The sequence below is a fragment of the Clytia hemisphaerica genome, unplaced genomic scaffold (assembly GCF_902728285.1).
Source record: "Clytia hemisphaerica strain Z4C2 unplaced genomic scaffold, Clytia hemisphaerica genome assembly, whole genome shotgun sequence".
Taxonomy (NCBI): domain Eukaryota; kingdom Metazoa; phylum Cnidaria; class Hydrozoa; order Leptothecata; family Clytiidae; genus Clytia; species Clytia hemisphaerica.
The window spans coordinates 1,618-145,088 of NW_027103824.1; the positions used below are offsets into that span (position 1 = coordinate 1,618).

Here is a 143,471-nt window from a genome sequence, read left to right on the forward strand (position 1 = left end):
AAAAAAGGTGGACGATAGTTTTTGAATTTTCATTTGACTTTTTTCAAACTTTCATTTTGACTTTTTCCCGACAAACACGCCCACCGCCTTCGGGCGCCCAAATCTGTCCAAAAAAGCCAACCTCCCATAAATTTTGCTCCACCCATCCGCCCATTCAAGAAACTTTTTGACTTTTTGTAGAGGTGTACGATAATTTTTCGAGTGATTTACCCCCACGGTTGGTACTATGTACTACAATCATGGTTGAAATCTATTGAGAATTAAGCTTATTTCCTCGCTTTTCGAAATTTGGAATATTGGATTGGAGTTCGGGCGAGAAAGTCGATTTTGGACCATCTCTCAAATCTAATCGGATATTTCAATTTGGCTCGGCGGGTTTATAGACCCCAGGCTATAATATTATGAGCCTTATTAGTCGGTCGGATAGACAAAATTTTGGGCTCCGGAGAGGGAGTAAGCCTAAGGTGGTTTTTTGGTATCCTAAGACAACAGCCATCCCCGTAAAAAATTCCCGTCTTCACGTTTGTTCCTCTTAAATGAAACTCGTCTTAGACTATAGCATAGTCTACCTATTTTCATGCAAAGAAAAAAACAAACATTTGTTTTGATTGAAAGGTTCTTAAAAAACCGAATTAAAAAATTTTATTTTGTCATTCTCAGCCTCGGCATGTTTCTTGTTTTTAGGCATTCTGAGCCTCATTTTTCTTTTTAAAAAATATGTATTTCACAACTAACATGTATAGCAAAAGTGGCACAAATCAGTGAAAATATTACCCCATCTGCGAAATTAAGTCTCAGAGAAATCTTAAAATTTCGCGGGTGAGCTGGACCACGAAAATTAATCCCATTAAAGTAAAAGAAGACTTTTTTTAGGGAATGGAGTTCATAGTGGCGACCCCTTGCATTCTTGGGGGTTGAAGATTTGCGGCTCTTGTTTAAAGTGGGGGTTGGGTTGATAAGCGGTTTTAGGTGGAGTTTTTGTTTTATTTTGCACTTTTCTGTCTTTTTCAATCTTTTTTACACATACTAGAGAAAAAAAGAAAAGACGCATGCCAAAAATGTAATCTATGTTTGAAAGTTCACTTGCGTCCGAAGGTTTTTACAAATTTAGGTGGAGTTTTTCTAATATAGATAAGGGTTCTGATAAGTGATTTCATGTGGGGGCATCCCTATGTAGGAGGGATGGTTGTTTTCAGGCGGGGGTTGGAGGAGAACGGCCCACTAGGTAAGTTTTTCACTAGGGACAATTTTTGGCCGATTTTTCCATTGACGAGAGGATCCCAACAAGTCTGCAATACACGATTGTTTTCTTTTTGTATATAATCAACGTCATCAAATGAAAAAGCATGTATACTAATAAAGACCCTAGTAAATATCAAACTGCTTTAAGCACCAATCATATTGAGTACTTTGAAAAACAGGTATTAATATTAGTTGATAAAAAATAAATTCTTTGAGACTTAAAGCAAAAAAATAAATAAAATTTGTAGAAAAACAAAAAATGATAGTTTCTTGTAAATTTTGTTCAAGTTAAAACGAGTACCTTTTATCGGTCCTTTTTACGCCGGCCCTAATCTAACGCCAGCCCCTTTTACGCCACAGCCTAATTTTGGTCTTACGCCAATTAGGTCCGTTAATAACGCCAACATTCATTTGTAAAATGTCTGCTACTTATGCTTTAAATTAGTAAATATAATGACTAAAATTTAAGTTAAAATGTCATTTTTCAATAGTAAACTGTTGAAAATTCCATCGAAAATCACTGATTTTTAAATATATCAAATATTTCACTGAAGTTTTATGGAGTTAAAAAATGGATAGTTTTCGTCTTCGAATCATACCTAAAATCCTTTAAATTGAGAAATAATGATAAATAACGCCGCTTTTAGGTTAAAATTGCGAAATCTTGGCCCTTTGTACATTTACTATGCCACGAGTCCAAAAGTAACGCCAATAAGGGCCGGTGTAAAAAGGGCCGATAAGGTAAAAGGGCGTTGGAGTCGTGGCACAGTCTTTGGCACGAGTCTTTTTGAAGATCTTGAAAAGGTTTGTTGAGTGTTTTGGCCAGTTTCATCCAATTACCACAATTATTAAAAATCAAAAGCTGTTCCCAAATTATTGTAAAGAATTATCAAATTTGAGCTCAAAAGAAATTGAAAACTACAAGAAGGGAAGCTTATTCAGAAAGTCGTTCCATAAAGAGCTATTCTATAATCTAACTCGGTGCAAGGAGTCTGGTGAGAAAACGATTCCACAGATTTGATATAGGGCTCACTTTTCAGCCAAAACACGACATATAAATATAAACCTGTTGTCGATCCTCATATTAATACATATCTCCCTAGCCAAATTTTATTCTGTCTTTTCTTTTCCATCTTCACCGTTTGTCTGCATTTCCGTTTCCACTTCCGTTTCCGTTTCGTTTGTTTCCTTTTCTAACGAATCAGCAGAAGGAGTGAGTAAATTTTTGACGAACAAATTCAATTCCCATGCAAGTGCAAAGCCAACAAAAGGTGCCGCCCAAAACACAACAAAATGCATAAAATCAGAATCGTGACCATGGCAACGAAACGTAAACGAGGTTGCCAACATTGGATTCATCCAAGCTCCAGTCACATGACCAAAATAATTCAACGCGAAACACAACAAGAGCGGACGAGTGAAAGGTTTTGCGCTGACAGGCATCAAGAAATCGAATGCGGTACAACCAAAGGTACCCAACATTTCCAAAGCAAAACATTCGTACCAACTATGATGATGAGACATGGTTGTTAGACAATTCTCCTTTGAAGCTGCCTGGTGGACTGGATCCAAAAGTGGCCATGCATATTTGATATATAGTTGCCCAACAATGCAAGCTACACTCTGTACAACAATAATATTGAATATCTGCAGGCTTGTGAAGTGGTTCCGCCTTCCACGCCCGTAATAAAGATCGACAAAAATTAAAGGTGATTCGTAGAGTTGTAAATACGTGAAGTAAACATTTCGAACGAACAACACCAAATATGTTGAAGCGAAAAAAATGTAAGTATTGTGTTTTGCAAACGTCAGCACAAGAAGTTCCATCAAAGCTACAGCACATACGAAATTACCTGCGAATTCGTCATACAGTGTTCGCGCGGTAGTTGAGCGGAAAAATCGGTTGAATATGCTTCGTAGGATTGCTGTTAAAGCCATTGAGCTGAAAATGGTGCCGAGACACCATACTAGGTGATGCATGTTTGCTAATATCTTTGTTTTGGTTTATCGTTACACCTACAATAAAAAATGTGGAAAAATTAAATGTCTATGGAAAAAGAATTCACGTAAAAAAGTTTAGTTAATTTTGCAGCCCAGGAGAATTGAAATAAAACCTTTAAAAATGAGTTTTTTCCTCGTTTTTCTTTATTAAAATTCAAGATAATTAGTGTTTCGTTAAATTAAAAATACGTGCTCAGGGGATATATCATTGAAAAAGTAATAAGGCGTACAAACTTTCGCGAGCAGAAACTTTCGCGAGGACGAAAAATCGCGAAATTCACTACATTTACTTTTGCGAATTTAACGGAAAAATATGTTTCGCGAGCATAAACTTTCGCGAATCAAGACGTAAAATTGAGAATTTTCACATGAAAAAAATGGCTTAGAGGGACAAATACTTCTTGGATTGGCTTGAACCATTTGTCCTTTGACTTATTAGTCATTTAGCAGGTTAAAAAGTGCCATAAAAGTTACATTTTATTCAAAGTTTGAAGTTTTATAATCTGTAAATTCTATTGTGTAAAGAATTTTTCGCGAGCACAAGCTTTCGCGAATGGCCCTTCCTATAATTTTTTAAGACATTAACTTTCGCAAAAATCGCGAAAGTTTCTGCTCGCGAAAGTTTGTACGCCTAAAGTACATCCTCCATCCCAATGAAATTAACGCCAAATTAAAACTTAATATTCAACAAATAAGAGAATCTTAAATACACCCAGCAAATCCAAATGTATTTCAAGTAATTCCTTTGTGAAAAGAAGAATACAGTTTTGAAAAAAAATCCTGTTTGAAAAGTATTTCCTTTTTTAAATTTACTAGTTATTAAAATTTATTTTAAATTTTATAATATATAGCATAAGATTTTAAATCTATTTTCTATAGATAAAAATCTGCAGAAAAAAAAGCCATGAACACCCTTAAAATCCATAATGACGGTAATTTTCATTATAAAGATCCCTCGCGATGAGTAGACATGAAAAATGAGCCCTCTTTTCGTTTCTACAGTATTTTGGTTTGAGTAGTCCAACAAATCTGCTTGCTTATTGGTTTTCAAGAAACACAAGAAAACTGTCAAACTCAAAAAACGATTTCTATTTTGTAAAACTAAATCCTATTATGAAATGAAAGACAAAAAGTTTAGAGTTTATTAAAACTTATATGTGACAAATAATACTGTATTAAAGTTTAGTAGAAAAGTTATACAAATTACACTAAAATTAGATTTATATCTACCCACATTCTAAAACCCAAGTTTCTTCATTTTTAGAAACATTTCTAAAAATACAGCGTGTTCTTATTTAACAATGTGTTAAATGATTTGACATTCTGTTAGAGAAAATTTAATACTGCCACCCTGTTTGAAAATCTAGCTGTAAAGGTCAAATTACAAATTTCAATTTTCTGTACTGTTTCATAATATTAATATTTCGTTTATATTTAAAATTGATTTAAAATCAAGGATTGAATAATTTCGCTAAACAAAAGAAAAACAAATAAATCACTAAAATTTGATACTAAATGATAATATTGACAAATTCAAATGACATTAAGTTAAAAAAAAAACATTAATTGATCAACTTAAAAATCATTTAATTTGTTTTTAAATTGTAGATACCGGGTGTCCCAGAAAAAATTCCCCCTCTTTAAAGTGAACTTCCTCAAGTTGTATCAACTGTTAAAGAATCAATTTAATATATATACATAAATTTAAGTTTATCCTTCCTCTTTTCAATGCAAAATGATTGATTCGTTAACAGTTGATAGAACTTCAAAGAGGGGGACTTTTTTGGACACCTGGTATAATAACCTAAAATCTATTGGTGAACATCTAAAATCTCTAAAACATATCTCTACTCTTTCTTCTTTTTAGAAGTTTCTTTTTTCGTAAATAAACCTTTGAAAAATAATTGAATTTCCCAAGCCAATAATAGGCCAACAAGAGGTGCTATCCAGTAGATAGCCACGTGAAGTAAATCAGATGAATGTCCTTCACAGCGGAAAGTGAAAACTGTTGCCAACATTGGGTTCATCCAAGTGCCGGTGATGTGACCAAAACTGAGAATAACAATCAAAATCATGAGTGGACGAGTGACAGGCTTCAACGAGTCAAACATGTTGAAATCAACAAAAGCGCATAAAAAGGTACCAAACATTTCAACACCAAAGCATTCATACCATTCATGAATTTCCGATAAATTTGAAAGACAAGTTTCTTCAGCAGCATTGATGTGGACAGCATCTTCAAAAACCCAAACATATTTTGCGTAATAAATACCGAGTAGAGTGCCAACACTCTGTGTGACCAAAATCAAAACACATTCCAAGAAGGTAAAAGGGTGTTTACGGTTTTTAGCGTAATACAAATCAACAAAGGACAAGGGTGTAGAGTAGAGTTCTAAACTACTGAAGTACAGAACTTTCAAGAACACGTAGCCATAGACACATGAAAAATAAAACAAAGCATCATGTCTGACATAACTCAAAACGGATAGTTCCATTACTGTTACTGCAGCTACAAAATTTCCAGCCAATTCATCGTATAGTGCTTGGGTGTGTTGTGACTTTGCTAACCGGTATACTATCACACGTAATATAATTGAAAGTATCACTGATGAAAATATTGTAACACCACACCATGCTAAATGATGCATTTTTTCTTTATATTTTACTCTAATAAAGAGGATTTTTGAGGTTTTCTAAAAAAGAAACATGTGAACAGTTTAAACATAATAAAAGTTAGAAATTGAAGACAATACCCTTACATATTGGTTAACACCCATTCAAGTGGTACTGGTATCATCTGAGATCACTCAATTTTTCTGGTCCTGTACCGGTACAGATATCTTATATATATAAAACACTATATAGAGCTACTCTGTCTTTCTCAGCACATTACTTACGCCTCGAGTAGACCATTAAGCCACAATTTAGTACTACATTTGTACCGTGAAGTCGGGTAACTTGCATCAGTGGAGGCTAACATGCATAGCCCTCAAATGACTGACCAATCAAAGCAGCAAAATTTCAAAACAAATGAACTACGTAGCTTCACTCGCAGCTCTACTCTACCATTTTTGTTTTGATTTAACTTTGTATTTTAAGGACCAGACAGTTCATTCATTTGAGGGCTATGCATGTTAGCCTCGACTGATGCAAGTTACCTGACTTCACGGTAGTTCGGATTCGAAAAATGGTTCATTTCCCAAAACTAATTCCAAGGCTGGGATTCTGCAATTGTTTACAAGTTTGGGAAATGTAAAATCACGAAGCTAAATTCTGGATCCAAATTCTTTGAATTACAGGGTTAGGTAAAAAGGTTCCCCAGCCAAACTTGTTTAAGTTTGTTTCATAATACGGAAACGGCTATTAACAATGCTTAACAAATAGGTCATCCCTCAGGCATCTTAATTATTGGGAAAAACTAAAATCAGTAAAATTGTATAGCCTTGGAAAGACGGAGACAGCGCTATCAAATAATTTACACCTGGAACGTCATTGAAGGCAACGTCCCGAATTTTAATTACAGTATGACAAAAGAAAAGGAGGTATTTATTCCTGGCCTGCCACGCCACAAAAGTCAGAGATTGGGGAGAATTTGCAATCTAAAATTTTAGCTTTCTATTTCTATTCGATAATTTACAGGAGGTTACAAAACCTATTCTCACAAATATTATCTAGAAAAGAATATAAATATAAGGTAAATAAATAGTGATAAAAAATATATGTATCTGGCTTAAAAAAAATAAACTTAAAATTAAAAATTGCATATAAAAACAAGATTTATTTACTAAAAATAAATATAAAAACATCTTAAAAGGTATATAAAGCTTGGTGAGTAGAGAGATTCCAAATGATTTCAAGCTTTGAGTTCTAGATTTTGGATAGGTGTTGACAAAAATAATTCAAAATTAGATCCACATATTTAGGACTGAAGATAAGGGATAAAATTAGCATAAATGGAGTCAATGGTTTACTAGAAATCTAAGTTCAGACCACTAATTTTATCAATAAAAACAACAGTATCTTCAATAGATGTTGCTTCTTTTGGAAGGCTGTTCCATAGTTGAACCACATTTGGGAAAAAAGACATTGTGTATGACTGGATTGAGCCCAGTAATTGTTTATATTTTACGTTTTTACAACGCTGTCTCGTGGGGAGGATTGATTTGTCTACGTGTTTTGAACCAGACATGATGTTGTGAAAAAGTTTGAGGCGATTGATTTTGCGACGATTTTCAAGTATATCCAAATCAGCATCTTTCAATAACGAAGTGGGTGAACATTCCCTGTCCCACCTATTGTAAATCCAACGGATGGATTTTCGTTGGACGCTTTCTAACTGCGATGTTATATTCAATTTCCCAGGTGAGTCCCATACTGAAGATGCATATTCTACTAGGGGTCTGATGTATGTCTTATAGAAAACGAGACGAGTTTCTGTGTCTGTCATTTGAAGATTCCTTTGAAGAAATATCCTGGTGGAATTTGCCTTAGCAGTGATGACTGAAACATGATGTTTCCAAGAGAGATTCTTGGAAATGGTTACTCCAAGGTATTTCGCTTTATCAACTGCCTTCAAGTTTTGACCATGGATTGTATAGGTGTGGTCAATAATTTTATGTTTGTTTGTTATGCGAAGTACATAGCATTTCCCCGGGTGGAACTCCATTGACCATTGCTTTTCCCACTCCACTAACTTGTCAAGGTCTGCTTGTAATGAATATGCATCATTTAGGCATTTGATTACTTTGAATAAGTAGGAATCGTCAGCAAACAAAGCAATATTTGAATCAACATGCAAGGGCATATCGTTTATATAAACAAGAAACAAGAGGGGACCAAGAACTGAGCCTTGAGGGACACCTGAAGTGACCGCTATCCGCTTTGACAGAGTTCCTCTTACAGCTACACATTGACTACGATTGTTCAGAAAATCCGCTATCCATTTAAGCAAGGTTCCATGGATGCCATAATGTTCAAGTTTCAATAAAAGTTTTCTGTGACAAACCTTGTCGAAGGCTTTACTAAAATCCAACAAAATGGAGTCTGTTTGTTCGCGATTGTTCAAAGATTGCGCCAGCGTATTTATGGTTTGAATTAGCTGTGTCTCGCATGATCGAAATTTTCTAAAGCCATGTTGTGTATCAGAAAGTGTGTGGTCCTGATCAAAATGAGTCATTATATTGCTGTGGATTATGTGCTCCATAAGCTTGCAAGTGATCGATGTTAGGCTGATCGGCCTATAGTTCTCAGCTTTTGATCGGTCTTTATTCCCGCCTTTGTAAATTGGAGTCACTAATGCATGTCGCCAGTCGTTTGGAATGGCTCCTTGTTCGAGTGATGCCGTGAAAAGTAAAACAAGGATGTCAGGTAAAATGTCTGCACATACATGGAGAATCCTTGCTGAGACATTGTCGGGACCACAAGCTTTCTTAGGATTGATATTCGATAGCAATTTATGGATGCCGTTTCTGGTGAAAACAATGTCTTTGATGTTTGATCCTTTAGGACCTTTGATTTCAGGTAATAAGCCGTCGTCTTTAGAGAAGACACTTGCAAACTGTTGATTTAATATTTCAGCTATGTCGTTGTCATTTATATGTGTGATGTTATCTGCGTCCACAAGAGGAGAAACTCCAATAACGTCGTTCCTTTTTGATTTGATGTAGCTGAAAAGTTTTTTGTTTTTTTTGCCATCATCATTCATGATACTTCGTTTTATATGGTCATTTTTTACCTTTTCACATGTTTTATTTGCTTCTTTCTCACATTTTATATAATATTTCCAATCAGTAGGGTCCTTTGACACTTTATATTTGCGGTAAGATCGTTTCTTTTTACGAACTGCTTTTTTGCAGGCTCTGTTAAACCATGGTTGTTGAAATCTTTGTGAGGTGATTTTTGTAGGAACATGTGTGGCTTGCGCAGTAAGAAGAATGTCTTTCAAGTTTATCCAAATGTCATTAACAGAAGTATCAGGAGTTGTTGATGCGACTAAAGTCTTGATGTTGGTATCTATGTCTTTGCGAAGGTTCTGAATATTGGCTCTATTCCAACAATGCACTGTGCGTTGCACTGGTTTGAATTTTTGTGGATGACATACAATGTCAGCGATGGCGCATGTGTCATGATCACCAAAACCTGCCACTGGAAGACAGCGGACAAGGAATGTAGGTCTATTTGTGAGTAGCAGATCTAAGAGAGCTTCTTTTCTTGTATTGAAATTGATAAAATTGCTTTAAAGCTGTCAATATTAAATACAAAAATATCTGGTGAGGAAGTATTTCCCAAGAGGGCCCTCGTTTGCTCAACACCCTGCCCCTAGACCAATAAGAGATTTGACAAACTGCCCCCCCAAAGAAGTATTCAAAAAACACTTAGACACCTTGCCTTCCTCACAACTGTTCTGGACGAACCACTGCTTGCCCACTATTTCACCCTTAGGCAAGCTGACTCCAACAGCCTCTAGGGGTCAAGGAAATGTCCATCATCTTGACTTGTTAGGCAGCTAGCTATACACATTTATGTAACATCTAGATTTGTGGTTTCTATATAAAGCCCTCCTTTGACAAGACAGACGAACCTTATTCAAGATTTTTAGTAAAATAATTCTGTGATTCTTGGGACTTACCTCTTTTGCTGCTTGGCTGCTGGCAGAGACCTTGGCAATGTACAGTCTGACTCAACTGTAAAATAAAACATTTACTCCACAACTCTTTTAGCCCGGGGTCCACTTAGAGCTTTTTTATGGACTTTTTGGCGCTGATAAGTGGCCCGGTAGTATATGGTAATATGCTTTTGCCTAGGCGGACTGTAAAACAGTCCGCCAGATTTTAGTTGTTTTTGGAAGGTAAAAACAGTATGAAGCAATATGTTTATTTGAGAATAAGGGATTACAAATCTGTTAATCTGGAATGTTTCTAATTTGAAAATTTCGTGAAAATTAGCGTTTTCTAAGAAGAAGTCGTTGCAGTGTCAATCTTTCGCAAATTTAAAAACCCACTTTCCCTTGGAAAAAATTGACGTTTTTTGTTTTTTTGGGACCCTTGTAGCGAGCACCTCACTAAAAACCGGGATTTTTTATCTCGTTTCTTAGTGAGTTCCACTTTGACGATTTTCGAAAAATAGAAGCCTTTCAAGTGTTTTGACGCAAATTCGATTATTTTGCTACTGCAGGAGCTTCGAAAGTTAAAAGTGACGTCAAAAAATCGAATGTTTAGAGCCCGAAAACCCGGGCTCAAAACATTCGAAAAAGTCGCAAAGTGGAATAGACGTTAATTGCGTAAAAAAACGCGGGTGACGTCTAGTATAGGCTAGGACCCTTGGGGCATAAGGTACCTGTTGACCGCAAAAATTTCAAAATTCGCGAATTGACTGTTGACAATATTAGGGGTAAAGGGACCCACTGACGTCACGGGTTTGGGAAAAACTTCAAAATGCGATATCTCGAGTTTGAATAAGAGTGGAGAGCTCGTTGACCCCTCATTCTATCGGGAATTTTATGGGGAATGAGATGAAAGGGTTTATAAGGCTTGAGTAAGACTTTCAAATTCGGCTGAATTTTTAGCCATTTTCAGCTGATGACGTCATCATAACAAAAAAATACAATAACGTGAGATTGGAAAGGAGTTGGGAGGTCGTTGACCCCTCATTCTATCGGGAATTTTATGGGGAATGAGATTAGAGGGTTTATAACGCTTGAGTAGGACTTTCAAACTTGGCTGAATTTTTAGCCATTTTCAGCTGATGACGTCATCAAAACAAAAGAAATGCGCTAACTCGAGATTGGAAAGGAATTGGGAGGTCGTTGAACTCTCATTCTATCGGGAATTTTATGGGGAATAAGATGGAATTGGAAAGGAGTTTGGAAATGGCTAACCCCTCTTTGGATCGGAAAATTTATCGAGAATGCAATGAGAGAGGGGTGTTATGAGGCCTTAGGACGACTTTAAATAAAAATTGGTTAACATTTGGGTAAGCAGCGTGAGAAAATCAAAACAAAACAGCCGAAAAGAACTGAACTCTCGAAATAAATAATGAAAAAACGTAAAAAAACAATTTTTTGATGAGCTCTTACTCCATTCTTTCCAAAAAGTCAGTGAAATTAAAACTGATGAAATATATAGAAATTATACTCGACACACACACGACACGTGACACAAAGCAAATAAATTCAGCTTTCGGCACTTTCGTTTGTTTCGTGAAAACGAAACAGTTTTTTTATCAATGCATGCATAAAAACTTGAAATTCTTTAATACTTGTCAACAATATTTTCCATAACAAAACACGGGAATTTCAATGTCTTTGATTAAACCAGGTAACGAGGGATTTTTGTAAAAGCTCTCTCGTGCCTCTCCCAATTCTCCACAAAACTGCGTCTTTGACTTTTCAGCATCGATTCTTCAACAATTGACACTTCTTACTTCGAAAATTCGACACGTTTACAGCTTGACGATAGTTTAAAGTCGAGAAGTTCCCCCATTAGTTTTTTTTGCAAAAATGTTGTTTCAGACCATATTTTCTCTCAGCCATGCATCGAAACAAAAACATCGAAAAGTGTTATCAATCTGATAGAGAAACGCATTGATGAAGAATTTCTTCTCAATCGAAAAAATACAATACATCTTCCTTTTATGTGTATAATGTATAATAATTTCACATCTTTGAAAAAGCTGCTGCATTTATTTTGAAGCTTCTGAATCGAAATGATTTTTCTTTTTTGATGTGCATATTTTCGGCGGGAACTTGTTGTCGAATGTTTTTGTTCGAATCTAACAAGATTTTCGAACAAAAACATTCGAAATTATAGAGACCCGGAATTCCCAAGATATTTTTTCCGAGTTAAAAACCGAGTTACGAAAAAACCGAGTTATCCCGAGTTATGACGTCATTTTTGGAATACAGTGACGTCATTTTACATTTCATAACTCGGTTTATTTTGCTTCCTTTAACTTTCCGAGTTATCTTTCGTGTAACTCGTGAATTTTTGTTGAATTTGTTTCCTTTAGCTTCCGAGTTATTTTCGATTTTCTAACTCAGGAAATTGTGCTTCCTTTAACTATCCGTGTTATTTTTCCTTTTTTAACTCGGAAATTTTTGCTTCCTTTAACTTTCTGTAAATAGATTTACGTTACACTGATTGGCCTAATAAAAAGGCTCGCGCCTTGTAAAATATTTCTCGTATTGTTGCACTTAAAGTCATGCGATAACTATTACTTATTGAGTCTTCATTGGATTGGTAACTATCGATAGAATCTATCGGAACAATTAGAAATCGATTTCAGTAAAGTCAAACAAAAGTTTATTACCCTTTCGGTGACGTCATTTAGGGCCAAAATGACGTCATCATCACACATCATCACCTTACATAACTAGTGGGCTTGAGGCGTCTATAGAATCCCTTTCGCTTTGCGAACACGAGACTCGTTCTCCGTGCGTAACCCCTTTTACGATTGATCGTATTTGTTTCTAATTTTTGATTATATTCTTCAACTCCAAGTAGGTAGTTTTATTGTTATTTTGATTACGCACGGAGCGAGCGTTAGCGAGCGGAGTGCGACTCTTTTGGCAAACACATGCGCGTAAGCAAAATTTACAAAATTTCAATGATATGCGGGTACTAAAAATGGAAATTCACCTTTTTTTTCGTCTAGCCGCTATTCCGCTGTGTTTAGCCTCTGGAATGTTTCTAATTTGAAAATTTCGTGAAAATTAGCGTTTTTTGAGATGAAGTCGTTGCAGTGTCAATCCTTCGCAAATTTAAAAACCCACTTTCCCTTGGAAAAAATTGACGTTTTTTGTTTTTTTGGGACCCTTGGGGCACAAAGTACCTGTTGACCGCAAAAATTCCAAAATTCGCGAATTGACCGTTAATAACATTAGGGGTAAAGGGATACAGCCAATGACGTCACGGGTTTGGGAAAAACTTTAAAATGCGATGTCTCGAGTTTGAAGAGGAGTTGGGAGGTCGTTGACCCCTCATTCTATCGAGAAATTTATGGGGAACGAGATGAGAGGATTTATGAGACTTGAAAAGGACTTTCAAATTTGGCTGAATTTTTAGCCATTTTTAGTTGTGATGACGTCATCAAAACATAAAAATGCGATAACGTGAGATTGGAAAGGAGTTGAGAGGTCGTTGACCCCTCATTCTATCGGGAATTATATGGGGAATGAGATTGAAGAGTTTATAACTCTTGAGTAGGACTTTCAAATTTGGCTGAATCTTTAGCCATTTTCAGTTGATGACGTCATCAAGACAAAAAAAATGCGATAACTCGAGATTGGAAAGAAGTTCTGAAATGGCTAACCCCTCTTTGGATCGGAAAATTTATCGAGAATGCAATGAGAGAGAGGGGTGTTATATGGCTTTAGGACGACTTTAAATAGAAATTAGCTAACATTTGGGTAAGCGGTGTGAGAAAATCAAAACAAAACAGCGGAAAAGAACTGAACTCTCGGAATAAATAATGATAATGGGAAAATGTAAAAAAATACAACTATTTTTTGATGAGCTCTTATTCTATTCTTTCCAAAAAGTCAGTGAAATTAAATCTGATGAAATATAAAGAAATTATTACAAAACTACTCGACACACACGTGACACAACCCAAAGCAGATAAATTCAGCTTTTGGCACTTTCTTCGTTCGTGAAAACCAAACAGTTTTTTTTATCAATACAATAATAAATTCATAAAAACTTGAAATTCTCTAATACTTGTCAAGAATATTTTCCATAACAAAAACAAGGAAAATTCAATGTCTTTGATTAAACCATGTAACGAGGGATTTTTGTAAAAGGTCTCTCGTGTATCTCCCAGCCAATTCTCCACAAAACTGTGTCTTTGACTTTTCAGCATCAATTCTTCAACAATTTCGAAAATTCGACACGTTTACAGCTTGACAATTTCTTCTCAATCGAAAAAATACAATACATCTTCTTTTTCTACGTATAATGATAATTTCACATCTCTGAAAAAGCTGCTGCATTTATTTTGAAGCTTCTGGATCAAAAAAAAAATAGTTTATTTTGATGTGTATATTTTCGGCGGGAACTTAATTGTCGAATGTTTTTGTTCGAACAAAAACATTCGAAATTATAGAGACCCGGAGTTCCCGAGTTATTCTTTCCAAGTTAAAAAAAACGAGTAATCCCGAGTTATAACGTCATTTTACATTTCATAACTCGGTTTATTTTGCTTCCTTTAATTTTATTTTTCATTTTTTGACTTTTTGGAATTTTTGGTTCCTTTAGTATAGCTGTCCGAGTTATTTTTGATTATCTAATTCGGGAAATTGTGCTTCCTTTAAGTTAACTATCCGAGTTATTTTCCCTTTTTTAACTCGGGAATGGTTTGCTTCCTTTAACTTTCTGTAAATAGATTTACGTCATCATCACAAGATTCGCAGTATTTTGAGTTTTGGAATTTTAGATTTTCGGAATTTCTCTGGGATTTAGGATTTTCGGAAAAAAATAGACCCGGCGTCTATAGAATCCCTTTCGCTTTGCAAACAGGAGACTCGTTCTCCGTGCGTAACCCCTTTTACGATTGATTTTTAATTTTTTTTTTCAAAATGGCGACCTCGCCAAATGCTCCTAGTCTACTTCACTGGACTCAGCGTCATAAAAAATTATCAAAAAGCAAAGTTCAGCCAGAAGTAGACTCTAGTCTACAACTCTTTACAAAAAAGATGATATAGTATAGTCTAGTTATACCCGACAGTCCGGTTAACGAAGGTGCGTCAACACTTTCGATTTCAAAAATTTCTTAGGGCGTATAGTGTTCTGGCGCCCCTTTCTAGATCGTGGGCGTGCGTGTTTAGCCAAAAATCACCCGCTGCTCAACCTCGTTTCCTTGTATCCCAGACTTTATTCATACGTAGACTATGTTATAGTCTAAGACAAATCACTATCTAAGAAAAAAGCCCAAAGCCGAAGAAAATTCGCAAACGTTTTTTTTTGCCGAAAATAGTTTACAGTCGGTAGAGTTGTGCCAGTGTCTTTCTTCGCAACTCTCACGCCGATTTTTTCCCGTATTATACCGCCATAACGCCATATTTTCCCGCCTTTACTATCACACTGTAACGAACGATAACATCGTCTAATTTATACGTTACTTATGAATGCCAGAGAATATCTGGCGCTATCAATAAGAAGCATCAAGAGCTGATTGATAATACGCAGGGAACGAGGTTGCCACCCGCTTTCTTTCCAAATTACAGAGGAGCGGGCGTGATTAGGTTTTATCTTATACTTATCGGGGAAAAAAATGTTGGAGTTTTTTTTTTTATTTTTTTTAATATAAGTCTTTGTGATAATAACTTTGCCTATAAAGTATACACGATGGAAATATTAATGATAGCGATTTAAAATAAAAAAGTCCTAAGAGCTAAAAACATTCGCAGGAGATGAGGAGAGGAGATAAAAGAAGACATCAATCACTGTCTTTTCACCCATTCCCTTTTATTTAGTCGGGGAAAAATTTCGTCACCTAGAGACATTTTCGTCACTTTCCCCCGACCAAAATTTCAAATTCGTCACTTTTCCCGACGAAATTTACAATTTAGTCACTTTCACCCAACTGAAATGGTTTCCTTCACTAGCTCGAAAAAAGATCTTGTAATTCGGCGTTTAAAGCACTAATTTCGGTTAATAAAGGTGTAAAAAATTTAGATTTTAATTTTGGTTGGGGTTTAAAAAATTGGGTAAAAGTTTTGGTCGGGGATAAAATAATCGGGTAAAAGTTTTGGTCGGGTGATAAAATATCGGGGAAAAAATTCGTCGGGCTCGGGGGAAAATTTCGTCACCCCCTCAAAATTTTCGTCACTTTTCCCCGACATTTTTTCCCCCGATAAGGTATTTTTCGAAAGTTCGGACTATGCCTTATATCATTTTTATATATAGAAAAGCTTCAAAAACATTAAGTGAAACTTCATGCAGCCATTGGGGAGTGCCTTCTCTACGCATGCTGGAGCCGGAGTGAATTATAAAACCTCAGCAGTCTGTAAACGCCGTTCAGCCAAAAGAAGAAATTGATATAACATAAAACATGTTATTATCCGACGCGCGTAAATAGCGACATTTGATTGGCTTCTTTGCTGTCCAATATTTTCGAATATATAGCTTCCATGGAGGCTACATATTTCAAAAATTGACGTCACACAACGAGTTCAATGACAATTGAGCATCTTCTTTTTGACGTTACGTCCCAAAATAAAAATAAGACTTTTGAATAAAAAACTACCAAGAAACCAGATTTACAAACATATAAATTGGAATTATGTTTGAAAACAAGAAATATTTTAGCGATGAACGGATAATAAACCATTTATTTGGACGCAGTCTCATCCAATATGAAAAATATTAGGCTACGAGAAAAGATATTGGACTCGGCGAAGCCTCGTCCAATATCTTTTCTCGCACGCCAAATATTTTTGCATATTGGATTCGACTTTGTCCAATAACTGCTTAATATATGGTATCTGTTTTCACCAAAAAATAATGATAGGATGCATAATATATTCTACTTTCAATAAAAATAATACAAAAATCAAATAGTTTTCTTTTTTTTTAAGTTCATACAAATTTTCCCAAGTTCTATTTTGAAAACTTTTAGCTTTTAGAAGTTTTTTTGGATTAAAACTGCTTTGGTGCTTGTTGAAAAGAAAACCAAGAGCGGATGAAATCCTTTTTGTGCGTTTGTATCAAAACGTATAAATAAATTCTCATTAAAAATCTATTAAATATAAAATTCAATCACAATAAAATTCCCAAAAAATAAAAAAATTAAAAGACAAAATAATAAATTTTTTCACAATAATTCACATTTTTATAAATTAAAACAAAAATTCAACTAAATAAATCGAATAATAAGATGATCATACGATGTTTTACTAAGAATCTCATTAAAAAAATTTGTTTAAAAAATATCGCTTTCATGGTTTCTAAATTCTGTTCCAAAAAAGAATAATCCCGAAAACACTTTGAAAGGCTCCCGAAACATTTCTCATTCTAATGTTAATAACTGGTCAAAAATCTTGGAAAGATTTTACAAAAATTTACAACTTTTTGAAAGAATTTGTCACAAGACAATATATAATTGGCAAAAATTTGTAAGATTTTGCAAAAAATTTAATACAAGATCTTATAAAAATTTGTTAACAGTCAGTATTATATAAGATCTTACATTTACTTGGCAAGATCTTGCAAATATCTTGGCAGATCTTGTGTTTTGTAAGAACTTACAATCTCTTCCACAATCTTACAAAAACTTCCCAAGTTTTTTGACCAGGGATGACTTCGAACATTTCGACCGAATCTTGCAGCAAGACAATAGGCGAGGAAAATTTACTCTAAAAGGTAGAAACATAGGCCCGAAATATAATAACCCCAGGGTGCAGCAGGTAATTTAGTCGTTCTCGTGAAAGAAAATGTAGGCGATGTGCGATCAGACTTTTTGTTAGTTGAGCACAATCATTGTTGGTGGAATCTTTCAAGATGTCTTCCATTGCCATTGGATACACGACGAATCGAATGAATAGGGAAGGAAATAATCTACCCAATTGGCCTAAAATTCAAGATAAATAAAACATAGTTGAATCTTTTGAACTTGATTTTCATCAAGAGAGAATCTGCTTCAAATGGAGAGAACGATTTGATTTACAGACAGCATTTTATACAAGCTTAACACACCAAAATAAACGTTGCTCAAAACAATAACCTAAAACGCCCAATTGTCTTTTCTTTCTCACTTAGGAAAAAAACAACCACAATTCATCATTTTTTGGTTGAACAAGCAGATCAGAACATCAAATTCGCGACCAAACCCATTTCGAACAATTCGGTTAATCGTAGAATAGATGAGTTGAGAAATAGCTATCTATCTATCTATTTGTTAAGTAGCATAAGGCGTGAACCCATACTCGCCACATATAAAATTGAAAGTTTAAAATAAATATTATTGGATTATGTACATGTTTTATTGAAATTTAAAAGAATAAGGCTGAGTGTGATGCTTGAAGGTATAGGTAGTGTCTGATATAAATAAGTGCAGAGAATGTATAGAAGAAAAAAAGACAAGGGAATAGTTAGCAACGACACACCAGGATATACTTGAGCAAGACTAAAAAACAAAGGGGGCAATGGCTAAGGTGCTTTTTATAATAGAAAAAATAATAAGTTGAAAATTAATTGCTTAGTAAAAATTTTATTGCTATACAAGATAGATAAAAGTATTGGGCAATCTGGGAAGTGAGTACTAGGAGACGCTAAGCAGATGAGCAAGCAAGCATTGAAAAACTTACATAGTCTCGATGGCAATTTTGTTTGGCAAACCACTCTACGCTGTACATAGTCATCAAGATTCCACTTCCCATACACAACGATGTCCATAAATAAATATTCCATAATGGATTCATATTGCCTTTCTTTGGTTTCAAGAAGAAAAATAACCCTGAGGAGAAAGAAATTGAAAACAGAGATGTTAACGCAAAAACCGTGATTCGTAGCCGTAGCTGAATGGCTTATATATAGACTACAAACTACAGTATTAGAAGAAAGTCGATTTTGTCATTGCTGCTCTGCAGTCGATACAATGGATTTCACTTGCTGGTATAACGAGCCGTCTTAGTGTCCAGCCCACTAAGGTTCAGCCTCCTTTCTCTGTATCAAGTTTTTAGGATAGTTTAGGATAGTTTTTATACCATATCGGTAGAAAATTCGCTGGTCGAAAAATTTCACCAATTGTCGGTGATTTCGTCTCTTTTTACCGATGTATAGTTTTGCGGACGAATTTTCTACCGGTAAGGTATCTTTGGAGGGAATAATTCCCGTAGAAAACAACTTACAACCGACACCACCGAACATGAAAAATAAAGCTGGATAAAAGAATCGGAAAGTCAAGCCGAGGATGTATTCGTGAACGAGCGCCGAGATTAAGAAGACACTCGTAGCAGCGGCCGACCGATAACGATGACCGACGAGATATAACAGATCGCGATAGATGTATGTGTACAACCAATCATGAACAACCACATTCCACATTCGGTAATAACTCGAAAATGAATTCGAATTCCACCAATCCTGTGTAATGAAAGAAAGTCAGAACTATTTTTGCATTATTTTCATCTTTTTATACTTTGAAAAGGAACACATTCGCGTATGAGCAAATTTGTGCATTTCGTAGAAGAAAAAATTTTCGCGAATCGAGTTTTTCAAAAAAATTCATGCTTAAAAATGTTGCTAGTGGTCGATTCTTTCGCGAAATTTAGTTCAATTTAATTCAATTAGTCCAGGATTTCATTAGATGCCAGTGCACACTCTAAAATCATCATCAACCTACCCTGTAGAACATGCGATCACCGAATCTCATCATTTCAGCGAAAGCGTTCATCCAAGAGTGAAGGATAGCAAAGAAGCCAACCAATAAGACTAGAATACCAGGCAACATACAGGAGAAAGCGGACAGCACCAGCGTCCTATAAAAAGTAAACGTGTACAAATTGAATTTATGTCCTAATACCATAAGATCATGTCCAAATATATAATCCACACCGGGGCATTTGGGTGATTGAAATACTTCAGCTTTTTACAGTGAAAAAGGTCGCCATAAACTCATCGATTGGAAAGTATCTAGAAAAAGTCACAAAATCTCGTGACAAATTTTTCTCAAGCTAAACTGAACACATCGTACGAAATCATTGATGACAATTTAGAAGAGAAGCGGTCATAGGAAATGGAAATTCCCAACGCTACAGTTTTACAGGTTTTCTAAGTAGAAACAAACATTTACCGAAACCTAACCGTAGCCAGAACGTGAATCGAACGAAAGAAAGAAATCGTAAATCAAGAGAACGTTTTAAAATGAGGAAATTTAAAAAGTATTTTGTGAATGATGGACTGAATTCTGTCATAAACCTTTCGAGCACAGACATAACGTATCATCAAAAGGTTTTGTTATCCTTAGGATCAGGTTTTATTCCTTCATCAACTAATAACATCAAAGAGGAGGAAATCCTTATCTTAGAAGGTTTTCGTGCTATGGATCGAATAGGCGACCTTGACGAGAGATTGACAGAAACGCAGGATGAAAGTAACAACAACGATACCAATACAGTGAATGAGCAAGAAATAAATGATACACATGATAATTTTACCAGGGATAAACGTATACCACGTAATTTGAAGTATTCACAACCTCGAGAGAGAGACCTGCATAACGGTGTCACAAAGCAGCTTCATAAAGAACTTGATGAACTGAATCAAAAATGTATAAATCTTGCTCGTTCAAAAAGAAAGCAAGAAATGATAATCTACCGAAAGTGCTCCGCAACGCACTCTCAGAACTGAAATTATTAGTCAAACAAAAGACTATTGATATCAGAAAGGTTGATAAAGGAAATCTGATACTCATCATTGATTTTGAGCAGCGTAAGATAATTGAAGAAACGAACATAACAAAAATAGCAGAATTATGCCCCAACCAATCATCCAACTGGGAAGAAAATAGAAGATTTGTTGACCAAAAAATGACAGAACTTTATAAAGTTGATTTTATTACGAGAAATGAATTAACAGCAGTAACCGGTATCCTTCCTGGGGGTGCCAAGGGCAATTTGAAAAACAAGGATGGTACTAGAAAAGATACTCGTGCAATTGATTCCAATGAATGTTTTGTTCAACAGCCTACACCATATATCTACCCCCTACTTAAAGCTCATAAGTTAGATATCGAAGAATTGCGGAACATCAAACCGAATGAAGTTAGCCTCAGAATTCCTGCCCGTCTTGTCGTAGGTATGTCATCATGTCAGATGTCTCGTGCCCAATCCTGGCTAGAGGCATTTCTCACACCTCTATCGAAAGTGTATGGTAAATTTGAATACACAAAAGACTCGACCACTATCTTGATTGACTTTGATGAATTGAACAACGTTGCTAGAAATGAGTCATGGGATTTTACGGATTTGATTTTGTTTGGAATTGACGTCCAAGCATTGTACCCCTCAGTAAAATTTGAATATCTGAGAATCGCCTTAATGGACTGTTTTGATAAATGTACGACTTGGTCCCTTGAAATTAAATCAAGCTTATTAGATTTGATCATTTACACCCTTGAAAATCAACAAATCATTTGGGACAATAAATTTTATATTTTGAATAAAGGTATCCCTACCGGTGGTAAGCATTGTGTCCCACTGGCAAATATCTTTCTGAGCTATATCATGAGAGACTTACTGAATTCCAACCCAGACTTTAAAGCAACGTTTGATCAAAATTTGAAATTGTGGAAAAGATTCATTGATGACTGTGGAGGAGTTTTTCTTGGGAAAGAAGATTTTCGTGAATTCTTTGAACTCTTGAATAGACAATTCAACAAATTTGATCTTTTTCTTACCCATGAAATATCTTCAGAATCTATCCACCTACTCGACATTGAAATTTTCATCGAAAACGGCCAGTTCCATACCCGTGAATTTCGCAAACAAACAGCATCCAACTCCTTTGTTAAGTTCGGATCAGCGCACCCTAGCCACTGCTTTAAAGGTATCGTAAAAAGTCAGCTACTCAGACTCCGCCGCCTATGCTCTAGAGACTGTGATTTCCTTCAAGCCGTTGAAAAATTGAGAGAAAGATGTATCAATTCTGGATATTGTCCGCAAATGGTGGATAACATCTTACAACAAGCTCATACCCTCCAGAGAAACCTTACCCCTACTGGACGTTCAGAAAACGAAGTTAATGCTGTTAGATGGGTCATTCTCTCAGGTACATCATATGAAAAAAACAGTTGAACGCTTTGCTAGTCGTATCAACAAAACCCTCAGTCATCATCAAATTAAACTTGATATTGTAAAATGTAACGGTTCTTCAATCGGTAGTCTCTTGTTTCAAAACCATATCAAAAGTAACTTTCCACAAACTTGTTCTCGGCGTTGTGTTGTTTGCTCCAACGATATTCGTAACGAAAATAGTCATATTGAATCACCAACCAATGGTCGTAGTTATCCTGTTGACAGTTCTTTATCGTGTTCAAACTGTGGTATCTATTGTATTTCGTGCTCGTGCTTATCACTCTATGTTGGTAAAACTACCACAAAATTTGGTCAAAGGTTTAAGGAACATTTCCAAAAATCACGAACCTCGGCAGTTTTGGAACACTCGAAAACTTGTAGTGTTGGTAAAGAGAAAACTGACTTCTCAGTTCAGTACCTTGAAAACATGTACTCTAGAGGAAAGTACTCTTTGTCTGAAAGGGAGTACTTATGGAATGAACGTTTAAGAGGTGTCCTGAATATCCAGAAAACGTTGAAAAGTTAATTTGATAGTTTGATTATTTTGATTTTGTCCTTATACTTCGTCTCATTTTATCATTTTACTTGCACTTTTAATAACCTAATTTTTATTCATTTTTAGAACACTAAATAATTACTGATGATGATATTAACATATCGAAACATGTTTAAAAATAAAAATTAACATTACTCCTGTCAAGTTCGTTCGACTATGTCTTGCTATTGACTTATTATTGTTTTCTAAGTAACTTCCGCCATTATGAAAGCAAACGTTTGTAGAATGAATTATCTTTGTAAATTTAAACATTTCTTACTATAACGGCCGATTTTCCTTAAGTTAAGTAGCTTTGGCAAAACCTGAAAACCTGTAATCCCTCACCTTAAATTTCCGGGTTCCATCCCGGTTTTGCGGAACAGAGGTGCAGCAAACTTGGAAAGCATGAAATAAGTATAAAATACACAGCCCAAAACTTGAACCAAATTGACGACAACGAAATTCCACCGGATACTTGGCGTCCTGTGTGTAGAAGATAATGAAAACAATTAGAATATGAAATTGCATCTGAGTAATCTAAAATAATTTTCGGCTAACTTTAGTGGGAAAAAATTAAACACTTTTTTTCACTAATCGATGATTTTGTTCACCAAAGTTTTGCTAATCAATATCTTTTCACCATAATGGACCTTTTAACGCCAGCCTTTATTGGCGTTCTTTTTAAGCCTGTGGTGGAATTGAGACTGACGTAAAAGGGGCCAGCTTTAACTTAGGGATGAGAAGGACAGTCGATCAGGTAATATCTTGATTTTAAAATTCTCAAAACCTTGGAAAAACTACCAAAATGTTGAGAATTAGGGAGTCTGCAAAGCAATAAAAATAAAAATGTACTACCAAAATGAATTTTATTCTTATTTCGATATTTGGAGTTTTAGGGTAGGACGGGCGCGTAAAACAACTAATCAAATTGGTATGGCCTTACATTGGATAATGGTCACGATAGATCAATGTAGGTATGAATAGGAAATAAAGATATTGAGAGAAGCCAGCCAATTCGAACGGTTCAACAGATTCGTCATCAAAGTCGTCATCTATAAATAAAAAAACCGACCGTGGCGTAAATGTAGAGAACCGGGCGTGGGGTGTTCTTATGGTCCGATCCAAGACATGTACCGCCCTAGGTAAGGGGTAAACTGCCAGGGTCATCTGAATATTGTTGACTACTGAAAATCTAAGTTGAATTTAAGAAGAGACTTGAGATTTACATTGTGATGTCGTGTAGGGTTGGAGCTTGCAAGTGCATAATAAGGGTACCCTTAAGAGCTACACTGCCGACTTCAAAATCGAATGCCACGTGACGAAAGTAGTGTCCATTTGAAACAAAATGTTACCTTTTTTGTGTTTGTACTGATCAGAAGTATATTCAATAAGTCTGCCAGCATTCACGCGCACAAAAGCGTGAACCTTCATGATAAATCGAACCTAAAAAAGATAATTCTTAGCGACCTTAGTGAAATTAGAATTTAGTGAAAGACCTTAGTGAGAGATAGAGTGTCCAGTTACGATGCGACAGGTCGTAAGTTTCAATCCTCGGTCAGGATATGCCAAATACTTCGTACATCGTACACATATGTAATGACGCCTCTCTGCTTGTTGCTCGGCCAGCCAGGGAGAAAGCCAGGGAGAAAGAGTACCGCCCTCCCCTACCTTCGGGAAGATAGCTATCGAAAAAGGAGTCTTCGGATCGCTTCTGACTGCGGTCTTAAATCCCCTTTCGAATTTATGAATTCGGAGACTCAGTGACGCATCCAAGTCAAAGACTGCTGTGTGTACGTTAAGAAATAAAATTACCTGTTCACAAGCTAAAATGACGGATGCGATTGGCATCAGTTGGTATTCAAACATGGCAGCAACAGGGAAATACAGCAAGTATGATATGTACACCAAATATACCACACCCCAAACAGTGCATGGTAGCTTCATACTTGAGAATTGGTTGCTCGTGAAAGCTGCCAATAGAGGGTATAGCAACAAAACATAGCCTTGAAGAAGCACCCAATTCCATATGAGTAGAGAAACGTCGCCGAGTCCCCAGGCTAGGAAAGATAAATCAAGGATCCTGAAAGAGAATATAACGAAGGCTCATGATAAGCAATCGAAAGATGCCATCAGAAGTTAGGTGCTGCTACTTTGGACGGTGTCGCTTATAAATGGACTTGTAAAACCCACTACCTTCATTTTAGCAAGAATTAATTCTGGTAACGAGCAAAAATTAAAAAATGTTTAATTTTGTCGATAACTTTTTTTGGCGGGAACCGTAGTTTTTCAAGAACTTTGTCAAGAACTTGATTTGGCGAATGACGGGTAAATCAGTTCCCTAAAATTGAATGTTTTAATAAAAAAGTATAAGAGTACTGTGGACTCTCACTAGTTCGAAGTCGAACGAGAAAACTTATTTGTTCGAATTACAAAGGGATTCGAATTATTGCCCCCGCAGGAGCGTAGTGACGAGGAGGCTCTCATAGTTTCACGCATAGATATTGGACTGGAATCTCAAAATTTTGCGAATTGTTTTGTCGCGTAAGCATATCCGTAGTTAGTCTCTTCCGTAAATGTTCGGTTTTTTTCCGGGACGGTAGTATACATATTTTCATATTACGTTATATGGTATTATCATTATTACATATTACAATTTTAGTTTTGATTTAGCTTTGAAAAGCTGAAGCGAGTGTTATAAATGCAAATCAAAACAGTGTATGATATAACACGAATTACAATATTACTTGTGCAAATCAAAACAAACAAAATGGCAGACTGGTTATGATGATGATGAGCTGATTCATTGACTAGAAGTTCCCATTGACTAGAAAAAGTGTTTTGTATGTCAAATTTTGTTTCTTGTCTTTGAAACTGAATACTAACTACTGTAATTTAGTCAGAAGTTCACTTCAGCAAAGATTTCAATTCTTTTTCCAGAATCTTTAAAGAAATTTGCTTAAGTTTTCAAATGTACATTTGATATTTTTGTTCAAACTCTAATTTATTTTTGTCTGTCATTTTATTGATAACTACCTTTATTGTTTATAGGGCTTCTTGAGCTTTAAATACCATCATGTTCGTAACTCAAGAAAGTCCTTCTTAACTTAGTAAAACAACCGGCAAAGTACAAAAAAGATGAATGTACGCATTTGTAAAGTTGAATCCAAACGTGGTAGAATTTTTCTTTTAGTCTTCAAAATAATTTACCTCACTTAGAGTGTTTTTACGTCTTTTCAGTGTGGTAAAACTTTTTCAAAAACCTGAAAAAAGTTTGTTTACTCGTTAAACTTTACATGCGCACGTTAAACTTTTTCATGCAGTTGTGATGGCCTAAATAACTTACACTCCAGTGGTTTGGTGAAATAGCTCCAAATTCTGGCTTTCTAAGTTAGGAGAGACCTTCCCGAAGGCATTTAACGGTGGTTAGACTAGATACACAGACAGTCATACAGAAACACCATAAAGGGAAAGTATATCGCTAGCTATAAACTCAAAAAGTCTAGCTTCCTGAAGGCACGTCTCTTCATTGTCTGCGCCTGCGATCAGCTTGGAGAAAAGATTGCATCATGAAAAAGAACTATGCACTTGAAAAGAAATTTAGGCGCATTTTAAATTTTCTCGACTGTACGTCTGAATGAACCACAAGCACAATGGCATTCCTATACTTTTCGTTTTACCAACAACATAGAAGATTTTGCTTGAGAAGTCCAATCACAGCGTACGCTAGTGGAGCCCGGGCCTTAACTAGGATAAGTGAGTTTCTATTTCACCCAACTTAAGATGGCACAGAACTTTTTGATAAATTTTATACGCAGTATCCTCTTGACTATTGTTTATTAGGCAAAGTAGCAATAGAGAAATGTTGAAATATAGCAGCCAATGAAAAAGCTATTTCTGATTGGTTACCTTGTGGATTTATTCACTGCGTATGTCCATATATTTTGCCTACAATCTAAGATGTCTGCGACATTATTAGAAAAGGTCTATTTAGTGAATAATAATCATGACATATATCGTTATAAGAAAGAAACTAGGAGAAAAAAACAAACAGGAGATGTGAAAATCAGTAAGATAACGATACCATAACTTTTTAAATATATTTTTTAAATTTTATCAAGCTGCATGAATTCTTCAAGTATGTATTTTTTTATAATGGAATATAATTTTTTTTTTCAAGCAAACACCTCAATCAATAAATCAATCAATCAATCAATCAATCAATCAATCAATCAATAAATCAATCAATCAACCAATCAATCAATAATTAAATCAATCAATTATTCCTGATAATTTTTTAATGTTTAATATTTAAAGCATTAAAGCTTTATAAGTGCATGACATGATCTTTATGTGGGGGCATTTAGTGAAAGCTATGACTAGTAGAGATTATTCTCAACTTCAGATGAGCTATGAATCTGAGAATGTCTGTGTGTGTGTGTGTGTGTGTGTGTGTGTGTGTGTGTGTGTGTGTGTGTGTGTGTGTGTGTGTGTGTGTGTGTGTGTGTGTGTGTGTGTGTGTGTGTGTCTGTGTGTCTGTCACCAAAACTTTGGGGCAGGCTGGAGACTTCAAAAATGGTCCGATTGGGCTGAAATTTTGCACACTTGATCCTTGGGCAAATCCCTGGGGGTATTTTTTTCATTTTTTCAAAATCTTAATTTTTGGGGCCTGGGGACGAGTTTTTCGCCAAAACGAGGCTAAAACTTTGGGGCAGGCTGGAGACTTCAAAAATGGTCCGATTGGGCTGAAATTTTGCACACTTGATCCTTGGGCAAATCCCTGGGGGTGTTTTTTTTTCATTTTTTCAAAATTTTAATTTTTGGGGCCTGGGGACGAGTTTTTTCGCCAAAACGAGGCTAAAACTTGGGGCAGGCTGGAGACTTCAAAAATGGTCCGATTGGGCTGAAATTTTGCACACTTGATCCTTGGGCAAATCCCGGGGTGTGTTTTTTTTTCATTTTTTCAAAATTTTAATTTTTGGGGCCTGGGGACGAGTTTTTCGCCAAAACGAGGCTAAAACTTTGGGGCAGGCTGGAAACTTCAGAAATGGTCCGATTGGGCTGAAATTTTGCACACTTGATCCTTGGGCAAATCCCTAGGGGTGTCTTTTTCATTTTTTCAAAATTTTGATTTTTGGGGCCTGGGGACGAGTTTTTCGTCAAAACGAGGCTAAAACCCAAAATGCTATAATTTTTTTGAAGCCATTAAGTTTACAATTGGGCATACGGATGATTTCAAAGATACTGAAGTTGAGCCAGTGCGGTTAGCACGTTCGACAGTTTAAGAAGGGACTGGAAACAAACTCAAATTATAGAAATATTCGAATCATAGAAGTTCAAATAAGCGAGAGTTTACTGTAATAATTTTGCGAATTTACAAAAATATTTTTTTTTTAGCGAGAAATTCTTTTGGTGCGCGAGAAATTCTTTTGATGCGCGAGAAATCATTTTGGCGAGAAATCATTTTGAAATCAGTTATAATCTTACAGATTGTTGAAATAAATAATGGACTTACTTTTTGTTATCCAAGAAGTCAGCAACTGCAGTGTTTAGAAAGAATACGAAAAGAACCGCGATGAAAACGTTGTATATACTTTGTATGTGTGTAATGTTGAACAAGTCACTGTGCGGAAAATTATAAAAATGAAAGTTCATTTCGATTTGGATTAGTTGAAGTTTTTGACTTTTTCTTTCCTTGAAACAACTCTGGTAGACTTTTTATTAATGCCGAACTTTAAACCGAAATTCAAGTCTGACGTGTAAAAACATACTGAAGGCTCAAAATTTTCGGTTTGCTTCAGAAATGATAACACATTAGGAAAGATCTCAAGATTTCAAAACTATTTGAAGAATGGAAAACTAATTGACTTACGTTAAATACGAATCTCGATTATGAAATATTTTGTCTCCGTTCTTATCGTGGTCACTGAAAATGAAAAAACATCAAATCTACTTTTTATGAGAGAAATTTCAAAGTTTCAAGCATGAAATCAGAACAACCCCAGCCTCAGATTTCAGCAATGGTTAAGAAAAGAGTAATTTGAAGCTTTTTTTCGTCAATAAGTGATTCAAATAAGTTTATTAAAAAATTGAGTAAAGTAAAAGAGCCTCAGCAAAAATTCACTTTTTCTTATAAGAAGTGTCAACTTCACTGGGGTCAACACTTACTTTCACGAAAAAAATGCGAAGGTTTCTTTTTCGCAAAGTTTATAAGCCTAAAATGGCTTCTCTTGAAGCTTTTGAAGGTGGTCTTACTTTTGCTGTTTTTTCTTTCGTTTTTGACATGCTTCATTAACGGTGAAACTATCCACCATATCTTGAAATTGTGTTTCAAAATTATCAATGATTTGTTTGCCGAGCTCCTATTACAAAAAAAATTCATTATATTAAAACTCACAGTTAAGAAATCTTTCGACGACCTTCCTCATTAATATTATTCAAAATCTCAAGGATGGACTTCTTAGGCTCACTAATGAGAGTATATGTGACAATTCTAGGGGACGAATTGTATAAAATATTTCCATTTCTTTTGTCCTGGTCTCAGTAGCGAGACTTAGTTAGACGAATGGATATGTGTCATCTTAAACGAATTTGAACAACCAACCTCAGCTTGGCATTTGAAGTCGACAACTTTTGCAAGTATTTCGCCATCACTCGACGAATCACGCGAACTTCTTCGTGATGCTAGAATAATGGAAGAAAAATAGAAACTCTTTCTGACTCATCCTACACTACACCTGGGGGGGGTTGCAGTCGGATTTATGTGCGGGCTAAAAATTGGCTTTACAGCGCAGTTATTTTCTCCTGAAAAATACACTCTTTGTGCATTTTTACCAAGTTGAATACCTTCACAATACAGAAAAACTTTGACTAAAATTTTTCATTTTTGCTAGAATTTAGAAATTCGTACCCTTATAGTGTAGGGTCAAAAAGCCCGCCCTTACCGTGCATTTCGGGTGTCTTGAAGAATTCACCCTTAACGCCCGCACTTATCAATTAGAAAGGCGGGGAAAACATCGTCAGAAGTATTTCACTTACGTCATTTTGAATCTCCAGACAATCATATATTCAATATGTTCAAATTTAGCCACCATTCGAATATTTCAGTTTTTATCCTTACATGTTAGAAAAATCGCACTGAGTCAGTGAGACAGGGGTGGGGTAAAATACAGAAAATAAAATAAAAAATAATTTTACCATTCGAGGAGTGAGTTGATCCTGATGAAGTTGATTCGTTTTTCAATTTTTCAAAAGTTCGTTTGACACTGTTACCTGGTATTTCAATTCCGTTGCTCGCTGGTTTTTGAAAAAGCGGAGATATAAAATTTCTACTGAAAAATTCCAATCGGGATGAAAATTCTATCGTGCCAAGGTTAAAAAATATAGCGGGGATGGTTTTGGAGTGCAATATCTAAAAATTTAATTTCGAATGGGGATGAAATTAAGGTAATTTTCCCAGTGGGGCTGAAATTCTAGGATACTTTCCCAACGGGGACGAAATCTTTGCCAAATTTCCCGGCGGGTCTGTGACTGACTTGGAAAAGACGCTAGGGCCACAAACCAAAGGTTTTCCGTTCAGGTCCTCACTGCTCTCTGTTCTGTTAAATCTTATAGATAGCGGAGCCTGGTTAGACGTGAAGTGAAACATCACTGAAAGAATTCAGAGACTGTTAAGCTTTCCTTCTAACTACTTAACATTCTGTAACCTTACAATGATGGTCCAGAAAATTAGGTTAGACGATATAAAAAAGATAACATCATACTTGAAAAGTGTTCAACATCTCCCATTTTCTTTCTGTTGTCTTCTTCGAAATGATTCTCCGGATAACTCTGTTTCTTCACTAAGAAAAATAAAACAGAAGCTAGAAAATATTACACCGTTCGTGCTACCAGATATTATGGTTTGAAACAGAAAGATAAGTGTTGATTGAGATTTAATATTTCATGAGAGGCCACCCAATACAATATACTGTCCCAATTGAAAAAGGTGGGCTGTTTTACACTTTTTGAGGTTGAAAAGTGAAAATATTTAACAGCTTAAAACGAAGAAAAAATTAGTTACTTCTTTTCAAATTTCGCAACAAATATTTAACAGCTTAAAACGAAGAAAAAATTAGTTACTTCTTTTCAAATTTCGCAACAAAACTATTTTACAATATATCATCAACAATGAAAGTGTTAAAAATTTCGAAAAAATAAATTTGAAGCTGATATAATACTAGAATAAGATTTATAAATTTTTGAAAAAAAAAGCAAGAAATTTTCAACAACATCAGTACTGAAACAAAACAGTCAAATGAACACGTGACCCAGAGAGAAAGAATTTAAAGTCAGCAGTTCTTGTTTTGGAAACATGAAAGCTGTATCCAATTTCAAATGTTTTCTTGTTCAGAAATGATACAACCCTCAAACATGAAAGAAATAGACATGTCAACATGACGGCTGATGGTTTTGCCTGCTACTATTTCGTCTAACGCGTTATTTACATAAGAACCTTCAGACAGCTGGAATTATTACACGTTTTTTTTTTATAAGAACGTCAAAAATTTTCGAAGCCTTCGGATGTTCTTAGTTTTTAGGATTTGAAGCCTAAAAATGTTCTAAAAATGTTCTTATTTTCAGCATTTTTTGAGCATTTGATGTAATTTTTTAAGAAAATGCATGTTTTTAAGTCTCCAAAGCCTTAGAATGTTCTTAGCATGTTCTTAAATTTTTGGGCCTCGAAGCCTTATGTTCTTATATAGTTTGTTCTTATAAAAAAACGTGTATATGGAAGTGTACAAAGGGGCTTGCAAGCTTATAATTCAGAAGAATTAAAGCCATACTTTTTTTTCTAATTATCTCTCTAGATTTTTGAACCTTGTTTTAATGTGACGGTTACACCATATTTACAAAACAAAATATTTATAAAAATTATCAACGGTAGAAAATTATTTGAAATAAATGCTTTTTCCCAATAAAACCAAGCAATAAGGTCTGAACTATCACATCCAACATGTATCACGAAAGCTATGCATATTTACAAATTTATAGAAATATATTTTGATTATGTCAGCTCTTTAGAAGAAGTAATAAATCATTTTTTGTAATAATTATCATGTCTCTAATTCATTTGATTGCCGTATTGATGTAACAAAGAATGCTGAGAGGAGAGGATCATTCATACTAAAAGAACCAATACATAATTTTGCACGTGTAAGCAAAGTTCAAAAGTTCAAAATCCAACAATTTTGTACACTTGACACTTGTATTCCAAGGATATGAACTCATGAACTTTCAACTTCCTCCGTGATTTGTTTCCTGTTTCCGTTTATGTCTTGAGGACTGACACAATTTTCTTTACTTTTATTACTTTGTTGGACTGCAGAGGTTTGTCTCAAAGATGCTTTACTAAACGATCCTCTGCTAACGGTATTCGACATGGTCGTGGACGAATCCAAAAGAATAAGATAATTATTGCATCCACAAAACTCTGCAAACATTCGCAACATCTCCTTTCTAAACATTTGACCGGATAAACAGTATAAGACAAAATTGATTGATGAATTTAAAACAACACCAAGTCGAGCTGGGGCATAAGCTGAACTGATATCATACCATATTTCTTTATTGTTACTTTTGAAATGAAGCATATAGAAACATTGTGTTATGCATTGCCAAATCAGAAAGAAAAGGAATGCAAAAGATACGGTCAACAAAATGATAGTGGTTTGATGTTCTTTGCTGAATTTCTTTTTAGATACAGTCGGTCGGTTTGAATACAGTTTGTAAATAATGACACCATTTAAGATTGAGATTATTAACCAAGGAATGAGTACTAAAAGCATGCAATGTCCCCAAAAGTCATACATTGTTGCACCATATGTTTTACCGTAATTTGTTTTACCGGCTGCCCAATGACCATTCACGTCTTGAATGGGATGAAAATTGAAAAAGTGGGGCATGTTGATTGCAAAAGAGAAAAATAAGGTCAGAAAGATGATAATGTAGCTTTTTCGTATAGTGTTTAGAGATGATGTTTTGTGAGGGAAGACAACAGCCACAAATCGATTATATGTTATTGATATAACCATCCATATACTCGCCACAATGAAAAAGAAATACATCGGAAAACCAACAAAACAATAAAACCAAACATAGTAATAGGTGTACTTTACTTCCGTTGAAATGCTTTGAAAGCTTTCTGTCATTGTGAAAAATATCAAAAGTCCACTATCAACAATGGCAAGTGAAATGAGGAACATCCCTGCACTTTTTCCAGAGTCATATCTACGGTTATTGATGCGTCTCCACACAGATATCGAAATGATGTTCCCAAAGAAGCCAATAATGCAAATAGCTATGCCAACATATGCACTAAATATTGTGTGAAGCTGATTACTTCCATCTGTAATTTGAAGATTAGATGCTAATAAGCTCATTTTTATAACCTAAAATAATACTCAAATTTATCATTCTTAAAGAAATCACAAACAACTTATTTGATCTTTTTATCAACATTATTCTTTTAAGCTCAGCCTTCAAATGTAGACTCAAAACTTTTTAAGGAGAATATTGTCATGTTTGGTTTTTGTCTGGGCCTATACTACAAATTTTTCCTTGTCTTATATTTTCTGAAGTTGAGTGCCAATTGAATAATCTGTATATGGAAATTTATAATAGTGTTATGTCATTTTGTTTGTAGAACCTGACCCTTTACCAAATAAGTTAATAATAGATGATGTAAAAATTGTCAGATAATTCATTTGTCTATTAGGCAACTGCTCATAAAAAACTAATTGGCTCAGAATTCTGTTTGATTCCAACTATTCCAAACGTTGAAAAATGGGTCAGTTCGTCTGCTCAGAAGAAATTAAAAAGAGGCAGATAATAGTTGTTTGGGAGAACGTGACGGTCTTTTGAATAACTAATAACTCCATCAGATTTTTTTCAATGAAAGTGCAGGGACAAGATAGTTTATCACGTTTGTACTGGCTGAGTGAAAGTAATGTATATGGAGTAATTTGCTATTCAATAGGCCGTTGCGTTCTCCAAAACAACTATTGCTTAAATGACTATGGAACTTGTATAATGAAATAGTAGGTCTTATGGAGATTAACATTTAACCATCAGACCAAACAAAATGAAATTTTTAACTAACACACAACTCCAGACTTTCAAAGCAGCCTTACATTTTATTATAAGAAGCTGATTATAGGCTCAAATAGTGCATTTATCAGATAAAATATTTTAAAAATTAGCCTGATATGTTCAGATTCTTGAATTTTCAAAAACATCATTCACTGTCGAACGTGCTAACCGCACTGGCTCAACTTAGTATTTTTGAAATCATTCGTAGGCCCAATTGTAAACTTAATGGCTTAAGGAAAATTTTAGCATTTTCTTAAATAGGTTTTAGCCTTGTTTTGAGGCTAAAACTCGTAACCACGCCCCTAAAAATCAAAATTTTGAAAACATGAAAAAATAACCCCCAGATATTCACCCAAGGAACAAGTGTGCCAAATTTCAGCCAAATCCGACCATTTTTGAAGTCTCCAGCCTGCCCCAAAGTTTTAGCCTCGTTTTGGCGAAATATTGTGACCACGCCCTTAAAATTGAAAAATTTCAAAAAATGGAAAAAACAACCCCAGGGATTCACCCAAGGATCAAGTGTGCAAAATTTCAACAAAATCGGACAATTTTTAAAGTCTCCAGCCTGCCCCAAAGTTTTTGTGACAGACAGACACACAGACAGACACACAGACAGACATTCTCACATTCTAGCTCAACTGAAGTTGAGAATATACACATTTTCTGTTAGTACGGTAGAACTTTGTATGTTGAGGCAAATTTTTATTTCTAAAATTTTGGGTACCCAGGCTAGCATGTTGAACACAGTCAAAAATAAAGGGGGGTTTTGTGACATTTCTACCTTCTGTCATATCTGATACCATATCTGGTGAATTACGGGAAAGGTGTATTTTTTCCAATCATGCATGACGTCATAATCTAAAAACTTGAATAACTTTTAAATAAGTGATGGTGATCAAAAAAATTTGAAATTTCGACTATGAAATCTTTGGGAAGAGAGAAAAACTTTCTTGATTATTTATGATGTCAAAAACTTTAAAAAAACCTAAAAATAAAAAGTCGCAAAAAAGGCTGACATCGCCAAAATTCTAACAAAACTCTAAAACTCATTAAACGTTTATAGATGTCTGCCTCAATCTACCTTAACTTCGTAGAATGCCGACATACTTGTCTAATTCCGTCATATATCTAGCCTTTTAAATGTTTTTAAATAAAACCTTTTGAGTATAGCAAGCTGTTCAAAAAAATCACTCTAACCACATTACAGACCAGACAGGTCCAGATAATGTTGCCATGGCGGGCAGAAGCGCCAATAAATACTATCTTGTTTAAAACAAAACTATGTTGTTAAAAAGAAACTTTCATTCAGCAGATACTATCTCACTTAAAAAGAAACTATCTTGTTAAAAACGAAACTGTCTTGTTTAAAACGAAACTATCCCATTTAAAAAGAAACTATCCTATTTAAAAAGAAACTATCCCATTTAAAAAGAAACTATCCCATTTAAAAAGAAACTATCATTTTTAAACCAGTTCATCGGAAATTTACGTCCAGAAAAGACGGGTTACATTAAACGAGTTATAAATACTGTTTTATCAAAAAGCCGAGAAAGGAAGAAGTTATAACTCGAACTTAGAAGAAAAAAGTGTGTTTTCTTAATAACTACAATCATGGACGAAAATTGTGAGACAACCCTCCTTCCCCCCCCTTCCCCCCAGTGGCAATGTTGAACGGCATTGGAAAAGTCGGTGGGAAGGTCGTTCGCACTAAACATTGCCACTGGGGGGAAGGGGGGACCATTCCATGGTTTTTCCAGAGCATTTTCCAGTGTTTTTCTCAAACATTAAAGTCCATGATTGTAGCCAGAAAGGCCTTTTCTTCATAGTGTCTGTTCCTCCTTATGAATAATTATTTTACGTACTAGCCCCAGTCTGTTCGATTAGATAAATTTGTGAATGAGATAAGATAAAGTGGTGGAATGCAGTGGGGACAAGATCGTAAAACAATTGCGAGGTGAAGGGTATGTCCGAGCCAAAAATTAAAAATTGCACCCTTTGAGAGACAAAATTTTGACCTTTTTGGACCCTTGATTTTTACTAAGTTTTGATCGAAATTCCTGGTAATCATGACCCTTTCAGGTAACTTTTGATTTCTGTGATTTACCCTTTCGAAGACTAACCGATGGATTTGTTCCCCTTTGAGAGATTTTTTAGGTATGAAAAAGAATACCCTTATGGCTCGCACATGCCCAGCACTCATTTTGCCTATGTACCCCCCCCCCCACCTCGGGTGGCCAGGTGATTCTTCAGTAACAAATTTAGGTAAAAATACGGACCAGACAGTAACGCAACCCACGTGACTGAATGACTTATTAAAATTTTGACTTTTTGGTTACTTCAGAGAAAAGCACGTCTTTTTCCTTCCAAGCCCGAGTTACAACTCTTCCTTACTCGGCTTTTTGATAAAACCGTATTTATTACTTATTTACTGTAACTAGCCTTTTCTGGACGTAAGTTTCCGACAAACTGAGATAGTTTTGGTTAAATTTAATATGATAGTTTCTTTTTAAATGAGAAAGTTTTGTTTTAAAAAAGATAGTTTTGTTTTAAGCAAGATAGTTTTTTTTTAAACGAGATAGTTTCGTTTTAAACGAGATAGTTTTGTTTTAAACGAGATAGTTTTGTTTTAAATGAGATAGTTTTGTTTTAAATGAGATACTTTAACCGGATTAAATTTCGCGAGATTAAATTTCGCGAGATAAAAAAATCGCGAAATTTTTTGGATTTAATTTTGCGAGTCAGAGTTTTGAAATATTTCGCGTGGATTTAATTTCGCGAATAAGCCAGAAAACAGCTGAAAATAACATTTTTTGTCATAAATGGAGACTTGGAACTAGTTTCTCCGCCAAAAACACAATTTTGAAAGTTTTGTGGTGGATTTAATTTCGCATGTTCGCGAGTTTTAATTTCGCGAAAGTGGGAAAAATTCGCGAAATCGCGAAATTTAATCTCGCGAAAATTAATCCGATTAAAGTAGTTTCGTTTTAAACGAGATAGTTTTGTTTTAGATGAGATAGTTTTGTTTTAAATGAGATAGTTTTGTTTTAAATGAGATAGTTTCTCCTGAAATGAACTTGGTTTCTTTTTAAGGGAAATAGTATCCCCTGAATGAAACATAGTTTCTTTTTGAGATAGTATTTATTGGCACTTCCGCGCGCCATAGTATGTTGATTACATAAAGTTATGATATGATCAAAATTTGAAGCCCTTGACCAATGAATCAAAAGTTATTATCAAGCTTTTAGTTTTGACATCACCAAAATGACGCAGCCCTAACTGAGTTTCTAAGAATGAAATGCAATGTTTCAAGCATTTTGCCGCCTTGGATAACAGTCAGGAACAATGTCTTAGTTAGGACAATGGCCTAACTAGGACAAAGGCCTAAGAGGGACATTTTTTTATGTCCTAATTAGGCCATAGATGGCCTAAGTAGGACATTTTTAATTTGAACCCCCATTTTAGACATTTTAGAGGAAAATGCGCATGTTAAAAACATAACCAATCGAAAGAGCAACCTTTACTTGGTATATGTTGAAAATTTCTTCAAAATCTGCAGAAGGGTTTTTTGCGAAGCGAATTTATGAGCGAAGCAGTTTTGCTATATTGTGCACGTACCTTTAACTTCTATCCCAAGCGAAAATTTGCTATAAAAATTTGCTATATAAATCACATCTTCAAACCGATGATTTTATCAAAATGACCTCGAATGGTTTGGCTTGAAGCCATGAAAACTTTCTCGGTTTGGTAGCTAGGACTGCGAAAAATGCCGTTTTAAAATGGTGTACCCTAGCAGTGAAAAGCAACAAAATTACTGGAAGCCGAAACACGGACTTAGAATCTGAAGTTGATCAAATTGCCGCGCGGGCGGCACGCATCTAAGCAATCTAAGCAGTTGTTCTTCGGTTTTTAAAGTTTATTTTGCTGTTAAATGGAGAAAAAAATAGTTTGAACGGTGACAGAAAGGATCTTCATCATCCCTTGACTTTTAACAGCAAGTATCAAGTATCAAATAAGGTCAATCAATGAGAGGTTTTTGCAAGTCACGCGGGCGGGAGGAGTGCTCTTTTAGTGAACGAAACTTACCTTGCAAAACCAAGTGGATATTCTATGATAAAGAAGTACAGAGGTAATCAAATTTGTCAAATTTGTCAAGAAATAAATCAAAACTGCCGAAGAACCAACAAGCCATCTTTGTACATTTTTGTTTTATTTTTATGTTTTGTGATTATTTCGACGGACGATTCGAATAAAAATATTCGATCGTTCGAAGAATATCGTTCGATTTTATTAAGGCACCATTTACACTAGAATAACTAGAAGGAAAACAAAAGAGCGATGCGCGGGCAGCGGCGGGTGTTGTGCCGCCGTGGATTATGTAATGTATTTGGGGCATTAAGGCTCTTACGACCCTGTCTCTATAGCGGCTTTATTAGAAGAGGGATTTTTAGAGAGTCTCTTATTTTGCTAGCAACTTGCGAATTGAGGTGGAGTCTGGATCGCTTCGCAACCCTTATACAATACGGCTAGTTCTCTATGTGTCTTTGAATAGACCTTTTCGCCTTTGCGTCCGCCATATTGAATTGTATGCAAAAATTATGGTTGCCGAATAGCCGTGGTGAAATTCCCTTAGAAAGTATGCAAAACATATGCAAGTTTACACAAAGATTAAAAAGACAACAAAGCATCTTATAAATAAATATTATAATCATTAGAACAATAAAAGATGGAATTTCTTAATCCAAAAGGAAATATTTACAGAACAACAAAAGCCTTTTAGGAATTTGTTCTTAAAGACATTGCATATTCTGTTTTCATGCCATTAAAAAATTCCACGAAGACGGAGTACACACATCAAACTTTCAAAACACGCAAACTGAAAGCAGTAATTATGACGTCACACTTCATCAATGTTTTGATTTGATCATTTGGCGGCTCTATTCCCAGGAGAATAATTTGCCGTCAGCCGAATAAGGATTGTTTTTTACCTTCGCGGGTGATTTTTCAGTTTGAGTTTATGTCTAATGTTATGGTTTTTTGAAGTGCTTGTTCTAAGAGATGAGTGAATATAATTGTTTTTAGTTTTCAAAAGAAGCAAATTTAATCTTTCTTCTACAAGATTACACTTTAATATAATGCCAATTATGCATGTAAGTTTTTATTTAATACTTTCTTTTTGCATATGTTTTGCATACTTTCTAAGGGAATTTCACCACGGCAATTCGGCAACCATAATTTTTGCATACAATTCAATATGGCGGACGCAAAGGCGAAAAGGTCTATATACAATCTGTACAATTTGTAAAACAGCAGAACAGGAACGGAACCTTTACCATCGCCACTTGGTCTACCATTATGAAAATTCCCGATTTTACAAATAAAGGACTGTCTACATCATAAAATTTCGGGTTTTTGTAACATGTAGACTAGGCTTCAGGGCTAGGATAAGATATTTCTTGATTCCTTTGACCAAAATATTTGAAAATCACCTAGAACCTTTATTTTTTGGTGCTCTTTCGATTGGCGATGGTAAGAAAGTGCGCATTTTTCTTGATTTTGAGTTATAGGCAAAAATAGAAAAAATGGCCTAGTAAGGACATTTTTTATTTCCTAGTTAGTACATATGCCCAAAGTAAGACATGATGTCCTAAGTAAGACATTGTTCCTGACTGGATAACCTGGATCGGAGAACATAACATCTCAAGCACAAATATTAAAACACAATCATCAAAAAAGAGCTTCAATCAGATCTTTCAAACAAGTATTAGCATAACACGGTATCAATATGAAAAAAAAACTGTTTTGAAAGTAAACAAACCTTGTCTATCTTGTGTTTATCTTGTGTCTGTGTGTTGCAATTTTATTCCCCCCTCCCTTGTTTTCTAGTTCGCTTTCCAAAAAGCTCTGCTCTGATGATCTATGTTTCTTTCAGTATATCTTGTTGTTAGAAATGAAGTGATAAAGGTGAAATATAAAATGAGAAAAAGGAAAAAAATGGTAGAATAGACTAAATCAATTTTTTTGCTGATTTCCTTTGCTATTTCTGGCAAAAAAAAATAATTGGACTTTGTACTTTCGTTTTTGTTCAGTTCTCGCTCACGCGCATGTTTTCATTACATATCCGGAAAAAATGATGTCCGGTAAATACGTAATATCCGGAGCTCATTTTTCCGAACTTCTCTTGCGCATGGGAAGCCCAATCGCACAAAAATATCGCAAACCTAGGTTTGCGCTCCGTAAATCTAGGTTTACGCCACGTAAGCCTGGGTTTACGCCCCGAAGACCAAGGTTTGTGCTTCTAACCTGCTTTTTACTTTACTAACCAATTTAGCTATTTACATGACTAACCAATCAATGCTCATTCTTCCCTGAACCTATTGTTCTCGCATTTCTGACCAATAGGAACTGAGAAGCGAATTTTTGTGCATTCCATACTCTTCGCCATTATACAGCAGAGCACAAACCACTAAAGCTGCCACTCGGATCGTCAGACGGAGAACAGAAATAGATACAGAATGATTTCAAAATCATGCACTTTCTACCGGCCTTGGAAAAGAAGATTTGAAAATCCGGAGTCTATATCCAAGGAGTTTTCTTCAGATTTCAAATCCAGATCGCAAAAATATGGGTTAATTATCATTCTCCAAAGCCCCGAGCTTATTATTTGAACCAAAAAAGTATGTAAAACAGAACCAAGAAATAATTTGATCAGACCCATTGAAATCCATTGAAATGAAATACTAATTATATTTTCACGTAGTAATTAAGAATATCCATTTCATGGACTTTGGAACTATGGAACTTTGGAACAATCTAATTGTCCTTATGTTTGCTTACTCAGTGAAAACCACATTGATAGACATTGATAGACCTTGAGGGGGCTTTCATCTCGGAGTGCAATATCCAAAATCTAAAGTGTATACAGTCTAAACTCTTAACAGAGAGCAGTTCAATGATTGATCGATGTATTGCGATTTTCAGTATTTACGGCGGGCTATCCAAAAATCCACCTAGCAATCAAATCAATCTTTTTGTTTGAATCTCAAAATTATTATATTATATGCACGTTCTTTATCAACAAGAACATCCAAAAGCCCGCTTAGCAATCAAATCAATCTTTTTGAATCCCTCACAACGTCTTAAAATACCTCTATACACTAATTACCGAATTACGTCTTCGTGTAACCAACTGTTGCGTCCTCTGTTGCAAAATTGTTAAAATGTTTCGTAATTTTGTAAATTAATTTCGTTTTTAATCATTTTGCAGTGTTCAGCAGAAAACGTCCACGAATGTCCCACTCTAATTTTGAATTCCAGTCCTTATTCATGAAATAGGAATTTTCCTAAAATCAAAAAAAAAAAGCACTAGTGTCAAAAATAAAAAAAGGAAACAATTAAAAAGTAAAATTCGTGAATATTTTTTTGTACATTAATAAGCTGAAATTTTCAAAAACGATTTTTAAAAATTGTTTAAGGTGGTTATTTTTAAGTTTGTACAAAAATAACAGAAACTAATTAGAAAGAGTGACAAAAACTGTTGATCTAAAAGAAATTGCAGAAAAAAATGCAATGCATTTAAAATTTCTTGCCATAAGGCCCCTTAAGTTGCATAAATTAATTCTGAAAAGCAGGGGATTAAAATATTGAAAATGTACTTTTGTTATTTCAATTCCAATGACAAAGGCATCATTTTAACTCTGAAGGTTGTCATGTTTTGCTCGAGAGAAGAAGAATGCTCACCTAAAACAATAATACAAAGTAACAAATTCCGTCAAAAAATCCCTAATTTTAGTTGAATAAAAAGGTATGAAATATTTTGAAGGTGATATATACAATTTTTAAAATAAGCAGTAATGAAACAGTGATGTGCTTATGATCTAAAAAAATAATAACATTGAATGAAAAACAAAGTACAAATAGGTACAAATATTATTTAGTGAACAAAGGTCCTTCTTTAATTATTGTGTTTTAAATAAAAAACTGTAAATACAGTATAATTTTAATTTGTGATAACTTTTTATAATTACCGTGTGTACATAATATCTTTAACCCCCCCGGTACGAAACGTCTATTTTATGGGTTTAAAGCTTCATGAAGGTATGGTGAAAGCTGAACATTTAAAATATAATTACAGTTATAGCCCCCCCCCCCTCAAACACACAAAACTTTGAAAGTAAGAAAATATTTTAGGCATCCCTAGCTGCAAACCCTTATTTTTTATTGTGGAAACTATTCACTCCCCAACCTAGGTAAAAATGGAGTATTATAAAAATTCCAAAACAAAAATTTAAAAAGAATTATATTGTTCTGTAAGGTAAGCCGATAAAAATCAAATCAAATTCGACGAAATTCAATGCAATCATTTTAAAATACATAGCCGTAAAACCATTTGATCGAATCAATCTGTGGCCAATGGTCAGTCTCCAAAAAATAGACTTTAGTTTTAAGACTGGACCAACATTAGTATAAGTTTCCACTCATAGACACTACCAAAAGTTACCAAAAGCCTCCACGAGAATCGCAGCTCCAATCTTCTACATACTCAATGATTCTGAGGTTCCAGCCTCTTAATGAATATTTTCCAAACGTCCTTTTCAACACTGTAGAGGTCACGTGAGCAACACACGTTATCGTTTCTAGTTGTTTGGTACGACAGGGCAATGAACGATCATATCATTTTTTGTTTCCCATTCAAATTCGGGTACGATGTCTTTTGGTTTTGCTTTGACTGTTTTCTTTTTGTTTCCCAACTCGCAATGAATCATGGGTAGAACATCCACTTTTAAAGTTTCATGACGGTTGCTATAGAAAATGAAGGGAATAGGGAATAATGCCAGGGTGGAGTGGATTATCACTACCTGAGAAAGCTTGGAATAAAACACAGCCGAATAAAAGCAAAATGTACCAAAAGTTTTACGGTAGAATTTCCATAACTCGAACACACATGGGAAATTTATGGAGGTTTTGATTTAAAAAATAACAAAAAGCTTGATGTTTTCAAAAAAGTAAAGGGGCCACAAAAATAATCAAAGTCAAGGGAACATCCGAGTGATTGGAGCTATAGAGGTTTGAATAATATAAGAACAATGTGTATGAATCTAAGAAGACATAACGAGTGATTCTTACATTCTATATTCGTCGTAGAGCACACCAACCAGTTCACCGGACCGGCATTCTTTCTTGTTGTTATACAAACACATGACCACATCGTTTCCAGTGATTCGAATCACAACCAAATTGTCACCATTGCTTGTCACGGCTATTCCTTTCAACTATGTGGTGGAAGAAAAGAAGAAAAAAGTTTGAGTCGGATCGTCAATGATACATGAAAAATAAGGTTATTTTTGAAAAAAACCCAAATTTAAACTTTTTTAACATTATAGAGCAAATTGTTACGCTGTCAGCGCTAAAAATACAAGAAGAATTTCTCCTCAAAAAGGAATTTTTTCGAAAATCTGTGGTCACGCTTGCCAAACCTACGTAAGTAACTAAAAATCTTACCATTGCGAAGGGTATGTATTTCATTTCTTTGAATTTTGCGGTGAGTTTGACCATTCCATTTTTTGTAACCACGACCGCGCGATCTTCCATTTTCCCGTGTTTATTGGCCTGTGATGGAGAAAAATGTTTTTTAGTTTTGACAGTGGTTAAACAAAGACTTTTGTGTTAGACGCAATATGATTAGCCAAGACTCCTCCAAAATGTCTTTCGTTTCCAAACCCTAGCCCCAAAAGTCTTTTTCAAATTGCACTTAAAGAATTGAAAAAACTGCCGCTACAGTAAGTACAACAAGTCAATCTCCTATTGTTTTTTTTTAGCAGAAAACAGAATCAAATCAAAACCGAATCGGAATTGTTAAGATAGAGAATAATAAAATCTCACTTTTCTGATGTAGGATGAAAAGACAACAGATCCATATTTCTTTGCCACTGCACTGATTTGTTTCTCATATAGGTTCGTGTATTGATTTTCTTCAGGCTGAAAACAAAAATACCCTGAGTATCAGAGGCCGAGCTTTCGAAAGAAATATCAACCTCTGACGACCAAGTGTAGAAATTTTATCGCACTTTTGTCAATCTAATCACTGTAGAAAGAATCAAAGATGAAGACATATATTACCATATTATTGTCTAGCAGACTGCATCAATATACATGTTTACTATTGACGAATTCCCCAAAACCTTTTAAGTGTAATTGAAATGAGTTTCTTTCAAAAGAGAAATCTTCTACATGATTCCAAAATGTATAACAGTAATTACTAAACTATTAATTATGGTAATAATAGGCAAATTTTTATGTTATGATACTCTATCGCTGAATCTTTTTAAAAAGCATTGATGACATTTTTGAGTTGTGTTTTCAACGACGCGAAAGAAAATATCAACTTTGGGCTTAATTCAAGATCTTGGATTATCGTCATGGTTACTTTTCTCTACATTGATTGCATGCTGAATAGAATACACTCTTCTCGAGATGCATAAATTTATTGTTGTCCTCGTTTTCAAACAGATTTCATTGCTATAAAATTATATATTCACAATGATAATTGTGTTGTTTACACCTCATGAGACATTTTGAATTTCAAGTACTTTTGTTTTAGAGTTAATGTTTGCCTTTTGGGAATATAAATTGGTTTGAATGTATAATTTCATAGCAATGAAATGTGTTTGAAAACGAGGACAACAATAAATTTATGCATCTCGAGAAGAGTGTATTGCTATTCACCGTAACAGGTCGGCATGTGATTTTCACGGTAAACAAAAGGAGAGAGAAAGATCGTCAAGAAGAACTTAAATATAATTTTTATTTTCTCTTTAGAGGAGCGGCTGCAGAGTGGTCAAGACGTCAGCGCCTCAACCCAGAGGTTCGCGGTTCCGAATCCTCGCTCCCTTCAATGTTCCGTTCAGTTCATGGATAGCAAAGCCGGCTGACCGTAGACCCCGTGACTGAGCCGGGAAAGACTGCCTTAAACTGCTAGATTACTGGGAAATTCACGTAAATATCGACTGAACGATAGATTGGATGTAGGTATTAGGAGACAACTAGGAATCTTTGTGGCCCCAAGTAGTTTGGTTTCCCCATAACCGAAAAATATTTTAAGGCGACTCATAAATCAGTTGGTGATCACTTGGCAGTGGAGAGGTTCCTGCTTTGTCGATCCAATTCTCCAACATTTTGATTGGGGCCTAATTTCGAGAGTGAAACCTTTTGTAATCTTGACGACATCCTTGTTTTCTTATGCCATGCACATTTTTATATCTCACATCTAACTTCAAGCTTACCATTTCCAAATAATCACCGTACCATCTTCGGTTGAGCCCGTATTGCGGTTTTTGCTTTTGCAAACCTTCGATGGCAGCACTTTTGACGCGCACTTCTCCCCACTGATCACGTGGTACAGACCTCAACATCATGTTACCACGCCACCTGCATTGTCAACAAATGAGAGAAAGTGAAAGTTAATCATACTAACCCATTACAGTATACATGAATTAAGAAGTTTTTTATGGTTGTTAAAAATAACGTGATTTTCACCATTATGAAACGAACGTTCGAATCTGTACTGGCGATCCCTTACGTAAATCGAACGTTCGAATCTTCCACATTAGCGGGAATTACGTAACTTTACTAAAGACCAAGTTCTATTGTTCTTTAGCAGTCCGTGACGTTTAAAGGACACTTTACTATGTACCAATATGGACAGTTTGAGAGAAAATTTCTAACATCAAACTAAAACATAATTCAAAACTGAAGACCCTATCATATTAAAAGTTGGGCCGTAATGAATGCAGAGCTACAGAAACTCTCAACCTCTCTTACTTTCCATGATTTTTAGGATAAATGAGCAGGGTAAATTTTGTTCCAATTCACGTCTAGTTGAGTGCGGACTCTATCTAGTGTTTTTCATGATTAAAAGTTGTCACTCTCTTATTCGACGCTCCACTAATCGACGCGCTCTATTTTCGATTAAAATCCGATTCCCTTGAAAATCGAATGAGAGAGTATTAAAAGTGCATAGATGGAATGCTGCGTACCTTCCAAAGAGAGATCTCAAGATTGGATCAAGATCCACCAACGCACGTGGCCACACTCCAATCTTTGGCCATGGTAAGTTTTTCCCAAAACGAGGCTGATTCTTGGCATCACTGACAATAGAAGAAATAACAATGAATGAATGTTATGTTGGTGTTGAGGGCGTTACTGTCTTTTTAAAGAAACAACAATAAATTTCCGGAAATGTCAAACCTTGTTGAAATTTCAGACCCTCTCTCTTTGAATCATATTTAATGTTTGAGCTACCTCCATGGTGAGTTTTACAGTTTACTTTTTAGGACACGCCCACACGCCCACATGGACGGAAAATAAGACACTGTCAATGTTTTTTGTATTAGACCTCTGGCACGGGAGAAGGTTAAATTTCTTTAAAAACTAAAGTATGTAGTGTAACTAGGTAGAAATTCCAATTTTCTTTTCTTTCAGCTTTTGGAGAGAGGGTTGACTAGAGTCTACTTCTGATGATCTTGCTAACGCTAAGTTTGGAGCATCCCATATTACCCCAGGCCGCTTATTGCAGCGCCATACAATGACATCAAATAGCTATAAGTGCCCCCCCCCCCCGGGCTAGAGAGGTTCAATAAAAATAATCAGTTCAGACGTACCCGTGTGAGGCGACCAGTTCACGGACGTATCTACGTACACGGAAACGTCTCCAATTACGCATGACCAGCAACGCGGCACGTAAGCGACGCACGAAGAGACGGGAACGGTAGCCACGCCATGTCTATGAAAAAAGAAAATGATTTCATACCAGACACTTACGTAATATATATGCGATGCTAACCAAAAAGATTTGGTGGCTGTAAAACTATCACCTTTCGGCCACTAGTAAATTTTTTCTTTGCCACTTTTTGTCAACGAATTTTGGTACAAATGGTATACACGCAGAGAAAGTTCGGTAAAAAAAATATTAAAGCAATAGTGCAAGAGCTTGAAAGAAATTTTTGGCATCTGTTTCTCTACGTATGTTATTCATGACTTCACGGAGTAATGTAATTTTCATGGTTTTTTCTGCTCAACTAACGTAATTTTCAGAAAGTGCATATGATCTCAGATTATCAGAAAACAAAGGAATTATTGGCTCCAACAGACTGTAATCCTTTCAACACATTTAAGCCCTAAAACGCTGAGGCTGAATCAGATTTACTGGTTGTAATAAAATAAAATGCTTACCTTTTGCATTTTCAAAACAATCATTGGTAATTTCTTCGTTCTTTCTTCTTCCAATGAGAAAATGGTTTTTGGTGATTTGATGAATATTTTGGTGTTGCCGAACTTGACGTCACCTTCGAAATGAAATTCACGAATGATGAGATTGCAGCCATCTTTCAAGTCTTTATCATAGACGGGCCACGTGGCTGGACACGTGATCTTGTACCTGAAGAAGAGTTTTGAAAGATATGATTTCGGTATTTCACTACAGTGTAGAAAAAACAAACAAATCGTTCCTTTTTTCTTTCTTTTTTTAATCACGGCACTCTCTGAAACGGTCGTAATTATTATAAATCGAAAATTATCTCTTTCAAAGGGTCACAATTAGTGAAAATTTCGCAGAAAAATCCTAAAAGGGTCTAAGTTTAACATAAGTGTATGATTTAATGTAAGATCCTAAAGATCTCGGGATTCAAAAGCTCAAAAATATTAGTTCCATTTATACTGAGACGGAAGAATTGTCTGAGACGAGTAGTTTGTAAAATGTGATCTGTGGAGGAGATCTTATTTATTGAACTAGGAATGGAAAGTACACTCCTCCATAATGCTCATCATCTAAATTGCTCGTATCAGACAAATTAATCGTTTCAGTATAAATAGAACTATTCCTGTAAGACTCGAAATATTTCCTTGGATCTGATGAAATATCTAGTGTAACAGCTAAAAACGCAATTCTCTCCCGAAATTCTATACAAAAAACCAATAAATATCAATAAATTTCGATGTCTATTCGACATACATACTTCATAGAGGACTCACCTTTGTAAGAATCGACTGTAAATTTGTCGGAAAGCGAAACCAGCCCTTCGAACACGCACGTTCTCAATCAAACCAAGATATCGCACCTAAAAATCATTTTTGTTTTTCTCATTATGAAACGCATCGAATTAGAGAATGTATGGTTTTTATCAATAATGGCAATGTGGGCTAGTCGCTAAAACCTTATGGCTATAATGTAATTTACAAATATTCAGATGGTGGTGTCTAATTTATAAAGTAAATACCAGAAGCTATGAGGTGGCGGAGAAGGGTATGTCGTTCATTTACGCTAGCACCTACAGAACTCAATGTTGGTATTGATGGGAAAATATCTCCAAATTTTAGAAATTTAGAACATAAAAATTTCCGATTTCCAGACTTTGACTCCTCCGCATTTCGGTAAATGAAATCGACCACCAGTATTTAACAAGGAATAAATCTAAGGTGGTGTATCCGTACATTCTTTCATACCGGCCTTCTAAACAGGAAAAGCGAACACCCTTCCTCGATAAAGAAGTAGCAGAAGTAGCAGAAGAAACTAGAAAGAGGGTGACAGTATCTAAGTCAGTTGTGTCCTGAAAATCAGGTTTGTACCCTATGGATTAGTATCCAGCCCCCTGGTCCTCAATAACCAAATCAAGTTGTGAATGTCTTCTTTTTGCTGGAGAAACGTTAAACAATGTATTGAGATCATCTCCTTTTACAAACCTGGTGAGCAATGAGGTCTTCATCGAATTTACTTGGTGATTTCAAAGCGTTCGGTTTTATACAACGTACGTAATATGGAATCTAAACAAGACAAGAAAACAGGGTGTTTTGTTTCATAAGAAACCACTAGTGTGTCGCTGAACATTTTTAGGAATTCAAACAAGGAGATATGATATTTTCAGTCTAAATCTTTAGGAGATAGGTCACCAAAGGCTAAACTGAAATCTTCAACATGAGGTATTATTATCTTTCTCTAGAAAAGCCCGGCGCACAGCGTCAAAGTGGACGAACATGCACGGAGGATGTATTAAATATGTCCAGAAATTAAAAAAGCCAGCGATATGTACAGAACACAAGTATTAAGCTGATTTTTGAATTTCTTTCAAGAACACTTGGATCTTCCAAGAAAAAAAGATTAACCTTTTTCATGAGATTGTCAACAAGAGAGATCATTGAATTTTTAAAGATGGTAGCTGTTGTTTGTGGACGCTTGGTAACCTTGGTGATATCCTGACCACCTTCAGGCCACTGGTCTTTTAACATTTGGTGTGAACTGTTGTAAAGCAAACGTTTGAAATCTTGGAATAAATTGTCTTTGTTTTTGTCCAAGAAGTTCATGGCGGAGTATCTGGAAAGAGATGTGAAAAAAAAATCGCAAAAATAAACAAAAACCTGGGTTAAAGTCGAGTAAAAATGGACGACTCGTTAGGGTTTTTAAAAGCATGTTTTGCAAAGGACAGCTTAATTCTCGGGAAATGCAAATATTTCGTAGAATTTGCTCATTCGCAAAAGTTGATGACATGCTCGTAACACAGAATTGATGACGTAAAGTACAGGTATATGTACCACAAAACCCACACTAAATTTCTGATCTAAATAATTATTTTTTGGACTGCCTTTATCAAGAAACTTGTTTGATGGTGCGAGGAGTCCCATGAAAAGAGTTCTTCCTGATATTTTTCAATGTCACATGTTAGATTGTTTTTATGTCATTGCTGTAACAATAATCGAACGAATCGGAATAAAAGGGAAAGCAAAGCAATAATATGCTCTTACTTTACATCACCAGCATAATGTTGGATTTGGAAATCTTGATTGTGAGTCAAATCTTTATTAGAAGGTTCGGTTTGTCTACTCTTGTAATGATTGTGTGTTCCTAATTTCTGATCCATCGCGTGCAAAAACATCTATGAATGATAAACAAGTATGTATTCTTTCCATAGAAAACCTTTCAAGAAATCATTTAGACTCAATTTAATTATCTTTCTTGACACGGTGAGACTGATAAAAAATGTATGCTCACGATGTTAGAAACTCACTACTTGTTTTCAACAGCCTGCCTGATAGATGAAGCAGTGCAACAAACCAGAGATTCATGAGTCTTTCGCAGGTTGTTTGCGAAGTTACGGGCTAGAAGTTAGGAAATTTACGGCGTAAAATTGCCAAAAATCACGCTTAGATTTCGATTAAAAGGAAACACACTCTCCGGGTCGAACTCCGAATAATTCTTCGGGTGTACTGCTTACGTTAGAAAAATGACTTACGCATATCAAAAATATCAATAATGATACAAACCTTGTCAGTGACTTTACCGACATTGAGACAAGCTTCATCGAGGATAGCAATGATGCCTTTGTGCTGCTGGTCAATCAAATCGCAAATAATCTTGTTGTTGAAATAATCAATCTAAAAAGCGAAAAGAATAGATAGTGCAAGGGCAAATTTTGCCAACCCAAGAAACGAAAAATGTCTAAACGATTAGCCAAGCCTAGAAACCAGACATCGTTTTCCGGGCTAGCAAAACAAAAAAGACACCTTATAATATAATTATAAAATCTATTCTATGCATTCTCCGAATCTTTGCTTTTACAACAAGCCTGAAAACAGGTGTTTTGTTCGTTTGATAGTGTTTTTGGCCAAAATATATCCTGCTGTGCCGCCTAATTAAATCCCTCAGGAGCTTCTTCATTTAGATGAAGGTGGAGTGAAAACGAAACACATTGTAAACGCTTTTTTTGGAAATTACAAATACGTAAAAGGAAGGGGAGAGGTGCAAAAGTAAAATATAAATTTACTTGAGTCCATTCGATGTTTTCTCTTCGATATTCTTCCTGTTCTTGTTTCAAAACAAGTTCGATAAATAATTGTTGTAATTTCTCATTACAGTAATTGATGCATAATTGTTCGAATGAGTTCTCATCAAAGATTTCAAACCCGTAGATATCCAGTACACCAATGACTTTATTTCCAACATGTCTTTGAGATGAATGTTTTGGATCGATAGCCGAATTGATCTTGTTGACTATCCACGTGAACAGGCGATCGTAAATAGCCTAGTATGAAATGACGTGAGAGTTGCGAAATTCTTCGGGATTTTCGATTAACGATTATAAAAATGGCAACAGAGGGTGCATAACTGACAACAGAGGGTGGGGACATCTGGGCATATGGCTTAATAGGACGATGGAAAAGTATTTAGGGGGACGTTCTTTGAAAGTTCTAATGATTAAAATAAACTGCATTAAACTCAGCAAGAAGGAAAGAAGGCTTTTCATACTTTAGGTTTGAGACGGTCTTTTCCCAATCCTCAGATATAGTTTTGGAACTCAACAATGTATTTTGAAAAGGCATATCAGAGAAGAACTTTTAGATTATTCATAAAAGCTAAATCCTTATAAATCTTTCATGAGATAGCCACGTGTTGATTCTTCCTGTGATAAAGCCTGATCTCAGTATTGAGCACAGTGTGACTGATATTTGTTTACTAAATTCAAAGCGTCTTTATATGTTTCAGCATGAGTTTAACGTAAAATAGTTTGAAATCAAATCCCGGACAGATGACAAAGTTACAATTACCTGCACGCGTGCAAACAAGTCTAAAAAGCCTCATTGTAACATTCTTTAAAATTAGGTTTGTTACGAAATCCCTTTATACCTTTTTTAGAAAGACTTACCTTTGCGAAGGCATTTTTTCCATAGATTGCGTCATCCTTATTATGGCCTTTCTCAATAACCTCACCACGAGCAGCCACCACACGATAACACAATGCTTTGTCACAATCCTTCTTGCTGACACCCAAACAATCAGAAATATTTGATAAAGCTTCAGAGTCTGTGATGATGGCTTGGTCACCTTCTTGATTGAACGTTAAATTCCCCTGAAAAAAAAATCAAATTCAAGTATCTGAATTTCATTACTTTTGGGCCAATGCCCTTTTTCCGAGAAATAATTAGTTCTTAAATGGCGGCACAAAAAAGCTACTTGCAATTTCAAAATCTGAAACATTCCAACTCCAATTCCAAGTTTTTTTCTACAAACAAAGACATGGGACTTGTGATTTCTTTAACATAAATAGTTCAGTCTGCTTTAAACCAACATACAATGTAGAAAAATCGCTATAGAAATATTTAAATTGTACAGACATTTACTTAATTTTGGTTGGAATTTTGGTCTCCTTGAGAGAATACCTGTGACAAGTTACAACTACACATAAATTCATCGAGCAAAATGTAGCAAATTAAGTTTCTTACCAACAGAATAATTGAAGAAACAAGCTTCCATATAATTTCGATTTCTTCTGGAGAAAATTTGGATGCTTTCAAGGCGTTGTTGACAGCTGAGAAACCTTTTTTGTCATCCAAGGAGTCGACCTGGTGAAGAAAATAGTAATCGATTAGCATTTTTGTTGTTAATCAACATTGACTTTTTGGTAATGCTTGAATTACCTAAATTTTCCCAAAAGACAGTAGACATGATCGAAACAAATTTATCGATCCAAAATGGCAGAGGACTTCTTTTCGTATAATATCAGAGTCAGTAATTGCCTTATCGAAAATTGTATAAAAAGCAGGACTAAATTCAACCTGAATATTCAACCTTACTTACTTCAAATGAAAACAATCAAACATTATGTCTGTGCAAAAAATCTCAGTAATTTTTTTACTTACATCATTGCAACGTCCTTGGCGTAAATAAAAATAATCATTGGGCCTTGGCTGTAAATGATATTTGCTTAGCTCGTCTTGGGATGCTCCTTTCACAAGCTATAAGAAAGAAGAAGAAGGTGTTACGATCAAAACCGTAACTTAGAATAATAGTTAAAGATGTGAGCCGCACTTGGTTCAAATTTTAATTTTCACAAGTTTTCCGAGGCTGACAGCTGCTATAAGACCAAAGTTTTCCCTTTCTTTTGTCAATGCATGACATATCTTTCACCAAATCAATTTGTAAATAAATTTCAAGATTTAGTCTCAAAGGAATATTAAAGAACCTTACCATGTAGAAAGAATGGAAATTTCTTTCGCCAATTTGCTGATGGACAACTCTAGCCTTTGAAAAGAAAAATAATGATTTAGGCAATTACTTTTTTATTTTCTGGTTTACGGACATTTGGAGATGATCTTTTGGACCGGAGGATGGAAAAAAAATAAAAATAAAATTGCTCTTTTCAAACTTTAATGTTGGGAAAAATTTAAAAAATATGTTTTGAGAAAACTTACATACATTAAAGAACGTTTTTAGTAGGGAAATTGTGTTCAAGTTATTAAAGACCTGGACACTGACCCCTTTACTTGCCCTTCTTGCTTTTATAAATGTAATTTTCTATAAAGTTTCCTTTTTATGGCTGTTCAGTACAAGGTCGGAAGAGCATAAATAAATAAAATATCCAATTTTAATTTTATTTTTTATTCTTGCAAAAAAAACGTCGGCGATTCCGTAAACCAGAAAATAAAAAAGTAATTGCCTTACAGTCAAAATCAGATATAAAATAGTGTTGAGATCAACTTTCTGTTTCTGTTTCATAGTTTACTTCTAATCAGCGCAACATGGGCATAAGGTCAAAACTATGCACATTTAATACAAAGAACTGCTGTGTATGAAACAAACAAATGAGCTAGTAAAGGTTGCTGGCCTTTTACGATGGGATAGCATAGTAGAGCTTGTCAATTTCAAATCTCTATGTTAAATGATAGATTTGTACGAGACAAATGAACTAAAAACGAACATAAATCTAATTATACCTTTTCTAGTAAATAATTATTGATGTGTCCACCAATAGGGTCCCCCTTGAAGTCAAAATCAATATCCATATATTTTCCAAACCGACTTGAATTATCATTTCTGTTGGTTTTTGCATTTCCAAATGCTTCCAATATGACGTTTGATTGGATAAGAATATCTTTCACACTAACCGAAAGAAAAAATTATATACTAATACTAAAAATATAATCATTTAATACTATATTATGATTGAAACATTGTTTGTCTATACATATCAGTCAAAAGTCAGTGTTTTTTAAACGATAAAAAGTATTGCAAGCATGAAACTTGATGAAAGTACACAATCCCTTCTTCTTGTTTTACTGGTTTTACAATCTTAACTTTGCGAAAGAGTAGTCTTTGAAGTACCTTTCAACTTCTGACAATTTATTTGGATTTGTGACAGCTGCAATATATTTCATAATAATTTTCGAGGCTTCAGTCTTCCCAGCTCCACTTTCGCCTTAAATGAAAACAAAGAATAGGTAAACAAACAAATGCATAAAATACTTTAAAAATGATGAATTGTGACTTATTTAAAAAGCACTTTCAGCTTTTTATTTTGACAATTACTTTGTTGATTGGCATTTGAGGAATCTGAGCAAAAAAATAGAAAATTAGTACTAAACTTTATAAAATTCTATTCTTTCAAGGCTCATTACTTGGATAGGAATCCTTATTAAAAAAATTGCAACTTGAAAGATTCTAACTATAGACAAAAAACTTGAAACTAGTTAAATGATCCCAAAATCTCCAAAACCTCAGAAATATTTTGACCTCAGGCTTTAAACCAAAATTATATTTTAGTTACTTTTTTATTTTTTTATAAGAAACAGTAAATTTTTTATGAGGCTTGACTGTTCTTATCTTTTTGTTACTTTGAGCCTTATACCCAATTTTACCTTAAAATTGAGTAATTCCAGACTCAGCATTGTTCTTATAAAAAAAGTGTACTTTTAATACACATTTTTTTTTTTATATAAGGAACACGTTTATAAGGAACTTGAGGCTGGAAATGGTCCAAAAAATAAGGAATTGTTTAGGAACTGCTCAGGCTGAGAATAAGAAAACAAGTTTTAAGGAACAGTAAGAGATGGTTATCCAAACTTAGCAGCTATGTAAATAAGGAACTTGATAAGGAACTTTGAGGCTGAAGCTCTCTGTAAAAATAAGGAACTCCAGGCTCAGAGCAAAGTTAAGGTTCCTTATAAAAAAAAACGTGTAGCTTGAATACAATGACATTTTTCTTTTCTTAATGATGGAAAAGTTATAATTTTCCATACATTATACCAGAAATTCAAATTATTAGGGTTTGCAGTATTATTTCTTAATCATTTTTCCAAGCCAAGAGATTTGAACGGTTGATGTCATTTAAATCAAATATTTAAAGCATTTTGTTCTCTTTTTTCCTTATAAAGTAAATAGAGTATAAAATTGGCAATTTGAGACTTTTGGCATTAAAGAAATGTTTGCATAATTACACATATCATAATGACTGAACAGCAATTATCTGCAAATTGTACTAATCTGTGTGGTTAAGCAATATTTTTAGTTTTTTACTCATAACTTATTTTGTAAGAGTTTGTCATGCAATATGTAACAGTCAAGTGACAATTACTACTTTAAAAGTGTCACAATATAAAAATCTCCTGTCTGTCATTATATTTCAATAAATCCAACTAAGGTCAGCATGATATCTTTGAAGAGAAATGATAGAATAAATAATCATTTATATAAAAAAATTGACTAAGATTTTTAAAAAATATTTTAGATATGAAAAAAGTCCCTTGATTTGCTCAAAATAGTCAGATCTACATTCATTTTGTTCGACAACTTGATAACAAATAAAGCAAAACTTAACCAAATAACCAAATAATTAATCAAAACTCAAAAAAAGAGAATTTGGTTTATGTTTTGTTTTATTCAGTTCAATGTATATAGGTGTATTGTAGGCTTTATTTCAATTTTGAAATGATTAGACTAATCTTTAAAATGAAATCTACATTGCCTGAAGATTGCACCAGCCAGAAACAACGTGTAGCAATTGTAAGTTAATTATTTATTTCTTAATATTAAGTTTATATCTCACCTTATTCTGGAATATATTAGAGCAAACCTTTCAATTAAGTGTAACCATTAATTTAAAATTTAAAATATTGTAGCATGAATGCAGTTTATTTAAAGTTCTCTCATTATTAGGCACCTAGGAGTCCTAAAGGTTTCTTAAATTTTAATTTTAGTGGGATATTATTACAATGAGCAGTTTATTTCACTTCTTTGAAAACACTAGAAATAATTGAACAATGGTATAATCATGATTCTAGACACTCTCTGACACTCTCGCTAATAGATGGTCATAGAGGAAAACATATTTTTTTAAATTGGTGATTCTGACTTTCCTTTTAATCCTTTCTCTAAGAAGGCTGTCAATATTACATGAGGGATATTTAGACGGTGTCTATCAAATGAATCAAACAGCAAAACGCAATCGAATAATTGCATTCGATTGTCAATCACAATTGAATCCTAATCAAATATTACCAAAGATTTGCTATCCAATGCTTCAATTATGTTTGATTGTATTTGATTACAATAGATTGATTCAATTATATTTGCTCGCATTAATTGCTCTTGTCTTGTGCGGTACTAACTTGCCCACTGTTATCTAATTTCCCAATTGTGTATTGGTGGCCGCCCGCGCTGAAGCTCTAAAACTTTATAGTGGACTAATGTAATTGCAATCTATCTTCTTCAACAATATCGTAATCAAACAAATCGAACGTAACTCTAACGCAATCGAACACAATCAAATATAACCCAGGAATCAGCTGTTCGTTTGAATTACAATATTATTCAATCGTGTTTGATCACGATTTCTCTTTGAGCTTGGTTGATTGACAGTTAGTGTTTTAAGCATGTTAATTATAACCAGTACAATAACCAGTGTGTCACAAAGAGCACAAAGAGTGATATTTCGATTGCACGGAAGCGCTTCAAAAGACCAGCTTTTTTGGAGTTTTGTCTCGTTTACTCAAACGCTTCAATCTCGCGTAGGCTTAGGGGTCAAGACTAGAACCCCCAATTTGCATGACCGAAAAAAAAATCATCATAATCAATTTTGTTAAATGTCAGAATCGTTTACTCACTAGAAATACGCAATTTTCTGAAGTTTCGTTTTTTCGGTTGTGCTTCATTTTTTAAAATAACGAAGATAAAAGTTACCATCAATCCCGCGAGCAAAAGAAGGTATTCCGACTAGTCTACAAAAAGTGCGCTCGCGCCAGGGGGGGGGCACGCAGTTACTACAAGACAGTATGACACTTACTACCATGGTGGTACTGTATTCAGAAGTTATGAAAACAGTTACTACACAGTGTAGTAACTGCTGTTTGGGGGTGGTGCCAAACACTAAAACTAGCGCTTTTGGTGTAGTAAGTGCTTATATTTTAATTCTTTTTAAAGAACTTTCAAAACTTTTCACAAAAAATGAATTTTTTTGTGAAAAAATTCTTTGTTAAAAAAAATATTTTTGTTATAAATGGACGAAAAAAAATTTGAAATTTTTCTCAGACCCAACTTTGAAATTATGCTTTCCCTAATTATCATTAAAATGTTCTCAACAGCTGTTAACCAAGTAAATTAAAAGAAAATCTAGCACAAAAATGGCTTTAGGTTGAAAAATAATCGCAATTTAGGGTAATTTTGAGCATGTTTTTGATGATATCACTCAAAAACAGGGGTGGTACCTGGAAATATTTTCTGAAAACAGTTACTACCAAAGTGTAGTAACTGCAAAGGGTGGTGGTCCTGAAAAAAAGTGTTGAAAAAGCACTTACTACACATCATGTCTTGTAGTAACTGCGTGCCCCCCCCTGCTCGCGCGGCGAATAGAATATCTCGCAAATTAAAACATGCATAAAACTGACAAAATCCTTTCTTTTTTATGCTTAGGTGACGTCACTATCGATCCTGACTTGACAATGGAGAACCAAATTTGGCAATGCATAATTATTACGAGATTCGAGAAAGTCTGTGTTGTGTGACGCAAAAATTGCGCGATGATAAATGAAGAGCTAGGAAAACGCCTACTGAAAATAAAAACTAGGAATTTATTGAATATTTCACTAATGAAGTATCAAACTTTTTGTTTTTTGTAATTATTATAAATTCATAGTTTTTAAATACTATTTTTTGGAAGTCAAAGGACAATTAAAAAGTGAATTTAAGGTGATTGGATGGATATTGCTATTGGGCGGACGGGCAACACAAGTGTTTCAACCGGTATTCCAACGAAGCCATATTTTGGTTTGTACAGAAATTTCGCCCGCTCAAATCTAAACAACAAAATGGTCAATCTCACTAAAGCAAAACATTGCGGCCACGGCATTTCCCTGGATAAAAATTCTGGTCACGTGACCATCCGTGATTTTAGACCAATGAAAACGCTTCATTTTCCCCGGATTAAAGTTGTGTCTACACTAACGCGCGGGAATTTGTTAGAAAAAGAGAAAAAAAAACCGGGGGTCAAATTAAATGTTTCTCCCTTCTTGCGGCAAACATAAAAGACTTTAAGAGGCCATTTATTTAAGAAAGGGGTGTTATATCATATATAAATCATGTAAGTAAGTGATATTTTAAGTAAGAAGTTCATTAACAATTTTATTTTGAAGTTTGTTTTTAAAAACAAAACCCCCATGCTCTATGATAATCTCATTTTCTTAACTTATGGACCCACTTTGAAGTCTTTGTAATACAGATCATCTGGCAGTGTAGTTGCAGCCTATACAAGAATTGGAATCTAAAGTCTGAAGTCGTAACTCCTTGCCAGTGAACCCGCAGAGACATTTTTAGTTGGTAGACACTGACTTTAGGTTGGTTTGGAAATCGTTTTATTTTGAAATGTAATCTTCACTTTAGATGAATACCTTTATTTATTTGGATTCATGAAAGGTTCAAGGTTTGTTTACTTTTTATTTCAAATTATTTCATTGATTTATTGAGCTGCAATAGCTGATTGAATAACGAAGATTTTTGATAGTTATCAGCGTGGGCTTGGCCGCCATTTTGAATTTCGATTTTTTTTCTCCTGTACTCGGCAATTTAGAGGTTGTTCGTAATACGCAATTTGGCTTACGCGTAACACACTTGTGGCAATTTGAGACCACTTAATTGTTATAAAACTTTACCAGAAATTACTATACAAGAATCCTGGTTTTTCCTTTTCATTGTCTTGTATGCAGCATCAGCAAGTGCAAAAATGTGAGGTGGTCTTTCAAAAATTTCCCTTCCTTTATATTCAGAAATAACTTCTTTTCCATAAATGTCCATGGTTTTGTATGGATTGACAGAGACTACAACTTCGCCAATATAAGTATAAATCTTGTCTTTCTCAAACCGTAACTTTAAATTGCTCATAAATTCATCCATTGTAATTTGGTCTAGGAGAACAAAATCTCCCTTCCCATATTCCGAACCCTCAAAAAACGCCATGTTGTCGGTGTTTTGTTCCTGGTAAAAAAGGCTCTTAGTCTTACAATCTCAGCTCAACGGATCTGATGACCTGTGGTTGAAGTGTTGTCATGTAGATGAAGAGTATGTATCGGTATTGATAACCACCAAACGACAGTGCCTCTTTCTTTGAAATGTTTACAAAGTTTTGAATGAAATCTCACACACCTATTGAGCTGCCATTTTTATTTATGTTTTTCTAAAAACAACACATCCGATTCGTCGAGAGCAAAGTATATATTTTGTTCAAGCACTCACTTCCGTAAATTTTCACAAATATCGAATCTGCTTGATTTTTGTTCCGTAATTTATCACTATTGCTTACCGTTGCTATGAACGTTGTCAAGGCCAATCAGTTCAGATTTGTTCGTCGTCGAGGAAGGTTGCAGGGAAACGTCTCACATTTCATCATTGCTCTGTTTATTATTACTTAATTTAGTGTTTTATATTGTCTATTCAAAATGTATGGAAGATCACGGGAGAAGGAAGAAAGTATTTACAATTTGATCCCAAAAACTCCCGAGAAACCACCTAAAGCAGAGAGGTTTGTGAAATTTTCTTTTCCCATCTTCTTGTGTTTTGTTGTTTTTTAAATTTCTGAAATTCTAAGTAAAGATAGGGTCAATTTCTGTATTTCTGCATATGATATATTCTGCCCCTACTGCATGATTGTTGTATGGATAATGGATCCTTAAGATAGTTTTTTTTGGGAAAACACGGCCACGCAGCGCAGTCCTTTGAATATAACAAATTATTATGACAGCAGAAATCTTTTTAATGATATCACCATCTTTACTGATTTGTATTTTAAAACACAGCAGTTGCCTAGGTAATTTATCCCCTTATGTAGATTAATGTATGTCTGTATGTGGAGTTATTAGTTATTCTAGACCGTTCCGTTGCATACTCCTAAACGACTACACGTATTTTTGTTTTGAAACACACTTAACATGAGGCTCAGAATGCCCAAAAACTAAGAAAAACCTATAAGAAAAATGCTGAGGCTGAGAATGAGAATAAAACATTTTTTAGTTTGGTATTATTAAAGAACTTTCCAATCAAAACAAATGTTTTTTTTTGCATATGAAAAATAGGCTGATTACGTCAAAAAGTTTAGAAACATGTAAGAAACATTCAAGGCTCAAAATGCCGATTTCCTAAGAAACATTGAGGATGCTTGGTAAAACTAGTTTCTTCAAAAAAGAAAATATGTATAGGAGCTTTTAAACATTTGTTCTGTTTTGGTTTTGCATTTTCCACACTTATAACTTTCTTCCCGCACTTTAAAAGGGCAGCCATTGAAAAATTGTTCTGTTTACATCGTAGCGGATGTTGAAAACACACGCGGGCAGGCAGCAGTACACACTTTTTTATAAGAATATACTTTATAAGAATATTTATGATGAAATTGGCAAAACTTTTTAGAATATCGCTAGAATACCACAATCATAAAATTTTGCAAGTGAACCTAAGAATGCAATTTTTAGAGCATTCTAGCAGATTCCAAATTTTTGCTTGACGTATGTATAACATGCTAGAATTTGGCTGGGTTTGGATCCAAACCTATTAGAATACCGTAAGATGATTTCAACATGATTTTTTCCAAATATTTAAGAATATACATTATGAATTGGAAAAACACTATTCTTTTTAAAAAAAAGTGTGTAGGGTGGAAATGTTTCAGGTTTTTTTAAAATCACTCAGTCACATGCTGAACTCTGTTGCGTTTCTTGTGAAGTATAACTAATTAACACTGTTCTCCACGGTAGTTTCAAATTAATTTATCACTGTTATTTGTTCAAGAACAAAGAAGTATGTATACTAGTATTTTTGTATTTTTAGGATGGGCGTTTTTTCAAGGGGGTGTTTATCATAATAATTCATAACAAAGGTTGCTTTAATAAAGTGAATAGGAACCTTCATTTTGCCTTTTTATCATTGTTTGACATAGTTTCTACCCCCCTACATTTAGGGGGGGCGGTCTTGGGTTTTGATGAACCAAAAGCAAGGGGGATGTTAAAAGTACGACTTTCCTAGGGGGGAGTTGCCAGTTAAGGGGGGGGTCCTCTTACCTAAAGAGGGGTCTTGACCCCTCTAGAAACTATGGACTTTGAGTACTATATGAAAACTTAGAGACAAGAAAAGAGTCTTGTAAATCAGTTCAATACTAAAAGAATACAATTACTATCATAATATCTAAGCTTTCCTTCATATCAAACTTCTTTACAACTACTTGTTTTAAAAACGCCTCTCTCAGAGGGGAGATGTTTACTTGAGAGGATGTTTGTTGAAATTTTTTCCACAAAGGAGGGCATTTATAAGAAGGGGGCATTTTTCAAAGTTATACAGTATGCTAACTGAATTTACTATCTTTTCAGACATGTATCAAAATTTCACTCCACAGTCAAAGGTGAATCTAAACATACTAAAAAGGAAAACAAGACCATGGTACGTGTTCATTAATTTTGTAAAGCTCCTAATACTTTTCTTCTCAGTTTTAGAGTATTTCATCCGTAGTTCTGGTATGGGAAGAATGTACGGTCATTCTTTAAATGCAGTTTTTATTTTAGGGTCCATCAAAGGTTACGGTTAATGAACCAGATCAATTTTTAAAGAAACGCTCAAAGCACCCAACTTTTCCAGACAGTAAGTAAATGTTGTTATATGAAAAGTTTTCATTTTTGTAGTGCTCAAAGGCGTCCTTTTGGGCCCTCCCTCCTTAGAAAGCCTCCGTCGTTAGATTCCTTTTTTCATTACATAAAATAAAATTGAAACGTTGTGTTTGCACTTTTTAAAAGCATTCGGCTTGTACCTTTTAAATGAAGTGGTGACTTTAAGTGCCCAGTAATTTAGAGTGAGTTTTTTAATAAAATAAGAATTACACATTTTTTCTTTCCATTCATAGAAAAAGAATTCAAGTATCCTGACAACGATCAAAGACGCCCACCTGTTCCCAAACATACAGAGAAACCAGCCATGGGCATCAAATCCGATAAAAATTTCATCTCAACAAATGCTGTAGATAACATTATGTCTGTACCAAAAAAACCAGCAGCTAATTACGTTGACACTCGAACTGGTACAGTCAATGCATTAGAACCATCCGGATTGACACCAAAATATTTGAACAAGAAAGAGTATGGTAAAACACCGACTTATTTGATCAAGAGAAATGAAGAAGCAAAACAAGCACAAGCAGACTATGATGAATATGTAGAAGAATCGTTGAAACGTGGTGCAATGAAATGTCTCAATGAATCTGAACGGTATGGATGATTTGACTTTTTTATTCTGGTGCCTTTATTTTCTTCTTTGGGGTACCTAATAACTTGCGGCGCTAATTAATTTTTCGAAAATTTTCACCCAGGAAATTCTTATTCCAGCCCTTATTGATTTTTGGGAAAATGTTTTTAAAAATTCCCTCTTTTGTCCTAATTCTGCTGTATTAGCGTCCTTTTGAAAAATTTTCCACCCAGAACATTTCTATTTCAACCCCCCCCCCCCACCCGCGCTTCCAAAATATCATGAATATTTTTAGTGAGGCGGAGGTAAACATGAGGTGAAAGTTTAATGCCAAAATTGAATCCTATTGGTATATTTCAAAATCAAACACGAGAATTTTAATATTTTTTTATTCTGACAGACAAAACATTATTTCTGGGTTGAAAGCCAACTGGGAGGAAATCCATCATCAATACCAAGGTTTATCAGTTGTCACCGATACTGCACCAAAGAAAAATCGAAAAGAACGAATGGAAGCGGAAATGGACCAGTTAGAAAAAGATATCGATCTTTTAGAGAAACATCCGAAGATTTATATCGCAAATACTGGTATGGCTTATTGATGAGTATTATAGTTTCTTTGTAAATTTCATTTTGTGTGCGTCTTTTCTTTTTATATAAGTCTTTATCGGCGATCCAAAAAATATCTGCAATCTGATTGGTTAAAAAGAGTACAATATATCTTGTATTTTACATGTAAAAATATAAATTGACGAAAAGATGTCGTTGCATTGTAGCGGTAGCAGCAATCTAACGTCACTTTGCTACAAAATTGCCCTGCGCTTTTTTCCAACACAAAAAGTGCATTTTTTGGGTCACCGATAAACCAGTTATCAGACCTTTGCTCGTACAATATGGAAATATTTTACTCGTTCCAGATTTTCCGTATATTTTCCTCGCCTAAAGGCTTGGAAAATATTGTACGGAAAAATCTCGGAACTCGTAAAATATTTCTCATATTGTACTCGCAACTGTCCGATAACTATTACATATTTTCTTTTATAAAGCCTACCTTAGTGTATATATTTTCGCGGATACTAAATTTTCGCGCGTATTTCAAAAACAAAAAATCGCGAAATTAAATACGCGGGAAAATTTTCAAAATAGGCCAAATTTTTTAAAATAGAAGATAGAATGAATGAAAAAAGAGATCAGTTATATTTTGTTACAATTTAGATACTATTTTTCACCTTATACCTTATGTTTCGAGCAAAATCAGTCTTTTTCTTGTTTAAACCTTTTTCTTTAAAAATATCCAATTTAGTGAATCGCGAAATTTAGTACTCGTAAAATACGTTTGTCAGTAATAATTTCGCAATTCGTGAAAATTTAGTAGCTGCAAAAATATATTCACTTAAGGTATTCTATTTTTAGCAATTCTGACCTTTGTTATTTTCTTTGACTTGAAACTTGACCCCTGAAAATATGGAACCCAAGTAATATTTTGTTCTTTGATTCCCAAAACCACTAACTGAATTCTTACCAGTCTGTATAGCAGATTAGTTTACAGCCTTGTCAGGGCCTAGAACCTAGATCTTTCCGAATCAAAGTTTTACTAATGTTTAAACAAGTGCAAACGTTTGCTTGACATCGTAACTTTGCCTTCCGATTGGTCTAGGTAGACCTGACCCTGACCGTAAACTTTTAATAAGTTAAGAATTGAAAATCCCATTAGATTGGTATTTGCTAAGGTTTACCCTGATCATATATAAAACTCTTTTAAGGTTGTTTCTTATTTTTCTTGGTGGTTGTGAAAAATAGATTTCATTTCATCTTTATTTTTTTGTAAAAATCTTCCAATGTATATTTTTAATAGCGATATATTATTTTTATTGAACATTAAGAACTAACATTAAAACTTTAGAATTCCATGTTACTCTGTCCGTTGCTTTTATTTTATTCCAAATGTGAGTTTTATCCAAGACTTTACTTTGCAAGGAAAATTCGACAAAATCCTTGATGAGTAGCCGACATGACAAATAACAAGGTTATGATTGATGACAATTTCGAATCCATTGAATTGACAATGACAAAAATATTGAGACAATTTGTTGAAGGAAATGTTTGATGTGAAAAAAAATATTGAGAACATTTTATATGTGTAGATATTGTAAATATTAGATATTGGATGAAAACATTTGACTTGATAAAAATACTGAGAAAATTTTTGGATGGAAATATTTGACGTTAGCGTTACGAAAATATTGAGAACATTTTCGATGAAAATGTTTGACGTGAAAAAAATATTGTGAAAATTGTCGATGAAAATGTTTGAAGTGACAAAAATATTGTGAAAATTGTCGATGAAAATGTTTGAAGTGACAAAAATATTGAGACGTTTTGTCGATGAAAATATTTGAAGTGGCGAAAATCTTAAGGAAAGTTTCGATGAAAATATTTGACGTGATCTGATGAAAATATTGAGAAAATTGTCGATGAAAATGTTTGACGTGACAAAAATATTGAGACGTTTTGTTGATGAAAATATTCAGGCCAATCTCGCACTTATTTCTACTATGCCATATGTGTAGATATGTAAAAATCTTAAATTTACCATATGTGTAGATATTAGAATCCGTAAATCTACCATATGTGTAGATATATAAAAATCCATAAATCTACCATATTAGTAGTTAAGGTATAAATACTATCCAGACAATCTAAAAAGAATGACAAATAACTATGAAAAAGCGACAAACCTTAACTCTAAACTATCAAAGAACGACATATTTCAAACCCTAAACCCTAACTATGCAACGTTTCCAGACAATTTAACATTAATTTAACCCTTTAACCCTAACTATCAAAGAACGACATATTCCTAACCCTAACTATCAAAGAACGAAACGACATATTTTGCCGTCCACAACCCCGACCGAAAATATTAGAGCATTTATTACACATATGGTAGATTTACAATATCTACACATATACACGTTTTTTTTTAAAGAAACTAGTTTTATCAAGCAGCCTCAATGTTTCTTAAGAAATCGGCCTTTTGAGCCTTAAATGTTTCTTACATGTTTCTAAACTTTTTGACATAATCAGCCTCATGGAAGGCTGAATTGGAAGGTTCTTCAAAGAAACCGAATCAAAAAATTTTATTTTCTCATTCTCAGCCTCAGCATGTTTCTTAGATGTTTCTTAGTTTTTAGGTATTCTGAGCCTCATGTTTCTTAAAAAAACATAAACGCGTAGTAGATTTACGGATTATAATATCTACACATATGGTAGATTTACGATTTTTAACATATGGTAGAAATAAGTGTGATGCAACATTTGACGTGAAAAAGATATTGAGAAAATTTTCGATGAAAATATTTGACGTGAAAAAAATATTGAGAAAATTGTCGATGAAAATGTTTGAAGTGACAAAAATATTGAAAAATTTTTTGATGAAAATGTTTGACTTGACAAAAATATCGAGACAAATTGCGAGGAAAATAACTGAGGTGGCGAGAAATTTTGATGATAAAATACTATTTTTATTATTTTCTGCTGAAAATATTCGGTACGTGAAGAAATTTGAGAGTTTGCGATGAAAATGTTTGACGTGACAACAATATTCACAGAAACTGCGATAAAAATGTCCGATATCAGAAAGAATATGGTGACAATTTTCGATAAATTGTCTAAAAGCATCGACAGAACTTTGTTCAAAATAGTCGACATGACAAGAAGTATTGTGAGAGTTTTAGAAAAATATTTGATGTTGAAAATACTCAATTTGACATCAAAAGAATTTTCGAAATATTCTATTAAAAAAATTGACATGCCAAATCGTTCGAAGAAAGTTATGATAAAAATATTTGACGTATTTTGTCGCTATAGAATTTTTGTATCAAATTTGACGAAAAAGACAAAATAATTTTTACATTTTAAGATTGTATTTCTAAAAAATATCATATTTATTAATTTAATCTATCCATTAGTGAAATCAAGAAAAGTATGAAGATATAAAATTGTTAAATAGTAAATTCAACTACTCTATCGTTCCCCATTTTGGCCTTTTTCATAAAAAAGTATTTTTGTTCATCTCTTAAAATCCATATTAGTTTACGACCTTAGCTTCCTGATAGATAACTGTATCAAAATTAAGGAGTTCCTTTCTGGTGAGAAAGGTGCAAATTTGTCAAAAATCTGCGATAAGAGTTAAGAAAACCAAGTTGATTTTAAATATTTGAAAAATATAACTCCTATCATTACACCTATCAAAGAATTGATATTGTAAGGTTGGTCCATTCAAAATGTTCTCTTTTTTACTATTGTTTCTCACACTACATCACGAAGCTTGTTGATCGGGCGACAATCCGAGGCTATCTTCAATATTCTCCAGTAACGTCAATGCAGCTTGAGGGACTCGAGTTCCTAGAGGGAGAGTATATAAAGAAATTAACAACGCCAATCATTACTTTGGTTGAAAATTTATCCGCTAACCTATTGGTTTGGTAGTGGAATATAAAATGTCAAATCCCTTAAGTCTAACTTTCCACGTCCCAGTTAGCTATGTTCTTTAGATTTTCAAGCGAACAACAAAATCATTTTGGCCAATTTTCTTACTCAGTTGTTGTCTATTTATTTGCTCAACCAATGATATTAAAATTTCAAAAAGATGTGCATAATTACTGACCTGGTCCGAAGATGCTGGACACACCACGATCGTAAAGGTATTGATAATCTTGAGGTGGGATAACTCCACCACAGATCACCAGAATGTCACTGTAAAGATGAAGGAGAGGTAAAATACATTTCAACAAACAACATGTTGAATGGACCTACCTAATGATTAACATCAGATGAAAATAAGAAAAAAGTGACAATAATTGTACAAAAATTCAGAATGGAAAAATAAAGCTTGTGTGTTGAATAATGTAAAATGGTCAAAAAGGAATTTCCCCAAATACGAAAATCACTTAAACCATTCAGGCCCAAAAAACCTTTTAAGCTGCTTTTGGCCCAAATTTGCCCAAAATAATTTTCCTTAAAAATCTGGCTCCGTCACATTTTGGGCATTGCCATTTTGCATCATTGTGCAAAAAATCAGAAAAAAATTATGAGTCAACATTGAGAAAAGCTATATTTTCTTATTTGGTTAAAGGGAATTTCCCCAAAATACGAAAATCCGTCTTTTAAGGCGAATAAGAATTTCCCGGGAAAAACCACTTCAGCCATTCTTTAGAGAATCTTGCCCTCCATCTTTGTACAAAAAATCAGAAAAAAGTAATGACAGGATTTTGCACAAAGTCCAAAAAACCCTATTTTAGGCAGTTTTTGGCCCAAATTTGCCCAAATATATTTTTTTTCAAAAATCTGGCTCCGTCACATTTTAGGCATTGCCATTTTGCATCATTGTGCAAAAAATCTGAAAAAAATAATGAGTCAACTTTGAGAAAAGCTGGTAACAGACGGACGAACGAACGGACGAACGGACGAACGGACATGGGTTAATTTATAGAACCTCCACCGGGGCACCCGGAGGTAGGTCCAAAAAGCACCTAAAGTCGATTAAGTTCGCTACTATCGGATTGTACAAAAGTAGAGCATTTCTACGATTCTACAAGAAGTTGATTTTCTTCTTCTTCATTTTTCTATTTTTGTTTTGTTTTTCTATTTTGATAATATTCCTCTCTGGATTATCTTTTTCACGAGCACAAAACTGCTATCTTATTCGTATTCTATCAAAAGTTAAAGCCTTTTTTGTCTCTGTTGCAAATGATATTAAGACAGACTTTAGTTATGGTCGAATGGATGAGGGAAAGATTCGAAGATTCGCGATATCCTGCTTTCTAAGCAAAAAAATCAATTAGCCAAAGCATGGAAATCTCTCCAAACAAGCTAACTCACTCTCTTCCCAGCTGCTTGAGACAAGCGACGAGCTCAGGAACTAATGTTTTGTGACCCGCAGCTAAAGTACTTGCTCCAATGGCATGGACATCTGCATCAACTGCTAACTGTGCAACCTCCATTGGCGTCTAAAAGTAGCACAGGAAAAGAACAAATTATATATTGCATTAAATCTGTACAATCTAATTTGATTGGCACCAAAGCTGGTGAAACTCGGCAATATCATCAGTTCAAATTGGTAGTACGGATGGGTCTAATTCCCCCTTCTTGGCATACTCCTAACCTTGACAAATGCAGATCCCTGAAGGTTTTCGGTTTTCGCTTTACCCATGGAGTCTTTCAGTAACATAATTCTGACCAGAAATGGCTCTCTTTTGATTCCAAACGGGGTTTGAGTAAGGTGGAGGCGGTTTGTGTGAAACTAAGGAGAATTAAAAGAGAATTATACTTTCGCATATAAAAACAAAACTTCAAGTTTACCTGAAACAACGGACTAACGTCGACATCAAATCCAAGATCAGCGAAACCGGTGGCAATGACTTTCGCTCCCCGATCATGTCCATCTTGGCCCATTTTGGCCACCATCAGTCGTGGACGACGGCCCACTTGTTGTGAGAAATTCTATGCGAAGAAAAGAATGAGTTATTCCAACAGTCAAGTGCTGGCAATTCTAATATTTCCTGGTACTTTAGGGGTACAAACTTTCGCGAAAGTAAATGTCTTTGAAAATTCTTGAAAGAGCCAATTCGCGAAAGTTTGAACGGCTAAAGTAACAGTGCTGGATTTTTTCTTTGCCAATCCGATAATAAATATATCTTGATACTTTGTTGAGAGCGAACTATAACAAGATTTAAAATAGCCAAATAAGATTGATGACATAACCGAAGCCCCTTGGGTCCTGAAATTCAATTAATTCTTGCATTAGTTCTGACGCAAAACTGTAACAAACGTTCGAATAGCATTTACCTCAACACGATCAATAACTTGCGAGATTTCACTATCTTCACCAAATTCACTTTTGTAAGCACCCGTGAGTGAGAGATCTGACGCTACATGACGTTTGAACACTTCTTCCATCGCATCCGAAATCTCACCAACGCTGCAACGCTCACGTGATGCCTGAATAATGATGATGAGAAAGCTTGAAAGGGAACTTCATCATTTCTCCTTTTAAATTCATTGTTCGGGGTAAAGCCCGGGGGGGAGGTACTTAGGCAAAATGGGTGCCGGGTATGTGCGATGCATAAGGATCCCCTTGTCACACAGTCGAAAGTCCCTCAAAGAGGTACAAAGATCATCAAAAAGCAATCGAGTTTCTGTAAGGGTTCCAAAATTTCCTTCAAAGGGTCATAAATTCTTGAAATTTGGACTAAAAATTGAAAATTTTGGCTGAAGGGTGGCAAAAACGTCGAAAAATGAACAAAATTTTCGAAATTCAGTCTCTTTAATGGTCGATATTCGTCGATTTTACTTTCGGACATACCCGTCATCTCGCTAACTAAGTACACTCCCTCGGGGGATGAGGAATAGATTGATTGATCAAAATATTGGTTACACCTCCAAAACATGGGTCACTTTCCTTGACTCTCTCGTCGCGCTGGCCATATAAGGTCATCATTCTGGGATGCAAACTTTTGAGAAGTGAGAAAATTCGATGTAAAATGTTTGGCGTAGGTAAAGCTTTTGACGTGATTAACATTTGAAGTAAAATATTTGATGTGAGAATTTTACGTTGTACGTATATTTAGCGAAAGTTATTATCATATTTGAAAGTGAAAATCTTTTATAAGCAAAATATTTGACATAACATTTTCAAGCGAATGTGTTATTCTAAAATTTTTCACGTGGAACTTTTTAGATTTGAAAAATATTTGATGTGACAGTTTTCTATGAAATGTTATTTTCCTCAAAGTTGTCGAGGAAAAGAATTTGGCGTTAAAGTTTTTTATGAAAATGATTTTACTCGAAACTGAAATAAAAAATTCTCGGAACGAAAATCATCGTATTTTCTATAAAAAATATTTGACGTGATACTTTTTCATTATTAAATAATTTGACGTGTCAAAACCTTTTTTGAGAAAATATTTGGTAATAAGAAGTTTGTTTTTCCATGGAAACACTGGTACCGAGAGAAGGGAAAATTATCATATGAATGAATACCTTGACGGCGAGGTCGAGAAGATTTCCTTCGCCGGAACGAGCGCATTCGGTTATTGCTTCCAGTGCTGCTTTGGCCTATAAAAAACAACATGACTTGAATGCAGTGAAAATTTATCGAGAATAGAATTTTACCCCCTCCATGTTTAGGATGTCATATTTTCTGTCCAGGGGAACCCAAAATCCACAGGGACTCTTCAAAATAGGTTAAAATCCAGGGGAGGTTTCTGAAATGTAGACAAAAATCCAAGGAGAAGAGGCCAAATGCCAAATGCTAAATATCCAACACTCTTACTTCATTACATAAGGGTATTAATTTGAAAGCTTCGCATGCGCAATCTACTCACACGGGGGAACCTTTTGTGTAGATTTCATCAACGCAAAGTGAGCAGAGAAATCTTTGGAGAGTCTCCAATTTTTTCTTCCTGATTTGAAAACCTTTGTTATTCAAGTCTTTCTTAAAATCAGACATTAGTATACTCAATTGGAAGATCGCATAAAATGCTCTCCGTAATTCGAATCTTTCTGCAATTCTAAAATGTTGGTCTCTTAAAACTCGAATGAGAAAGTTGACTGTAATGTAATTGATGGCATACCTTGGCAGCATCTCGAGACGATTTTATTTGTCCAAGTTTGTTGATCTAAACATGAACAAAAACAATTCAGAAACATCCTTTTCATGAAGACGCACGTTAAATAGTGAACTTGCTTATATTAGAACTAAAAGTTTGGCGGGAAGAAAATGTGACTGGTAAAGTCCTTCTTGCTGAATGTAGGTAGAACCAAAGAGAATATTTATGAATAGTGTACAGACAACGCAAGTTACCTGACTTTCAAGAACTTTGCTGTTTTCGATGAAAAGGACATCAACTTCTTCTTCCTGTGCCAACTTGTGTTTGTTTACACCTACGATAGTTTCTATGGGTGGGCGAGTGCGAAAAAAAATAATAAAACTTTGACAATTTCTATTGAAGCTAGTAAAAATTCACCAAATCGAGTTGCCACTAAGCTTCACTGAAGCAAGATTCACTGAGACACAAAATTCACTAAGAGACTATTTGGCGACCATGAAAACATTCAAGCAATTGTCTTTGGAGTGCGAAATTGAGTTTCGAATTTGTTAAAAACTTGAGTTTTCAAGTAGAAGTATCTGTCAAACAATCTAGTATCTAGAGCCAATTGCATTACTTTTGGAAGTTAAAGAGAGATGTGGTACAGCGTGAACGCTAGCAGAATTATAAAACCGTAAACTAAAGTTTTGGGTACAACTTGTGGTTCAAGACACACTTCATTCTTAAACTGACGAAAATACCTTGTCCAGAATCGATCCTAGCTTGTCGTTTAGCAGCGCTCTTTTCGATCTCAAGTTTCGGAATTCCTGATGCCACTGCTTTCGCCATCCCTCCCATTTCTTCAATCTAGAGAACAAAAGATTTGTGGCCTGGTGTGAAAGCCTAATATACCAGAGTGGATCAAACGTAGATTGCAACAGTAATACTCTCTGCTGTCATTGTCTGTTTTTGCCGATAATTCCTTTTCAAAAAATAACTGTTATGTGCTGTGGAAAAGTGCGTTTTTTCAAACTTCGTAAAAAAGTGTTTTTTTTTCATTTTGCTAGGTCCGTCATTAGAGAAACATGAACAAAAGTTATGGAGTGAGAATGTCTTACCTCATCAATGATCTTCTTAGCAGAATTGTAAACTTCGTCCGTCAAACTTTCCATCATGTAAGAACCACCCCATGGATCAGCAACCTGAAAACATACAACAAGTTCAAAGGAGTGGTTTTCATTCTCGAAAGTCAACCCATTGCACTATTAAGACTGTAGCTATTTCAAAGTTTTGATAGTAGACGAATTAACTTACATCCAAAATTTATTTTTACCGAAACTCATGACAAAGGAGATGTCAGGGATGCTAGAGCAAGAAAAAATTTTTCCACTTTTTGGGAGGACGAAACCTTGAGAAAAATATGCTGGCTAGAAGCATTTATCTTACGTTAGGGATTCCTGATTCTTCTTGTAAAATGATTTGGGTGTTCCTTGCGATTCTTGCACTGAATTCTGTTGGCAATGCGAGGGCTTCATCGAACGAGTTGGTGTGAAGAGATTGGGTACCACCAAACACAGCAGCCATCCCCTCAATAGTGGTACGAACGATGTTGTTGTAGGGATCCTGAAAGGGGAAAATTAAACTGTTGTGATATATCTATATATTCAGTCATCACTAATGTGAGTAAGTGAATAAATCGAATGTAGAGTAAATCAAACCATTTCTCGATTCTCATAGTAAACAATTTGTTTACACAAATGTCGCTTTGAAATTACAAATGAAAGGATGGGCGATGGATAGAACATATCAAACAAAAGGTCGTTTGGAGCTACCCCAGCAACTCTACCCCCCCCGCATTTATCACGAGTTGTTATTCAACCTACTTTAAGTGCGCACTAATATGTAATTTGGTTGACACTTTTCAACGAAGTAGGGATACAACTTTTCCGAAAATTCCAATTAAAAAATTTTGATTTGCCGGGATCGAGAAACTGTTTCAAGGGTTTACAAAGCTCGACAATAATAATAATAATAATACCTGCTCAGTGAGTGACCACCCAGAAGTCTGGGAATGAGTTCGCAATAAAAGCGATTTCGGGTTTTGTGCATCGAACTTCTCTTTGATGTAATGAGCCCACAAGCGTCGTGCGGCGCGGAATTTCGCGATCTCCATATAGAAGTTCATTCCGACACCCCAAAAGAAAGAAAGGCGAGGTGCAAATTGATCGATCGTCATGCCAGCTTTCAACCCTATAATGAAAATGTTTTGCTGATTTGAACGTGTATGTAAGTCTTAAATGATTTGGCTCTTCAACATTTCGGGCATTGCTGATTAATATTGGTGTGCGGAAAATCTAAAAAGCAATTCCAATAAAATCACAGAAATACCTCTTTTTCGGTACATACCTTAAAGGAGGAAAGACAGACTTGGGAAAGGGAAGAAGGGAGAGGATTATTTCTTTTTACCAAAGTTCACTGATTTAAAATATATTTTCAGATCATTCAAGCCTCCTTTTGTTTGATACACAGTTAAAATCCCTTGCATTTCGCCAATTTCATATACTTTAAGCGTACAAACTTTGGCGAGCAAAAACTTTCGCGAATCGTAGGATAAAAATGAGAATTTTTATTCGAAAATTCTCATTTTTATCCTACGATTCGCGAAAGTTTCTGCTCGCGAAAGTTTGTACGCCTAAAGTACCACCGAATTCGGATTTTTTTTTTTTTTTTGGGGGGGGGGGCTTATTTCTTTTAAAGGTAAAGAAAATTGTCTGTCTGTTATAGTAAGGGGTTTAAAGACTTAATTTGACTTTAAATACCCATATCTTCGTGTGTTTAAGTATACTTTTTTTGCTCAGAATTTCATGCACTATTCTCAAAGGTATTGATCATTTTCTTTAACATTCACAGTTTTTGCTGTGCCGGGGGGGGGGGGTACATATAAAATATAACTTTTTGATAGACTGGAAGAAAACACTGATAAGTGGCCCAGTGTAATTTGGTAAAATTCATTTTTTGCTTGAGGTGGTAGCAAATCCATACGGCTAGATCCAGTGGGATTGGGTGGGATTTTAAAATATATTCCTTTGTTTTGGCGTTTTTGAAAACGAAAGAGAAAAATTCCGACGGAATCCTACTTCACTTCATCCCGTTCGGGATCGTTTTGCCTAAAACGTAGAAGAATCCGATTTAAAGTGAAAAGTATATATGACGGATATATATTTCGGTTGGACCCGCCCATCCCCGAAAACGAGGGCTGGGTTACCAGACCTTCCACTGCAAAACTATTGACGCGGTCTCGCAAAATTCGTAATCTAAACCTTCCAGATGTTGAAGATTTTCCCGGCCTTCAGAGCTTTAGCGTGTCGGATGAAGATTTCACCATCTGGGTGCCAGGTTGTTGTTGGCCATCAGCCGGGAGGGTGATGAGATGGGCGAGTCATTTTTTAATTTATTCTTTTTTGATAATATTTCACTAGGGATTATATTTTTAACGGACACAAAACCGCTATCCAATTCGAATTCCATCAAAAGGTTTTTTCTCTGCTACAGATAATAGCTTCTCTGATTACCCCCAAGTGTTCTGATCGTTTCTATTGAAACGCTTTTGTTTTAGCTTTGATTAGGTCTTTAGGAAAAGTTCAAGAAAAAACGGCTCGTCCTAAAAGTTGGCTGGTTTCTATATGCTATGACCATAAAAGTGGATTTGCGTTTTTCGTTTTTTTCAGATTGCTCTCTAAACTTTCAGTGTGAAGAAACAAATTATACAGCATTTTATTGTCTAAAATTCTTTCGATAATATTTGGTCGAGCTTCGGGAAAAGTAGATTAAATTTCGTACTTTTTTGCATTGAGGCGTTTTGTCTAGCGATGCGGTCGTGACGCGACTATATCATTAGAATTGCTAGGAAATTCTAAGCAAAAAATAATATAGGTATCTTGTGGTCTGAATGAGGTGTTCCCAAAAAAAAAAGCTCCTAAAGTTTTCGCATAAATAGACTCGAAACAGAAGAATTCCGTCACATCACGCTAATTATGCAGAAAAGAAATCCATTAACCGAAACAAACTCCCTTAAGAGCAAAGGACCTGGTATATGAACGAGTCGTATTTCCATTGTCTTCAATAAGCTGTTTTTCTATCTATTTACACTTCTCTGATTTAAAATGAATTTATTTCCTTAAATTCATTCAACAAAATCTTCAGCAAAAGCTATTCTCTCTCTTGACTCAAAAGCACATAAATGAGATTAAGTACTGATGATGATGTCTTCAAGGCAACAAAAAACTTTGGCTGAAATGATTTTATTTTTATATCAGATGTTTATGTAAACAAAAGGTTACGTCTTAAAATTTGCCAAGGGGTCCCTTGGGTAGAGACCCTTCCTCCTCTTTGAACGTAGGTAATGGGAAAGCATAACACCCTCCTTACGGAAAGTTTTGAAAGCCTGATCTAGCCTTAGGCTTGGAAACCATGGAAACGCCTTAGGCTTGGAAACCATGGAAACGCATTGAAAGTCACCTGTTTGGCAGTATTGGAGACCGTCAGCAATTGTGTAAGCCATTTCTTGAACAGCATTGGCTCCCGCTTCTTGGATATGGTAACCAGAGATGGAAATACTGTTGAATTTGGGCATGTTCTAAAAGTAAAACCGTGAAAATGCTAGACTATTCCTTTTTTTCCAAGGGGGGGGGGGTGGCGCATTTGGGAGTTGAGCGATGCATCAAAATATATTTACTTTTAGAACATGCCAAAATCAATTGAAGCAACTTTATAGAAAGAATCAGTGAGGTCAATACCTGCTTTCTCTATTCTTTTCTTATCTGTTGTTACAATAAATAACGTCATTTCTTTCTGTTCAACCATTTGAAATTTTCTTGTTATGAAGTATGTGACTCTTTGAACGCCCGAAAGATGACTGCTGTAATAACGCCCTTCAGCTTTCCTTACCACATCCTAACTTTCCTTCATTTAGTTGTCTAGCATACGAGACTACAATTTATGCCACGAAAAATTCAAAAATTAAATTTTGGCCTAAATTTCTTAGGAAAAGGATAGAAATTGAGTAAAAAAGAGGCTGATTCTCGAAACTAAGTTCACGCGAAAAGGTTCAAACTAACTACTTACCTGTGAGGTGTATTGAAAGATGTCACCAATGATTCGCATGGAAGGTTCTGGTGGATAAATATACGTATTGCGAACCATGAATTCTTTCAAAATGTCGTTCTGAATGGTACCTGATAGCTTGGCTGCTGCTACTCCCTACAGTAAGAAAAATATAGACACATCTTGTAGATTATACAACAAAATACTATATCAATAGGAACATCCCTGATCTGGAACAGAACCCACAACCATTCACACTTTAGTTGAATGATCTATCTTTCATAAAGTTTATAAAAAACATTATATCTTGTCAAAGTAAAACCAATTTTCTCCGTCTATGTGAGAGTGGAACATTATAAAGTAGTCAGAGATAACACTACATCATTTTCTATGAATATTTTGGCCAACTGGCCTTTTTCAACATCAAAAAACATTACATCGTTCTACATCTGCAATTTTGACGTTTACTAAGCTCATTTAACGCGTTTGGAGTCTATAATATTTCCATAACACTCTGCCTGGAAGTGCTTGGGATTCAAACACAGCACATTGTGATAGAAGTACCCGATATAGAATTCTTCATGCTCCAAATCTACAGGATGCTAGTGAGGAACAGCGATATCCTATTAAGCGAAGCACCTACCCAAGTCAAATATATAACCTCATCCATGGTCCCAAGCTGTTTAATTGTTTGTCGAAAGCAATAAGAAACCTTACTAGCTGCACTAAGGATGCCTTCAAAGGTCAACTTGATAAATTCACGTGTACTGTCCCTGCTGAACCTCTCGTTTCAGGTTACACTGGTCTAAGGCGAGCTGGATTAAACACAGTGGCAGTCATGGCACCCTTACAACAACATTGGTCTCGACGAGAGGGGTGGTCTCAATATTGAAAAAAATCAATTTCAAGTAATCTTCAAGTAACCTTGTCAAGATGAACCTATTCTTTGCAGCGGCATGACGTCAGAATAGGGTGAAAGTACTAGGGTGTACTAAAGACCAAAGATGTCTGTTCAGTTACCAAAACTTTTTGCGAGTTTAACCATAGATTTTGATTTCCAAACGACTCAATTGACGAAATCACTGATATGTTGAAAAGTGTATACAAAAGTTATCGTTAACATTTGTAAGTTTGAGGTTTGTATGGATAGCTTACTTGTTCTTCACCAGCCACAATGAACATTGCAAGTACTGGTAACACAGCTCCATTCATCGTCATGGAAACACTCATCTTGTCCAATGGGATGCCATCAAATAACGTCTAAAGAGGAGAGAAAGGTTTATTGAATGGAAGCGCACAAATGTCCTTCGGATTTGCTTAAATCTCTAATTTGACATCAAAACTACTTAAAAAAACTTGTTGGAATTTATCAGTAAACGGTCACGGCTGAAACTATTTAGGACACTAGGTCCTATCGTTGTTACCAACTGAAAATAAATTGATAATAATACTTATAACAATAATAAAAAAATCGCATTCAAAAAATTAGGAAATTAGGAAAGACATGCAAGCACCCTGAAAAGCACCCAGTTTTATTTAAACCTTGCACATTGTCTAAAAAGATTTTTGATTGTGGGGTATCTTATGTTATTATTGCAACCAAATAAACCAGCTCATTTTATTGACACTTTCGCAGTTCGAAACATTTTTAAAGAAAAATCATTTGAAGGCAATTTAAACGCTTTGTACTTAATACCTTCATATCTTCAACTGTATCAACGGCTACACCGGCCATCCCAACGTCTCCGGGAACTCTCGCATTGTCTGAATCGTACCTGCAAAGAATGCAAAGTCCAATGAGTATTTTGATGTTAGGAAAACGAAATACCTTATGGGAATTAATTTTCGCGGGAATTAATTTTTGCTTTTTTCGAGGTTTTTCGGCAACACCACGAAAATGAGAACCCATTAATTACAAATTTGATCATTTTTCAAGAAAATCCCTAGGAAAGTGAAAGAAATGTGCCAAAAATAAATAGGGCAAAACAACCAAAAAAATTCTTGATAGTATGGACTAACAGTTAGAATATGAGAATAATCCAGGAGAAAAAGACTAGACAGTGTATTAATTCAAGTACACGTATCATTCTATAGAATTATCAAACAAACATTTAATTCACACAATTTTAAATTAAACATTGATCATGAATTGGGCTATTCCAGAAAAAATGTATACCTCCCATGTCGAGGAGGACTTTTTCGGAAAAGTTAACCCCCTGGAATTTTTTCTCGACTTTTCAGGACCCCCTTGGATATTTTTATCTCATTTTTTGGACCACCCTGGATTTTCGACCTTATTTTACTGACAATCTTGGATTCTTACACTCGAAAAACCAGACCCCCTGAATTTCCCTTGAAATACTGACCACCCTTGTTACATTTTATATTTCCCCACGGAACTTTTAGCTAAAGATGTCCTTTGTGTCGCTCTTACGATCATTATCTATCAATTGTAGCAATTATCTCGTTTTATATTCTCAAAGTAATTATCTTTTATACGAATCCCTAGACGTTTGTATTTCCTTTGTAGTATAGTCACTAGCTCATTGTTTCTAGTTTTTTCTAATGTCAGAATTTTCACTATATATTTTTTGATCGCTCTGTATGAAGTTAGTTCAACAGTGCGAGTTATGACAAGAAGACAGAATGAACGAGATGAATATTTTTGTCTGAAGTCAATGGCTCACTTTGAATTCAATACTTTACAATAACTCGCAGGAACCACCACTTATACCAAGAAGAAATTTGTTTATTAGTGGAAGTAAAGTCTTCGTACAAAAGACTTTACCAATTTGAGAAGGGGCGCTCGTGGAGTCCATATTCCTGATTTCTCTCACGACATTGGAGAGCGGGTGTTCGTCAATTGGCATCCGAGGTGATTGCTGGTCAATTTGAGAAGGGGCGCTCGTGGAGTCCATATTCCTGATTTCTCTCACGACATTGGAGAGCGGGTGTTCGTCAATTGGCATCCGAGGTGATTGCTGGTCAATTTGAGAAGGGGCGCTCGTGGAGTCCATATTCCTGATTTCTCTCACGACATTGGAGAGCGGGTGTTCGTCATTTGGCATCCGAGGTGATTGCTGGTCAATTTGAGAAGGGGCGCTCGTGGAGTCCATATTCCTGATTTCTCTCACGACATTGGAGAGCGGGTGTTCGTCAATTGGCATCCGAGGTGATTGCTGGTCAATTTGAGAAGGGGCGCTCGTGGAGTCCATATTCCTGATTTCTCCCACGACATTGGAGAGCGGGTGTTCGTCAATTGGCATCCGAGGTGATTGCTGGTCAATTTGAGAAGGGGCACTCGTGGAGTCCATATTCCTGATTTCTCTCACGACATTGGAGAGCGGGTGTTTGTCAATTGGCATCCGAGATTTACCGCATTTTTAGAAGGGACATCTGGGTCCAATTCCCTGAGGTGATTGCTGAGAACAACCTGAGAAGAGACGCTCGTGGAGTCAAAATCCCTGACAGATTCCAAGATTGGTTACATCACAAAGTTACTTGGTTGGTGAGGTATACCATTTATTTGTTTATTCGTTTGAAATCACATTTGACCACTTGACTTACAACTGTACCCTCGGACGATCGCTTGTATCGTTATCAGAGTACGATTCCAATCGATATATTGAAACTCATATCGATTTCAATCCTACCAACCTCGTCTTTGTCAATCAATATAGCTCATATAGCTTGGGTACCGATCTCTCTCAAAATCCATCTATATAGCTTGGATATCGATCTCTCTCAAAATCCATCTATCACTCATATAGCTTGGATACCGATCTCTCTCAAAATCCATCTATCGCTCATATAGCTTGGATACCGATCTCTCTCAAAATCCAACTATTGCTCAACGATAGCTTGGATACCGATCTCCCTCAAATCCAACTATCGTTCAAATAGCTTGGATACCGATCACTCTCAATCCAACTATCGTTCAAATAGCTTGGATACCGATCTCTCTCAAATCCAACTATCACTCAAATAGCTTGGATACCGATCACTCTCAATCCAACTATCGTTCAAATAGTTTGGATACCGATCACTCTCAATCCAACTATCACTCAAATAGCTCGGATACCGATCTCTCTCAAAATCCAACTATCGTTCAATAGTTTGGATACCGATCACTCTCAATCCAACTATCACTCAAATAGCTCGGATACCGATCTCTCTCAAAATCCAACTAATCGTTCAAATAGCTTGGATACCGATCTCTCTCGAATCCAACTATCGCTCAAATAGCTTGGATACCGATCTCTATCATATTGCTCAAATAGCTTAGATACCGATTTCAACTCAATCCAATATCGCCAAATAGCTTGGATACTGATCACAATTCAATCCAACTATCATCACATAGCTTGGATACCGATCTCAATTCAATCCAACTATCATTACATAGCTTGGATACCGATCTTAATTCAATCCAACTATCATCACATAGCTTGGATACCGATCTCAATTCAATCCAACTATCATCATATAGCTTGGATACCGATCTCAATTCAATCCAACTATCATCACATAGCTTGGATACCGATCTCAATTCAATCCAACTATCATCACATAGCTTGGATACCGATCTCAATTCAATCCAACTATCATCACATAGCTTGGATACCTACCTTATTTCTTGGATACGATTGCTCAGTTCAAGTTTTAGAGCAGATTGAACACCGATCGCTCAATCCACGTCACAAGCAAGACTGGATACCGATTGCTCAATTCACACTCTGCTCCCAGAGACCTGGATACCAATCGCACAACTCAAGTACACAAATCATAGATCACACCGATCACCATATTCAATCTAGACGAACAAAGTCTAGACATCAAGTCAAGTACCACTATATCTTGACTCCAATAAGCAGCTGGCTAACAAAAATCAGTAACTGCCTTCCATCAATTTAGTCTTGAAGAGACTAGCTTCAAGCCAACACTCAACTTCTTCTATTCTCCACCCATCTGTCTCGAGTAAAATGCCGGAGTCAAGAGAGATTTCTCAAGCAAAGAGAAAAAGGAACAGCAAGAAGTACATGATCACTAAAACCATAGAGGAGATCAGTTCACTAATCTTAACCAGAGGTAGTCGAACTAAGGTAAAATACCTTCGAACTGCTCTCGATGACATGCATCATCAAGCTGTTATACTACACGAAGACCTGATGCTACTCCTGGAAAACGATAACCCTGATTACAATGACATCTGGATCGATGACCTCTCCCTGAGAATCAACTCTTGTTGTGGTGACGTTACAACATACCTGAAGGAACGTGAGAACGACACGTTATCCTCGTCTTCATCGGAAAAAGTTAAAGAAAGAGTCCAAATGTGGAGAGAAGAAACCGCAACCCAAATCCAAGAAGAGGAGAAATCCCTGACAGATGACAGACCTCAATCACTGCCTGACGATATTACCGCAGCCTTCTCACAGCTTCATGTCACTGAGAACCTTACTGAAACTACAAACAGACGACGCTATGCTGATGTAAAGAAATCATCTGATGTAAAGCACATAGGAAGGAAAAGCAGCAGCCTTTCAGACTTACCACATCTTGCAAATTCACAAGAAACAGCCCCCTTTCTCGACAACTATCCTAAACTGCAAAGGGGAAACCAACCAAACTCAAGTTTACCCAGTCCTCTCCGAAGACCAAATGTTTACGAAGAATCAAGACTCTACCTTCAAGAACCAATCCAAACAACAAGAGATCAACTCAAATCTCGATTATCAAGTGGTGAGTTTACCAACCAGGACCAAAGTTACGAAAACAGTCGAACACAAAGGCAAGTTACGTTCCAAGAGAATCTGCGAACCGATGCACCACTGAATAGTCCAATCATTGAAGGTGATCCTCTCCACAGTACCTACATCATTCAAGACAAACGTCAGCCAAGTGCCAAAATAAAGTCCACAAGGGAGAGAGATAAAGAAACCGAAAGGGTATCGCCGGAAGACAAAGATGAATCTTCCTCCACACAAGCTGTAGATGCTTGGATAGACAACCTCAATCGATCCACTATTAACATCATCCCAGATAGTAGGATCCATGACGTTCAAATGCAGATGCTCATTCAGCAAAGACTGCCACCCCAAAGACTTCCTACCTTTGATGGGGCCGCTGATAAATGGGTCTTGTTTATCTCAAATTTCTTCGATATGGTCCACAATCAACCGTACTTGGACATCTTTCAAAAAAGAACCTACTTAAACCAACACCTCGTGGGCGAACCAAAGAAGGCAATAGAAGGCTTCGCAAGTGACACCGATGGCTACATCGCTTCACTCAAACGACTTAAATACATGTTTGGTAATCCTTCACTGGTTGCCCAAGCAACAATACGAAAGGTTGTCACTGGTAACCAAATACCCGAACATGATTCAAGGTCTCTAACCCAATTCTACTACGCCATGTCTACTTGCATTAATACATTAGTGAAAATGAAGTATACGGCTGACATCCACAGCACTGATGTTCTGAGACAAATACTAAAGAGACTTCCCAATCACCTCCTGAGAAAATGGTCTGAGTACTCCTTGATCCTCAGGCGAAAGGCAGAACCAAACCTGATCCATTTGGAGCAGTGGCTACAAGCAAGAGTTATGGCTGCAAAGGACCCAAATCTGCCAACTGATCGAAGTAATCGAAATGGTCCACGTGTTCACAAGTTTGGTCCAACAGACAATACAAGGCACTGTCCATGCTGCAACGGTGATCACTACCTATTCAAGTGTGAAGGCTTCAAAGCAAAACCAGATGACGAAAAACTCAACTTTGTCAAGTCAAAGCGTCTATGTTTCAACTGTCTTGGTCAAGGACACGGTGTCAGTACCTGCAGCTCAAAAAAGACTTGTTTTGCAAAGGGGTGTAAGAAGCATCACCATACTACAATCCACCAGGCAATAGTAAATTTAGAGTCCAAGGCCAAACCCGAATTTTCTAAAGACAAAGATAGAAAGGACGGGCCAAAGTTACCAAGCATCAACATGACCAGAAACGATTACAACGTCTTCCTGAAAGTCGTCCCAGTAACAGTTACAAACCAAGCTGGTCATTCAGTCAATACTTACGCCCTCCTCGATAGTGGGAGCCAGTGTACACTCATAACAAAGAGCCTTTGTCAATCACTCAAGTTGCCAGGAAAGGTAAAGAAAGTTTCCTTTGGTACCATCAAAGACGAGGAGGAAATGCAGGCCAAGATCGTCAACTTAAAGTTATCCTCCACAGATGGAAGCTTCGTCTCTCAAGTGAAGAATGTCTACTCTCTACATGAAGACAATTTCAAGGTTCCAGGACAGACAGTTCCAGTAACAGATGACCCTAAATGGGATTATATTCGAGACATCGATCTTCCTCAAGTAGAATCGAGACAAGTTCAAGTCCTCATTGGTGCCGACGTGCCAGCAGCTCTACTTACCAAAGAAGTTCGAAAGGGAGCGTCTGGTCTACCCTATGCAACCAAGACACCTTTAGGATGGACCCTGTTCGGGTTATACGAAGGAGGTGCGTCAGGATCAATATGGATCAAACACATCAGACCAAGGGTTCACAAAGAGGAGAACAGACTGGACGATCTCGTCAAACAATTCTGGGACACTGAATCCTTTGGAACAGAATTCGACATGCAGGAACCAATGTCAGTGACGGATAAGAAGTTTCTAAAAGTGCTAGAAGATGAAACTACCTTCGAAGACGGCCATTACGTCGTACCCATGTTATGGAAGTCTGATAAGAAACTTCCAGACAGCTCACCAATGGCATCCAGGAGACTATCTTACCTCACCAAACGCTTCCAAAGGGACCAAGATTACTTTACCAAGTACAAAGAAAATGTAGATGGGTACCTTAACCACAACTATGCCCGGAAATTGACAAAGGAAGAATCCAAAGAAAAATTAACCAAATCATGGTACCTTCCCCACCACGGAGTGATAAACGAGAATAAGCCAGGGAAGGTGAGAATGGTCTTCGATGCAGCTTCAAAGACCAAGAATCAAAGCTTGAACTCCAGTCTTAGTACCGGTCCAGACTTGCTGAACAGTCTACTTGGGGTATTATTACGGTTCAGGAAACACAAAATAGCCATCGTCGCCGACATAGAGAAGATGTTCTATCAGGTTCGACTTAAACCTGAGGATACCGACTCATTGAGGTTCCTCTGGCACGATGATCCACATTCAAAGGAAGAGCCAGATCAATACAAGATGCTCGTCCATATCCTTGGAGCCACATGTTCGCCGTGCTGTGCTTCATACGCCCTTAGAAGAGCAATAACTGATCAGAAAGGCAACTTCCCCTCAGATGTCATCAACACACTCTTGAGGAACTTCTACGTTGACGATCTCCTCTCATCAGTAACCAACGAAGACAAGAGGAAGGAGCTCATCAAATCATCTGACATACTGATGGGAAATCGAGGATTCAACCTGACGAAATACAACAGCAATTCAAAGGAAGTCCTTCAAGCCGCTCCAGAACACAAACGCACTTCGAATACCTCAATTGAATTTGAAAACACGATCACTCGAGCTCTAGGTGTCAAGTGGGATTTAAAGGAAGATTGCTTTCTCTACAACGTCAACGTCGATCCGATCCCTACTACCCTCACAAAGAGACTGATCTTGAAAAAAGCATCAACAGTATTTGACCCTCTGGGCTTCCTAGCACCATTCACACTCAAAGCTAAACTGATTCTTCAAGATTTATGGCGTTTGAAAGTCAATTGGGATGAACCACTAGATGTCAAGACGAACGAAGTTTGGTCACAATGGCTAAAGGAGTTGTCACAACTATCAAAATCAATCCGCATCCCCAGAAGTCTGGATCTAATCCCTGAATCATCTCAACTTGTTCAGCTACATGTCTTCTGCGATGCTTCAGAAAGAGCCTTCGCTGCAACTGCCTACATACGAGTCGAAGAATGCGGCGCTGTTCGTGTTCACATCATTATGGCAAAGGCCAGAGTTGCACCAATAAAACAAATATCTTTACCACGCCTCGAACTGCAAGGAGCAGTGATGGCGGTGCGAATCAAAGAAACGATCAACAAAGAATTCGACCACGACTTCGAGCAGACCATCTTCTGGACTGACTCGACGCTGAACCTGCAATGCATCAACAATGAGGAGAGAAGGTTCAGAACATTTGTGGCCAACCGTATTTCTGAAATACGAGAGCATTCCGAAGTATCCCAATGGAAGTTTGTTCCCGGAAAGACAAACCCATCAGACTTAGCTACAAGAGAGGAAGGGTTGAAAGCAGTAGAAGACGATGTATGGCTCAACGGTCCAGCGTACCTTAGGCTACCTGAATCGGAATGGCCATCAATCCCGAAGATTCCCCTAGACGAAAACTACATTGAACTTCGAAGGGTAAACGTCACGCAAATGAACGTAACCAAACCTCTTCTACAATACGAGAGATTCTCCTCTTGGCGAAAGATCGTCCGTGTCATTGCATGGATACACATCTTTTTCAAGAATTTCAAGGCAAGTCGAAAATCATCAACTGACATCCACGCAAAGACTAGAAATCATCTCATCAAGTCCAACTTATCAACCAACTCTACAACAAGAAGAGTCAAGTGAGCACCAGCTTGTCAAACTCATCCAAAACGAATCCTTCCCAGATGTAATGAAGCAAATCCAAGAAGGACGTCAACTGAAAGGTTCTCTAAAGAAACTTGATGTGTTCCTAGATGATCAAGGAGTTATGCGTGTTGGTGGTAGACTAAAGTATGGAGACTTTCCCTATGCATCCAAACATCAAATCGTCCTACCAGCCAAACAACCTGCCGTCATCTTACTGGGCAGAAAGTTTCACAACCAATTCCACCATGTCGGAAAAGAGCACATGTTGTCACTCCTTCGGCAGCGTTACTGGATTATCGGTGGAAGAGCCATGTGTAGACAGATCATACAATCATGCATCACATGTCAAAAGCTAAACGCCAAACCATCATTTACAAAGATGGCGAACTTACCAGAAGACCGAATAACCGTATCAACGCCTACGTTCTATCACACGGGTGTTGATTATTTTGGTCCAATACTCGTCAAGGTACTGCGAAGCCGTGTAAAGCGTTGGGGATGCATATTCACCTGCCTCACAACACGAGCAATTCACTTAGAAGTTGCACCATCCTTAGAATCAGACGACTTCATCAACGTATTGGAACGCTTCATTTGTAGGAGAGGAAGCCCAAAGCTAATTCGTTCCGACTGTGGGACAAACTTTAAAGGAGCAAACAATGAACTCAAGAAGGAACTAGAACGTATGGACTCTGCCAAGATCGACCAAAGCTTGAGACGTCAAAGCATTGAATGGGATTTCAACCCTCCAGAATCCCTACACATGGGTGGGGTATGGGAACGGATGGTTCGAAGTGTAAAGACGTCACTCAATGCGGTCATCATGGCCGAATACGTCGTGTTAAACGATTTTACTCTCCTGACAGTCCTCACTGAAGTAGAAGCACTTGTCAATAGCAGACCACTAACGTCAGTCAGTGATGACACGTCTGACCTGGACGCGCTAACCCCAAACCACTTTATCATTGGAAGAGCTTCTACTCTACTTCCAACATGCATCACTTACAATGACAACGTGACTCCAAGAAAGCGCTGGAAACAAGTCCAGTCAACCACTCAACAATTCTGGGATAGATGGAGAAGGGAATACCTCCCAACTCTAACCGCTCGAAACAAGTGGACTCGAGCTTCAAAAAACGTCCAGGTTGGTGACCTGGTCCTGGTACATGACACCCAATCACTCAGCCGCGGCAAATGGCTGCTCGGCCGCATCAATCAAGTGTTTCCTGGTCGGGACAATCGTGTCCGAAAGGTCGAAGTCATCACTCATTCTGGTCGTTACACACGGCCAATCACAATGATTTCACCACTCGAATTGAGCAACTAGGATTGCAGTCCACCAGGAGAACCAGCATCCGTATCAATCTGGTAGTCAACACCTTCATTGGTTGGTTGACAATTATATCCAATTTGTTGGTCGTTATCCAGCTCGTATCCAGCTGTGGTGCTGGTTGGTTCGATTGACGTTCGTTGTGTTAATTGGTAATGATCAATGGGCGTGGCATGTTGGTGTTGGTTGTAAACTTCATTTGAGAGGTTTTCTCAAGGACGGGGGTGTTACATTTTATATTTCCCCACGGAACTTTTAGCTAAAGATGTCCTTTGTGTCGCTCTTACGATCATTATCTATCAATTGTAGCAATTATCTCGTTTTATATTCTCAAAGTAATTATCTTTTATACGAATCCCTAGACGTTTGTATTTCCTTTGTAGTATAGTCACTAGCTCATTGTTTCTAGTTTTTTCTAATGTCAGAATTTTCACTATATATTTTTTGATCGCTCTGTATGAAGTTAGTTCAACAGTGCGAGTTATGACAAGAAGACAGAATGAACGAGATGAATATTTTTGTCTGAAGTCAATGGCTCACTCTTGAATTCAATACTTTACAACCCTGGACGTCACACCTAAGGGGATATAGGGGGTACATACTAGTTCTGGAATAGCCCTTTTGATTTACCCTCTATGTGTTGGCAAGTCGAAAGCTACACTCAGCCCTTGTTGACCAGCTGCGATATTCTTTTTATAAAATTTGTTGCTTTCTTCTACTGTACTGAACCCAGCATACTGAAGAGAAAAAGATAACATCGTAAAATCTAGGATGAGAGGGCAGATCAGTTGCCAGGTATTTCCAAGAAAAAATAAGATTTTTAAAATCATGACAACGTAATAAGAAAATGGGATACTTACAGATTCAAAACAAAACCCTGGCAAAACAAAAAATAGTAGGTTTCCTACAGCCAGGCACACGAAATATACTTGAATACAAAGATCAGGAAAATAATGCTTAGTTTTATCTTTATATATAGACAGTCATTGCTCTCTAACGCAATAAGACAAGAGCATAACCATTGCAAAATAAATAAATGATGGAAACCTGTCTGATAGTCCAGGGGCGGTAGGTGTACATTGTGGCGTATGGACCTCTGGTGAAAGGGAAAGAACCAGGTGTCTCATTCTCAACGTCAGTTGTGTCATCTTTTGTATATAATGGTTTGATATTAATTCCCTGTAAAATACATTGTTGGTGAAGAGTCATGATTTCATGTATCTGCAGAAGTCAAAGCAACCTTTTCGTCTCAGACAGAAAAAGACTTTCACACAGCAAATTAGCACAAATTAATGAACTTTTGAGATGGAAAAGCCACCACTACATTTTGTTAAGATGATTTACGGATATCCGATTGAGCAAGAAGAACTGATTTAAAGAGTATTAATATTGTGCGTTGTCGAGTCATTCCATAAATTCATTTCAGAATGTCGAAAATAACTACATTGCTTTAAGTTTTGTGTCTAACACAGTAATTATTAGGTGATGAAACGATGTGCTTAATAACTTTGAACTTTTGAAATGTATATCACCCTGTAAAATGCGAAATAATGCATTTAAACACCTTTGAGATCCATTAACTTGACTTAAGTATATATATGAAGAAATATTCACCTCAGGAGTTTTCCATATGAGTTTTTCTTTTGGTTCAGCTCCTTTCATTTCTTTGGAAGCTTTCTTGGACCATTCCCCGGGTAGTTGGTGGCAATAACGACATGCCAAGGCTGCCTGGTAAAGCTGGAATGTAAATAGAGAATAATCAAATAAATACTTAGATTCGTTGGTCCTTGGTTTGGAGATGTTAACCAAAAAATTGATTCTGGATGAAGCCCTGGCTGAGATATTTAGAGAACAAAAATTGATTGTTGGTAAATGTTCTAGAATATTCCTTGGATACTTTGTCAAAAAACTGATAGTAACCATATTTTGAAGTTTGGGATTGAAAAATATCGAACATTAATGAGTTACTGGTTAAAGATGGTATCAAAATTGTTCCAAACCTGTTTGGATGATCTTCGCGCTGCTAGCATTGTTGTATTTGATTGAATTTATAACTTTTTGTATTTTATTATGTTTTTATTTCATATTTTATTCTGTAATGAAAAAAAATGAAGGTCCGAGAATCATAAATTTAAAGATTGAGAGAAGAAGGAAGATTGAGAGAAGAAGGACAAATTGATTGAGTCAGACTGAAAATTTTTACAAATCTCAGATTTTTAACTCGTTAAACTCCACTGGTATCATACCAGATCACCCAAATCTTTGATACTATATAGGTCTTGTACTGGTAGGTCTTGGCCTAGGTGAATTTCTTGGGAAAAATTACGGCGTGTCCAACTCCAATGCAACCCAATAGCACTCATGTGATTGAAATAAAAATAAATAAAATTTTTGACGACGTCAGCAAAAAAACGGAAAAAAGAAAAATCAGGGTTTCTGATGACTTCATCAAAAACTGTAAAAAAATTTCATTGCAACCATTAGAGTTTTTTAATACAATTTTTGTTGAAAATTTGAAGTGATTTTGATGAGTACTTTTCGAGATATTCAATTTTATATTTTTATGGCATCATTGTTCTTACGTCAGAAACCATGTTTTTTGGGTAATTACTTTTTTTGAGTGCAAAAAATAATTTCAATACAGCAATTTTGATGCATAAATGAGTACCCCTAAAACTAGTGCTATTGGGTTGCATTGGTTCATTCAAAAGTTGGACGTATTGTAACTCACTCGAGTGCAAGCAAGCAAGGCTACCTTGTTATTGAGTCCACCTGCACTAAAGTCAAAAGCCACCAAGCTTTCTTTGATGGGTGTGTGCCAACCTTTATGTGAACTAAATTTTTAACTGAATCTTGAAAATGAATTTTTCTCACTATAAACTTCTTCTTTTATTCAAATGAGATAGATCAAGCAATCAAAACATGAATAACAATGAAACAGCATTTATTACTGAGCTTTTTTTCATTTGGAATACATTTATCATTATACATGATTAAGTAAATGGATTTATGTACAAAATATATCTACTTGTCTGTCCCAAATTAGCACACAGCACTATCTACCAAAAGAATCCTCTAGAGCCAGAGAATACTTTTTTGCTTGAAATGACAGCTTTCATGTTTTAAATGCTATAAAATTGAACCTGAAATTTTTGAAATTATCTTAAGAAGAAAATTTTCGCTGGAATTTTAATGTGAAAGATGATCAAAAAAAGGTAACAGGATATTTAATTTGATGAATGGCTGGGACCCCAGAAGATAAATTTAAAAACTAACAGTTTCAGATCTTTGTTTGAAAAAAATTGAAAGGAATTTTTGCATTGATGTCAAAAGAAGGCATTGACTTAAGAAAGTTGAATTCTGTCAACTTTTATCGAATATCGAAAGGGAAGGCAAGGCAGAAAATGGTTCTCGGCTAGCTCGAGTGCTTTACTTTGGGGACAGAGCCAAAATTTCCTACAAAAAATTCATTAAAAGAAGAAAAATATCCACTCATTCCAATTCTAGAAATCTGATTTTTTTTTTTCAGATTACCAAAAATAAATAAAAACCATTTATTCTTGTGCATAAAAAACACAAAAGCATTTCAGAATACAATACTGGTTACTGGCGCAATGCATTTTATTAGAAATGCTGAAAAAAAAACTCTTTTTATCTTTCCTATTGCAAGGAATGCATATTCAGAGATAAAAAATATTGACAGAAAATCCTGGCAACAAACATTCTTATTTCAAAATCATATTTAATTATTTCCTAAATTTGTCGAGTCATTTCAGCTGAGTTATATTCTTAATCATATAACCAAACTCCAACTTCAATATAGGGCATTTACATGACCCAAACTAGCTGATAGCCTGCCTAGAGCGAAAACTTTTCGTTTTGCTAAAATATTTACACATAATCTGAGAAAAATAATGATTACGTGCCTGTTGTTAAGTAATTATGAATAAAATGAATGTAGCTCTACTTAGTTCTAATGAAATAATAAAAAATATAAAGTATTTACAATCTCTGAAAGTGTTACGTAGTCTACACCAAATCCAGCAAAAAAAGTTTTCCTTGTCTAATCTATTGTGCAGTGATTTATTTCTATAAAAATTGGACAGAACTATTCAACAACAAACACTACAAAAAGCAGAGAGAAAAATAGTAAGGATATTTCATCGAAATGATATTTCCTCGAAATGATATCACCTCGAACTACCATCAATAATTCCTGCACAACAGGCAGGCAACTACAATGATGAAAAAGGGTAACATACAAACAACAGTAGCAGTAGCAACATATAGAAAGATTATGAAATTGAACAACCACCAGATCCATCAGATTTTTGACCACCATTTTCTTGTTTGGAAATAACATCAAGCATTGCATGAAAAACACCAAGGACAGCCTACAAAAAAGTAAGGTTAATATTTCACAGGCCTGAGTGTTACCAAATTCTGTATACAATAAAATATAGCAAAACACTTTGGGTGTTTCCTAACTTAGAAATCTAGTTTTGGTCTTCGAAGTAAATAATCTACACTACTTATAATGTACCAAATTTTTTTTGCAATGAATCAAGTTGTTTTAATAGCAGCGATTTGATCACAGCCTTTAGATTTACATCAAGCAAAGTTATACTGACCTTATTTTCTTTAGCAGATGATTCAAGAAAGCCTGCTTTCCATTTTTTAGCCAAACTGCTTCCCTCTTCAGGAGAAATTACCCTAAAAACAATTTATGATAATCAAAATTGCAATGAAATCATGAACTCATCGTAAGAGATAAAATTGATTATAATGATTTTTCAAATACACACTAGACAAGATAAGTCAAATGCTTAGTCAAACTTCAAATGTTTACTTGATTCTTTCTTAGCTTTTGACAAACCTTTCCATGTGTAAATCTGTTTTGTTTCCAACAAGCAGGATGGGAATTCTAAAAGGAGAAAGCGACATGAAATTCAATAATGAAGTAAAAGTATCAAAACCAGTTAAGACAGATCAAAATAAAACTCACCATTTCAAGAGGGACAGTTCAGTTGAACATAGGCCATCTCCGTGATGTTTTGTAATAATTGAAAAATAACAAAAATATGTGTATGGACTTTGAGAACTTACGTTTCAACTCCACTTAGATCAAGTAGTCTGTCTCTTATATCTTTGACAACTTCAAAACTGAAAAAAAAACAACGATAAAATTTGATGGGAAAAAAAATTATGGAAAACACAAATCAAAATGAAAGGTACTAGAAATGCACAGCTTTTTATCTTTTAAATTTTTTTCGGCTGTGCTTCATTTTAAAAATTCATTTGAGAAAATGTTTATGTTGGCATTGTTGTTATTAGAAAGATTATCTATAAATAATGAAGGGGATAATATTATTATAAATACTCTGGATAGTGAAGACTAAAGACTTATAATACATACAATTAAAATCAATAAAAAAACCTTTTCTTAGAGGTGACGGAATAAACGAGAATATAACCATGATTATCAACAACATATGATTGCGGGATGATTGAGTACTCATCCTAAAGAAATGGAACACATAATTATGTATTTAGTCTTTCTGGTCATTATTTGACAACAGATGATACAGTTTGCAGAATGACAAATCCTAGCTTGATACACAACTCTTAAAAATAATTGAAAAACTTGGTTATGAACATAATAATATCTATGAAATTCCACTTACTTGTCCAGCAGTATCCACTAATTCAATATGAAATTCATGACCTCTGTGTTTGATTTTTGAATTAAATGCTATGTAACAAACAATATGTTACTCAAAATAAGCTTATCAAACAGATCTTTTTTTTTTTAAAGTTATCAAATTTGACATGATTCATATAGTAGACTATACACAATGCAGTTTTGCCAAAAAAAGTCTTGATATCATGATCTAAAGTAAAAAATGGTATTAAATAGTTTAGCATCCTTACAACTAAGTACTTTTGAAGGGGCTGTTAATGAATGTATCCTTTTTGATAAACTTTCTTACTGTTTTCGATGGTTGGATCGTATGAGTCAACAAATTGGCCCTCGACAAACTGAATGCACAAAGATGATTTGCCTGAAGAAATGAATGAAAACATTTGAAATAATTTTGTTTTATGTCATCAACAATGGGTGACACAACAAGAGGTTTAAAAGCTTGCTTAACTTTTGAATAATAACTCCCATTATTGAAGCTACAAACAAAATTTGACTATTATTCTAAAAACTCATTTTATATGGACGTAAACGAAATTCATGAAAAGGCTTACCAACAGACCGAAAGCCCATAACAGCCAGCTTCCTTGATTTGGGAGGAGCCATCTAACTTTAAATTAATGAATCTGAATTTACGAAATTGATAAAACATCGTTATTGGTCCTTTGTTTATATATGTTTATGTTCAAAAAAAAAATTTGTTTCAATCGCATGGATATGTTTCATTCATCAGATATTGCTATTTTGCAACATTTTCCGCTAGATGTTTTTGTTGCAGCAACAAAATTTTCATGTTGCAATTGAGAGTTATACAAAAACCCTTGTGTCCCCTTGCCTCAAGAAGATTATTTGCAACATTTCTTTTATTTTAACCAATCAAATTTGTTATACAAATGGACACAAACTAGCCGGTACCCGGCGTCGCACGCCGGTTAAAGCTGTAGCTGAACGCACTCAAAGTCCTTTGGATGTTGAAGGTGGCTTAAAAAACAATCAAATGAATAAAAAGATATCTTCAAAGTTTGACTCTAACTCTCTAAGATCTCCTTTCTCGCTTCGCTCGCATTAAATACGCTGTCCAGTTTTCGACAATTTGAGAAAATATCATGGTAAAGAGGAGTGAAATGCAGAAATGACAATTCTTCAGGAAAAAGCTGGAAAGTCACAAAGAATAGTGCAACTTTGTTTTTATCAGATTTAAAAAGATAAATAAGTCAATTCTAAATTGCTTTTTTCATGAAATTTCATGCTTTTTTAAACCCTTGTCATAGCTTTTCGAATTTAAACATGTAATAAAATGACTTTAATGTCTTTAATTATATTAGGAGACTGTTCATGTATATATGGTTCTTTTTGGTGATGGAAGACTGGTGCGTTCGAGAATAGATTTAGTTTTAATTGCGGTAGATCCTTCTTGTAACTTGGTTGGTGGTGAATTTTTGTGATTATCACTGGTTTGAGGTTTGGAGTTTGGAAAGTTGGCAATTTTTATTTGGCAGTGAGGATCTTATCACGATTCTCGGATTTACGGAAAACATCAGCTTTTTGCTGACTTTTGCCTTGATTGCCCAAAACCCGAAATCTTTTTAGCTTGAGGGAAGAAAAAATAAGAGTTTTTGGGTTTGCCAAAAATACGCCTAGTCAAAATTTTTTCATCTTCACAGGATCCATTCCAAACCTCTAAAGACATCTTTTTGTCTACGGTTTTTTTTTGCAAGTTCTTCCTTCAAAGAATATCGATCAGTTTCGTTTTCCCCTGAAGGCGGCAAGAGAAAAAATATTAGAACTTGCGCTCTCTAGGCAGATGGCCTAGACTCGCTTTCGTTTTGTATAATTTTTTATATAATAAAGTATAAGGTAGCATAATTCATGCAAAAATAATAATAATCTTTTTGTTTTTCAGGTATATATGTCGCCACTCACTGATGTCATTGTGTATGGATTTAGTATGAACAATAGGACCAACAGACTTGACAAAAGGAACAAACAATAAGACGACCAGAGAATTTTACGATGAAAGCATTTTGTCTCCGCCTGATATCACGCCCACAGAAGACGTTGTTTAAAAAGTGGGGGTAAAACTAGTAAGTAACTTGGTCTAATGTCGACACCCCTCCTCCAATTCCGACACCCTTTTTTGTAAACCCGATTGGTTGATTTCGGAACATCTTCATAATGGCAGATAATTTAGAAGTGTCTTGTGGAAAGGTCGTGTAAATTTTTTGATGTCAGTATTAATTTTGTTGGTTGAAGGCTTGTTGAATCTGGCAAGAAAAAAGTAAACAGATATAGCTTTTTCTATAAACCAAGGATCTTAAGGATTCGACCCACACTCTAATGTCGACATCCCTCTTCTAATTCCGACACCCTCTTTATCAGTGTAGCTGGAACCTCGATATTCCAGGATTAGAAAAAGCTATACCTGTTATCTTTTTTCTTTAAATAATCAACAAGCCATCAACATCGATAGATTTATACACACATTTCCTCAGAAACTTTTAAAATTATCTGCCATTATGACTTTCTTGAAGCCGTTCCGAAATTAACCAATTGGGTTATGTATCGGAATTCCTATGGGAGTTCTTTTCAGAAATTTGTAAAATAGCTGAGTCAGCAAAAAAACTTTTCTCGGGGGTTTGAGGAAAAACAGAATTGCTATCATTTATTTTTTATTTAACAAGATATTTGAATTTGCGCTGAAAAATACTTAAATAAATAAGTTAATAATATTCAATATACTATTTGTATCTCTCAGAAAATAAACACTTACAGAACGACATCGTTTATCATTTGGAATACCCCCGTATTTGGACCATTCTATCGTGGGCGCAAAATAGGGCGGAAACTAAGTAGCACCCTCAGTGCAGGTTTGCTGCCTCATCTTTATTCGCCCGCACGAGAGCGCAAGCTAATCATTTTTTTCTCGCGCAATCAAGGGGAAAAGAAAAGTGATCGATATTCTTTGAAGGAAAAACGTCAGAAACAAACCCAAAGACCAAAAGATGTATTTTGTTGTTGAGAATTGATCCTGTGAAGATGAAAAAATTTCAGCTATGCGTTTTTTTCGGAACGCTGAAAAACTCTAATTTCGATCTTCCTTAAGGTAAAGAGGTTGCGATATTTGGGTTAGCGAGGCAAAAATTGCTAAAAAGCAGGTAAAATCGTAATCCTCAAAAAATCGAAGTTCCAGCCTCACTGTTTATCAGCTGAAATTCATAGAAAAGGTCAAAACTATTTTCTTTACTCATTGGTCAGAGAGGAATAATCCTTTTTCGATCCAGCAATTGCACAGCAGAGCAATTCTGATTTCATTAAAGGTTTCTCCAAGAAAGCCTCAACTGCTCAACCCAGTCAGGACCTTCTTTCACTTTATCGATATTGTACGCGAACAGCAGTGTGCGCTAAATTATTTTGGTTTCACTTTCTATTTCACGCAAAGATCTTAGCAACAGGGCGCGCGTACATAGCAACGGGGCTGGGTAGAAAAATCTAAACATAGAATAAAAAAAAAATAGTGATCATCGTATATATAGAGCATTAAAAAATACCTTCTTTCTATGTTTAGTTTGTTCTACCTTGGATTATAACTGAAAATATCTTCAAATAACCTTTGTCCGCTATCAGCCTGCGCGTTAATCTTTGCTTGTTCCAATTCTTAGATAATGAATAAGAGAGGTGCGCTTAGCTCTCGGGCAATAAATATATGTTTACTTCTCTTGTATATTTTAGTGGTATTTTTCCAATGAAAAGAATGTTGACAAAATACAGGGCTCGAAATAACGATATTTAGGTGGTCGGACACATTGTCCGATCAAAAATTGATTTGGGTCGGACATGTCCTATAAGGCTTTAAGTAAAATAGGTCGGACATGTCCGATTGATTTTTATGTGGGGTATACTTCAAGTCTAATACAAGCTTCTGATAGAATTTAACATTGATCACGAAGAAGCTAAACAAATGCCAATAATTAATGGTTGGAAGCCCATGATTTTTACATTAAGCATGCTTTCATTTGTTGAGAAAAAGCATCACACAAAATGAATATCTAACACTAATGATCGCAACTTTGAGAGTTTTTGTGTGTAAATAAAGAAGTTACTAATTCTATGTAAACTATAATTTCTTTTGGAAATTTCACAACGCATCTGACAAATTTTTTGATGGCACTGAAAGTAATTGGGTCGGACATGATGTCCGACTAGAACCGATTTGGGTCGGATATTTCAGCAATTGGGTCGGACAATGTCCGATGTCCGACCGTTATTTCGAGCCCTGAAAATATGCACGGCATTGATTATGACATCATTAAATATGTCAATGTTGATTCAACGCCCGTTAGGAAAATAATTTGTAAATAGTTCTTTTAATCGTGAAATTTAGAAATACGAACAAAAAAGAATCAAATTCAATATTTGTTTTCTATCTAGATTATATCAGCGTTAGAATACGGTAAGTTTTCACAAAAAATATTTCGCGATTCGCGCCCACTACAGTAGGCGGTTATTGAAAAAATGGTCTGTTCGTGTCGCAACGGGTATTAAAAATGTATGCGGGCGGACGGGCGGTCAAAAACATTCCCGAGTTTTTTTTAATCACGCCAGTAACTCAGGGGCGGGTGGTAACGCGAGCAAAACAATTTTTCGATGGTCGTCAGAGCAATTGAGAAAAAAGCTATATATATACTTTAAAAGAACAAATTGCTTTTCCCAGATTTTTTTCCGCATCTCCGCACCGGAAAATCAACGGAAAATTTGATGCGGGCCGGTGACGCGAATAGAACTAGGGTGGTCAGAGGAAATTTCAAACATACTTGCAGAATACCAAACCAAGATTAATGGAAAGCCATAACCATCAGAAGAAACATGAGGGGTCATTTACCTTCCAATAGACCTTTTTGCCTTTGCGTCCGCCATATTGAATTGTATGCAAAAATACAGGAACGAAAATGCCGTGGTTGGTTGGTTATCAATGTTTTGACTTGATCATTTGGCGGCTCTATTCCCAGGAGAATAATTTGCCGTCAGCCGAATAAGGATTGTTATTTTACCTTCGCGGGTGATTTTTCAGTTTGAGATTCTGTCTAATGTTATGGTCTTTTGAAGTGCTTGTTCTAAGAGATGAGTGAATATAATTGTTTTTAGTTTTCAAGAGAAGCAAATTTAATCTTTCTTCTACAAGATTACACTTCAATATAATGCCAATTATGCATGTAAGTTTTTATTTAATACTTTCTTTTTGCATATGTTTTGCATACTTTCTAAGGGAATTTCACCACGGCAATTCGGCAACCATAATTTTTGCATACAATTCAATATGGCGGACGCAAAGGCGAAAAGGTCTATTCTTTAAAGTTCCTAATATATTACATTTTGAAGTTCAATTTTTGGTCACGCATCGCCAGCCATTTTGTACCTTCATTACGGCACCAAAAGCGAAAGTGTTTTATGAAAAATTCCGCGCTGGAGGTTTGTTTGGTGCGAGTTTTATTTTCTGTAGATGTAGCTGAAACTGGGGTAATTACACCATAATCTTTCCCTTAGCGCTTGCCACCGGAAACAGCTTGATTCTTACTTTTTTCACATTTGGAAAGAAAAAACATTGTTCTTTCTAAAAAATTCACGTTTAATAAAAAAATTTGATTTTTTCAATGAAAAAAACGCATTTTAAGTTACATAATTTGACTTCCTGAAAAATATACGTTGCTCCAACCAACGAACGTGGTATATACATCTCAAAAGCTAAACTATGTTTTGTTACTGCCGCAAGCGTAAGGCCCGACCTCTCCCTAATAGAACAATTTTTCGATGACCGCCCTGGGAAAGTTCCAATTTTTAATTATCGGGAAATCGGGGAAACCAGTTGGAATGAAACCTGACAGAAGGTTTTCAACCAGATTTATTCAGGTAAAGCTATAAGAGGTTCATTACTTGTGGATTTTAAAACCTACATAACCAAAAAAAGACCAACTGACCAAGGAGGCCCTAACTCTAACTGGCTCAACCCTTGCGGGGAGCTATAAACAAAGAAAGGTAAACGATTCAAATGGGAAAATGGGCACAACAACACTTTTTATTCCTTTATAGAAGCATTTTGGGAGTACATTTTATCCATGAATTGCCTTATTATTTTGACCAAAACGCAAATACCTTCATCATTATTGTTGATACGATGGACACAAAACAGGCCTCAGGAGCAATACTTGCACAGGGATCAACTCTAGAAGAAGCTAAGCCAGTAGCGTTGGCCTCAATAACGACAAATACCTCAGAAAGTAACTCAAAATTACAATTTTACTGTCAGAAACAGAGCCACGTTCAGAGCCACACCGAACCGACATTTTTACTTCTTTCCTCATTTTGATTCACCATGTTTATCATAGTTCGTGTAATGAGCGAACTCTATATCTGTCTTGGAATGCGTAGGGAAAATGGATGGAAAAATTGGAATTTGATACAGTATCCAGCAAAGTTCGGACCTAGCTTAGACACTTCTAGACTTTTCCCGATTTACGTAACCTGCGAAGCCTGACGAAGCGCCAACTTACCGTCACGCACGTCGCAGAAAAAAAATCGTTTCTATTTATCCCCAAGGCTATTAAGCTTTTTTCACATGTACGTAAAATTTTACTTAAGACCTTGAAGAGTGGGCAGTTTCCCTAAGCTTACGTAGTGTTTTAAGGCCTTTAGAGTTTGCTTACGTTCAAAAAGTTTTGAACGGAAGCAATTTTGCTCCGTTGTCCCAGGGCGCACAAAAGTGTACCCTGAGTATAAGAGGTCAAAGAGAAAATATTAACCTCTGAGGACGAGATGGGTCGGAAAATTGTCAATCGAATTTTATATTTAAAACCCAGAACACAGAGATCGAATCAAAACATTGCCGAAGAAAAGAATTTCGAGTGAATTTATTCGAGCTGTGATATTCACGGTAAAGCTTTTTTCACATGTACGTAAAATTTGACTTAAGACCTTGAAGAGTGGGGAATTTCCCTAAGCTTACGTAGTGTTTTAAGACCTTATGTAGAGTTTGCTTACGTTCAAAAAGTTTTGAACGGAAGGAAAAGTCACTTAAGACCCTCTTAATCAACGAAAACTCTACATAATGTCGGGGAAATTCCTAGTCTAGCATGCTAGACGACTTAACTCAGTAAAAAATAGGAAGTAGAAAACTTGACAGGAGCATCAATATAATTATCGGACGAACCCCCTTCCGCGCTACAGTTTACAAATTTCTCATGTTTTCTCACCCCGCAGAAATCTGCGGGCCCTGCTGGAACTCCCGTAAGCTACGGAAACCACCTTAGCCCAGTCGTTTATTTTAACCATATCCCGACATAAAAATTTCCCGCTTTCAACAAAAACGTTATAAACGACTGGATTCCCAGTCTAGGAAATTCCCAAAAGACAGCCTTACGAACAATTTACCGTAAGGTCTAAAGTAAGATTTTACGTACATGTGAAAAAAGCTTTACGGGACAAAAACTGTACGTAATGGCGGGGAAATTCCCAAAAGACAGCCTTACGAACAATTTTTCGTAAGGTCTAAAGTAAGTTTTACGTACATGTGAAAAAAGCTTAACAAAACGACAAAAGTGAGATTTTCCTTTTATTGGTAGAAAGAAAAGTGGGGTGAAGACACGAGAAAGCGTTTCAGGTTGGTGGGATGGAGCATGTTGCATTGCACTAGCGCGAAAAAAACTTCTCGTGTCCCCAGCCTTAATAAGTTTCAATTCCCATAGATAAAGGTAAAGACAGAAAGTAATAAAAGGATTGTTTGATGAAATTCAATGGATAATAAATGGCTCGAGGGGAGGGGGCATTAGCTAACTTCGGCTAATGATATTTTACAACGGACAAATCGCAAATAGCAGCCTTGTATATTTTTACTCTAGGATAATAAGAAACGTTAGGTAAATTGTGACAATAGACAAAACATATCAGATCTCGATTTGTATATCTTTCAGCGTATTTTCAAAAAAAACTCTGTTTTACAAAAATGCAAAAACTGTCAAACAGTAACTTTTGATCTAAAAAATGCTACACTAAAATCTCACAAATTCCAAGCTAATATAACAAAGTAAAAAGTTGACCGTCATTTTGACGATTTTGACTTTTCTAGGAAAATATAAAAGACTATCGGCATGGATATATATTCATAATCCAAGTTTGAACTTAAGAATAACTTTCCTCTTCTCAAAATTTATGAAAACAATTTTTTTCTATCAGGTCTCCCAAGTAGTATACTGGTATGTTTTTTCACAATTTAGCGTTCAGACTCGCCTCTGTAAAAGATATAAAATTTGAAATTGCAAGATTTAAAAAATAATTACTAGGTTTTTTGATAATAAATAATAATTATAACTCGTGTAAATCTTCTTTTTAATAAAATAATTCATTTACAGCCGGAGAATGTATCAAAAAAGTAGAAAAATACGTAGAAAAACGCTATAAAATTTTAGTATATCGTAATATATAGCCTTAGGTTTTGACGAAAGTGTTTTAATTAAGATATCGTTTTTAGTGTTTAGGATAGTAGGTGTTTAGTAATTTACTTTTGTGAATGCAGTCAGAAGCGACCCCCAAGTTCGTCTTTCGATAGCTATCTAACCGAAAGTAGGGGAGGTCACCCCTCCTTCTTTCTGGATTGCTCCAATCACCCTGGATCCTTCTCTTTAACTGTTGTGTTGGGCAATAAGCATCAAGAACCATTTTAGAGTCCTATGTAATCTTTTTTGGCTGATTATCCAGGGTAAGAAATAAATAAATATGTGTGACCAAAAACTGTAATGCTGACGCACAAACTACTGGCAAAATGGTCTCTTCAAGAAAGATTTTTTCACAACGCAAGGGACAGGCTTTTTGAATAGACATTTTTATTTTTATAACCCGGCTGCTAAGGCACAAGGCTAAAGTTAAGTAAAAGAATTTTAGAAAATCTAATCATGGCAAACGATAGCCCTTGACCTCATAATATCAGGGGTTGTCTTAAAAGCAAATTTTTCAGAGAATGAGTTATAATGCTAAACAACCCAAGCTATGACCTGAAAATTGGAGTTGTTTATAAAATAAATGTGTATCAACCCACCGAGATTAGGAGGAGGGGGAGGGGGAGGGGGGTGTGATGAAAAAATAGTTGCCCAACCCGACATACTTTGTGGTGTGTTTGAACGTAATCCATCATTGAAGAAAATCCTATAGTGATGTCCAAATTAAAGTAGTAATACGTCTAAATATCTCGTCCAAGAAAGAAAGTAGTAATATGTCTAAATATCTCGTCCAAGAAACCTATCAATCCTTAAAGCGTGAGAGACTGGGTTCGGGTTTACCAGGAAAGAATAATAGTGACAAATTGTCTGACGTCGTTGCTTTGGTGTTTTAACAGGTCTTGACATTTGATGTCATTCCTACCTCGAGTTGGGAGGTGCATACAGTTACACCTAGAAAAGATGCATTGACCATCGCATAAAAGCCAGGAACGAAACTCATTTGAAACAGAACTTATTTTAATCATCAACCGGTTCAATAGGTATCAAACGGTGCCAGCGTTGTACGGTCTCCGATGAATTCAACATATCCGTCCATTGCTCCGAACCGGACCCCACCGCATTTTTACCCACCGTTAAAATAGCAAAAGTCCGGTCACGCCCAAGTTCGTTATGATGACGTAATTTTACTGTCAGTGATACAGAGTCTACAAGGTGCTTTGGAACATCGAATAATAAAGTCTTATTAAATACAGGATTCGTTTCGTGTTTCACCACGCCTGTCCGTAATTTTTTGAGCACGCGTCCGAAATGCTTTAGAGTAACTTGGACGTACGGATGATCTGAAATAGATAAGAATCAAAATTAAATCTGAATTTGCATGATTCTAATCCCCACTGGTACAAAACATCAAGACAACGGTCAAAACGTCCAAAGAACGTTAGATGAACGTTGAAGCGATGTTGTGTGCCAGCTGGGAAAGTATTTATGATGCACGATATGAAAGTCAAGATTGCGTCATTTTTATATTTAGAAATACCTGTAAAAATCTGGGATCGTGAAAAAAGAAAAAGCAAGAGAAGAAAGATTGTTGACATTCGCGTATCGAGAAAGCAGACTAATACCAGCGTTTGATCACGTTAAATACTATAAGGGAAGATACACTTTTGCAAAAATACGCGAACGTTTCTTTCAGCGCAAGTTTCTCCCCTTAAAGTTATATGAACTGTGAAGTGTAGCCAATTTGAAGCCATATTAATTGATAAATTGTGCACGATGCTTAGTGCAGATAGAGCCTTAAAATCGTCTACAGTTTGTGTTTTAGTCTTCCTTTACATTGTAAAGAGAAGATCCTTACAAAGCTGGTAATGGACAATTCTTAGACTCAGAAAGAAATGCATTTTCACTTAGAGTTAGAGTGGTCATTCGACAATTTATGAACTTTAAACGAATTGAGGCTGAAAAACGCTGTAAGATTGCAGCAAATGGCAAAAACATTGTTGCTTGATTCAGTTCCCTCATGCGGGGTTCCGAAACACTTGAAATGTTAGGCCCTCTTTATTTCTCTCTTTCTCAAATACAGTAGACAGTAGTAGCATGTACAAATCCGCACCGGCGATTCTTTTGTAACATAGCAGTGCGTACAGGGGCTCTTACACGAAATACTGTTTGTACAAATTACAGAAAAACTCGAATGATGAGGTATTTTGAGAAGTGTTGATTCGAACGAACGAGTGCAAGAAGATTCATCATTTCGTCTCTTACCGAATCACTCTTATTATCAGTGAAAACACACTTCTTTCCAATCTTACCACTACAGCTTCACTTACCCAGTACACTTCGTTTCCCATTCTCATTATTATTTTCAAGATCTTCGTGTTCAATTTCCCCGATTTTCCCGTTTTTGCGGGATTTTTTCCGTTTCGAAATAGGAGTCCTAATAGGAGGGATTATGCATGACATGCCATCTGGTTAGTAAAAGAAGAGAAGAGAAGTTTAAAAGGGATAATCAGATGGTTTGAGATTTTTGAACAGTTAAAACCTTTTATGGTTCTGAGAAAACTTCAAAATCGCTCATCTTTTTGCTAGTACAGTGGAATCCCTTCAACTCGAACCTCTATAACTCGAATGCCTTCTTAACTCGAACAAGTTTCATGATCCCTTCAGTTAACAATGCCTTATAGACCAATCTTTATTTTTAAATTTCCGAAAATTAAATTAAATTGAGCGTTCGAGTTATGGAGACTCCACTGTATCTATTTTCCGACTTAGAAAAATAGTTCGGCAAACGATTTGGATGTTTTGTTCAGGATCATACAAAGATTCTACGAGTCAAGAAATGTTAAACAACCATCTGATTATTCCCCTAAGGTTAGTAAGTTGGCTGGTTTGGTTGATGGTGAACTCGATGTGCGCATTGGTGGTTGATTTTGAACGAATCGCGTTAACAGTCAAAACAGTTGAAGATTTACGGGAAAGAAATTGAAACATCCTAATTGGGGTTAACGTTATATCTGGCAAATGATTATTATAATTTCAGAAAGGACTGTATCTAAAATGTCTAAATGCCCTTGCCAATTACACTTATAAATCATTTTTCAAACGCTAAACCCGGATTCAAATCAGCCCCAAACGCACACGTGAGTTGTTCACCGCAAACCATTCGATGAATCGAGATAATGGTATTGTCATTAATATGAACGAATGAAAATGTAATGCAATAATGATAACGTTAGATTATAGTGTATCGGCGTGCTAGAAAATGAAATTATAAGGAAAGTAAAGAGAAGCCGATATGAGTGAAAATGCATGCATGGACAAGTGAAAGCGGGTTAGAAATAACAAGTTGATTTTTAAGACTATTTACGCGGGACGGCGGAGTGTACAATACAAAGGTATGTTTGCAACAATCGTTTCATTTTGACGACGACTAGATGCTTTCCAAAGAGAAGCTTTTAATTATTTGATACTTGATTTGACTTTTAAGACGTTACTCAAAAACTAAAACAGAATTAAAAAACAAAAAGAAAAACAAAACGAAATTACATGGAGCACCCTGTTATATTGTACATTGACCCGCCCCCGGAAGAGAAAATGAAAAGAAAGGAAGTGAACGATTAAAACGATTGTTAGTTTTCATGCCATACATGCATAACTCCCTCCCTTCTTCTAGTTTTTGACCTTTGTAAACGATGTCTACCATTTCTTAAGCACCGCTCCTTTAAACCAAAAGTCAGGATCTTTTCACGAGTCCGAATGCACTCTCCCGATAGAAAGTTGAAATTCCATACCTAATTTGCCTTTGCGGTCGACCAGTAGTAGATTGCGTGCTTTATTCACCGTCACCGTCAATCGTTCGGCGATTTTCAAATAATTGACACTGAGCAGTAACAACATGGCTGTCCTGTCTAGCTCCATTTCCATTGGGTATTCGCGTTTACCGTCTAGTCGATCACCTGATTCCAAAGCATCCTATTATTAAGGAGAAAAGTATTCCATTGTGTTTAATGTGAATTTAAAATAAACTTTTGGAGTTCATTATTATTCGCCATAAATATTGGCATAGATAATATAGGCTGTTGAGTCTTATCCAACTTCCTGATCAATTTTAAGACTTCAGTAATATCTCTCACTGTAATGTTTTTACTCATTTCAACATTATATTGGATGCTGATATATTGAAATCAAATGTCTACCATTTCGAGAAAGTGATCAAATTTTGAGAGAGGTCATGTCAAAAAAAATACCCCGATATTTCGTCATCCGAAAAAGAGCTTTTTAGCAGGCCGGGTAACTTAAAAACCCTGACATTCTTCCAGTAAAAGTTTTTGACTTATAATTGAGTTACATTACCTTATCAATTTTCTTCCACAGTGTGAATTCTTTGCCCGCGTTGAAAGCATCCCTGTCCAAACTGTCCATCTTAAAAGCCACTGAGCCAATCGGTTCGTGGGCTAACTGCTGACTAAAATCTAACACGGTGAAATGTATCGTTTGACCACGGACCTCGTATGGCGGCACCTCCGAATCAAACGATTGGTTGAAGACAGGGTTTTGAGTTTTTTGATGAACTTCTGAATGCATTCGACGCTTGTAGTACGGACTGACTTGAATGTCAACAAACGGATCACAAAACTCACCGTCTTTTCGAACCGGCAATCCTTCGGCTTTCAATATGATGATTGTTAGTTTGGCGCTAAAAAGAAAAATGAAAAACAAAATCAACTTCATATTCGTTTAACAAGGCTAAACAAGGCTAGAATTAAGTAATTCATCAAGAAAGATTCTTGAAAGTTTGACGAACCGTCAAAATCAACGAGTTCAAAATCCGAGTCACTCAAAATTGATCAATTGATTTGAAAGAAAGGCGAGTTGGGTGGCTTAAAGGGACATAAGATATAAAAAATGTAAAAAGAGACTGTATTTAGCATGGTACAAAAACAAAACAAGTCACATAGCACAGAAATGGATATCCCACTTTTCCGGTGTTCATTTAGGTTCCCACTTAGGTTCCCCCATCCCACTTATCCGGTATGCCCAAAAAGTCACATAGCACAGAAATGGGTAAGTCAAAATACGTACGTTGCTTGTTTATATTGTATTGAGAAGTTAAGCATGCCACGACTGCCTTGTTCACTGGCTAACCGTCGCGCGATATCACCACGTTTCAGCGATGACGTGTTACGTCGCATCATGGAGATTGTCGAAGGTCGTTTCTCGTTTTTACCGTCAAAAACCTTGTAAAAGGGGAAAGGTTATTGCAGGACACTATCTCTTTTTTCGATATACTTTTTTTTTAGATCCAGATTATCTTACCAATCCAAGTGAAAGTGAAAAACCTGACCATGCAAATTCTCCCCTGCAAAGGTATCAGAAATTTAACCTAAGTAAACAGGAGTGAAAATGAAATCTGGTAAATTCACCAAAAGTATCATGGTGATTTAAAAAAAAAATTTGCTGTGTGTGACTAGTAAATTACTGCTTTATTTAAAATTTTAAAAGCTTCCTCAAGTTTTTCAGAATTTTATGCTAATTTTTCAATAGAACTATCCAGTGAAAAAATCATGTTACAAACCTCAGGCTGAGCTGCTTGAAGGTAAGAGGTGTCGTGCGCTTTCGAATAAATTTCTCGATCCAGTGTCGATTGCAATCGACTCGTTTTGCGAATGGGAGCAGCGGACGAGGGCTGGATGATGGAGTTGTATACCTCCGGTACCCAGAATTGAGTGTCCCTCAAAATTGGCGTCTGTAACAAATTGTGTTGAGTATTATTTTATAAACTTTCATCCAAAATCTCTAAGAGAATCGAGACCATTAATATTACCCATCTAACACTGTTCGGCTCGGCAATTGAAAGGGTTTACTCGAAATGTTTGTAATAATTTGAAACACAGCAAATTGTCGATGTGGAAGAAGCCTAGATTCAGGTTTTGTTGCTCAAAATCAAAAGTTTGATAAAAACTTTACAGAACGTCATAACATTGATACATAAAATAACTTCAGGATTTAAAAGAAAAGAACTTCCAAGAGACTATACCATCATAAAACGGTATTTAAAAACAAATCACTACTCACTCCTTGTGGTTTGATGTGTATACTGTCGTTACTACTTTTGCTGTTCTTCGACGAAGTTGATCTCCTTTTCAAAGAGCTTTTCAGCCCTCTGGTCATCTTCTCCAACGGTATGCTGAATTCGATGCTCTCCTTTCGCTTTTTGTAGAACAAGAACAAAACGACCACCAGAATGGCCAGCATGATTCCCAAGAGGGACCCCAGCACCAGAGGTAAGGTCTTCGTTGCAACCATCTAGTCATAATAAACATAAAAAGGTTCACCGTTATTTGAACAATTGAGTTTTATCAAAAGCAAATTCTGTTATCTGAACCAAGCTGACCAGGAGATAAGTATAAAAAAATCATCCAAAAAAACGTACATTACCTTTGAAGTTGTTTTGGAAGCTTTTCCTTCGATTTTGTTCACTACATTTTTGGTATTTTTTAGTTATGAAACCATCTAAAAATATAGAATAACGTTAATTTGTAAAAAGCAGTGAAACAGAGTTTCGTGAAAACCTGAGTACTCCTGGTATCTCTTAGAACACGCAGCTCATCCACAAAACGAACGTAATCCACTAGAGCTCAACGCCGCTAAAGTGACTCTACCTGTGAGCAATGATTAGAGATTTGATATAATAGAAAAACCCTATTCTAAACTTCCCACCCTTTTGTAGTTTTTGGCTTAAACGTTGGAAGGTTCATTATATTTTGTCCCCCATCTTGAATGATTCAGAGACAAAGGTTTAGAAATACTATATACAGCCTCAGACGCATCTGACAACAACGTGTATTATAAAAACGTGTATTAAGTAAAGAAAATATCACCATTTTGAAGAGGGATTAATTTAATAAATATTGACAAACACTGCATTTCAAAATCATTTTTATCTTTTATTATACCTAATTCACAAGGAGTAGGAGGGAAATGGTCGCTCAGGTATATGCATCAAAAAAGAAAACAAACCAAAAAAATTCTTCTATATTCGGTCTACTATATATCAGCAAAGATTGAGTCCCAACGGTAATAATAATTAATTAAATTTCTAGACTCATAACAGTAGGCTTATACACTGACGCAAAATAAAGCCGTGAACAAAACCTTAGCGAAGATATTCAAAATACCAATTTTTTTTTATTCGTCTCACAATATTGTAAGTGAGAGTAAAAGAGAGAATCCAGATTAAGAATCACTTCAAAATGACAACTTTAGTTCAAATAAACCTGACCTAGAATCAACATTAACCATGTCATCATAACTTGTCATCATAACTTGTCAGAGATACTTCAACGGAATTTGAATACCTTTTGCTATGCTACAAATCAAATGTACTTCCATTATTAATGAAATGAGCAAAATAAATGTTTGGAAAAGCGATTCAATGAATAATGTTTCATCTTTTACAGGACAGATCTCTAATAGAAACTCAAGAAAGGTCTCAAAGAACATTCTTCTTCTTGGTACTTCTTGTACAGAAAAAACTCTTTTTTGATATTTTTAAAATATTTTCCAGCCAGGTCATTTATCTCCTCTACTTTTGCTACAGAAAAAACCTCTCAGATCTACTAAATTAAAAGGAGCACTCAAGCACAAGATACTGTCACTACTGTCAATAGAGTGCAGCTTTCTTCATCCCTTTGATATGACGATGACGTCAGAATGACGTCATGACAAGACCGGGAAGACATTTTTGACCAAATCTTTGTTTTTCTTCCTCTTCGCATTACCTTGTTTGTTTACATTCAAAATAAAGAACTTGAAAGTACTTTGTGAGAGTATACCATCCTTATGTCATGCCAATCTGAGACAAAAACCGGTAAGGAAATTCGATATTTAGTATTGACTCTTACCAAGCATGATACACCTCTTATGTTTTCCATTTTGTCAAGCTCTAAAAGTAACATAATGTACTTTTAATTTACTAATGGATAAATTTTCATTCTTGGTCTTACTATATGGCTTTACTTTGCTACAATAACTTTGTACAACACAGATTTACCTGTTCATTTCAAAATTATCTTTGGTATAATCTAAAATGACACCAAAAGTATAAAAATCAGTTTCCCAATTCACAGGCTATTTTTCATACCCTTTAGCGTCTGGTCATCGGACGCTGCCCCTCCTGAAATCACTAAAATCTTGGTAAAAACAGCCTTTTGAGTGGAAAAACACTAGAAAAATTTCCCTATTTGGGACACAATGGATGCTGCCCTGCCTTTCTAAATATGGCCTGGTATGAAACTAACAACTCAGAAACTTTCAATCGCCAATAACTTTAAAGCCTTCTTTTTAGTAATACTTCTCAAATATCGTTATATTCACATATGACAGACAGACACACAGACATTGCACCTTCTCAATTATCAATCCGCAATCAATTATAGCTTCAGAGAGAACGTCAATCAGAAAAATTTCTATCAAATTTGACAACAAGCAATAAAAAGCTTTGAGTGACAATGATGCAAGAAATCTAATCTAATCGTTATGTTATTTATAAACATCTAACAACTACGACACTCTACACACTCTTGAAACAGGAGAACATAAAAAAGAGATTCTTCCCTTTAGTTTTTATCAATTATAAATTATTTTTCACAAATCTTCCTTTGAAATTGAACACATTCCTGATACCATCCAAAAATTTAACTACGTCAGCAATAGAAAATTAGAAACCAGATGTTTTAAGTTGTTACAAATACAGTTTAGTTTAATATCACACTTTCATTTAAATCAAATGATTTAAAAAGGTATTCAGTTTCACAACAAACAATCATCTACTAAAACAATTTTTTTATAATATATCGCATTCAAACTCTACTCTACTTTTTGATTACACAGGAAAGGCAATTAACCTATTTAATGTTCTCTTCTTGCTTAGAAATTATGTCATTACTTGACGACGATGTAAAATCTTCCATATTGTTATATTGCCTGTTAATACCCGTAGAAGAAACTCTTATAGCCCCAGGTCTTTTGTTGAAGTTTGTGTCCGAAATAACTTTTTCCATGGAAAATAGAATCAAATTGCCTTTACTTGAATCTAACAATTTTTTATCAAAAGCAGCATTCTAAAATCAAAAATTATTTCGTTTCTTAATTTTTCAGTATTCCCAGGTATAAAAGAAAACATTACCAAATTCATCGTGTACTGTGCAGTACAGTTCAAAATATATCCATTTCTGCACATAAGTAAAAATCACACACAGACATAGATAGAGAGTTAAACTCCTTGTCAAACAAGATGATAAAAAAGTCGATTTCTGCCAGTGTTCAATCAATTTAGTCGTCAAAATAAAGGGATTAACAAAACAAGTCAAATATGGTTGGCATCTTGTGTAAAAGAAAATTGATTAAAAAGAGATATACAACATTGTCAATGAGCCATCATCATATTATAAAATGTATAGCAGTACATCCAGAATGAATTGTCAATTAAATCCTCATTTAAATATGCACAGCGCTTTATTAAATTTGAGTTTCTTTATAAGAATTTTTTAGAACAAAATTACTAGAAAATAACATCAAAAGAGATATTTGAATTTGTGAAATTGATTTTTAATCTGACTTGTGTAAGGATAAATGTGCCATATCAGATTCAAAAAGTTTTAATATATGTTCTATAATTAATTTTAAGCTTCCAATTTTTGGATAGCCAGTCTTTTAATAAGGAAGGTGCTTTTTGGAACTTTCCTTATGATAACAAGATGAAAGGCTCAATTGAGAGATATTATTGTATATATTGCAAAGACTTATAAATGGACTCATTAATTTAGATAAAAATCAGAGCAATTCAACATTCTTTAGAAGTGGTTGTGAGAAAAAAGGCTTCATCGTGAGAGCTTCTTCTTTAAATAGAATATATTAAACCAAAACCAATTATTAATAAGCTTCTATATTTAGCTTAATTTATTATCAGTGCATTGATTTTGGTCTGTATGGACTACTACTTTTAGTCAGTAGAAGACTTTCTAGTTTCCCTCGAGTTGAAAATATAGGTGACTAAGCTAGAAGGCAAGTCTTTTTCCAACAATCAAAACCAGGTCTCCCTCAGTCACAGCTAAAAATTTTTAATCAGTTTTATTGCTGAATAAAGAATCTTTAATTTCTAATATTCCAAATTCCTTACAAAAGTTATTTCTTAAAAATAACTGGTAAAATGTATATTTCTTAAACAATTATTATAAAGCAGATTGTGTCAGACACTGAGAATGTTAAAATATTAATTTGAAAGAAAGGAGTGATACTTTTATGGACCTACCTGGTTAATCATCACAAACCATTGAAAATTAGAATCCCAAAACCCATTAGTGAAGCATAAAATTTTCAGAAATATTTATTGATCGATCAGGAGACAAAAGTGGTAACAAGTAATGTCACATAACCAAACAAAAATATCAAGAACAACTTTCTTGAGCAAGAAAACTAATTAACATAATTACCTATGATGGTATGCTAGGACTTCCAAGTAGGGCCAAAAAGAGAATGTTATATAACATATAACCTTTTGATAGCTTATAAAAATTTCAAATTTCAAATTCTTCCGGCAAATCTATTGTCATCTTTCCATCAAAACTGCTGTTGACTTGGCAATCTATCAATTGCAACTGGCATGGCAATGAACTATTAGACAGTTTGCCTGCAACAATTGTGTAAATTCTACTTAATGAATTTGATCTTCAGGCAAAAGTTTGCCTGAAATCTACTAGTAACAAAAGAAAATAGCAATAATAAAAATAGGGTGCTGTTTTAGTTTTTGACTTTCCGGCCCACAACAAGAATTGGACCAGATTGGACTGTTTTCCTCGGATGGTTAATTTTCTACAACCTGATAACAGCTGTGGAGTTTTCTTAATGCGACACGCTGAAGCTCTAAAAGATCGCTAAAAACTAACATCTGAGGAAAATGGCCCCATCTCTACGGAAAATTTTTTGAGTCAACTTTTTGTCTTCAAAATTAAAAATCAGCTGAAATGGCGCTCCATGAAAAGTGCGTTAGGAATTAAAATTCTATCCCACAAAGCTTTGCGACTGAAAGGTTTCAAATTGGAGGCGGAAGAAAATGTATGTTTGCTATTGTTTTAAAACTCAAGTTTTTTGGTCGTTACACTTTATAAACGTCATAAAAGTATTCAGTAAAGCTGGGTGTCTACTGAAGAGCTGTCGCAATCTGTTAGGTTAATTTTCAAGTGCCTTCAGAAGCTTAACGTGCCCATTAGAAAATTATGACCAGCTGTGTTATCAGGACGACATTGCCTCCAGTACGACACATCACAGTGCCAATCAGTGCAGCTGGACCTTATGATATTCCTTGGTTAGAAAAAGCTATACCTGTTTTCTTTTCTCTTTACAGAATCCACAAGCCATCAACATCAACAAATTCCACATACTTCCTCATCAGAAACTTTTAAATTATCTGCCATTACTGTATGACTTTCAGAAGCAGCGACCGACCTAAATCTGAAGAAGTGTCATTTTATAAGCGATTTATGACCAAAATGAGGGGGAAACCACCACTTTATCAAATAACTCCCGTTCAGTACAGAAATCTGCATACTCGCTTAAAAGTCTTCTATATAGTTTTTCAAGAGCTTTTAGATTCTATATTTTGGTTTTGGCCTAAAATGAGTTTGAAATTTCCATAAAAATTGGGCTTTAGCGTAGTTTTTCAATAAATGGGTCCAAAAATAAGGGTGACCCTTAAAATTTTTCTGGGCCGCCCATCTAATATTAATCCATAGGGTATTAGGCATGCCTGGTCCAAATTTGGTGCTTTGTTCCAAATTTTCACGTTAATTACACCAATCAGGCCTACTAAATCCTGAACATTTGAAAAGAAACACCCGGACTGTCCAGGGTATTGGCATGGTCGTTTATCTGGTTATAGATTTAACATTTAGGATGCTCCTGGATGCTTTTCCCACACCTAGACACGGTCATACATTGCACGGTGGTGTACGAAGGGTCTGGATCTAAATGCCCGGTGGGAATATCATAGTCAAGTTCAACTATGTGTACGTACGGGGTGTGGGATTAAGCTTCCTGGAAAGCACCATCGTACTATGATGTCTGGTGAGACTGAACTTTGTACAATGGTGAAAATAGTTTAACTTGAAATGTGCCGTACATCCCACCATACCCACCGTACACCCACCATACATCAGTCATCACCGTACAATGTATGAGCGGCGGTGTCCAGGGTTGTCTCTTCTTCCCTTAAAGAGTGAAAGTGTTGGGCATTTTTCTTTGTTGAGGAACCTTTGGAGGAGAAAGGTAGCGACTACTAGCGACATCCATTAGTGACTACACTTTACAAAGCCGAGAATAAAGACTGTTCAAAAGCTGAGAACTATAGGCCGATCAGCTTACCATCGATCACTTGAAAGCTTATGGAGCACATAATCCACAGCAATATAATGACTCATTTTGATCAGGACTATATATATACTTTCTGATACACAACATGGCTTTAGAAAATTTCGTTCATGGGAGACACAGCTAATTCAAACCATAAATACATTGGCACAATTTTTGAACAATTGCGAACAAACCGACTCCATTCTGTTTGACTTCAGTAAAGCCTTCGTCAAAGGTTTGTCACAGAAAGCTTTTATTGAAACTTGAACATTATGGCATCCATGGAACCTTGCTTATATGGAAAGCGGGTTTTCTAAACAATCATAGTCAATGTGTAGCTGTAAGAGGAACTCTGTCAAAGCGGATAGCGGTCACTTCAGGTGTTCCTCAAGGCTCAGTTCTTGGTCCCCTCTTGTTTCTTGTTTATATAAACGATATGCCCTTGCATGTTGATTCAAATATTGCTTTGTTTGCTGATGACTCCTACTTATTCAAAGTAATCAATGCAATGAAATAAATCTTTTTGAAACCTTCCCAAAAGTGGCCAAACTATGTAAAATGATGGAATGAAACAAAAAAAAGTGGGGAAGCCCATATAAGGTCTTCCCCAGGCCCCTCCCCTCTGAAGGCCCCTCATCACTGAAGGCCCCTCATCACTGAAGGCCCCTCCTCTTCGAAGGCCCCGCCTCCAAGGCGCCAAAAGTTTTTTTACCCAAACATAGGCATATTATATATCAATGGATGTGCAATTTGAAACTGAACAACTTTTTGTATTATGGAAAATCTTGAAAATGAAACCAATAAGAGCTATTCAAAGAAAACTGTCTATTATTTTGAGAAAATCTGACCGCCTGGTACTAATTGTTGTCATCTAATTGGGTATAATTAATCTCTAGCTCACTTTTCTATGCTGTAAACTCACCATCTGTAAGGATACCTCATACCCTAATTTGGTACTTTCAAGCATAATTTACCCCCAGGTGGTGTCAAATAAAGATTTTTGTTTTGGTAGAATGACACTATGTAGTGAAAATACCAGGAGAACTTACAACAAGAACACACACACACGTTACCCTGTTTATGAAATTGGATTTCCCAGTAATGTAGGTAAATTTTAAGATGTTTTTATATTTATTTTTAGGAAATGAAATCGTGTTTTTAGATGCACTTTTTAATTTCAAGTTATTTTTAAGACAGATACATATATTTTTTATCACTATTCTGCTATTTACCTTTGTTATTTATATTCTTTTCTACCGTCAACTGTTCTAACTTGGGACGATTGGTCGATAAATGGTATATACTGTTGATATTCTGGCCTGTATTTTCACTTACTGTTAATAAATCTCTTTGACAACAAATTTGTTTTGATAACTCCACCAAGTTTATCAATCATACTTTCTGTCATAGCATGTCACGATAACACTTTCACTGATAGCGTGCCCTTTTTAACTTTTTGTTTTCATTCAAAATGACCGGACGCCGATTGGAGAATTAGAAAATGCCCGCCGCCTAACCGCCTATTGCCCGATGGGATTAACAAATAACTAGTGTGTAACTTGCTGTGTGAGTGACGTCGAACGCTCCATTGTTTTGCCACTAATTTCGTCTTCCTCGTTCCAGACATTAGAGTGTGTTCCACTACGGATTTTTTTCCTATTTCGAATTAAAAAGCCTACTCAGTGCAAAAGAGAAATCGTGTACCGTAGAATCGTCCAATATCGACACCCCTCCTTTAAAGTCGACACCGGATCTGTAAAATAATCAAAACAAACCCTGAATCAAATTCTTGGTATCCTCCTTATTAAACAAGTTCATCCATCAAACTAGAAGTTCAGTAAACATTGCAATCCTTTCAATTAAAAAAGCAGCCAAAAAACCCAAAAAAAATTTTTTTTTGCATTTTTTTTTCGTACTTCATCGTTAGGGTTAGGGTTAGTTTGTTTGTTTGAAAAACTTTTGTGAATCAGTTTTTGAGGCGTGTGATTTATCGCACGTGATATTTTATATTCTACTATAAAATGCACGCCTAGAAATCACTTGGAATGAAGGTTTTATCCTGATCATTGTTATAGAAATGAAATTTTATCAAATTTTATCATTTTATGTCACCCGGTGGACCGGAAACAAAAAAAATTTTCGGGTTCGTCTTATAAGCAATCTTACACAACACACGAAACACATGCAAACTTTCTTGTAACTTTCTCGTGTCCATCATTAAAATTTTACAACTTTATTACGCTTCAAGTCACGTGATAAAAATAATTTGCGCGCTTAGCTTGGTTTCCCCTTCCTTATTTATCAAAAACACACGCTCTAGGCGCTAAGAGGCCGCACGACCCACAGCATGGCCTGAACATGTTTGGGCCTGTTCTGACCATGCTTCGGCCACAAAAAAGTATTATTGAATCGGTCCGAACATTTTGTTCGGACCATGTTCGGGCCAAGGAAGGAACATCATAGGAATAGTAGAATTTAATTTTATTTACCTTTCCTGGTTTATCATCATCCATTGTTAAATATTTTCATTAGACAAATTCAAAAGTTCCAAATACCAAATTCAAGTTGTATAACAGTACAAAAAAACGATCCAGAAAAATTCTGCTTCGAATAGGAGAAGACCACGAGAAAAGGGAACGGGATATATAAAGAATAAAAAGAAGACCATATTATGTAAGATTCAAATCATTTTTTTAAATAATTTTCCTAACTTAATTGGAAAATAGATGATTAACTTTTATATTTGAACAATATATACCGTGAGAGGTCCTAAAGCCGACAGCCCAGCTTAAAGCCGATGGGGTCTTTCAAAGATACAAACTAAAATAAAAACAAACCTTTCGCTGTGACGCAACGAACAGAACGAAGATACCAAAGTGTCAACTAAACTGAGAGATTTGATACATTGAACCAAATAACAATAATTGCTTCTTATAACAAAACATATTTTTTTATTGCAATATGCACAATCATCTATTTTCCACGACCTCATTCTTGACATATTAGATGAGGGTTTGACTGCAGATGTTGTTTACCTTGATTTCTCAAAGGCTTTCGACAAAGTCGATCATGCAGTTGTACTTGGGAAATTAAAGCAATTGGGTATATCCGGACCAATCCACAGATGGATTGAATCATTCCTTACTGAAAGATATCAAACAGTAATAGTAAATGGTGTCAAGTCCAAAGCCCAGAAAGTAATTTCAGGAGTCCCTCAAGGCAGTGTATTGGGACCTCTTATATTTCTAATATTGATTGGTGACATTGATGAAAAAGTACTGTTCATTTTGCTATGATACACGTGCCACCAAATCAATCAAAAACACAAGGATGTTGAAATTCTTCAAAAAGAACTAGAAAAAAGTCTATGACTGGACTGAAGAAAACAACATGAAAACTAAATGACACAAAGTTGAACTTCTACGCTATGGTCAGATGAAGAAAGAAAAAACCAAAATCACTACAAATCCCCTTCAGGAGAAAATATCGAAGGAAGAAATTTGTGAAGGACCTGGGATACTAATGTCAGATGATGCTGTCTTTACACATCAAATAAATTCAGTCATTGAGAAAGCAAAAAACTTGATTTCCTGGATTCTGCGGACTTTCTCTTCGCGTTTACCCCAACTGATGATTACTCTTTACAAATCATTGGTTATTCCAGTCATTGAATATTGCTCAGTCCTATGGAGTCCAAGTGCTGTCAGTTCTACCCAAAGATTAGAAGGAATCCAAAAATCATTTCTCAAAAGAATAACTGGCACTCCAAAAAACTATTGGGATTGTCTGAAAAAGCTAAAACTTTACTCACTTCAAAGAAGAAGGGAGAGATATCGGATCCTGTATACATGGAAAATAGCTGAAAATCTGGTTCCAAACATCAACAATAAATTTCAATTCAAGGAACTCCCAAGATTGGGAAGGATGTGTGTTCGCACCCATAGTTCAAAACTACATGATAGCACGCTTGTTGTGCAAGGTGCTAAATTATTCAATTCAATGCCCAAGAGTATTAGAGATATGAAGAATGTTACAGTCGAAAAGTTCAAAAACTCTCTAGACAGACACCTCAGTTCGATCCCAGACGAGCCACAGATTCATGGTTACACAGGGTGCAGGAGAGCCGAATCTAACTCCATTCTTGACATGAAAACTGTTTAGCTGCTGACATCCTTCCTTATTCAGGTTTGATGGATGCAGCATTGTGGTGTGAAGCAGAAAGTTTCTTGCCAGAGCATGAAGCTCGAAGACAACCAAAAGTAACCAAAAGTAAGTAACAACGTCATAAATGACAACAGTAGTAACAGCATCATAAAAAGTAACGAGATGTTTTGATTTTCCAAAGCACACGAAAATATAAAAGAGGTCTGTGTACGAGCGTGCTCATTTTGAAACGTTACGTAATCCAGCCTGGTTTCTATTACTTTACACTGGCACTTGGCTTGATTGCAGGGACAGGACTTTGTGTAAGGATACATATAGACGACGTATATTACATTATATTATATATTACATGATAAGAATACAAATAGACAACGTATATTACAATTATTATGTATTACATGACACCTTGCTCCTATTCTAGTAAAGATAATATATGTCGTCAAAGAGTACACTTAAATGAAGAGCTATCCGATTGCGGGCTTTCCGTAAATAAACATCCGGACTTATCGGTGGTAAAGAGGGCGTTGATAGTTGCCGCCTCATTGATTCAATGTTTGTTATTCAAATTAGTGCTACCGCATCCGCCCTTTTTTCAACTTCGTGCCATTTTTACAATTTAGTCTGTTTGTTTCTTGATGGAAACCAGTCCAAGTTGTTTCGTATTTTTCCCGCACAAGTCACAAAACTGTTATCGTTTTAAACATGAGCAACTGATCCAGAATAAAAAGGTAATTATTTTTACAACTCGCACTTTTTAATTACATTAAATTGACATCTTGACATTACAGCTATATCTTGCTAGATGTTTTGTTTCGAGAGTTCTAGCAATAGTTTATCGTTCAACTTGGAGAGGGAATGTTTGTAAACATAGAATTTTTTTTCATAACAGTTATTTGGGGTGTCGGAATTAAGCTGGGCTGTCGGCTTTAGGACCTCTCACGGTATTTGAATAAAGATGAAGATTTTTAAATTTGTTTGCTAAAATAAATATAAATATTGGGTCCTGAAATTACATGCGCGATTGTAGTAAGTTTTCGAAAATCTGGCCCGAACATGGTCCGAAACTGCGCGGGCCATTTTAAAAAAGTATTAATCAGCCATGCCGTGGGTCGTGAGGCTGCATGCCGTGATGGCCAGTATGGCGGTCACATTCAATTCAAAAGGAAACCAAGAGATGACGCATCAGGACGCATGTCGATATTAGACGATAGACCTTTTTTCAAAGAGGACGTCCTGTTGAATAATTATGTAGTCCATCCATAAAAACAATGATAGAGCCATGCATAATTACTGTATCATGCATATTGTAGTAATTACGCATGGTTTTATCATTGTTTTTCTGCTGGACTACATACCGTGAGAAAGGGTAACTTGCATCAGTGGAGGCTAACATGCATAGCCCTCAAATGAATGACCTGGCTGGTCATTAAAATACACATACCCAGCTCCGCTGGCAGCTCTACTCTACTATTTTTGTTTTGATTTATTTTCGTATTTTAATGACCAGCCGGGTCTTTCATTTGAGGGATATGCATGTTAGCCTCCACTGATGCAAGTTACCCTTTTTCACGGTAATTATTCACAACAGGGTGGACGTGGCCTCTTTGAAAAAAGGTCTATTCTACGGTATATTTTAATACGCCGTTCATTAATTCAAATCAAATGACTTTGAAGGTAGGGTGAAATGGTGGCCAAATTGCTGGCCCATGTTTTGTCAGATATAGTCCTAAAGTTAGAGCATCAGTTGTTTGACACACGCACACGGTAGATAATATTTGTGAGAATAGGTTTCATAAACCGCTGGCAAATTATCGAATAGAAATAGAAATAGAAATAGAAATACTTAAATTGAATGTTTAAAAAAGATGTTATACACTCATTGATTAGTTATCGATTGGAAAAAGTTTGTATTGTTTTGAATAGTAGTGGGACAGTGATTGATGATCGTTTTAAATGTTAAGAAAAATAAATATATACATTTTACCTGAAAACTCGTTCAATCAAACTGTGAATAGACTGATAGCTTTTACTGAGCAAACGGGAGCAAACTAACATCAACATTAGGGAGGTCGGGCCTTACGCGTGCGGCAGTAACAAAACATAGATTTTCGAAAAAAAATATTCAATCTTACATACCTCAAGGAAGGAAACCTCTTTTAACATAAGTATTTTTTCCAAAGTGTAGAGAATTTATTCAGCTTTCTTTTGCAGAAAAAATCAGCACATCATGTCTTCATTTTCCTTCAAAATTTGAAAATGAGTACTCGCGGGTGAGTTTTTTCAAACTTCTTGTTCGCGGCACGGCAAAATTTTTTATCCGGGGGTTCTAAAATCCAAAGCGCTAGCCACCAGAAACAGCTATCGACCTGGAATTTTTTGCATCGTTCCCCCCGATAGTTTAGCTTTTGAGACGTACCACGTACGTTGGTTGGAGCAACGTATATTTTTCAGGAAGTCAAATTATGTATTTAAAAGGCGTTTTTTTCATTGAAAAAATCTAATTTTTTTATCGAACGTGAATTTTTTAGAAAGAACAATGTTTTTTCTTTCCAATGTGAAAAAAGTAAGAATCAAGCTGTTTTCCGGTGGCAAGCGCTAAGGGAAAGATTTGTGTAATTACCCCCGTTACAGCTACATCTACGGAAAATAAAACTCGCACCAAACCTCCCGCGCGGAATTTTTTTATAAAACACTTTCGCTTTTGGTGCCGTAATGAAGGTACAAAATGGCTGGGCGATGCGTGCACGAAAATGCTTGAAAAATTGAACTTCAAAATGGAATATCTTTGGAACTTTAAAGAATTGGAAGGCAAATGACCCCTCATTTTTCTTCTGATGGTTATGGCTTTCCATTAAACTTGGTTTGGTATTCTGCAAGTAAGTTTGAAATTTCCTCTGACCACCCTACAACATGGATGGACTGTTCATTTGGATACTTGACTTTTTTTTTCCAATTTTTAGATCCGCCATCTTGGAACCTATTTTCTTCGACTGAACTTACGGAACCGAATGAACCGAATATTGACGTCAAAAAAGTGCGATGAGAACTTTTTGCCCCCGCAGGAGCGTAGCGACGAGGAGGCACTCATAGTTTCACGCATGGATATTGGACTGGAATCTCAAAATCTTGCGAATTGTTTTGTTGTTGTTGTCGCGTAAGCATATCCGTAGTTAGTCTCTTCCGTAAATGTTCGGTTTTTTTCCGGGACGGTAGTATACATATTTTCATATTACGTTATATGGTATTATCATTATTACATATTACAATTTTAGTTTTGATTTAGCTTTGAAAAGCTGAAGCGAGTGTTATAAATGCAAATCAAAACAGTGTATGATATAACACGAATTACAATATTACTTGTGCAAATCAAAACAAACAAAATGGCAGACTGATTATGATGATGATGAGCTGATTCATTGACTAGAAAAAGTGTTTTGTATGTCAAATTTTGTTTCTTGTCTTTGAAACTGAATACTAACCACTGTAATTTAGTCAGAAGTTCACTTCAGCAATGATTTCAATTCTTTTTCCAGAATCTTTAAAGAAATTTGCTTAAGTTTTCAAATGTACATTTGATATTTTTGTTCAAACTCTAACTTCTTTTTGTCTGTCATTTTATTGATAACTACCTTTTGTTTATAGGGCTCTTGAGCTTTAAATACCATCATATGGTCGTAACTCGAGAAAGTCCTTCTTAACTTAGTAAAACAACCGGCAAAGTACAAAAAAGATGAATGTACGCATATGTAAAGTTGAATCCAAACGTGGTTGACTTTTTCTTTTGGTCTTCAAAATAATTTACCTCACTTAGAGTGTTTTTACGTCTTTTCAGTGTGGTAATTTTTTTTCAAAAACCTGAAAAAAGTTTGTTTACTCGTTAAACTTTACATGCGCACGTTAAACTTTTTCATGCAGTTGTGATAGCCTAAATAACTTACTCTTAGGTGCCAAATAAACGGTCCCCCCCGCTTGTTAATTTTACGAAAATTTTCCAACCCCCCCGGACCTTATTAGGACCCCCCCGTTTATTAATTTTAAAGAATATTTTCAGTTGGCTAAAAGAAGTCCCCTTATTTTGCTCCAAAAAGCCTGCTTTTAGCCTATATTTACCTTATTTTGGGGTTTTCATAAGTACAATTTCCAACCCCCCCGGCAATTAGGTCCCCCCCGTTATTGAATTTCAAAAAATTTTCCAACCCCCCCCGTTTATTCCAACCCCCCCCGTTTATTGGCACCTAAGAGTACGCTCCAGTGGTTTGGTGAAATAGCTCCAAATTCTGGCTTTCTAAGTTAGGAGAGACCTTCCCGAAGGCATTTAACGGTGGTTAGACTAGGTACACAGACAGTCATACAGAAACACCATAAAGGGAAAGTATATCGCTAGTAGCTATAAACTCAAAAAGTCTAGCTTCCTGAAGGCACGTCTCTTCTTTGTCTGCGCTGCGATCAGCTTGGAGAAAAGATTGCATCATGAAAAAGTACTATGCACTTGAAAAGAAATTTAGGCGCATTTTAACTTTTCTCGACTGTACGTCTGAATGAACCACAATGGCATTCCTTTACTTTTCTTTTTAGTCGCGCGGCTGAGGTCGAAAAACGTTTCATTTCGTGATACATCTTTTAGATTCCAAAAAAAACAACGGAAACTCGCGAATTAGTATGTGTAGATTACAAAATCAAAAAGTTTCCGCGATATTATCGTGCAAGTAACGAGTAATTGGCGGTTTTTTGCGTTTCCAGGCAAAATTGCAAGGCCTGGAAATTCATGATTTTTTGGGGGTCTTCAAATTAAAAAAAGACCTATATCACATGATAGAGCTCTTCAAACTGAGCAAAAAAGTGTATTACACCAAAGTCCCAACTTCTCTAGATCAAAATTTATTGGCCTATTTGTGGTAAAAAACTGATGGAAAACAGGGAATTTCCCCACAATCTGCATTAATTTATGCAAAATTAACACCTTTTTGACCACAATAGGCCATAACTTTTGATCTAGAGAAGTTGGGACTTTGGTGTAATACACTTTTTTGCTCAGTTTGAAGAGCTCTATCATGTGATATAGGTATTTTTTTAATTTGAAGACCCCCAAAAAATCATGAATTTCCAGGCCTTGCAATTTTGCCTGGAAACGCAAAAAATCGCCATTTACTCGTTACTTGCACGATAATATCGTGGAAACTTTTTGATTTTGGAATCTACATATGCTAATTCGAAAGTTTCCATCGAAAAAAGTGGAATCTAAGAGGTGTATCACGAAAATCATTTTCTAGCCACTTTTTTCGACCTCAGCCGCGCGACTATTTGATCAACAACATAGAAGATTTTGCTTGAGAAGTGCAATCACAGCGTACGCTAGTGGAGCCCGGGCCTTAACTAGGATAAGTGAGTTTCTATTTCACCCAACTTAAGATGGCGCAGAGCTTTTCGATAAATTTTATACGCAGTATCCTCTTGACTATTGTTTATTAGGCAAAGTAGCAATAGAGAAATGTTGAAATATAGCAGCCAATGAAAAAAAAAACAAGCTATTTCTGATTGGTTACCTTGTGGATTTATTCACTGCGTATGTCCATATATTTTGCCTACAATCTAGAAGATGTCTGCGACATTATTAGAAAAGGTCTATTTAGTGAATAATAATCATGACATATATCGCTATAAGAAAGAAACTAGGAGAAAAAACAAACAAACAGGAGATGTGAAAATCAGTAAGATAATGATACCATAACTTTTTAAATATATTTTTGGGAGGCTTTTCCAGCTTTTCCTTAAATTTTATTAAGTTATCAAGCTGCATGAATTCTTCAAGTATGTGTTTTTTTATAATGGAATATAATTTTTTTTTTCAAGCAAACGCCTCAATCAATCAATAAATCAATCAATCAATCAATCAATCAATCAATCAATCAACCAATCAATCAATAATTAAATCAATCAATTATTCCTGATCATTTTTTAATGTTTAATCTTTAAAGCATTAAAGCTTTATAAAAGTGCATGACATGATCTTTATGTGGGGGCATTTAGTGAAAGCTATGACTAGTTTAAATTTACCTTATCTGATATTCCGATGGCGTATTGGCGGCCGCCCACGCTAAAGCTCTAAAGGAGCGGACCAATATACCATCGGAGAAGTTTAGTAGTGGCCCTTTGATGTGCCGACAACAGTCGGGTTCAATGGCTATATCTTCGCTTGCTCAAGAATTTTGTTCGTCCCGACTGAACAAAATTTAGCATGAAAATGTCTGCTGCGCCGACCGTCAAAAACTAATTTTATTTACAGTTTTGGCGCTTCAATGACAAAGCAAATTTCGGATTCAAGAGGGGCAAGTAGTGAAGAACTTTTGTTAGATTTTGGTTGTTTTTGGTTTGTTTTGGTGGATTTTTTTTTACAATATAAATGTCTTTATACTTTCTTAGTATTACTTTTAGTATTCAGTGTAATTTCTGTAAATGCACCAACCTTTTAAAGATTGTTTTTTGCACACAAATGTTGATTATTTTTTGTTTGTTTTGGTGGACTGATTTTTACTGATTTTTCTCAAATCCAAACTCAAAGATTATAAAGAAACAGTAACAGGTATGTTCCTTATGCTTTTTCAGTAAGTTTCATGTTGGTATAATCTTGTGCGGTCCTATCAAAACGACTGTTGACCGCCAGACAACTGAACACAACCGACTGACCGACAACAGTCAAAGTCAGTCAAAGTCTGTAGCAGCAGTACAAATATGTGTACAAAACAGATAATTTTGAAAGAAATCTACAGACTTCTGTATAGGTAGTTTGTAAGTAGTTTGTAACTTACTAACGATTAACCTCACTTTTTGTGTACCAACAGAACAGCCCCCCAATTTTGTAATTTTACAGAGCACATTGAAAATTCACTTTTGAGGTCCTGAAAACTATGAAGGTTAGTGTAATATTTATCGAGTATGTCTAGGTAAGTTGGAAAAAGCAATAAATTCATGTTTTAAGTTGTATTTTCATGTAAATGAAGCTAAATTAGGGACTGTTTATGTTTGTTTACTAGTACATGAATATGATTCCGAACCATTTTGAATATGGTGCTAGTCTAGAAAATATTACAAATCTGATGCGAATCCGATGTGTTATATTTTCTGACTAGCACCCGCATCCGATTTTGAATGAGATGCTGACTTGCTGTTGATCGTTTCCAAGCTCCTCACAAAATGTTTAAACGCGGTCAAGTCAAATCCCGTATATGCAAAACTTCCAGATGTTAAAATATGCCCGACCTTCAGAGCAAAGCGTGTCGTAGCATATTTCCACATCTGGTAGCAGATAAAAATTTACCCTTCTTTTTGTTTCTTCATTCTATCTTGGGACTTTTTTGTCAAATTAAAATATTAACAATTTGTTAAGTGGATAAATTTTCGCGTGGATTAATTTTCGCGGTTGTCGCGAATTTTTCCCATTTTCGCGAAATTTAGTCCACGCGAAAGTTTTAAAGGCCTTTGATTTTCATTTGCGAAAATTAGTAGTCCACGCGAAATTATTTGGAATTTTACAATCGCGAAAATAAAAGTTTGCAAAATCAAAGAAAGAAATCAAATTATTATATTACGAGTTCAACTCTTCATTTCAATTATAAATTCTACACTAAAAGTAGTTTTTTGAAGTTTTTTGAATACTTTTGAGTGACTTTGTCTGCCTCTTTGTTCGATTAAAAAAACACATTAAATAAAGAAAACCATTTTCGCGAAAATTTTAAAGACCCTTGATTCGCGAAATTTAATCCACGCGAAATCTTTAAATTCTCGTCTCGCGAAAATTTATCCACTTAAGATAGGTACTTTTCAGACCCTTCGGGGAGTTCAAGTTTACGGGATATCGTTGGCGTGTTAGGGTTGGACAAAAACAGCTTACAGTATTCTTACTTTTGTTTGTGGGAAGGTTAGGATATTGTCGTAGCGTTTTAGTAAAAAAGCCGAAAATCAGTCATCCTGAAATAGGAACACTATTAAGTAATTCTTGAGCTTCTAAGTTAAATTTAAAAGTAAACTGAAGTAGGGTATCGTATCGGTGTATTTTTTTTTTATTTCAATCTCTTTTATCACCAAGAATTGGTATAAATATATACGTTAAAAATTTGTTCTCTAGATATATGGATTATCTACAATAAAGGTCATAATATTTTGAGAATTTTGGTTATTTTAACGTTTTTCAAGATTTAAAGTTCCGGCGAGAAAGTCCATTTTGGGCTATTTCTTTAATTTAATCGAATATTTCAATTTGGGAGGGGTTGGCAGACTTCCAGGCTATATTCTGAGTCTTATTGGACTATTTTTGAACTTTTGGATCCTCAGATCCTAAGGTCCTAAGTCTCATGTTAAAACTCAGAGTTAAAACTCTGCCCTTCCAACCTACTTTAGAGCACTTACAAATCGATTGTGGTTCAAAAACTTCCCGGTGTATTTCCCTTTTTTCTCAAATATTATGACCTTGATTGTACAAGTTTTGCGTTTTTCATAAATTAAAAAAAAATCTAAAAAAAATTTAAAAAAGGCACTCATGTGGGATTACCGGGTGTCTAAAGGAGAGATTGCGCTGTCAAACGGGGCCTACACAAAGGTACTGCAGCAATCTTGCCTTCAGGACTACCACGTGGCCCCCATGAGGCCGAACGGCCTAAAAAATCTAGAGGAAGCACACTGAAGGAATCCCCGTTGATTTGAGACGCTCGGGGAATTGCTCCAAAAGGCACTATTCAACCGAGAATATTAAAATAAAGGACCAAAGAGAACAAAAAAAAAAAAAAAAAAAAAAAAAAAAAAACGCACATCAGTTCGTAGTTCGAAGTGTAAGATTCTAAGTATGTAGTGATGTCAAGCAAGTGATGTCATATCAACCTGACAAAAAAAAAAAAAAAAAAAAAAAAATCACCACTAAACCACGCTGGATAGAAATAGAATGTTGAGATGGGAAACGGGCCTAAACTAGGGCTTGGTATACACGAAATGATATGAAGAATTCGAAAAACAGGGGAGATTCCCCGATTTTGTTGGACCTATACCTAGCACAGTCACCGACAGGTGGTCTAGCCACCTAGACGACTAATTTAGACATAGTAGAAATAAAGCAAAAAGTAATGGAGGGAACAAATTTTAGTTTAGTTTATACAAACTAAATCCCGTAACAATAATCATATCATCATATAACGCCTATACTGAATCACAACAGCAAGTGTGTATCATACCCTGACCTCCTGTACGACACTCGAGATGGATGGAAACCCAATACACTTCTGCACCTACATTATCTTATAAACGACCGCGGTCTTATATAAAGTAAAAGAGGAAATTCACGATTTTTCTCGTCACATTTTGCCGATTTTCTCCTGAAAACACTATATTGTCAAGTGTCATAGGGTCTGCTTGAACCATGAAAAGGAAACACTGTCAACTGGCAGGCTGCTGAATTCTAATTTAATACACATCTCAAATAAGAGGAGAGATATTCCATATAAAAAGTGGCGCGGCCAAATTAAAAAAACCGGAAAACAGTTTTTATTATCTCAAACTCTAATAAAATCTTTGACGGTTAAAATATCTTAAATTATCTATGTCTATGGTGTTAACTTTATTATAAAATTATCTAAACATTAAAACGCATCCATAAAATATCTACACATTACTATATCATATAAAACATTTCCTGGTAAGAATCCAAATATTTCCCATAAATTTACATTTGAGTAACAATACGTTCTTGCAATGAACAGGCTCGTAAGAGCATGATGTAAGAAGTTAGAGCGTCTCCACACAAAGTCAAAGCTTCATCAATTTTAGAAGATTATAGCTCGACCGAGCATTCGTTACATTAATTTGGTTCTAGATCTTTTGAGTTATAGAGGTTTTTCATGTTTGGTAAAGTTACATATTTGAGCCATCATGGAAGCCAACGTTTGATTTGCGTAAGGAATCTCCTCTAGAGATGATGGCCATTACGTAACGCTATCAAACATGAATAACTTCTAAAGTGCAATACATCCAGCCCCTAAGTCTCGTTGAACGAAAAAAATTTTGAAGATATCATTTGGCAAATCACTTTACAATTGCTAGCTAGCTCTCTTTAGCAGTCAAGATTCAATGCTGGTATCTTTGATAGTTCCGAGTTCCGCTTCCTTAGAATCAATAACATTATCTCTAATTTCACTGTCAGTAATTTTCATATTGCCAAGATCTTCATCAAGCTCAGATCTCAATGTTTCCGACTCATTAAAAGGAGCTTGAAGACCTACTTTAGTGATTTCCGAATCTGTAGTTTTCAAATTACTTATGTCTTGGTTAACGGTTTCAACTGAAGTAAGTGTTTTAGATTCTCCATTATCCACCGGAGTTTCGACAATTTCCTCTACCATAGATAAATGATTCACAAAGTCCGCCTTCGAGTGCCGACCCCCGTCCGTTTGATGAGGATGTTTAATGACGTCGTCCATTGTTATGACAACGGCGTGAGAGTGTTTCCTTGGTGACGCATTAGAATCACTGTTAGCCTCTACTCCGGTCGAACTAGTAGCCTGCTGATGCCCGTCTTGCTGCAAAACGTCTGAAGGTAGTTCGTGTATTGGCGGAATGATCGCATAACTCAATTTCTTTTCACTCGTTTTCGTCGGCGACCCTACTTTATTTTTATCAAGAAACGGAGATATGTCAAGAACTTGGAAATCGTCGTAGTATTTCATATTAACGCAACCAATATCTATACTCTTAGCACCGGGACTTAACGGTTTCTTTTGAGTCGGTGACCGGAGTTGTGAGTCAATTCCATCTTCTCTTCCAATATCGAAATCAACGTCCAAGTCTAATAGTAAAGAATGCCGATACTTCCATAGTCCTGCTGTTGGTTGCGAACGCTGACGACTTAAAGCAGTTTTAATTTTCTCCTCCGATTGCCGTCTCAAAGTGGATCTACGCCTAGATAATTGGGCAGAGGGCGGCGAAGAGTCCGCCTCTGCTCCGACGCATTCACCCCTTTTATTTTCGTTTCGCTTACTGTGAATTTCTTCGCTAATAATTTCGAGGTTTTTTAAACTTTCCGAGTATTGGACTTTCGCTTTGGCGTACTTGCTTTCGAGGTCTTGGACATGTTCCTTCTGTTTCTGAAATCATTGGAAAAAATAATACGTGTTAAGTAATGAAAACAAACGTCAACGTGACCTTGCGAGTTAGGGTAATGACATTTGCTGAATAGTCCTGCATAATGAAGAAGAAATGATGAGAAAAATAAATCCAAAATTCAAGAAAGGAATAAAATGTAAAGAATGTAAAGATTTTCGATTAATAGCGATTAATTAACTAATTGAAAAAAAAACGAATTACAATTTTACCTCAAGGTATCCAAGATAGAACGCTCGTTGTTCAAAGTATGGTCTAAAAGTTAAAGAATTTGTAATTAGAGAATTCTAAAAATTCGTTTCCGAAAGAAACTTGATTTAGTGACTCGATCAGAATGTTGCAGTATTTCAATACGCTGCGCAAGGTGGGGTTCTATCATGAAAAAAGTTGGAAATGGTACTTGAAGATACTTTTTAAAAGAGCGTAAAAGAACATTGAAAATTAAAGAACGACTCCCGCACCGCGCGAGCATAAATTCTTTCCTTAATTCTTCTGCGTTTGTCAGCATAATAGTGGCGCCCATAGATTTATAAAGCCTGAAGGGCTAGATGTCGTGCTTTAAGCCATCAAAGGCAAAAAAAACCCACGAAGCTGTAGAATTTCCTACCTAACTACGGCACACTTTTCAGCAAAAGTACGCCATCTAGACCTTCGGGCTTTATAAATCTATGGTGGCGTCTCTTTTCTATATCATAAAAACTTCAGTTAGAGATAAGTAAGATAATGATTACCTTGCTTTATTGACAGACTTTCGTAATTCTTTTTCGAGTTGCGATGCACGTTTTGCGAGTTCGAGGTAAGCTAACGTCGACTCGTGATGCAGTTGCTCGTTCTTGTATTTTTCTTTCTCTGCTTCCATGATCTGCAGCAAGAGAAAAATTTGGTTTAACTTCACTTAAAACAAACCCTGACGATGCAAGTTAACTACTGAAGCTTACGGCTCAACATTATTGGGGAAAAATTAGCCCGCAAAACCAACGGCTATGTGGCTCGAGTCGGAATCAAAATTTAATCATTTGACATGAAGTAATATCAGAAAACATTCTCCGACCATCTTTTAAATAAGGCTATTTCAATGATTAGTTTATTTGATTTTAAGCTCGCGAAATTAAACCTTACGAAAAGTAATTCTATTAAAGTAACAAAACTAGGGCTTCGTCCAACGCTGGATAAAGGGATTTATTTTACCCTTAAATTAGCATTGTTTAGCATCTCTTGCCAAGCAGCATCAAACATGCCAGGGTTGTTCATCAACTTATCTTCTGCTATTTTGATAGTGTCTCGTGCCCCCTTGTGAAGTTGAAACGCTTTCTCGTACGTCACCGCTGCGTTCTGACATTCCGCTTGCGCCTGTTTTGGGGAAGGAAAGAAAGTAAATTAGAAAACGAAACTGAGACAAATCACTATTAAAAGAAAGAAACTACAAGCTCGAAGAAAATTCGTGAACGGGTTTTTCTACCGATTTAATTTAACAATCAGAAGAATTCATTAGTCTTAGTAGTAAAAAGTTGTTGATAAAGGTTTGTGAAAAAAGTACAAGTTATTAAAGTCATAGAGGTTCAAACTGTGAATTGTTAACGAGTTTTTTTCAGAAGTAGGACATGGGCAAAAGTAAGTAAGTTTGTTTGTTTGCCACCGCAGTCGAGGGCGACCGAGAGACGTCCTTTAGCTGTCTACCCTAAGGTAGGGGAGGGCACCAATCCAAAATTTTTCCACTTGCACTTTAATCATTACTTTAGTTACCCTGAGTATCAGAGGTTAAGTTTTCAAAGAAAATAGTAACCTCTGAAGACAAATAATAGAAATTTTATCGCGCATGTGTCAATCTAATCACTGTAGAAAAAATCAAAGATGAAGAGCAAATATTACCATATTAATGTCTAGCAGACTGTATCAGTATGCAGTTTACTATTTACGAATTCCCCAGAAACCTCCAAGTGTAGTTGAAATGAGTTTATTTCGAAAGAAATCTTTTACATGATCCCCAAATGTATAACAGTAATTACTAAACTTTTAATTATGGAAATTTCACTTTAATTGAATCGAAATAATAGACAGACTTTATGTTATGATTCTCTATCACTGACTCTTTTTACAAAGCATTGATGACTTTTTGTAAGTTGTGTTTTCAACGACGGGAATAAAAATATCGACTATGACGCTCATCCAAGATCTTGGATGGTCGTCATGGTTACTTTTGTCTTCGCTGATTGCGCGATGAATAGAATCTCGATTCGTCGGCACAGCGTAAATATATGATTTTGAGCTGTGCTTTTCACGGTATACTTTAGTTGCTGAGCATCAAGCAGAGAGGCATCAAGTACCATTTTGGGAATCTTTGGCATGACAGGGCTGGGGGGGGGGTGCCCACGATGCGCACGACGCGTTGCGCACCGTTTCCGAAAGTTCAACCTTCAAAATTCGGCGGACAAAAGATGAGCTCTAGCAAGCAGGGATTTGTTTTGCACTGCTTATCTGAATTCTCCCCTTTCACCTTCAAATGTGATCAGAGCAACGCTTTTTATCTCAAACAGAAGAAAATGGACTTTACACAACAAATTAGCCTAGGTTCTTCAAATTCTTCAATTTTACAAAAAAAGCTATTTTTCACACTCGTGAAAAGAACTGATCATTGTTTCAAATAACAAACCTTTTTTGATTGGCTCAACATCTCAAAATATGGTCTTGCTTTGTCGATATTATTCCCAATGCTTTTACCAAGTTGCTTGAGAGTTTTGGCGGCATCTGTTAAACGTTGACGGAACACTGCTCTCGCTTCCTATAACAATTTAATGTATATAGGGTTCATGATAATATAGCTTTCCAATAAGTAAGCGAACATGGATGTGGGAGGAGGAACGTAGCGTAAGTATGCGTTTAGTGAAAAGTAGAAACGAAGAACCTTTTGTGTTCAGGAATATGGGTGTTGTTTCGTAAAAAATACATTGATACAGGTACAATAATTGTTAGTAAATTGTGATAAAAATTATTCTCATGGTAACATAATTTTAAATGGTGCATACAAAAATATAAAAAAATTCAATTTTCAAATAATAAATCTTGTACGAATAATCGTCTTTCCATTCGTTTGATTGTTTGTTTGATAAAAACGATTTGGTCAACCAAAACTTCTGTCGTTGCGTCCTCGTCTAAAGAAAAATAGTTAAAATTCTGGTGAATGTCGTGTAAGAATGAAGGTCTGTCATTTTGAAAGCTTTTGTTTTAGAAAAAGGATATGGGAGAGTTGTGTGAGGTAAACTATCGTGTACTAAGTTTCGATAATATTAAAATTGGCATTTATCTCCCTCTATAACCGAACGCCCACCAACTATGGATATCCAGACAGTTTGTGGATAGGTGGCTTGCCTATCTATGAACTCAACTAAAATTGAACATGAAAAAAATAAGACTTTCGAATCTGGTAAATTTTATTTAATAGACCTTGTTTTGACCACAAAAAGGTATCGAGAAATCTCTTACCTTTTCTTTGAGGAAAGAACAAGCCCAATTCTGTGTACAGTGTTTTCATCAACCTGTTCATTGTTTCGCCCTCTTCGTTACACAAAACTTTCGCTTGTGTGCTGCTGCTGCACGTACCAAGGATGCTCGTCAGTTGAATAAATCCATCATAAATTTGCAATTGTCGTTGAAGGAGAGCTTGCGAAACTTGTCTTGCTGTTTGGTCACCAAACTCCTTGCAATTTGTGATACAGGTGGACGCGCATGTCGTTTTGAACTCTAACATCTGGTGCTGTGACTTGGGACAACGTTGGTGGTCCTGCAAATTCTCCTGGGTATTGCAAATTTCCTTGAATGAGTCTGTTATCCTGTCTAATGTAGCGGTAATATTAACATCGTCTAAAGTCAACAAGAGCATATTCGTAGTTAAACAGGACAAGAACCTCTTTTATTTTGTTCACAGAAGAAATGGAATCATACCACCCCATTTTTACGGCTAGGGGAAGTAAAACTCACTGGTACCGCTGAATAGAATATCATAATGGTCAGACATCGTTCTATAAGACGACAATTTATTCGGCACAATTTCATTTACAGAAAACACGTCTCACCTTCAACCCTAACTCCTCTAAAACCTTGCATTGGGTTGTCCTACAAGGTTTAAGAGGGTTTGAGGGTGAACAAGAGAGAAAAGTAGATTAAATACCTCCGGATGAATCTTGGGAGCACAAACTGTCATTTTCTCCTTCCTCTGGATGAATTGGTGCTGACGAATCTTCATCTACACTAGACAGGTCATCTTCGTGTTTTGTAGGGAGAATGCAAGATATCTCTTCAGCAGTATCCATTATTCTGTTCGTCCTTTCTGTGACAGAAGGGGTTTCTACGGCACCTGATAACATTCTGCTGGATGGATTTTCTCCTCTAAAAGGTTTATCCTCTTCTGCAAAGGTATCTACGAAGGGTGTTTCCCTGATGATAGATGACGTATGAAAAGATGCTTCCCCAGGAGAAGATGTGCGTGACGATTCCCGGACATCTGTTTGGACGACAGACGTTTCTTCAACTGAAGACGAATCACTTTTGGGCGACGGGTCCCGATATGACGCTTCCCCGATAGAAGACGTACTAGTACCAGAAACGGTTTCATCATTTTCTAGATAACATTTACCACAAAGATCATGGCCACATTTTGGACACGTGTACTTCTTCTCTCCACAGGGAATGCCAAGGAAACATTCATCGCATAAAAAACAGCTGACGTTGCGTGCTTTATTGATTTCTATCATATCTTTTTCAGCTTTATCAGAAGCCTCCAGTAGTTGGTTAGTGGCTTCTTCCAGGGCTTTTCGATTTTCTTGCAACCAAACATCAACCATTCCAGCTACTTCATCGGATTTTGATCGAGAGTGTGAATGCATAGCCACGAACTTCTGAAGTTGATCTCTCTTCTCCATAGCTTTGTACACTTTATAGAATCGATCGCATCGGGCGTCATTTATACACAGATTCAAGTGCTCTTTATAAAGTTCAGTCTTTCTCAGATAAATCTCTTTATTGGACTTGAGAGATGGGGTGAGTTGGTGCAACTTGGAAACTTCATTAGTTACTTGATTCAATTTTCGCAATGCAATACCGTCCATCAAAATATAGTTCTCAGGATCGTTAATGATGGTCGTAACCAATTGTAAACTTTGTTGCATCGTTTCAACAGGCGCCTGATCGAACAGATTCAAACTGCTGATGAAATAATGTTGCAACTGCTTCTGTTTTAAACGTTCTCTCAAGAAGATGAACAACTCCAGAACACATTTAGAAATCATGTTCTCCACCCACCATTCAGGGACTTGTTGTTCTGACAACAAAAGCATGCACGTTTTAGCAACATAAGAGGGTAGGGAAGGCTCCATGGTTTTGAAATGCCGGTAAAACAACGACTTGAAGACGAAGTAACAGTAACTCATTTTCGGTGTTCGGTTTAAGGCGATTTTGATTTCGGCTAACGAAAACGAGTATCTCCATTCCAGACGATGACTTTCATCTTGGTCGCTTTGCTTTGGGACTAAACAGCATCCTTTGTCGGCAATGCTTTTCACAACCTCTTCAGCAGGCCATGCTCTGTCTCTTGATAACCATTCGGTAGCAATATCAGGCCAGGCTGGATAATGAAAACAGGAGACATTATCAAATGATACTATATTGGTGACATGGATAGCGTTGAGTTCTTTCAACCGGTTGATGTCATTGATGATACGTTGGCAGCTTTCCAAAAGTGAAGCAAAGTCTACATTTGCAAGCTGTTCTTTGAGCATTAATTCACTGGCAATGACAGGTATATCCTGGACAACATGATATTTTTTAAGCAAGGCACTGTAAAAGAAGCCGTCTTCTTTTTTGGCAAATTCGGTTAGTCCACCAATTGCGCCAGGCAGCCATGGTTTCATCAGCATGTCCGTGTTTTGGGACATTAACGAAGCTACTTCTTCGTTCTTCGTTTGGCAACCAGTCAGAAGCAATGCACGACGGACAAGATTCTTAAAATCGTTGATTTTGTCATATATGCTGTCTAATGCTTCTGTATAACGATCTATGGAGGGAGATATTTTTTCAAAGCTTTCTCTGATCTGATCTTGGGTGAACTCACTCGATTGACCCCCCGCTCGTTTCTCTTCGCAGGCAATCAACTGCTTCATGGTAGCTTTCAATGTTAGCCGGGTCTCGTGAGACTGATCTAACTTTTGCAACAGGTCTTCGTAAAGAGTTGGCATTATTGCTAGAATGCTATCGAAAAACTCGATAAATGAATCCAATTGTTGACCAGCGAAATACTCAACACTGAATTGAACTTCGGCGCTAGGCCCTGTGATCTTCCGTTCTACATTAACCAGGCTAGGCGGTATGCGGAAATCGATTTCGCAATCACGTGGTTGCAGGCGTTGGTGGATCGATCTCAGTTTTGAACCGTTGATAAACACGCCACCATTATCTCCAGTTTCACAAATTTCATCGATTTGGACTTCATCAGTTAACATCTTGATTGTGTTGTTTGATGGTGAGATAGTGACAAAGCCAGGGTTTTCAGCAATTTCCTACATGTAAAGAAAAATATTTTTTAAACAGTTCATTAAAAGCACATCAATCCTCTGTGTTGACACTATCCAAATTTACATTTATAATATTTTATGATACATTTTATCTACAGTAATCAATAAGGATTATCTCTAAAGGAAAAATTCTAAGGATTTCACAAAATGTGGGAAAAAAAGACCGAAGATTAAACAGCAAAATAGCCTTTATATTTAAAAGAGCACTTTAGACCCTTGTATTTCGAAAAAAAACTTGTACCTGCACAGTGCAAGGCACCTCATTAAGGGACTCCTCATTGACGATTCCCATGACATACATGATATCTGCTTCTAGCTCCGCGCTTTCTCCCAAAGATGGTCGAAATAACCTCGACAACGAGGCCCCTTCGATTAAACTTCCTAAAAATAAAGTATGGTAAAGTTTAAGGTTACAGTAGGCAAGATTAGGTCTTGTTTGCATTTTTTAATATTTTTAAATCTTAAAGATTGCCCCCTTTTAAGTCAAATCGTAAAAAAAAAACACAAGATTATTTGTTAGCGATGTAACTCAGCAGTTAGGAGCTCCTTTAGGAGTGCTGTACCTAAGCTAAGTGCTACCCTACCGGACGAGCGGTCCTTTGAGGTAAGTTTTTGTAAAAAAAATTTTGCACTGCAATAAAAAAGGGTCCGATTTAGAAAACTAAATTTTGTCCAAACGTACGGTAGTTTTGAAAGTGCCTATCCAACCCGATTACCCCCCCCTGTGTATGTATTATTCATATTTAAACTAGAAAAATGATAGGGAATCAAACTCAACCTTAATTTCTACTAAAAACAACAAGAGGTATGTATCTCTACCAAAACAGAAAAAGTGGTAAAGTGAATCAAAATTTGTTGCGGATAAAAAATGTTTTGCCAGAAAAAGAAACGACAAAGTTTTTATTTAAAAAGAAATAAGCATAAGCTTTTCGACATACAATCAAGTTCAAAAGGTCCGTAGACTTTTAGAAATGTGCTCCTTCCTTCAAAGTTGATGTAAATAAGGTCAGCTATTGCTACCAGATGCCAACATAACACTTTCAAAAGCATTGGGTGGGGTTAAGAGGGCACTTATACTGTGTTTTTAGTGATTTTCTGCTATTTAAAAAGTCTACAACCTTATCACCTTGATTGTAGTCATCTTCAGTGCATCATAATAACTCACCTGAGATGATGGTAGGTACAGCCTTGGTAAAGCTTGATATTCCAATAGCATGTTTCCAATTCTTTAAGAAAGAGGTGACGAAACCACCTTCGGCAAGCCCTATTGTCTCCAACGACAAATCGTAAAACGCATTTTGGAATATATCGGACATATTCGTGTCATATCGGTGCAGTGATTCTACACTGATACCGGCAAGCAGCTTTTCGTCCAATGCTTGGTAGTCTGGTGAAATCATTTCTTTTCTTTTCCACTAAGGGGAACTCGTCTGCTCTAACAATCTGACAAGTTTTCGAGTTTTCCACAGTGTATAAACTCACTGATTTATAGCAAATAGAAAGGCACCCAAACAAGTTCAGTTTTTAATAAAATAAATCAACATTGGAATCGATAAAAACGAAAACAAATGGAATAAACACTCGTGACCACTCATAAGAAGGATCATTTGATGAGCGCAAAATGTTGTCGATGCAATCAAAATTTATCTAAATACCACAAAACCCCCACTTTAGGAAAGAGTGCTTTGTCATCTATCATAACAACAACATGTTGCCATGGAGACAGTTCAATTGAACTTTTCTTAAAAAGGTCGGTTAAGATTATAACTTAAACGCTAAGCAGTCTTTCTTTATTTAGACCTTCTTTCTGTTGTTTGAAGGAAAATTTTCGTTTGCTGAGATGCCGTCAAACGTCCGAAGTTTTTCTTTTTTTGGACCACCCGGTACTTTTACAATGTTACTTGCGAGGCAAATGACATAAAACCTCCACATTTTGTAGAAAATAACATTTCTGACCCAAATAAACTGTTAGGTCTGCTTCAAAAAGAAAAGACATGCTATGAAGTTCAAGCTTGCTAAGGCTTCGACGATAGATTGACCGTCTAAAGTCAAAGTTCTCGTCAATTCAATGACTTCTTTCAAGCAAAGGTTTTTACTGCCCTTCTTTTGCCGATCTGATTCAATTAGATTCGACATGGCAATAAAACCGGCCAACTAAAGTAAGCCTAAGCGATAAAACTGAAAACAATTCGCCGGCTTTGGCAGTGAACCTGAAATGATTTTTAATGGATCAACGCACGCTAAACGCATGGAACTCATCTCTCTAGGACGAATTTAGCCGACCGTTGCGTGTCAAACTTAATTAATTAAGATCGGCAAAATATCGACAATCGAAATATTTTGAAAAGGATTAAAAGAAGTCATTGCATTAGATCATTGCATTGACGAAAACTTTGACTTTAGACTTTGACTTTTGTCCACTTTAATTCAAAATTGGATTCGACAAGACACAAAAAGCCGCCCGACTAAACTAAGCTTTAGTTGCAAGAAATGGTTTCAGGAAATTGGGCGCTAGTGCAGTAATCTATAAGCACTCGGCTCAAAAGGGCTTTTCACTAAACCAGATCTTGAAATCAAACTTAAAAAGTAAAAATAGTTAAACCAAATGGAAGAAAGGTTTAAATGATCGAAACCCAGCAGACGGACAACGTTTTTACAACGTCCAAATAACATTCTGACGTTCGAGTGACGTTGTTTTGACGTTAAAACAACGTTCCGTGCGTCTGATGGGGCAGCGCATAGTGATGATAATCTTCCCGGACACAGAAATGAATGATAAGCGCTTTAAAAGAGCAATAAAGATATATTAATAGCGTGCTTAAAGTTGAAAAGAGAAAGGACGAAGGATATGTTATACTTATATAGTCGTTTCTATTGCTGAGAGCAACAAGGAAAGAACGTTTCGATAATCCTTCTTTATTCCTTTGCTTTGCTTTACTCAACACATTGTCGAATTCTTTTGGTGCTTACAATGGTTTCACTTACCATTTTTATTATAGAAGGTTTTAAGCAACCTTAATCTAAGATGAAACTAAAAAACACGATCATTTCATTCTACAATCGGTGACGAAATACTTGGCACAAAAAGGAAATCCACCGGGGTGTTTTTTTGAAACCACAATCGATTTGCAAGTGCTCTAAAGTAGGTTCGAAGGGTAGAGATTTAACTCTGAGTTTTAACGCTAGACTTCAAGAATGGTCCAGTAGGGCTTGAAATATAGCCTAGAAACCAATAAATCCCTCCCAGATCGAAATAATCGTTGAAATCAAGTTGAAGGCCCGAAATTGACATTCTAGCTCGAACTTCAATTTTCGAAAAATGGTAAATTTGCCAAAAGTGCCAATATGTTATGGCACTGATTGTAGAGTACGGCTATTAAATATATAGATTTAAGAATGTTCAGAATGAAATTACTTCATCCTATTAGTGTTGGGGTCGACCGGTCCCTTGAAATACTGGGTCAAAGGGGCGAAGGTCATATCTCAAGAACGATTAATGGTAGTGAGCTGAAACTTTATATGCTGTTTCCTCATCCTAAATTGAAACATTTGAAGCAATAAAAACGGGGTTAACAACAAACCTGGTTTTCATATGTGCGACAAAAATACACCCACCAGGATCAAAAGAATGCATGCTTCGCACCTGGTTCTAGTGTTCCCTTCCACTTCACTTTTTTCATCCCAAAAATTAATTCTTAAATAAATTTTAGCTGATAACGTAAACTTATTCCAATGAGTATAGTAAAAGTGTATCACCCTACGTTGACAACAAAAATGACCAAAATGGTTTTCTTTGTTCTCTAAACTGCTAATTAATCAATACTGGCAAATAAGAAAAAATTCAACTGAAAATGTTATGCTCCTCGACTCCACGACTCTAAAATAGCCCGCGAAAGCAATTCAACAGATAGACCTCCTCCGGTCACCCCTATCTTCATCCTCAGTCTCAAATCAGATTCTCTGCTTTCCTCTACAGCATCTAAAGTAAGATCATCCTCTACTTCGACCGACCGACCACGATAGGACATTGAAATCAGCAGATATGGTGCACCGATACTTTTTGTCTACCGGAAAACAAGCCAAATCGCAAAACAGTAATTCTAGGGGTAAACTAAGAAATTTCTCTCATTTGAAAAATCGAAACGGCGTGAATTTTGTAAATTAAATGAATGCGTGATTTTATATATTATTGGGGGAGGCAGGGGGAGGGTGTTATCATTCCATCTCTCAAACCGGATGAATATGTTTTCATTTTGTACAATTTAAAGTTCGAGATTGAACGAGTTCTCCCCTAATTCCAATTTTCAAATTTGGAACAAGAGCCGCAAGGATGCGGTTAAATATTTCCTCTGCAATGGCCAAACTGGCATAAAACATGAATGAATACATTATGAATAGAGAAATAAAGAGAGAAATAAACCTGAATACAACTTAATTGCTTGGTTCAGTTTGGACCTGAAAATCACCAAAAGCCTGAGCAACTGGTTCAATGATGCAATTCCTAAAACTGATTAAAGTAACCAAAATATTATCGAAACGGATGTGACCAACAAATTATAATTTCTCGTGATATATTTCGAGATATACTTCTCATCGTTCAGATATTAAAAAAAATATAAAAACAGTATAAAAACAGTATCATACAAAGCAGAAATAAATATTCACTTGGTAAAAACTTTCTCTACTCTTAGGTGCCAAATAAACAGGCCCTCTAGCTTGTTAATTTTTCGAAAATTTTCCAACCCCCCCGGACCTTATTAGGACCCCCCCCGTTTATTAATTTTTAAGAATATTTTCAGCTGTCAAAGAGAAGATCCCTTATCTTGCTCTAAATAGCCTGATTTTAGCCTATATTAACCTTAATTTTGGGTTTTCAGAAGTAGAATTTCACCCCCCCGCAATTAGGTCCCCCCCCCCCGTTATTAAAATTTTGAAAATTTTCCATCCCCAACGTTTATTTGGCACCTAAGAGTACATACCCAATCCTACCAGTAATGACTACAACAAAAACAAACTCAAAAATATATATTTTATATTTTATATTATTATTAAATATATATATTTTTACGCCGAACATAGTAACTTTGATGAAAATGCCATTATCTTTTCTAATCTCATCAAGGAATCACTTGTTAAAAATCAGGAGAAATTGAAAAGTCATATTTTTACTTTTTTGTCAAAACATTTGAAATCACTTTTGATAAAACCATAGTACTGTCAATCGGGATTACTTTCATAAGCTAGGGGTAACTTTCATCAATATTGAACAGGAGATTTTTCTGGTTTGCAATTTACAAAAGTAAAGAAAAACAACACACAGCTTATTTATAACTTGTTTTAAATGCATTCCACATCAACCCAAAAAATCTGCTGTTTGAAGTTGATGAGAGTTACTTATGAAAGTAACCCTGACTGACAGTATATTAAAACTTTCCGTAAAATGTAAATGTAAATAGAGGGGGGCGTACGGGGGTCGCAGACACCGAAATACCGACGCATATTTCTTGGATTACCGTCAACACCGACAGCAAAATTTGGTAAAAATCCTTTTTTTGTCACCGCATGGCATGTTTGACACCGAAATACCGTCACTTTTTTCTTCAAACACCGAAACACCGACAGAAAAAAGGGTTAATACCGTCACACCGTCAAACCCGTACGCCCCTCCCTAAATATAGCTATTAACAAATTGTAAAAAGAATAAAATCATAAAATGTAAATGTAAAAATAGCTATTAATAATTTAGAAAAAAGTATAAAATCACAACAAAGACAAGGATAAAATATTGGTCAGGGTGACACCATAAAAATATGTGCAAGCTTCTAGGTTATGATCTAGAGCACTCTAACCAAACCTTTGGTTATAGGTCGTGTAGTCTTCATTTATTATAATGAAATCTCACAAATTAAACTATTATATTCTATTAGTTCTTAGTTGGCACAAAAATTAAAATCCAAAAAAATGTTTATTTTCAATCAAACCTTTACATGGTCAAAATTTATACATAGAAAAAAGAATTAAACCGTAAACGGCCATAACTTGCAACACAGATGACAGACTTAACTTGCAACAGTAACTTAACGGGTTTGCTCCTCGTAGATTGCTTCATTTTCTGCTCATTTTTTTCAGGAAAAGTTCAAAATGGTATGTTAGACGTTAATTAAGCAAAGTCAAGTTCGAATAATTTCTTGCTTTTATAAGATGCTGTTACAAGTTAAATCCCTGTTGCAAGTTATGGTCGTTTATGATGGTACTTTTAACTTCCAGCAACAAAAATTGTTTTCTGTGACGTCACCAGCTAGCAAAGGAACTTTAGATTTTGAAACTTGGCTTAAAAAACAGAAAGATTGGCTTTGAAAAAGAAAAAAACTAAAATTAAAATGAAAATGTTACAAATTTTACGTTAGTCGTTTTATCATTGCAGGGTGCAATAGTCCCTAAGAGAATTGCCCTACCATTAGTGTTGATTGTTTGAGGTTAACTCCAGCTCTTTTTTCAGTTTATTGTTTATTATCACAACAGATTTTCTTTGTCGAAAAAGGCGGCAATCTAAAATATGATCTGTTCGCCTCTTCCGACAGAATCACCTTCAAAACGTAAATCCCGAGTAGAGTGGGGCGAGTCGGAAAAAGCGTTTTAAAAGTAAAACAATAGATGCAAAAACAATCCTTTCTCCAAATGCCAAATGTGCTAAATCTTAAAAATCCAACAAAACTGCGTTCCTCTCTGTCCTCAAATACGTCCTCAAATGAAATGAAGCACACTTCTTCATAGTGTGTGTTTTATAGTGTATATAAAGCGCAGTAGTGTAGTGGATATCAATCTTGACTGCCGTCCAGGAGGTCGGGGTTCGATTCCCGCTCGGTGCTGTGATTCACTTGGCAAGTGAATGTTACCTTCGCCCGGGCCAACCCACGCCATGTGAGGGGAATTGGGTAGATAGAAACTCAAAAAGCCTGTCTGTGACTGTGCTAGGTATCGATTCCACAATCCATCGTGGATGAGGTGAGAGTGCGCTGGCCTTGTTCCCTAGTGGTTCACGCTGGACTTAACGCACTCGATCCAAAAACTGTGTATCAGTGTCTTGCAAGCTGGTCGCAGTATAAACCATCGCGTAGACCGTTCTAATGAGACGACTCCTAGACCGCTCAATACGGAACCGGGTGTCCTCTGCAAAGAGCTGCCAGTCATCATCATATATAAGCAAGTTTTTGATATCTTGATATCCATGTTGAATCACATGCGTCCCTGTGGTGATGGCTGCATTTTTCTAGCAGAATACTTGTTATATGTTACATTTTGCAATGATAGATTTTTTAGCAATTTGTAGTCAGAAAATCTGCCGTATACTATCTTCGCTTTCTGATTTGAATGATGGCGCTGCGATAGGACGTCAGAGGGAACCCCTCGACAGTTTTCTCGAAAATAATTCAAAATTGCGCAATATCCGTGGTTGTTTAATCAAAAATGAAATGGCCGTATTGTTTGTCTTTAAATAATGTTTTTATCTTATTGATTTGAAAGCTGTAATGTGCGTGACCCTTGGTAATCTGGTCAAAAATCGGCTTAACATTATATTTAATCTGTTCTCCCCTTTTTTTAGAAGAATGTTTGTTGAAAAACGGGTTGAGCCGGCAAAGAGAAATATGAGAAATTCAAAACCTCGATCCTCAAACCTGTAAAATTTATTATTAGCGATCTGGTCAAATATTCCAACCTAGCGCCAAAGCCTAACAGCCATTCTAATACTGGAATTTAGGAAAATCATTTCACTCGGTACATTTTCCCCTCAAAAAAATCAGTAACCAGTAAAATTTCGACAACTCCACAAGGAAATTCAGTTTTTAACTTAAAACTAAAATCATAGTTGAAATATATTGAGAATTCCGGTTATTTTAACGGTTTTCAAGATTTAAAGTTCCGGCGAGAAAGTCGATTTTAGGCTATCTCTTTAATTTAATCGAATATTTCAATTTGGGAGGGGTTGGCAGACTTCCAGGCTATATTCTGAGCCTTAATGGACTATTTTTGAACTTTTGGATCCTCAGATCATAATTTCCTATGTCTTAAGTCTAGCGTTAAAACTCAGAATTAAAACTCTACCCTTCGAACCTACTTTAGAGCACTTACAAAACGATTGTGGTTTCAAAACTTCCCGGTGAATTTCCCTTTTTTC

The 143,471-nt window shown here is 35.8% G+C and overlaps 10 protein-coding genes across 11 annotated transcripts in view; 1 reads left to right on the forward strand and 9 right to left on the reverse strand.

The window, feature by feature from the left end:
• Positions 1-2,352: 2,352 nt before the first annotated feature.
• LOC136806707 (uncharacterized) lies at positions 2,353-3,222 on the reverse strand. The gene has a single exon (XM_067063299.1). The coding sequence runs from the start codon at positions 3,220-3,222 to the stop codon at positions 2,353-2,355; it is 870 nt and encodes a 289-aa protein (XP_066919400.1).
• A 1,793-nt stretch (positions 3,223-5,015) lies between these two features.
• On the reverse strand, positions 5,016-9,916 carry LOC136806667 (uncharacterized). Its single transcript, XM_067063251.1, has 2 exons — positions 9,872-9,916; positions 5,016-5,936 (listed from the first exon to the last, which is right to left on the reverse strand). The coding sequence occupies exon 2, from the start codon at positions 5,889-5,891 to the stop codon at positions 5,091-5,093; it is 801 nt and encodes a 266-aa protein (XP_066919352.1). The 5' UTR covers positions 5,892-5,936; positions 9,872-9,916; the 3' UTR covers positions 5,016-5,090.
• Positions 9,917-17,546: 7,630 nt separating this feature from the next.
• On the reverse strand, positions 17,547-39,577 carry LOC136806665 (sterol O-acyltransferase 1-like). The gene is made up of 15 exons (XM_067063249.1): positions 39,511-39,577; positions 30,329-30,406; positions 29,763-29,861; positions 29,170-29,249; positions 28,821-28,927; positions 28,438-28,491; positions 28,081-28,188; positions 24,381-24,648; positions 23,921-24,011; positions 23,512-23,620; positions 22,914-23,051; positions 19,582-19,717; positions 19,088-19,322; positions 18,545-18,693; positions 17,547-17,808 (listed from the first exon to the last, which is right to left on the reverse strand). Exons 2-15 carry the CDS (start codon positions 30,351-30,353, stop codon positions 17,734-17,736), a joined length of 1,674 nt encoding a protein of 557 aa, XP_066919350.1. The 5' UTR covers positions 30,354-30,406; positions 39,511-39,577; the 3' UTR covers positions 17,547-17,733.
• On the reverse strand, positions 31,742-33,062 carry LOC136806666 (FMRFamide receptor-like). Its single transcript, XM_067063250.1, has one exon. It carries the CDS (start codon positions 32,984-32,986, stop codon positions 31,832-31,834), a length of 1,155 nt encoding a protein of 384 aa, XP_066919351.1. The 5' UTR covers positions 32,987-33,062; the 3' UTR covers positions 31,742-31,831.
• A 1,517-nt stretch (positions 39,578-41,094) lies between the features above and the next one.
• On the reverse strand, positions 41,095-59,189 carry LOC136806664 (unconventional myosin-Id-like). The gene is made up of 21 exons (XM_067063248.1): positions 58,656-59,189; positions 53,839-53,932; positions 53,451-53,616; positions 52,705-52,758; positions 52,377-52,472; positions 51,960-52,079; positions 51,383-51,586; positions 50,504-50,761; positions 50,004-50,114; positions 49,485-49,615; positions 48,849-49,056; positions 48,429-48,509; positions 47,721-47,806; positions 46,923-47,127; positions 46,352-46,473; positions 45,728-45,838; positions 44,975-45,119; positions 43,575-43,670; positions 43,194-43,301; positions 42,819-42,964; positions 41,095-42,494 (listed from the first exon to the last, which is right to left on the reverse strand). The coding sequence occupies exons 1-21, from the start codon at positions 58,957-58,959 to the stop codon at positions 42,329-42,331; spliced, it is 3,012 nt and encodes a 1,003-aa protein (XP_066919349.1). The 5' UTR covers positions 58,960-59,189; the 3' UTR covers positions 41,095-42,328.
• A 154-nt stretch (positions 59,190-59,343) lies between these two features.
• On the forward strand, positions 59,344-62,884 carry LOC136806668 (enkurin-like). Its single transcript, XM_067063252.1, has 5 exons — positions 59,344-59,521; positions 61,356-61,425; positions 61,548-61,623; positions 61,883-62,243; positions 62,621-62,884. The coding sequence occupies exons 1-5, from the start codon at positions 59,439-59,441 to the stop codon at positions 62,820-62,822; spliced, it is 792 nt and encodes a 263-aa protein (XP_066919353.1). The 5' UTR covers positions 59,344-59,438; the 3' UTR covers positions 62,823-62,884.
• A 3,242-nt stretch (positions 62,885-66,126) lies between these two features.
• Positions 66,127-88,935, reverse strand: LOC136806670 (methylmalonyl-CoA mutase, mitochondrial-like). Its single transcript, XM_067063253.1, has 20 exons — positions 88,841-88,935; positions 88,455-88,577; positions 87,888-88,019; positions 87,471-87,577; positions 77,611-77,689; positions 77,070-77,174; positions 75,936-76,070; positions 75,330-75,447; positions 72,850-73,061; positions 72,258-72,434; positions 71,930-72,013; positions 71,573-71,678; positions 71,087-71,178; positions 70,857-70,901; positions 70,264-70,338; positions 69,070-69,222; positions 68,584-68,724; positions 68,104-68,231; positions 66,890-66,978; positions 66,127-66,627 (listed from the first exon to the last, which is right to left on the reverse strand). The coding sequence occupies exons 1-20, from the start codon at positions 88,868-88,870 to the stop codon at positions 66,542-66,544; spliced, it is 2,217 nt and encodes a 738-aa protein (XP_066919354.1). The 5' UTR covers positions 88,871-88,935; the 3' UTR covers positions 66,127-66,541.
• A 1,854-nt stretch (positions 88,936-90,789) lies between these two features.
• Positions 90,790-93,196, reverse strand: LOC136806671 (GTP-binding protein Rheb-like). The gene is made up of 8 exons (XM_067063254.1): positions 93,096-93,196; positions 92,831-92,902; positions 92,525-92,592; positions 92,278-92,360; positions 91,947-92,003; positions 91,717-91,764; positions 91,472-91,553; positions 90,790-91,234 (listed from the first exon to the last, which is right to left on the reverse strand). Exons 1-8 carry the CDS (start codon positions 93,145-93,147, stop codon positions 91,136-91,138), a joined length of 561 nt encoding a protein of 186 aa, XP_066919355.1. The 5' UTR covers positions 93,148-93,196; the 3' UTR covers positions 90,790-91,135.
• A 7,500-nt stretch (positions 93,197-100,696) lies between these two features.
• Positions 100,697-107,536, reverse strand: LOC136806682 (synaptotagmin-2-like). Of its 2 annotated transcripts, none has more exons than XM_067063268.1 (7): positions 107,460-107,536; positions 107,097-107,327; positions 106,597-106,767; positions 106,104-106,258; positions 105,375-105,717; positions 104,813-104,993; positions 100,697-102,364 (listed from the first exon to the last, which is right to left on the reverse strand). In XM_067063268.1, exons 2-7 carry the CDS (start codon positions 107,325-107,327, stop codon positions 102,042-102,044), a joined length of 1,404 nt encoding a protein of 467 aa, XP_066919369.1. In that variant the 5' UTR covers positions 107,460-107,536; the 3' UTR covers positions 100,697-102,041. The 2 variants fall into 2 exon arrangements, with proteins under 2 accessions (XP_066919369.1, XP_066919368.1); XM_067063267.1 differs by lacking the exon at positions 107,460-107,536 and adding an exon at positions 103,352-103,489 and having other exon boundaries at positions 102,024-102,364; positions 107,097-107,323.
• A 19,562-nt stretch (positions 107,537-127,098) lies between these two features.
• The window catches only part of LOC136806672 (uncharacterized), a 16,514-nt gene continuing 141 nt past the window's right edge, over positions 127,099-143,471 (reverse strand). The window contains exons 2-6 of the mRNA XM_067063255.1: positions 131,383-131,511; positions 129,921-130,082; positions 129,464-129,594; positions 128,945-128,987; positions 127,099-128,716 (exon numbers count right to left, since the gene is read on the reverse strand). Coding sequence (XP_066919356.1) covers positions 127,694-128,716; positions 128,945-128,987; positions 129,464-129,594; positions 129,921-130,082; positions 131,383-131,511 — 1,488 coding nt within the window. The 3' untranslated portion in view covers positions 127,099-127,693. The remainder of the gene's footprint in view (positions 128,717-128,944; positions 128,988-129,463; positions 129,595-129,920; positions 130,083-131,382; positions 131,512-143,471) is intronic.

What these genes read in the sequence shown, in the direction of transcription:
- LOC136806707 (XM_067063299.1), bottom strand. Translation starts at nt 3,222, where the DNA reads ATGCATCACCTAGTATGGTGTCTCGGCACCATTTTCAGCTCAATGGCT.
- LOC136806667 (XM_067063251.1), bottom strand. Translation starts at nt 5,891, where the DNA reads ATGCATCATTTAGCATGGTGTGGTGTTACAATATTTTCATCAGTGATA.
- LOC136806665 (XM_067063249.1), bottom strand. Translation starts at nt 30,353, where the DNA reads ATGGGAGATGTTGAACACTTTTCAA. An exon ending in ACTTCAAATGCCAAGCTGAG is followed by an intron (nt 28,928 to 29,169) that starts GTTGGTTGTTCA and finishes TTTTTGTAATAG; the next exon opens with GAGCTCGGCAAACAAATCAT. An exon ending in ATGGAACCCGGAAATTTAAG is followed by an intron (nt 19,718 to 22,913) that starts GTGAGGGATTAC and finishes TACTTTTTATAG; the next exon opens with GACGCTGGTGCTGTCCGCTT.
- LOC136806666 (XM_067063250.1), bottom strand. Translation starts at nt 32,986, where the DNA reads ATGAGCTTATTAGCATCTAATCTTCAAATTACAGATGGAAGTAATCAG.
- LOC136806664 (XM_067063248.1), bottom strand. Translation starts at nt 58,959, where the DNA reads ATGGCGTTTTTTGAGGGTTCGGAATATGGGAAGGGAGATTTTGTTCTC. An exon ending in TCGGTAAAGTCACTGACAAG is followed by an intron (nt 49,616 to 50,003) that starts GTTTGTATCATT and finishes TATCATTCATAG; the next exon opens with ATGTTTTTGCACGCGATGGA. An exon ending in TTTCATCCTACATCAGAAAA is followed by an intron (nt 43,302 to 43,574) that starts GTGAGATTTTAT and finishes TCTCCATCACAG; the next exon opens with GCCAATAAACACGGGAAAAT.
- LOC136806668 (XM_067063252.1), top strand. Translation starts at nt 59,439, where the DNA reads ATGTATGGAAGATCACGGGAGAAGGAAGAAAGTATTTACAATTTGATC. An exon ending in AAACCACCTAAAGCAGAGAG is followed by an intron (nt 59,522 to 61,355) that starts GTTTGTGAAATT and finishes CTATCTTTTCAG; the next exon opens with ACATGTATCAAAATTTCACT. An exon ending in AAAAGGAAAACAAGACCATG is followed by an intron (nt 61,426 to 61,547) that starts GTACGTGTTCAT and finishes TTTTTATTTTAG; the next exon opens with GGTCCATCAAAGGTTACGGT.
- LOC136806670 (XM_067063253.1), bottom strand. Translation starts at nt 88,870, where the DNA reads ATGCTAGCAGCGCGAAGATCATCCAAACAG. An exon ending in GCCCCTGGACTATCAGACAG is followed by an intron (nt 87,578 to 87,887) that starts GTTTCCATCATT and finishes TTTTCTCTTCAG; the next exon opens with TATGCTGGGTTCAGTACAGT. An exon ending in TCTCCAATACTGCCAAACAG is followed by an intron (nt 73,062 to 75,329) that starts GTGACTTTCAAT and finishes TTTTCATTATAG; the next exon opens with GGTTGAAAGCTGGCATGACG.
- LOC136806671 (XM_067063254.1), bottom strand. Translation starts at nt 93,147, where the DNA reads ATGGCTCCTCCCAAATCAAGGAAGCTGGCTGTTATGGGCTTTCGGTCT. An exon ending in CGATCCAACCATCGAAAACA is followed by an intron (nt 92,593 to 92,830) that starts GTAAGAAAGTTT and finishes TTTGTTACATAG; the next exon opens with CATTTAATTCAAAAATCAAA. An exon ending in TCCGTCACCTCTAAGAAAAG is followed by an intron (nt 92,004 to 92,277) that starts GTTTTTTTATTG and finishes TTTTTTTTTCAG; the next exon opens with TTTTGAAGTTGTCAAAGATA.
- LOC136806682 (XM_067063267.1), bottom strand. Translation starts at nt 107,276, where the DNA reads ATGCTGGCCATTCTGGTGGTCGTTTTGTTCTTGTTCTACAAAAAGCGA. An exon ending in TTCAAGCAGCTCAGCCTGAG is followed by an intron (nt 106,259 to 106,596) that starts GTTTGTAACATG and finishes CCCTTTTACAAG; the next exon opens with GTTTTTGACGGTAAAAACGA. An exon ending in CGACCGCAAAGGCAAATTAG is followed by an intron (nt 103,490 to 104,812) that starts GTATGGAATTTC and finishes TTTACTAACCAG; the next exon opens with ATGGCATGTCATGCATAATC.